The sequence below is a fragment of the Quercus lobata genome, chromosome 12, assembly GCF_001633185.2.
Source record: "Quercus lobata isolate SW786 chromosome 12, ValleyOak3.0 Primary Assembly, whole genome shotgun sequence".
Taxonomy (NCBI): Eukaryota; Viridiplantae; Streptophyta; class Magnoliopsida; order Fagales; family Fagaceae; genus Quercus; species Quercus lobata.
Window position 1 is genome coordinate 24,397,251 of NC_044915.1, and position 142,009 is coordinate 24,539,259.

Here is a 142,009-nt window from a genome sequence, read left to right on the forward strand (position 1 = left end):
TTATATATTTCTTCTCAAGTTTGATTACAAATTCAACTCTTGATTGCTACAGTATTTTCCTCTCAATTTTTCGATCCCCTTCTCTCATTGCCTTCATCTCTTCCCTCCATGTGTAGGTTAAATTGTTGGTGTTGATCCTTGTCACATCAGCACCTTCCTGAAATCTCTGGAAAGTAGCTATAAGGCTAAAAACTATTGTTCAAGTATCACTTCCTCATTAATGAAGCCAAAGAGTTAGCTGCAGAGCATTCAATGCGTTGGTAGCAGCTTTCCCTTAGATATTTCCCAGCTCACATTTGTCTTGTACGTTCACAAAGCATATCCTCATCAATAGAATTTCCTGGAACGTCACCTGGATGTCGTTAGCTAAGGAGATACTCCACCTCGTTAGCTGAGGAGATACTCCTCCTTGGCATACTTCCCCCATCTTTCACAGTCATAGCTTGCTCATGAAGTTCACAATCATGTTTGATCAAAAGCAGATGTGTGGCATACAAGAGCAAGATGGTTCAACGATATCATGAACGTCCCTTTTTCATAAGAACCTTTTGTTGTTGGCTGTGTGGCTTATTTCCTGGATAACACACTGCATCAAGACCCTACAATCAAGAAAGAAAGAGGTAAACATTGGTGGGACAAGTTCCAGTCCTTCAAGGGTGACACAAGGAGTGAAGAATTTTATTCCCTGCCCTTCAATCTAAACAAGTATTTAGCATCTTTTTGATATTATAAGGTCCTCTATCAGATATTGCTCTGTTGAAGGTTCAAAAGCTCTTTGTGGGATCATGTTATAAATCATTGTTATCTCTATTACTTGTGAATTTTATTACAAGCTACATTAGTATAAGATTGTCTCTTCCTTTATAGGATGCCTTAGACCATTTATTTAATTGTTTTCTTTGTTGTAAATCCAATGGCAGAACTGGATTTAAACTACTAATGAAGCATTTTTATTTCTCTCCAAAAAAAAAAAAAAAGTAGATGCGCCATCCCACAAGCAATGAGATCCAAAAGCAACAATTGATGAACTAATTCATGGCTCACGATCCCAACACGATGAACTTCTCTAGAGCTAAGTTCATGTAAGATCAAGAAACAAATTAAGAAAAAACAAATCTTTTTAGTTCATAGGTGTTAATAAGACCATATGCAGTTCCGATTTTTATTGCTTTGGGTTTAGGATTTACTTACAAATTTTAGATTTTGATCATGTGCTATCCAATATTAGTTGTGGGTGTTTTTAGATCTATTATATGACAAATCTTTGTAGTTTGTAGGTGTTTATGGCTAATAAGACTATATGCAATTCCAATTTTTATTGCTTTGGTTTTAAGTTTGTTTACAAATTTAAGTTTTTTGATCATGTGCTATCCAATGTTAATTGTGGGTGCTTTTAGATCTATCAAACTTCATTTTTGGTTGGATTTATAACAATAGTCACATATTTTTTTGTTTTGTTTCTATAATTTGTAGGCTCTAAATCTTTTAATTCTTAACTCTTTTTTCCTTTTGGAGGTTTCAACATATGTATTTTTGGGTCCTTTTTTTTTTTTTTTTGTAATATTTGAAATTGTTGGGAAAATTTCAACAATTATAGCCATGTATTTTTTTTTTTAAGGTAACCCATCTTTTTCTTATATTTCTCTATTGTGTAGTTATATATACATTTTGTTTTGCTTCAATAATTTCTAAATAATGAATCTTCTGATTTTTTAATATTTTTTGGCATTTCAGAATTTTTAACATATGAATTTTTGAGATATTATTTTGCAATATTGAAATTATTTGACAGATTTCCATGATTATAGAGATGGATTATTTCTTTCAAAAGGTAACACTATAGTCACATTTTTTTTTTTATGTTGTTTCTATAATTTGTAGGTTTCGACTATTTTTGTAATATCTGAAACAATTTGGCAGATTTCAACAGTTATAACCATGAATCATTCTTTTGAAGATAACCCATCTTTCTCTTATGTTTCTCTATTGTGTAGTCACATATATTTTTGTTTTGTTTCAATAATTTCTAGACAATGAATCTTTTGATTCTTTAATATTTTTGGCATTTTGAAAGTTTTTATATTTGAATTTTCAATTTTGTTTTGCTATATCTGAAAATGTCTGGCAAATTTTTTGCAAGACAGCTTCTTTATCAAATTTAAACATAAAAGATTAGAGTAATTTATGTGATGATATGGTTTCATAATCAAGTTAGGATTTTATAACCATTGCTCGTTCAAGCAATGGCTTCCTTATCAAATTTGAACATAAAAAACTGGAGTAATTTATGTGATGGTATAGTTTCATAATCAAGTTAGGATTTTATAAAAATTATTTTAGTCTGCTACACAAATAGGTAGGATCCCGTGTGTATTACAAGTTTATGACCAGTATACTATATAACAAAAGTTAGGCTTAAACTTAAAGCTATGGTTGCGCCAAGTGACTACACCAAATTGCAAAAAATTTATTAAATTTCTTTAAAAAAAATTAAATTTAGTTATTTGGTGGCATATAACTACTATACCTAAGAGAGACCTAATCAGATTGAATGGCAAAAACTAAATTAACGTGTAATCATTGTTCATCTATATCTTTTCTAATTTAATGCCTCATGGACTTATTCCTTTCTTTTTCTTTTTTTCTTTTTTCCCATATCAACTTCTGGAGAAGTTCCTTCTAACTTATCAAACTATTTTTTCCCTTTACTTTTTTATTCTTTGGATAAACACCAAAATTTAATATAGAGTTATGATTAACGATTCCTAAAAAAAAAAAGAGTTATGATTAACGTTAATTCCAATTGCAATTCTTATTTAGCTTTGATGTAATTTAAGATTTATATTTATATATAAATTAATAAAATTATAATGGATAATGAATATATCCTTAAAGTAATTGAATGGAATGTATCCTCAATATAAATCTATAGTTTTGGATTATTTTGTAGGCTAAGTTCCGTTTGAGTTGCTAACATCCAATGCTAATAATCTATATATATATATATATATATATAGGCAAAACTGAAAGAAAATCTAATTAGGTTCTAAACTGGATTCCAATTGTTGTTTAATTTTGTGCCTCATGTCCTATTTAAGTTTTTAAAATTTTTGTTCTAGGTGAGTTAATGAGGTGCAAAAATGAAGTGTCTAATATAAATAAATCATCAAAAACCCAATAAAAAAAAAAAAGAGTAAACTCATGTGTATATCCCAAAAAAATAAATAAATAAATAAATAATGACAAAATTTAGCTACAAATTTGGTTGTAGGATAAGGCTACAACCTTATTCAATAAAATAAATATTACTATATATTTTGAAAATCTAACCGTTGAATTCCATGTTCTTTACACTCTTAATATACAAGTCAAATTTTGTGTCAATCAGATATTATTTATTATATGATTTATAAGCTTATATTTTATGCATAATTTTAAACTACCAAAACTTGTCATTTAAACAATTTATTAATGATATAGCTATTAATATTTAATTTCCTAAATTTTTTGCAAGTATGGAGGATATAAGAAGAAGATGATGTAATCTAATGGTGGATTTATCAAAATTTACCTCCAATAAAAAAATATTGAGTAAGATTGTAATTTTAGACTACAACTAATTTTATAGCTAAACTTTTTCAATAATAAAAGAGAGAATATAATTTGAATCCATATGTGTATAATTATAATTTTTTTTAAACTAGAGAAGAACAACAAATGGAGTGCCACCAATTTTTCTCAACCATTCATAAAATCCATCTCATTGGCATTTTGAGTCTTTTAATGCTCTATAGAATCACTCAGGTATGCATAAATGTATTTATTTACTAAATCTGTGAGGTTATTTTATATTCAACTTGAATTGCTACTATATTAATTTCTTGAAATCATAAAAGCTTATTTCTTGATTTATTGGTCTCACTTTGAATTACAGGATTTTTTACACTTTACATGCACTTGATTTGTCTTTCAAATATGCATATGATTAGTTTGGTTGTCTATACTATAGCAGTTTGCCTTTATTTTTTAGTTTTGGGTTTTATAGTTGCACAATGCTAAAATAACAAGAGTTGCAAGATTAAAACGAAGATCGATTATGAATTTACGACAATCAATATCTGTAGAATCAGCCAAGAAAAGACAAAGAATCAAAATTCAAGAATCAACTATTCTTGCAATAGACCATATAAGCAATGAACATTTGAAGGTACCAATATGGTCATACATTTATTTTACATAATAAATTGGTAGCAAATTGCAAACTCATCTGCTTGAATTATGTACATTTATTTCATTAATAAATTTGTTTTCAAGTGTTTTGAGTCCAATAATGAATAGTTTTTTGGCATAAACTTTTCATTTTTCTTAAAGAGCAAGATTTAGGTACAGTATTTAAATGCTGTTCCTTTAGTTTCCTTTTTAAGATTCTGCCATATAGATTTTTTTTCTCATAGGATGGAAGTGTATTTTTTAATTAAATAGCCAAATGGCTAAATCTTAAGAAGGGAACCTAAGGAATAGCACATAAATTACTGTATCTAAGTTTTTTCCTTTCTTAAAATAGTTGAACAACTTTGAAATAACAATAGGTGCAAGATTAAAACGAACATCCATTATGAATGACGACAAAGAGCTACAAATTCAATCTCCAAAAGGCAAAAAATCACTATTCAAGAATTGAATATTTGTGCAAGAGACCATTTATCCTAAAAAAAAGACAGTTTCCTTTAAAGATTTGTTATGTTGTGACCAAAAAAAAGTCAAGGACAAATTCTAAACAACATTGCCCTCTACTTGCAAAGTCCAATGTTTAGCCATGACCAATTGTACATTGCTTTGTCTTGAGTAACAAGCCTTGAAGAACTAAAGATTTTAATAAAGAATAATGACAATCAAGAATAAGGATACACTAAAAATATATTCTAATGTAAAAAATTTGATACATGTAACTACAAGTCTCATTATAGCACAATTGGTATTTTTCATTGAGGTGTTATCATTTTATTTTTTATGGTTGTTACTTCAATACAATTTATTCATTTTGTTATTATATCATATACATTTATAATAAAACCGTGTAACGCATGACCCATTAACTAGTATAAAATAAAATAGGTAAAACTTAGATATAATTATTTACCTTTTTAAATATCTATATGAAAATTTAACAGATTTCTTATGAGGATTGATTAATAAATTATATTTTTAAAAAATTATAGCTAAAAAAACTAGTTTATATATATATAGCTTTTTATGTTTTCCATAATATTAAAAAAAATTAAAATAATTTATTAGTAGTAAATATCTTAAAATATTTGTTAATTTGACCCTTAATTATTTCAAAGAGCAAACGGCGTTAAAACCATATGTACCTTTTTCCTTTTTTGGTTACCCCCGTTAAAACCCGGAGAAAAAAAGGCAAGCCCCATATCTCTCTGATCTGGGGTGGAACCATATCTCAATCTCTCATTCTCTTGAGCCCTGAATGAATCATTCATCTGAAATCTGTTGATCTGATTGATTTTATACAACCAACCAACCAAAAGGTAAATATCTCACACTCACCAGATAGATTAATCTTTAGAATAACAATGAGCTTTTCTGCTTTTGAAATGCAGAAGTAGGAGAAGATGGGTTTAGGGTTTTCTCCAGCATTTCTAAATGGGTTTTAATGAGAACATTCTATTTGGATAGCATATCCGTGTTGTAATAGTCCCCTATCTGCCGTATCATGTCGGGTTACAGTGTCGTGTCTGTATTTATGCCTCTAAGTTTTAACAAAAAAAAAAAAAAAAAAAAGGGTTTTAACTTTTAACGCCGTTTGGTCTGTGAAATAAGTGAACCGGATGTCTGAATTTTAAAAGGATATTTAAAGAACACTACTTAAACTCAGCATATGCGTTCAGAGAATTCTAGGTTGTTTCACGCGTAAACGGTAAACCCTAACCTTAAATATTATTCTATGTTGTCTCTCTCTCATTATCGATATTTGAGGCTCTTCTTCTTCAAACCCTTTGATTGCTTGGTAAGAAATCTTATTAAAACATTTTCTAAATTTTCATAAAGTTTCAAACTTTAGTTTTTTTTTTTTTTTTGTGTTTTTCTTGTTATTCAAAGAATGTAAATTTAAAAACTGTCTAGTACCTAGTATAGTATCTTGTATGTATGTTTAAGACTGTTTTGCTTTGTGGGTTATTATCTGATTCCATTTTTGTGAGAAAATTATGACTCAGTTTTTTTTTTTTAATATCTCTTTGTGTTGTGATTTTTAGAATGGGTTCTAGCAAAAGATTGTATTTGAATTTTAAATTGATTTTGGTTTATGTTTTAACTGTTCAGTATGTACGTGAATTTGTTGTATGATGCATTGTTGTTGATGTTAATGTTGATACCTTAAGTGAAAGTTTGACTATGACTATTTGGTATCTATGTAGATTATTGATGACATTTTAAAATCCAATCCACTCATTTCAAAGTGGATAGATAGGATTTTAGGATTTCATGGTGGAGTTTACTTAAGAACTCTAGAGGATCTTAATTTATCAAAAAAAGAACGGTAGACATTCTTAATGTAGCCATCGGAGGTTGTTACTCACAATGTTGCTTTCCATGCCACCATATTTAACCTTCTTTATATCACCACATATTTGCAACAATGTTTCAATTGTATAGGTATAAGTGGCACAATATTTGCATGAACCAAATGATTTTAATTTGTGACAGTCTGACACTGGTTATACCAGGAATTAGTTTAATTTGTATGTCAACAAGTCATAAGTTGCACCATATATTTAGACAGTTCATGTAGGTAGAAAAATTTTGCTGACTCTTAGAAACTATATTGTATGTATTTGATACATGTTAGAGCTTAAATAACTGTGTACATACTAGCATGCTAAAATTGAAGATGGCTTCTGTAATCTTTTAAAGTTGTTCATCGAACTTAGATTTCCTCAGTTTTTAATTTAAAGAGATGCCTGTTTTTTATCATCTTTTTGTACTCCTCCCTCTCTCTGCCTTTTCCCCTCTCCCCAGATGGTGTTTATTGTAGTTCAAAAGATCTAAAATGCTAGTTATTTGCATTGGAAGGTTTCCACCCTGTGCTCTGCATTATTGTCTACCTTGATTACAGGGTTGCTTAAATGGAGGACACTCAAGAAATAGAGGATAAAACATCTGAAGCAATTTCAGATAATGCATCACAAAAGAAAGAGGAAACTCATGATGAAATGCTTGCTAGACACAGGTCATTTATTTATCACAAATCTAAACTATCACTTCACTGCTTTTCATTTTGTTTATTTCTTGATTTTAACTATTCTGCAACAATGATGGTTTCTGGCTGCTTCCGGTTTATTCCTAGTTTTCCAGCATACAAGTGGTAGTTTAATAAGAAGACATAGCCTTGTTGAAAGAGGCAGTGTTACCAATGTCTTGTTTCCCTTTCTAAAAGATTGTGGAGAAGAAATAATTAATTTGGATTAGCACTGTTGGATTCTAATCCAAAAATGAATTTTGCTAAGTGAACTTGACACTTATGAGCTTAATTTACTCATCCCTGTTGCTAAAGTAAAAAGTAGAAGAGGGCCTTCATGAAAACAAGCAGTGCTACTAAGCCTTATAATATGAAACACACTCCTGATATAAAGTAAAAAAAATTTGAATGGTGGTGGATTTGAGCATAGCATGCCTCAACTGTTCCCTGCTCTGCAAATCAGTGGTTGAAAGGAATGTTCTTATTCTTATTTATTATTCGTTTTGTGTGATTGAGCCTTGTCCCTCAGAATTGTTGTATTTTGTGTTTCGGCCTTTTCAAATTCTCATGTTATTGCACAAATGACTATTATTTGTGTGCAGGAAAGAGATATCACAGCTGCAGAACAAGGAAATTGGGCTGAAAAAGGCAGCAGCCAAAGGTAGCAAGGCTGAACAGAAAGCTAAGAAGAAGCAGGTGGAGGAAGAGGTTTCTCAACTTTCTGCTAAGCTTAAAGAAAACCATACCAAAGAACTTGCCTCATTAGGCTATAGTGGCAGTAGTAGAAATGGAAAAGGCACTATTGACACTTTGGTGAAAGCAATAGCTGGGGTTTCTGTTACCAGTCAACCTGACCAATCAAAGGATTCAAAGCCCAGTAAGAGTGCAAAGAGGCGAGAAAAAAGAGCTCAGGAAGAAGCAGCAAGAGAGCAAAGAATCCAAGAAGAGCAGAGCAATATTATAAGTGATCGAATGGTTGAAAATGAGAAACTGGAAAGAAAGCTTGAACCCCTTGGTTTGACTGTTACTGAAATAAAGCCAGATGGGCACTGCCTCTACCGAGCTGTTGAGGACCAGTTAGCCCTCCTCTCTGGTGGTTCATCTCCTTATACATACCAAGAGCTTCGAGAAATGGTGGCTGCTTATATGAGGAAACATGCATCCAATTTCATCCCATTTTTCCTGTCAGAGAATGTGTCAGAGGGTGCTTCTGATAATTCAGTTACAGAGAGATTTGAGAATTACTGCAAAGAAGTGGAGTCAACTGCGGCATGGGGAGGCCAACTAGAGCTCGGTGCTTTAACTCACTGCCTTAGAAAACATATCATGATATTATCGGGGTCCTTCCCTGATGTAGAGATGGGGAAGGAGTACAAATCCGATGATGGGAATGGTTCATCGAATTCAAGTATCATGCTATCATACCATAAGCATGCATTTGGGCTCGGTGAGCACTATAATTCTGTGGTGCCCAATGTCGTCTAATAGGTTTCCTTCAAATTATGAATATAAAATTAGATGAAATATTAGTGGTACTGAATTGTAGGACAATGTGATCACAAAGACCTCGCATTCATGGGATTGCTGCTTTTAAGTGAAACTACAGAAAAATTAATGGAACTTATATTGTTGGAATTTATTGTTACTCAAGGTTTTTTTTTTTTTTTTTTTTTTTTTTCTTGGTAGGAAGAGGAAGTTTTATTTAATTAACTAGCAAGTATGTTACTCCTTAGGATTGAATTACCCCTGTTCATGGAATTAGGCAAATTGAAGATAGAAAATAAAAAATCCTCCGTTGTGTTATTGGTTATTGCAGACGGCAGAATTACCTTTCTATTCGTCTCAAATGCATATGAAGCTTAGTTGTTTACTTTGTTGAATGTGATTATGTGACATTATGAATCCTGGTCATACTCAAAGATATCAACTTTGCTGTCTCTTTTTTTGGTTCCTTGGCTACTTCCTGTATTGCTGTCTCTAACATTACTTTAACATGTACTGTTTAAGCCCAAGGTTGCTTAAGCATGTAAATTCTTAGTTTACGAGTGTCAAGAGTTCCTAGCCTAAAAAGAGAGATAGGAACTTCAGAACCAAAAATAATAAATTACAATCTAATCAATCCTCAATCAGGCTCTTATAAAACTTCTACATGGTGCATACACTACAACCAGCATGAGATCCGCTACATTCAGAAAGTGACATACAAAATAAGGTTACATTCAGAAAGAGTCTTGGAAACACTCTTTAACACTACATGAGACCTTGACCATGGAACTAAAACTTACATTTTATTCCAAGTGCAAACAACAACCCTACTGAAAAAACAAAAAATAAAGTAGGAAAGGGCGACTAGAGTTAATAACATCTTACTTGTTATCGAGCTTTCAAGCAAGGATCTGTTTTCCATCCAGCCCCATAAGATCACTAGTTGACAAAGAGTTGGAGATGTGAAGTTTTTCCATTAGGGCCTCTATCTTGGAATTCAATCCTAGACCTTCACTCCCCAAACCATGTCAGAGTAGGTCCTTTGATCACTAGACCACCACCTTTAGTGATGGATAACACTCAACTAAAAATCTTTATATATATACACACATGATGCTTGTCATTGCAAGAAAAAATTTGGCAAATAAGAGCAAATCACTTTTAAATTTTGATAAAGGAGTTTGAGTAATATTGTTTGAGTATTTTTGACATATGTGTAGATGAAAAAATGTATAAAAAAATATATAATATTATTTAAAATGCTAAAAGAATGTTTAAACTAACCTACCAAACACCCCAAAGCATTACAGATATGTGTTACAATTACAAAGCGTGAGTTTCAAACTCAAAAGTCCAACAGTACCTGCGAAAACAAATGGGGGGAAATAGCGCAATCTCTGTCTCTCTCTCTCTCTTTAATTTTGAGAAGCTTTATTTTTTAGTTGGATTCTGTGAATGTTTGGTTTAGCTCTCAAACTGTGAAGCTCAAGTTCTTCTGGAATACGAGGATAGCTCAGAGGACACCATTCCCTGAAGGATTAATCAGACAACTAACGGGCAAACTCAGTGAGTCTATTCCATTATGTTTAGTTTTCTTTGTTCAACACGTCTACTATTACTCAAACGTAGAAAGACCCAACTGGGTTTTCTTCACCAAAATGCTTTCTTTATTGTTAAATCGTTCGCATCAATAACATTATCTGATTCTAGTCACCGACAACAACAAGGTCAAGAAGAAGAACATTCTTTTACAGTGTCTTACCTCATAAACTCTTGCGGGTTATCATCAAAATCTGCTCTTTTAGCATCCAAATGGGTACACTTTGAAAACCCAGAGAGACCAGACTCAGTGCTTAATCTTCTCAAAGAGAATGGATTCACCAATACCCAGATCTCCAAACTTGTCAGGATGCGACCAAAGGTGCTTTTATCTTATCCTGAGAAGACCCTTTTGCCCAAAATTGAGTTTTTCCGTTCTAAAGGGATTTCAAGCTCTGACCTCACTACCATCATATCTTCAAACCCATCACTGTTAGTAAGTAGCTTAAACAATCATCTAATCCCCTGCTATGATTTCCTCAAGAGTGTACTACTTGTCGACGAGAAAGTCCTTACAACTTTCAAGGGATCCCGAGGGGCTGATGTTGCAAATAATATGATCCCAAACATTGAACTTTTGAGACAACACGGAGTGCCTCAATCTGTAATCTCTTTGTTTTTAACTAGTTTTCCCCGTATAGCGTTCTCAAATCATTCTAAGTTTGTTGAGGCTGTACTCGAGGTTAAGGAAATGGGATTTGATCCCTTGAAAACTGTGTTTGTTCTAGCAGTCCAAGTGGTTTTAAAGATGAGTAAAGAAAAGCTGGAATCAAAATTGGAGCTTTATAAAAGATGGGGTTGGTCCAAGGACGTCGCTCTCTTGGCCTTTAAAAGGAACCCAAGTTGTATGGCTTTATCAGAAGAGAAGATCACAAAAGCAATGGACTTCCTTGTGAACAAAATGGGTTGGCCATCAGCACATATTGCTAAAAATCCTACGATTCTATTTTTAAGTTTGGAGAAGAGGATTATCCCTAGATGTTCAGTTATTCAAATTTTACTAGCCAAGGGTTTGGTGAAGAAAGATTTGGGTCCAGCAAGATTCATAATACCCAGTGAGAGGAGTTTTCTGGAGAGGTTTGTGATCAAGTTTCAGGACGATGTTCCTCAATTGTTGAATGTGTATCAGGGTAAGAAGGATCTTGAGGTAGGAAGCCAATCTGAGAAGGTATGTAGGGCTGAACAATTGTAACATTTCGACTTCAAAGTTAAATTTTAATTCTGTCTTGTTATTCAGTAGCTATTTTAACATTTTATACTTATTGGATAAAGCATTTGCATAATCTCGTACTAGATACATGTTCTCCAAGATAACAATCTCAGTTGTTGGTATGAAACATGGATTCTTAATTTCAAACATAGTTTACTATTTGTGTAGTTGTTTTCAACACCCTAAAAATTAGGGAGCGAAAAGGAAGAAAAGAAAAACTTTTAATAGGAGTCTCCTTGTTATAAATGGGATATGTCTATATGTTTCAGACACAGGTCTCAAGACACTATACTTCCTGCAAATTGACCTTCTAATCAACCTGCCATATGCCATTTAAAATAAATGGGACTCCTTAAACCCTTTTGATTTCTCTAAATAAGTCATCCTCAGAATAGATAAAGAAATTGTTGCATTCTTGAACTGATGTAGGAAAGTGCAGGAAAATAGAGATAAACAAGAAAAGAGACAGAGAACAGAACAAACCCTAGGCTTCACCACCTAGAATCTACCTAAAAACCCTAGGCATCACCACCTCAGGGTGTTTGGCATCACCACCAAACAAAGATAAGGACATATTCGCAACTCATCAATTTCTTATTCAAATTCTAATGTCTTCACCATTACAATAGCATTAGTTAAATAGGGTTCAGGGATTACACCAGTATGGAAAATACCTAATTAAATCCCTTAAAACCCTTAACATTAAAAACTAAATTAAAAAAATAAAATAAAATCTTAAATGATTTTAGTGCTTGCATCATAAACCTTGTGAACTCTGGTTTATAAATCATGTTTCTCCTTTATCTTTATGTATTAAGTTAAACTCGACTTCAGAGTAACTAATATAAATTTGATGATAGTAATTTACTGCCTTTCTATGCATTCTTAAACTTGCTGAGTTTGTGGCTTCAACTTTTATTGGTTTTCTTTCTGTGGATATTAGCACTTAAGTTTTCTGATTTGATCAAATACTCATCTCTCCTATACTGGCCTCTTCTTTGTTTCCATCTGGTTGGATGATCCCATTTAGTGGATGCATCATGATTTTCGACTTAAATTGTTGATCTTCCATGTACAATATTTAATTTTCATACATTATTTGTTTGTTTGAGTATGTTTGTGTACTCTGTAGCTCAAGAGTCCACAAAGATACAGCAATGATCATACTCTAAGTGAGATGATTCCCAAGGCTGCTTCCCAATAGAGTTGCACATGATGTATAATCCTAGCATATTCTAAGCCCCAAAGCCTGATTGACTGAGAAAACTCAAGTTTGGGCAAAAAGTTTTTTTTTTTTTTTTTAATAGACAGGAAGGACCATGGAGATTATCCTAAATGATCTGCAAAGTTGGCTTTTGGTGAACTTTAGGTCCCTGAGAAATCTAATGACCATCTAGGCTTTCTGGGATTTAAATGTACCTTCTGGCTGCAGAGATTGCAGCTTCTGGGGACAGAATTTGCATTATCTGCTCTCTCTGGTATTATAATAATAAGTGCCCAATGATTATCATAGGTGATGTAAAGCTTGTTTGAAAAGAACCTAGTTTGGTTGTGGCTAAGAATAGTGTTTTACTGAGTGAACCTAGCATTTTTGTTAAAGCTACAATAAAATATTGAAGGGAGGATTTGGTTCCTAGCAGGAACTCATTTGGATTGAGTTAACTCAGCTAGGAATTTGGGATGTTTCACATCTATTGTTTGCGTATGATTTTTTGTTCTGATGAACTCTCATCCATATAATTTAATTGAAAATCTACACAACCCAATGTTTAGGGAACATCATGTCCTTCAAATGTGAGAGAGAAATTAAGATTTATCTTTGCTGTTACTGTCTCATAATGTGGATCCTGGTTCAACTCAAAGATCCCTGCTTTGCTATCCACATACATATGTGTGCGTGTGCATGTGTGCTGGTTTGCTGTGTCTAACACCATTTTAACACATCTGTTTAAGTCCAAGGATGGTTATCTTTGTTTGTTTTTATAGAAAATTTGAAATCAATATGAGAATACATGCATGAAAAACAGAAAAATGATCCCTCTTTTTTTATACAACAAAAGGACAAGATAATGGAACAGAGAGAGTTCTAGCCAGTACTACAGTCATTACATATTCAGAAAATGGTCATGAAAATTTTAAAGCCAATATTAGCTAAACATTGACATTCTTGCAGTGCAGCTTGATGCACAGCAAAGATGGTATTTATCTTTCCTTTTTTTTTTTTTTTTTTTTTTTTTAATAAGTAAAAAAAATTATTAGAAAAGGAAAAGAGAAAGACACATAGTAATATGTGTACTATCCCCTTTCAAAGAATACAATCACAAAGAGAGAGTCAATAAATTCAACAAAAGGCATCCAGTGGAGGCCGCCTAGAGCGTGCATGTAGTCACAGAAAGTCCACAAAATGCTTTGTATTTCTGCAACTATGGACTCTGCTCTCCACTTGCTGCTTCTGTTGCTTCTGATCATTTCTTCAATTTCCTTGATCCGAATTAGGATGATGAGTGAGTTCATGTTTAGGTGGGTTGCTTTTAAGAGTGCTTCTCTGATTGCTAGACATCTCACCTCAAGCTTACCCTATGTCAGCACACTAAAGCATCTAGCAAAAAACCTTTTTCCTTCTCTTGAATTTGCCACTATTGCAATTCCTCACCATTTCCTGTTTCTGTTCTAAACCCCCTCTACAAGCAGTAGTGTGCTCCATCCTGGTACCTATCTGCATAATATTCTTTGATGTTTTTCTTTGCTACATAGATGTGCTTGACTTGACTTAAGATCCTCAAAAACTTTGGTGAATCTGCAAGAAAAAGTTTCTGCTCATGTTAATCACACTTTCAGTAGATGTTTGTGATTTATCAAATTATCAAAGTGAACCCAGTTCCTGTGATTTTAGCAAAAAGAGAAACATCGCATTCTTACTCCCAGGATGAGACATACCATTGAGTTGAATTTTGTGAATGTTTGTTTGAACTTTGTTCTCTTTGTGAAGCTCAAGCACTTGTGAAACTCAGAAGCACATGAAGAGTAGCTCAGAGGCCATCATTCCATGAAGGTTTGCTGTATCAGGCAAAGTCGGTGACAGCAAGTCTATTTAATTCAGTTATGTTTGGTTTTCTCCATTCAACACGATTCATATTACTCAAACATGGGACAACCCAACTGGGTTTTCTTCACCAAAATTAATGCTTACTTTATTTTCAAATCATTCGCATCATTGAAATCACCTGATAATTCTAGTCAACAACAAGAAGGTCAAGAAGATAGACATTCTTTTAGAGTGTCTTACCTCATAAACTCTTGTGGGTTGGCCCAGACTCATTACACTTTGAAAACACAGAGAAACCAGACTCAGTGCTTAATCTTCTTAGAGAGAATGGTTTCACCAATACCCAGATCTCCAAATTTGTCAGGTCCTGCCCACAGTTACTTTTATGGGATGTTGAGAAGACCCTTTTGCCAAAAATTGAATTTTTCTGTTCTAAGGGGACTTCAGGCTCTGAGCTCCCTAGGATCATCTCTTTGAACCCAGTACTGTTGAGTAGGAGCTTAGAGAAACATCTTATTCGCTGATATGTACTACTTGCCAACGATAAAGTCCTTAAAACTTTCAAGTGCTCAAAAATTGTTGATGCCGCAAATAATATGGTTCCAAACGTTTCACTTTTGAGGCAATTTGGAGTGCCTCAGTCTGCTATCTCTTATTTTGTAACGAATTGTCCACGTGTAGCATTGAATAAGCATACTAGATTTGTTGAGGCTGTACACAATGCTAAGGAAATGGGATTTGATCCTTGAAAAGAGTGCTTGTTGAGGCAATCCAAGTAGTTTCAATTATGAGACAACCAATGCTGGAATCAAAATTGGAGCTTTATTAGAGGTGGGGTTGGTCCAAGGATGTTGCTCTCTTGGCTTTTAAAAGGCGGCCACATTGTATGCTTTTATCGGAAGAAAAGATCACAGAAGCAGTGGACTTCCTAGTGAATAAAATGGGTTGTCCATCTGCAGTTATTGCTAGGAATCCTATAATAATTTTATTCAATTTGGAGAAGAGGATTATCCCTAGATGTTTAGTTATTCAAAGTTTGCTTGCCAAGTGTTTGCTGAAGAATGATTTAGGTGTACGGACTTTCTGGAGAATTTTGTGATCAAGTTTCAGGATGACGTTCCTCAATTGTGGAATGTGTATTGGGTTAAGACAGATGTTCTAGAGGTAGGACACGAATCTGAGAAGGTATGTGGGGCTAAACGTTTGTAGCGCTTTGTGACTACCAACTTAAATTTAGTTCTTAACCTTTTATTCAGTTGCTAGCTTAACATTTAATACTTATTGGATAAAGCATTTGCATTATATTGCACTGTATTCACTTGGATAAGTGATTTCCAAGACAACAATCTCAGTTATTGATCTGTGACATGGATTCTTAATTTCAAATAAAAGGCCTGATTCACGTTTATATTTTTCTACTTGTGTCCAATACCCCCAAAAATAGGGAGCAAAAACTTAAATAGGAAACTCCTTGTTATAAATGGCTCTATTATTTTCTATTTTTATTGTTGCTTGCAACCTTTTGAAGTAGTGCTATTGGATATCTCATATCTTGGCTTGACTCCAATGTCGTTTTCTATTATGAGAGTGTCCTGATCATAAGGCACCTATTGCGATGGTTGCTATATGCTGAAGACAGTTCACAAGGCACTCTTCTGCCCACAAATTCACCTTCCAGTTAATTTGCAATAATGTCATTTATCAGATATGAAATAGGAGGATGCCTAACACATTGTTGATTTCTCTTAAGTTCATTGTCAGAACATATAGAGAAATAGTTGCATTCGTGAATCTTGAGAACTTCTTTATCTAACTCACGTTTCTCCCTTTCTTTAGATTAGATGCGTTGAGAGAGTGAGAGAGAACAGAGAAAGAGAACAGAGCTTTTTGGAGAGCGAGAGAGCGAGAGAGAGAGAGAGAGAGAGAGAGAGTTGTTTTCTTTTCCTTTTTTTTCGCCTACTAATATAAAGTAGTATTTTTGAATTTCAAGTAGCACTATATCAGTAGATATTATTTTTCTCTCAAGGAAACCCTGCTCTCTCTTCAAAGTAGCTTCTCGAACGATGAAGCCTGGTCTGAAGACAACTTTGAGAGCCAATTGCACTTCAAAGTTCATGCCTAACATAACATACTATGTTTGATTTTGCTAGTTTCCATCCTAGAATACTCAGGGCCGTTTGGTAGAGAAGTTTGAGTAATATTGTTTGTAATTTTTTGAAATACGTGTAAGTGAAAAAATGTATGGAAATATGTGTAATGTTATTTAAAAACTGAAAATGAGTTGTTTAACAATTCTACCAAACGGGGCTAGTTTTTATAACTCACTTCCCAAATTTTGTGGACTCCACTCGAAGTTGCTTTGTTTGGGTTAGTTTCCATAGCTCATAATATTCAAAAAACTGAGTTTGAGTGGTGGAAACTGGGAATAAGTTTTTCTTCTTTTCAGTTGATGAGTTTGAGTTATCATGATATTTTTATAAACTTTTACCCATGCAGTTAACCTATCTTAGGTTGCGTTTGTTTCAGGTGAAACTAGTTTAGAAAAATGTTTTACATCCTTGTGGGTGTTTGGCTCCAACGGTAAATACGGTCAGATGGAAAATATTTTACACATTGATGGTAAAAGGACCTCATTTGGCTGTAAAATACCTTCAAATGTTTTACGCTTCTCACACACTTAAAAATAAGCTAATAAGTAAAATAGGTTCGATGGTCAATGCACAATATAGCGTAAAGAATCTTTCTCTTCCTTTTTCTTTTTTTCTTTTTTGGATAAAGGCCTAAAGAATCTTCTAGACAATAAATACCTGATTTGACTCGTTTGCAAAATTCACTTTCTTATAAATATAGTAAGATTTTTTTCAAAAAATAAAATAGAGGTTAAAATCCAAATTGCACATTTAAGCAGGGTTGGCAAAATTATACACAATCCCATGAACTCAATATCACAATACACAAAATTAATAGGTTATGAGTTGAAATTTAATGGGCTCGTGTCATATTCAGGTTGATACGATTGACCCGTTTAATAAATGGATAAATTCGTGTCCATCACATAGAACTTATTTGACATGTCTGACCGATTTAATTAAAAATATTTTACCAATATACCCTTCAAATCTTAGGTATATAAACTTATTAGTTATTGTGGTTTATTTTCTTTGACATATTATGATTGGTTATTTGTAATATTAAGATATATTTTAGTTTTGAATGATTATTTGTGATACAGTTACTCATTAGTTCCGAATTTTATATTAAAAATATTTATTTGTTTGGTTTTTCAAAATTTATATCAATTTAGTTAATACTAAAATTAGTTTATTTTTTTCATATTAATAAAATCTAATAAACAAGTCAATGTGACTGACCCGTTTAATAAATGAGTTGTGTTATGATTGAGGAATTCTAAAACTAGATTGTATAGTTTTAAAATCGAACCAGACCAGTTGGTTCAACTTGAAACCGATCACCAATTCAATAAGTAAAAAACCCCCTAAAACCAGCCAAAACCAGGAACTTGGTGCTTTTCTGGTTCTTTGATCGTACTAGTTTTAAAACCATTTAATTAGTGACAATGATTTAACAAAATAGAAATTACATTGCTAAAAAAATATTTAAAAAATTAACACACCCTTTCTCCGAGGACAAAACGACTTGCCGTTTAATAAAAGAAAACGGCACAACGTTCACTTCATATACCCCCCACAGGCCCGTAAAGTCATACCCCTCTCCTTTCTCTACAAAAACAAAAACGAAGAGAAAAGAAGAAGAGATTCTTGAGAACCTTAGATTTTGTGAAAGTTGGTTTGAACCTTTTTTTTTTTTTTTTTTTTTTTTTTTTTCTTTGGAGAAGAAAGTAGGTTTGAACTTTGAAGCTGAAGCACGTGAAGAATAATTCTGAGGCCATCATTCGCTGGATTGGGCAAACTCGGTGAGTCAATTCAATTCAATTATGTTTGGTTTATTTCTCAAACATAGGACAACCCAACTGGGTTTTCTTCACCAAAATGCTTACTTTGTTGTCAAATCATTCACATCAATAAATTTATCTGATTCTACTCAACAACTGATAATCAAACAAAAACACTCTTTTACTGCGTCTTATCTCGTAAACTCATGTGGGTTGTCCCCAAAGTCTGCTCTTTTAGCATCCCAAAAGGTACACTTTAAAAAACCAGATAAACCAGACTCTGTGCTTAATGTTCTCAGAGAGAATGGTTTCACCAATACCCAGATCTCCCAACTTGTCAGGTTAATCCCACAGGTGCTTACAACTAAACCTGAGAAGACCCTTTTGCCCAAAATTGAGTTTTTCCTTTCTAAGGGGGTTTCAAGTTCTGATCTCACTAGGGTCCTCTGTGCAAACCCATCTCTACTAGGAAACAGTTTGAAGAAACACATCATTCCCTGCTATGATTTCCTCAAGAGTGTACTACTTGTTGACGAGAAAGTACTTACAACTTTGAAGAGATCACCCCGTTATAATGTCACTAATAATATGGTTCCAAATATTGAACTTTTGAGACGACTCGGATCGCCTCAATCTGTTATCTCTTTCTATGTAACTAATCTGACACGTTCAGCGTTCGTTGAACATACTAGATTTGTTAATGCTGTACAAGAGGTTAAGGAAATGGGATTTGATCCCTTGAAAACAGTGTTTGTCCTAGCAATCAATGTGGTTTTGAGTATGAGTAAACCAATGCTGGACTCAAAATTGGAGCTTTATAAGAGATGGGGCTGGTCCGAGAATGTTGCTCTCTTAGCTTTTAAAAGACAGCCAAATTGTATGCTTATATCAGAAGATAAGATCACAAAAGCAATGGACTTCCTTGTGAATAAATCGGGTTGGCCATCGGCTGATATTGCTAGAAGTCCTTCAGTTCTATTTTTAAGTTTGGAGAAGAGGATTATTCCTAGATGTTCAGTTATTCAGTTGTTGCAAGCTGAGGGTTTGCTGAAGAATGATTTATCCCTATCAACTTTCATACTACCTAGTGAGAGGTGTTTTCTGGAGAAGTTTGTGATTAAATTTCAGGACAAGGTTCCTCAATTGTGGAATGTGTATCGCGGTAAGACATATCATCTAGAGGTAGGGCATCAATCTGAGAAGGTATGCTGAACGATTGTAACATTTGGTTCCAACTTAAATTTAGTTCTTGACATTTTATTCAATTGCTAGTTTAATATTTTATACTTATTGGATAAAGCATTTGCATTATCTTGTACCATTTTCACCTGGATATGTGATCTCCAAGACGACAATCTCAGTTATTGATCTGTGACATGGGATTCTTAATTTTAAACAGGATTCATGTTTATATTTTACAACTTGTGTCCAATACCCCCATGAGTAAGGAAAAAAAAGAAATAAATAAATAGGAGTCTCCTTGTTATTAATATCATGACTTTTTATCTTTTGTGTTTCTGCTTACAACCTTTTTAAGTACTATTGGATATCTCATATCTTAGCTTGACTCCAAAGTCATTTTATTTTGTATTTGTGTCCTGAGCTTATGGCAATTGGCACCTATTTTGATTATTGCTAAATGTTGAAGATACAGGTCTCAAGGCACTCTTCTTCCTGCAAATTCTTCTTCTAGTCAATCTGCAATATGTCAATAGTTTATCCTCAGAAAAGAAAGAGAAATAGTTTCATTCTTGAATCTTGAGAACTTCTTTATCTAATCATGTTTCTCCTTTTTCTTTTAGATATGTAGTCAAACTCAACCTGGTGATCTACTTTGATAATAGAAATTTACTGTCTTTGGGTGCATTCTTAGACTTGCAGAGTTTGTGGCTTCAACTTTTATTGGTTTTCATTTTGTGGATATTAACGCTTAAGTTTTCTGGTTTGATTGACATGATCACTGAATTTCTGCCTAGTTGGATGATCCCTTTTACAGGATACATGATATTATTTAACTCGAATCATTGATCTTTAATAGACTATTTTTAGTTTCATACATTATTTGTTTGCTTGTGTACTTTTTTGCTCAGGGGTATGTAAACATACAGCAATGATTGTAGTTGTATAGGGAATAAATTGATTACTAAGGCTGATTCTTAATTGAGCTGGGCATGAAGTGATAATCCTAGCACATTGTAGTTCTCAAAGACAATAGACTGGAAAAACTTTAAGTTTGCGCAGAAGGGTCTTCTACTTTTCTTTGAATCTGCTAAAAGCTGTGTGGAGAATATCCTGATTGATCTGCAAAGTTGGGTCTTGATGTATGGATGGTCCCTGAGAAAGCTAAAAGACCTAATCTAGGCTTAGAAAATGTACCTTCTGGGTTGCTGATAAAATGCAGCTCCTGCAGATCGCCCACATGAGCTTCTGGGACTGAATTTGCTTGATGTATTCTTCTCTGGGGTTATAATGAGAAGTGCCTAATGGTGACTAATGGTAATTTCCTGCAAGGTTGAACAGAACCCAGTTTGGTGGTGGCTGAGTGTAGTATAATGATTTTTTGAATGGAGGATTTGGTTCACAGCAAGAACTCATTGGGATCGAGTTAACTCAGCATGGAATTTGGATGCTTCAAATCTTTGGTTTGCATATTATAAATTGTTCTGATAAACTCATCCATAGAATTTAACAGAAAATCTACAAAATCCCAATGTTTAATTGGTAAAAATATTTACAGAATATTAAGTCCTTCCACTGGGAGAGAAAAAGTTATAGTGTTTAGACTCATCCTTGCCGTCACTGTGTCATGTTGGAATGGACGGAGCTAATCTAGGGACTAGGATGGTTATCTGCAATGTCAAACTTCGAAAGCCTCAGTTGTGATAATGTGGTCAACTTCTACTTTGTGGTTAATGCTGCTCAACCCTCCCTTTTGATGTGAAATAAAATTTTAAATGATCAATTAATATTGTGTTAGAACTACTCTCTTCAGCCCCCATTGATAGTCAAACGTAAGTAAGAGACAGTTTGTTTTTCTGATCTGTGGAAGTTGCCCGAAATCCATAGATACACCTTGCTCCTTATTTATCAATAAGGCTTATGGTTTCGGAGTTTACTGTATATTGTGGTATAGTTCTTTGATTGAGAAAGTTTTTACATGTACTTGTTAAGATGGCTAAAAATTGAATACTCCTTGGGAATAATATTAGGATTAGTCGGAGTTTTTTTTTTTTTTTTTTTTTTTTTGAGAAACGATTAGTTGGAGTTAATAATAACGAATTCAACTTCAATGTAAAACCTGTGTTCTGGCACTGGGTGAGTATTTATCCAAAATTCTGTCTCAAAATTTCAGGACTGATAGTGATAACCATATATATATATATATGAGATATGTTGGAGTGAACATATTTTATAATTTGTAGATTGTATGCACAGCAACGTGTGACACAAACTTTGGATGCACGTTTTGCATTGAAAATCCGAGGATGCTCACTTCACACAAGTTGAAAAAAAAGTATTGGAAAAGTGAGTGTTGTAGAGTAAAGAAGAAAGCAACAGCTTATGTACAAAGATGCCTACATGCACCTGGGGAATCCTGTGACATTGAATATCATCTTTTAAATTTTTGGGTAAGCCATTGAAATTCAACTTGTTTTGCAGGTATCTTGACCAGCTCTAAATGCAAATAGGGAGAATATTTAGATCTTTAGATGAATACTTAAAGCAAAGATGAACAGATTGTCATGTTTTGTGTTGTCATAAGTATCTTGATTTATACTTGAAACAACTAAGTTTAAAGCATCACTATTTTGTTTCTAGAAAAGCATTAATGGAAAGATGACTCATATAGTCATATGGTTGGAGATCAACGACTTGTTTCATACTTAAGATATCTACAGTTCGGAAACTTCTAATATTTGCATCTAGATTAACAAATAATTGTGAAGCATCCCAACAATAGTCAACCTTCTTTGTCACTAATGATAAATAACAAACCAAATAACTGTACATACAGTGACTGAGAACCTTCATCTAATCCAAATATGTGATGCCAGGAACCGAAGAAGTATTTTTCTTTGTATTCTAGTTCTTGACATGCATTCACCAGAATTGACACTCCTACAACTACTTTACCATATATTCTGTTCATCTTCTCTGCCTCTCTCCTTATATCTTTTGTTTTATTTTATTTTTTTCTTGAATAACATTAATCTATCTATCTATTAATATCTAAATACTAAAGTGTAACATGTATTGTTGCTACGCTCCTACAACCATATTAGCTTAACATTTCGGTCCATTCGTTCTACTTTGGTTCATTTCAGTGCATTTAATAAAAAATGGAAAAAGACAGGTTTGGGTTAAAAGTATCTATTCTAAATCCAAGTTTATTAAAAAATATAAATCTCAAACTCATTTCAAATTCTATTAAATTTTAGCAATTTAATCTCAAATTTATTTTACATATATTTAATGAATCCACAATTCCGCGCTCATTTCAAACCCCATCAATTTGGTCAGTCTCCTTAACAAGAGAGTTGTGAGTCATCCAAATAACAAAAAAAGTTCTGGAATTCTTCATTCTATACGTGTAAGATATAGCTAGCATTCAAAAGAATACTCACCCAGTCACTAGAGTTTCTAAAGCTGTAGAAGGAGAATCTTAATGGCCATGGTGATTGAGCTCAGATTATTTTTGCTATTGCCGAAGCAATTTATAAAGCGTAGGCTGAAACAGGTGAAATCAAAGGGCATTACTTGAATGCTACCTAGACGGCATGAGATGAAAATGTCTTTGGCTCACCACTGCAGAGCGGACAAGCGATTGCATCGATTGGGAATCTTTAGTACTCCTTTGGTTGGTAGCACATTCCAAGTTATTTTCCATAATGTTTGGGTCAAAATCTATGTATCATGGAAGTATGAGGAAGTGAACTCATGCACAAATGTGTGAAGGAAAATGTCTCCATTACTATGCGGAGAAAATCAGCCCACTTGGTCAAAAGTGAATACAAGAAAACAAGACAAGGAACATCTTTTTTTTTTTTATGAACATCTTAATAACAAGACAACGAACATCTTAATAACAGCAAATCCACCCCAGATATACACATAGTTGGTCCTTGCTCCCCAAATATAGAGGCAAATTATACTTTTCCAATCATCTAAACTACGAGTTCAATTACACTTAACATCGTGAATTATTGAAATGTACAATTAACTCTTCAATGTTATAACTTTATTTCAATATCTTCGTATCGCTTAAATGGTTAATTTTAACAGAAGAAATATACACATGCATTTAAAAAAAAAAAAAAATGGGACTAAATTGTGCCTTGTCAACTATATAATTGCTCTCTTCCATAGTTGTTTGGTTGTTGAGAAACCGTAAGGGAAAAAGAAAGAAAAATGAAAATAAAATAATAGGGAAATCAAACATTGTGTGTGTTTGTGTGCGCGCGTGTGTGGAGTACGTAAGTTGTAATCTGCTAATAAGTTAACACATGGGTGTATGGATGGTTTTGAAAATGGATGTAATGATCACTCTTCACTTCTACAGTGATGGCCCTTGTGCTTTGTGTAGAGCCAGTTATGCAAATTGAACCAACATAAAGATTATTAGCTTTTTATTGGCTGCAGATACGTGGCGATATATGCAACTTTGAAAATTACATGAACTTTCTTTTAGATATACGCATAATTTTGACGTGATGATCACCGAACAGAATAAAAAGGAGAGGCATCTTTTTTCATATTGTGATGAGTAGGTTTCCAAATGTCCAAAGAAGAAAGTGACCGAGAATTGATTTGAAAGATTTCTAACAAGAGATAATGTTCAATTCCAAAATAATTCACTATTACTCTTTAATAGAGAATATAGTTTGGTGATTAATTAGTAATTATAATATCATGCTCAAAATTACTCTGAATTTTGGTAATATATATGAGATGACCTGACATCATGTTGTTGAGGGGTTGTAAACAAACCAAGCTGTTCATGAACAACTCGGGCTCGACTCGATAAAAAACTCGTTCATGTTCGTTTGTTTATAAGCTAAGCTTGAACCTTAGTTTTAGTCTTGTTTGATAAACAAGCTGAGCTCAAGCAAAAAAAAAATTGTTCGTGAACAAGCTAGTGAACAATAGGGCTCGATACAAAACATGCCGAGATTAAGCTCGTTTATAGCTTGATATATGTTTACTAAATAAACTTATTATTATGACATTACACATATGTTTTGGAATGTTAATTTATAGCTTGTTTATTCATATATATATATATATATATATATATGTTTTGGAATGTTAATTTATTTAGATTTGTGAAGATTATAATTGTACGAATAACAAATGTGGATGTTAAAATTGTATTTTAAACAATCACTCAAGCTATAGACAATAAACGGTGATGGATGGATGGATTTAATTATGTAAAATTGTAATTTGAAAAAATTCTAATCACGGGTGTTAGAAGCATGATAAAATGAGTATATTATATATATATATATATATATATATATATATGTTTACTTGATTTTTGGTGATATAAGCATTTGATGATGCAATTTTTTTGGATCCCAAGCTAAAAAGCTTGACTTGAGCTCAAGTTTGAGCTTGGTATTAAGCACGAGCTTGGCTTGACTAATTAATCAAGCCAAGCCAAACCGAGCTCAAACTTTTTGACATTTTCACAAGCTCGAGTTCAAACATTATTTTTAAACTTATCTTAAACTCAAGCCAAGCTTGAGCATTTGATTTTTATTGACAAGCTAAGCTCAAACACACATTACTCAACAAAGCTTGGCTCATTTACAATCTTATGTGTTGATGTAGGAAAATCACATCCAAATTATCAGTTTTATTTCTTGGAAAACCATCTAGAGGTTTTTTCTTTTTCTTTTTTTTCCTTCGAGAAAGTGTTCCTTTTTATATGTTCTTCGGGTCTTATTCCCTACTAATAATAAATTTGTGTTAAAACGTTTTTTTTTTTTTTTTCCTGTATTTTAATTTTTAACACTACTATTAAAATGTCAATATGAATAAATAAATAAATTTTTAAAAGTGCAGAAGGAATTTTCTTATCTAGCTAGCTCCAACACCATGGTTTTGTGAGCAACATTACTTTGAATAAATTGTTTACAAAATTATTGGTTAAATTAACTGAAAGCTAGTTATATTCTAATTTTATGCTAGCAAGTGGCATCTGATATGGGACCTGGTGGTAAAAGTTACCCTTTTTTTTTTTTTCTTTTTCCTTTTATTTATTTATTTTTTTTAAGAATGGATAATGCATTTGTGGGGTATCAGTTTATTTAGATTTCTTTATTTGTGATAAAAGTTTCCAACAAGCATGCCTCTTTGATAAGTTTTCATATATAAAGTCCTGATTGCTTTATCCAGGTTACAAATTTTTATCACACAATTAGAATCCACTTTCTATGCTAATCTTTGAAGTAATAAAAATATTAGGGTGAAAAAATAAAAACTTAGCCACATTATTATATATGCTTTTGACTCAATGGCGGGTGATGATGCCAAAAATTGTCAGTGAGCTGCACAGTCCTCACGTGTTCTAGACAAAACCTACGAAACAAAAACAAAGAAGACCTTGCAGAGAGTACCATTGTGGTACCAGCCAAATACCCTTCGAAGGTTAAGTTAGAGAGAATTTCTACAACTCTAGAGTGCTAGAGCTGGGAGAATTATGCGTACCTTGATTTGTGAGGGCTTTGGGGTTTTTATAGTAGTGTGGAGTTGATATTCGTTTCTTGGCGGAGAAGGTATTTCCTTATAGAGAAGATTCTCATTAATGCTCATATTTTACGGGATTATTTCCCTATAGAGATTCCTCTTATTAGGGCACAAGACATTTCCATGTACAGACATTCGTGGAGGTCAAGCTAAGCCAGGCTGGACCCATCGACTTCTTCACACCCGTCGACCTCTTCTCCCTCGTCGGCCACTTGCCTCGCCCGTCGAGTATTGTGGTGGGATCGTCGACTTATAGTGTTGCTACTCTTGTCCTGCATATGCATATGAAGTTGACGGGCCTATGGAAACCATTGGCTTCCTTGTGTGTGACTCATTAAATCATTTGCAACACCTTTATCAGTTGCCCCCTACTCCGTGGTCTCATTAGCTTTGGCTGATGGGCCGTGGAGTACATGAGCATTTATGACCATTAATAGGTTTTATAGGAGCTTGTGTCATTAAATGGCATAGGTAGCTCTTGGTTAATATGAGAGGTGACACGTGGCGCTTGTTGGTTGGTCTCGTTTCCAATCATGAGTGTCGCTTCATATACTGCACCCCTTCTCGCTATAAATATTTCCTTGTTTTTCAGTCATTCTTTTCTAATTTGCTTTCTGTTATCTGAGAGCTTGGGAAATCAGAGTTATCATGTTGCACCATCATTTTCGTACAACCATCACTTTTCGTGCAACCGTCATACAGTAAGTTTCTTCGCCTCGTCATTAATTTTTATTTAACTTATTGTTTGTCGTCACTTGTTTAGAGACAAGTCAAATAGGTTCTTAGAATACCTCTGTCGCTTGTAGGTGAATAGATGTCAGGTGGTAAAGAAGCGACAAGTGAACAATCGTCGTCAGTCCTTGAAGGCACAGGCTACGACGAGGTCTATCCGATAGGGCGTGAGCCCGATGAGGATTTATCCTGGTCCCCAACAAGGGAACCATCTGCCCATTCTCCTACTAAGGGGGGAAGAGGGTTGCGATGAGGAAGAGGAAGGAAGGAGACGAGGAGGAGGGAGGATATGATGACGAGGGAAATGAGAGTGATGGGGGGAGTGAACAATATGATGAAGGGTCGGTAAGCTAGGTTGACAGTAGTGGAACCGGGCCCTTCATTTTACCAAGTATATGGACGGTAAATGAATTTTACCCGACCATGACTAGGAAAGTTTTTAACACCCTTCGTGACCGTCACCAAATCCTAGACAACATTCCCCTCCGTCTGCCAGAAAAGTTTAAGAAATGTTATTCAAGGAAGATGGTAGACGTGGGAATGAATGATGCCATGTTTACTACTGGGTTGAGATTGCCACTAATGGTGCTGCACTGTCAACTTGCCAACTTCCTTGACCTGTCCGTTAGCCAGATCACCCCGAACGCCTGGAGGATCTTTATAGGTGCCGAGGTGATATGGGGTCAACTGCGCGGAGGAAACTGTCGGCTTACTCTTGATGAGTTCTTTTATTGTTATAAGCCCTAGAAAATCACTTTGTCAAAAGTCATTTACCATTTTTTGGCTAGGAAGTCGTCACTTAGATTAGCGTTCGACATGCCAGACTCCAATAGAAATTGGAAGAATAGGTATTTTTTCGTTAAGGGGACAGAATAGGTGTGCAGGCTTGAAGAGTAGGATTGCATGCCTAACGGGTTTGACAATACTTAGGATGTAGTCAAGGAGTTTGGTGAGTCGTCGGTGTCCCTTTTTGTCGCCCTATTAGCCTAAATTATGTACTTAACCTTTTGCAGTTTTTGTTTTTTAGCTCAGGTCCGTCCCGAGATAACTGACGAACAGAAGAATTTCCTCAAGAGAGTTTGGGCGATCCCTCTAGAAGAAAGGAAGTGGAAGGATTTGGTCACCCTCAACACCCTTTACGCTTTTTGTGGTGGTTTAGAGCCAACTCCCACAGCCCGACGGTTGCACGCTTCTTCCTGTCACCATAAGTCCCTTTGTCCATCTATTGTTGTTTTTACTCCTTCCATCCGTATAACACACCTTATTGCTTTTTCAGAGATGGACATAGGCAGGCAAAAAGCTTTGGTGAGGAAGGCAGCTGCTACTCGTAAGCAGCAGGAGCAAGCATCGGGATTAGCTCCTAACGTGGGCCCTAAAGCCACACTTAAGAGAAAACCCAACACCAAAGATGATCATCCGTCGAAGAAGGGGACGGATCCGCTGATTGAGAGCAACAGCAAAAGGCTCCGCCGCCCCCTCCCCCTCGTCATGGATCTGGGAAAGGTCTAATAATGGGGAAAGGGCCTATTGCTACTGACTCCGTCTAGAGGCTCGTTACTCACAAAGATTACGCCATTTAGATGGTCACTTCGATCATCAAGGAGACGGACCTGGATCCATGTGGGGGGCAAACTTCGGAGGACTTGGGGGCTTATAGCCTCTATGACTTGTCAAGGGTATGTTCTCGTCAATTATGTTACACTTTAATTATTCTCTTAGTTTTAACCGTCATGCTTTGTCTCAGGTGTTGGTATGCATGAAGGCCCTTCAGGATAGGTGTGTGGCCAGCGAGGGGGTGATCCGACAGTTTTGCAAGCGCTAGGAGATTAAAAATAAAGAGCGAGCTCAATACTTGGAGGCTGTCCGTACCCTTAACTAGGAGCTGACAGCTAAGACTAAAACGCTTATGGAAGAGACCCGTCAACCAGAGGAAGTAGAGAAGGCAAAGACCAATTTGGCGATGGAATTGGCCTCTCTTTGTGAGCAGATGAAGAAGGCCAGAGCCAACGTCGTGGTGGAGTTTCGCATTTTCCAACCCTTCTTTGATGCGTGTGGCATCTACTACGACAAAAGGTTCGAGGATTGCTTGAAGCAGGTGAGAGCTACTCATCCCAACCTTGACCTGTCCCAAATCACAATAGACACTACCGCCCCGCCGACACCTGGAGGAGAGGACATCGTCAGGGATGAGACCGTTGACTCCACTCCTACGGTTGAGCAAGAGGTGGAGACTAACAACGTGGTCATTGCCCAACCTGCTCCTGGTGGTTCCAATGATCCACCCATTGAAAACCCTACCACTGTCAACGGTCTGCCCATAGTGAATCCTACCATACCTGATGCCCCTCCGTCTTGATTTTTATTTCTTTTTTGTATTTAAGTATTTTGTGAAATCATTTGTAAGATAGTAATTAATGCCCCTTCTTTTTGGGATTTTTCATGTAAAGACAATTACCCGTTCGGGTTACATTTACTATCTTCTATCCGTTGCCTATACTTTGTTATATTTTGTCTTTATTGCTATCATGTATGCCTCTATTGTATTGGTATGTTGATATTTTATTCTATTCGTCCACCCCGTGGGTAGAGCTTATATCATTCGTAAGATATATCATTCGTAAGACCAGGTACCCGTCAGAATCCTAGGTTATCCGTCCACCCCATAGGTAGGACTTAGCAAAATTTGTAAGACTAGGTACCCATCAATATCTTGGGTCATTCGTCCACCCTGTAGGACTTAGAATATTTTGACTAGGGACCCGTCGGTTATTGTATTTTAACCCGTCAATTTTAATAAGAATATTCCAGGGTGACCGTCATCTATCCACTTTATAAGTTGATCTAAGTAGACATTTGAGACATGTGATCCATCCACCTCACGAACTAGTAGAATTTCAAGGCGTACATGGATGTGTCCGTCCACTTAAAGGTGTGTCCGTCCATTTTAAGGCCGTGTCCGTCCACTTAAGAATGTGTCTGTCCACTTATGGACTTGTATATCTTTCAAGGTATCCCTTGGATGTATCCGTCCCCTAATGGAATTTAATAAATTGCAAGGAATCCCTTGGATGCACCCGTCCACTAATGGACTTTAATTGCAAGGCATCCCTTGGATGCACCTATCCACTCATGGACTTGTATAAATTTTTAAGTCATCCCTTGGGATGTATTCATCCACTAATGGACTTTAATAAATTTTAATGCATCCTTAGGGTGCATCTGTCCACCTAAGGACTTGATTGTAGATATGGTTTTGTAGAGATGTATATATGCACATGATATATCTGAATAACTCCTCTTATTATGATAAACACGTGCATAAGCCAAAAATTGTTTTGAAAAAATATAAAGCTGCCCTTTGAGCTAAAAAGTACTCTAGATAATAAAAACAACTAAAATGAAATAAAATGGAAATAAGGAATGGTCTGCATGTCGTTGTCTATTGGTAGTATTTCTTTAGGTGCTCGGTGTTCCATGGATGGTGTAACTTTTGTCCGTCAAGTGTCTCCAGGTGATAGGTGCATTTCCTCTGCCACGAAGTGATTCTGTAGGGTCCTTCCCAATTGGGTCCTAGCTTCCCTTGGAAGGGATCTCCTGTAGCGCCTGTCACCTTCCTCAAGACGAGATCCCCAACTTAAAAGTCCCTATGTTTGACTCTGGAATTGTAGTGCTTGGCCATAAGATCTTGGTATCATGCTAAACTTTGTTCAGCTATTGCTCTGACCTCATCCACTAGGTCCAGCTGTAGGCGTATGGTTTCGTCGTTCCTACCCTTATCACAGTTCTCCACCCTGTAGCTTGTGAATCCGACCTTAACGGGGATAACAACCTTTCTTCTGTATGCTAGTCGAAATGATGTTTCTCCTGTAGGTGTTCTAGCCATCATCCTGTATGCCTACAGTACACTTGGTAGCTCGTTTGGTCATATACCCTTTGCCCCCTCGAGCTGAGTCTTGATGATTTTGAGCAGGGATCGGTTTGTGACCTCAACTTGTTCGTTGGCCTGAGGGTGGGCGGGTAAGAAGTAGTGATTCTTGATCCCCAATTGTGAGCAAAAATCCATGAATAACTCAATGTTGAACTGCTTTTCATTGTCCAAGACCAAGACTCTAAGGATCCCATACCTGTAGATGATGTTTCTCCAAATGAAGCTTTGTACATTTTTCTCCGTGATGGTGGCCAGGGCTTCAACTTCCACCCATTTGGTAAAGTAATCTATGCCGACCACTAGGAACTTTAGTTGCCTTATTGCTGTTGGGAATGAGGCTATGATGTCTAACCCCCATTGAGCAAAAGGCCACAGGGTCGTCATCAGACTGAGCTCTTCTATTGACTGTCTGATGATGTTGTTGAACCTCTGACACTTGTCATAAGTTTTGACATAGGCTAGGGTATCCTTTTGCATGGTAGGCCAATAGTATCTTGCTCGAATTAGCTTGTGCATTAGCAATTGTGACCCTGAATGGTTCCCACAAATTCCTTCATGGACTTCCCTCATGACATAATCTGCTTCATAGGGGCCTAGGCATCTTAGGTACGGTCAAGAGAAGCCTTTCTTGTACAAGACATCTTTTTTTTGGACGAATCGTGTCACCTGGACCTTCAATTTTCTTACGGCCTCCTTACCATCGGGTAGCATGCCATCTTTTAAGTACGACACTATCGGTGTGGTCCAGTTGCTTTCCGAGCCTATTTCCTGCACATCGAAGCCATCTATCAAAGGTGAAAGCTGAACAAAAGAAAGTACCTTACTGGAGACGAGCATGTATTTTGCTGATGCGGTCTTGGCAAGTTGGTCTGCTTGCTCGTTCTCCTCCCTTAGGATTTGAACAAACTTGGCCTGAAGGTCGTCGCCTACCCGCTTCCTTACTTGCTTCAGGTACTTTTTCATCCTTTCTCCCTCACATTCTAGTCACCGTTCACCTGGCTCGTGATCACCTGTGAGTCGCAATACACCATCATACTTGTGGCCCCTGCTGCTTTAGCGAGATCTAGTCCCGCCACTAAGGCTTCATACTTCGCCTCATTGTTAGTCGTAGGGAAGTCAAGACGAACCATGCACTCAATCTCATCCCCTTCTAGAGAGTGTATCACTATCCTTGCTCCACCAACCTGCTTATTGGATGACCCATCTGTATGGATAATCCATTGAGGATACTCCTTTGCCCCCTAGCCTTCCACATTGGTGAATTCCGCGATGAAGTCAGCGACCACCTGCCCCTTCACCGTAGTGCGTGGGCTATATTGTATGTCAAACTCACTCAACTCGATTGCCCACAACGCCATTTGTCCAGTGGCTTCAGGATTACTCATTGCTCTCTGTAGAGGCTTATCTGTCAGAATGACCATAGTATGGGTTTGGAAATATGATTTGAGTTTGCGAGCTACGGTCACTAAGGCAAAGGCTAACTTCTCCATCGAGGGGTACTTCTCTTCTATGCCTTAGAGTGCCCGGCTAGTGTAGTACACTGGCTTTTGCATCCTGTCTTCTTCTCTGACTAAGGCTAAACTGACAGCAGCTGAGGAGACGACCAGGTAGAGTAATAGCTCCTCCCCAAGTTTGGAAGGACTTAGCAACGGTGGGGAAGAGAGGTATGTTTTTAGGTCCTTGAATGCTTGTTAACACTCGGTCGTCCACTCAAAGGACTTCTTCAACGTGTGAAAGAAAGGCAGGCATTTATCTGTTGCCCTTGACATGAACCTGTTCAACACCGCTACCTTGCCATTGAGGCTTTGCACTTCTTTTATGTTCCTTAGTGGTGCCATCTCCATTATGGTCCGGATCTTGTCTAGGTTGACTTCAATGCCTCTCTAAGACACCATGAACCCTAGGAATTTTCCAACCGTTATCCCAAATGCGCATTTACCTGGATTGAGCTTCATGTTATAAGAGTAGAGGGTATCGAAGGTCTCCTTGATGTCATCCAAATGGTCGTCTTCCTGTTGACTTTTCATTAGCATGTCGTCCATGTAGACTTGGACATTCCTCCCAATCTGATGTGCAAACATTTTGTTCATGAGCCTCTGATACGTTGCGCTTGCGTTCTTGAGATCAAACGTCATCACTTTGTAACAGAAAAGGCCTTGGCTGGTGACGAATGAAGTTTTCTCCTAATTAGCCTCATCTAGCTTGATTTGGTTGTAACCAGAAAAAGCATCCATGAAGCTCAACAACTGGTGTCTTATTGTTGAGTTTACCAGGACGTAGATTTGTGAGAGTGGGTAGCTATCTTTGGGGCACGCCTTATTTAAGTCCGCGAAGTCTACACACATCCTCCACTTTCTGTTGGCTTTCTTGACCATCACTACATTGGCCAGCCAATTGGGATAGTATACCTCCCTGATGCATTTTGCGTCCTGCAATTTACGGACTTCTTCCGCTATAGCCCTGTCTCGTTCTTGGGCAAACACTTGCTTCTTCTGACGAATAGGGGGAAAAGAGGGTGATACATTCAACCTGTGAACTATGATTGAAAGGTCGATCCCCGGCATGTCTTCGTGGCTCCAGGTAAAGACATCCTGGGTTTCTCTTAATAATGTTGTGAGTGCTTGACGAACTGGTGAATTGGCGAAGGTGCTGATCCTGGTCATTCACTCAGGTCTGGAGTTATCGAGAAGTATCCCTTCCAACCCCTCAACAGGCTCTGCAACCGTCTGTTGCTCTTCTATGCTTATATTCTGCAAGTGGTCGTCCATTTCCAACATTGCTATGTAGCACTCGCATGTTGCCACTTGGTTTCCACGTACCTCTCCCACTCCGTACTTAGTAGGGAACTTAATCATCAGGTGGTAAGTTGAAGTCACGGCCATCCATGAATTGAGGGTAGATCGGCCCAGTATGGCATTGTAAGCAGACAAACAATCGATAACAAGGAATGTAACATCCTTAGTAATCTGTTGAGGGTAATCACCGACCGTCACAGGCATTATAACTGCAGCGAGAGGGTATACTTTCATTCCTCCAAACCGGACAAGTGATGCATTGGTCGGTATGAGCCATTCTCTCTTAATTCTCATCTACTAGAACACCAGGTAATAGAGAATGTCAGCAGAGCTTCCATTATCGATTAGGACCCGATGGATGTTATAGTCTCCTACCCGTATGCTGACAACAAAAGCATCATCGTGGGGGTGGTGGAGTCGTCGAGCATCTTCCTCCGAGAACCCAACGATGGGGTTGTCCACCCATGCCATCTTTGGAACGAAACCTGTCAGCTGGACGTTCTAAACCATCCTAAAGTAGGTTTTACCTGCCTTCCTAGATGAGCCAGACGATGTGGTGCCCCCTACAATCATCCTTATGTCTCCTAAAGGTGGCCTAGGGCACTTGCCATCCTTTCTACCAACCTATTCCTGTGATGGGTTTGTCCTTCCTTTGCTGACGAATCGTTGTAGCTTCCCTTGCTTGATGAGGGCCTCAATTTGTTACTTCAAGTCATAGCATTCGGATGTGTCGTGACCGTGATCCTGATGAAATCGGCAATACTTGTCTCTAGACCTTTTATTAGGATCTCCCTTTAACTTGCCAAGCCACATCAAGGTCGTATCGTCCTTAATTTACATCAAGACTTGATCAATCGGGGCAATCAACGGGGTGAAATTCGCAAACCTTCCAATGGATGGTTTGGAGCGCTTGTCCTCCCATAGGTCTCCTGTTCTAGTCGTCTTCTGTCCCCTGTCTTACCGTGCATCTTCTTGTCTTTCCCTCTTCTTGGGTTTTTCCTCTCGGGCTAGTAGCGCATCTTCTGCATTCATGTACTTAGTGGCTCAATAAAGCACATCTAACATAGTCTTTCGGTCGTTCTTGTATAAGGAGAATAAAAACTTCCTCTTTCGTAGACCATTGGTGAATGCAGTAACAAGTATCTTGTCATCAACTTCATCTATCAAAAGGACTTCTTTGTTGAAACGTGCTATGTAGGACCTCAGCATCTCATCTTCTCGTTGCTTGATGCTCATCAAGCACGTAGTGGATTTTTTGTACTCGTGCCCCCCTATGAAATGCGATGCAAACTGCACACACAGCTCTTTAAAGGTACCGATGGAGTTGGGTGTCAATCTGCTGAACCATATCCTGGCGGGACCTTTCAATGTAGTTAGGGAAGCCTGACATATAATATCACCCGGAACACCTTGTAAGTGCATGAGAGTTTTGAACGACTCTAAGTGATCCAAGGGATCCTTTGACCCGTTTTAGGCTTTTATCTGCGGCATACGGAACTTTCCTAGAAGGGGGAACGAAGTGACGGGTTCTGTAAACGACGAGTCCGTCCGATGGACCAACTCGTCAAGGTCATTTGACACCTGCCCCTTGAGGGCGTTCATCATGAAGTCCATCCTCTCCTTTGTCATCTGCATTTCTGTAACCATATGTTGTGGTGCGGTATCTACGATGGATGGACAGCTGGTGTCTTATCGCTCTTGTCTGCTTGGGGCATTGCTGCCTTCTGGTTCTTCTCGATCCCTTCCTTAGGCGCTGATGCCCTCTTGCTCCTTTCCCTGATTGTTAGGCCCAGCATCCCTTTGGCACAGCTGTTCCTCCAGGTCATGGTTTTGCTTAGTAAGGCATTCCACAGCCATGGCTAGAGTCTATACCTGTCTTTCGAGAGCAGTAGTGTGTGGTTCATCTCCGTGATTGTTGTTGGTTGTCATTGAGCGAGTGAGTACCATACAACTCTTTGTCTGGGAAGTGGTAATACGGCTACTATTATTTTCTTTCTCATAGATGACGCCAACTGATGATGCCAAAAATTGTTAGTGAGCTGCACAGTCCTCATGTGCTCTAGACAGAACCTGCGAAACAAAAACAAAGAAGACCTTGCAGAGTGTATTGGTGCACGATTTTGAAACCCGGACCTGACCGTACGGTCCGACCGAGAAAATCTCGAACCGTTCATTTTTGCGGTTCTTTTAACCTCAAAAACCACTCTATGGGAAAAAAGCAGAGACCCCTGCAAACCGCGGTCGAACCTCACGGTTCTAAGAACCGTGATCAGACCACTTCTCACGGTTCCCTGCTTCCCTTTGAATCTGAACCTTAAAAATAAAAATAAAAATATTTAAAAAAAAACACATAGGAAAACAAAAGAAAAAGAAACACAACTGCTGGGAGTCTAGAAAGCACGGGTGCAGCTCTAAGGCCACCACACCTGCACCGGACTCACGGCGACATGGCAACGCTCCTCCGACGAGCCGACTTGCCCTTTTTTTTTTTTTTTTTTTGATCCTCAAAGCCACTATCTCCTTTAGCTTTATCCTTGTCTCTGAAAGTTTCTGGAAAAGAGATTAGCTCAAGCGTTTCTTGAAGAGAATTCTGTAGCACAAGTAGAGCCACTCTTTGGAGCTGACTATAACGGAAGAGCTACTATCAAGAAGAAGAGAGAGTCTAGACTGTTTAGAGAACTAAAAAGCTAAAAAGAAGAAGGGAACTTGAAAGAAAATTTTGAATACACGGCTGAGATGGGATTTGGGATTTGGGATGTGGGAACATTGGCATTTGGTAGAGATAGGACAAAAAGGAAGATAAGGGAATACGTAAGAAGAGAAGATAGAGAAATAAAAGAATCGGTAGGTGGGGCCAGTTTTAGAGTGGAATGACTAAAGAGAGAATAATATATATATTCTCTATTAAGTCTTGTTCTGAACAATGATTTGTTGTGAAAGTATTGCTAAAAATATTGTAGACTTCTTTGTTGTTTCTGGAGACTTCTTCTTTGCTGCTGTGTGCTTTAGTGTCAACTACTAACATATAATGTTTGCTTACTGTCAAGCACTTCCTTCTTGGGTTTTGTTATTTATTTAACTTTAATAATTTTTAAATGCATGGACATCTTCAAATCTAGCTTTTGATTTTTTTTTTTTTTTTAATTCATAATAAATGGTGAACAGTGACTATTCAAATGGGCTTGGGAAAAAAAATGATCGGCAGTCAAATGGGCTTGGCCATGAGCAAATAAACTAATTTGTCTCTTAACTATTTTACTGGGTTTTATAAAATAAAAATTATTGGGAACTAAAGTGTGCTTTGTCATGACTTAAAAATAATTTAGAAACTTAATAGCTATTTATGTTTTTTTAGAGTTTAATCATTTTTATTTGTATTATGAAAGTTATGTTATAAAAAATACTATCTATATTTGTTTTGGACTATTTTAGTTAATTTTTCTATTTTTTAATTAATTTAATATTTTTATATATTTAAAATAATTATTAAATTAATTATGACGTCATCACGGTTCGACCTCAAAAATCTTGAACCTCTCCCTTTTACAATTCAATGAACGATCCGGGTCTGAAAACCTTGTACTGGTGTAGTACTGGCCAAATATCTTCTGAATGTTAAGTTAGAGAGAATTTCTACAACTTTAGAGTGTCAGAGTTGGGAAAATTATGCGTACCTTGATTTGTGAGAGCTTTGGGGTTTCTATATATAGTGTGGAGTTGACATTCGTTTCTTGGCGGAGAAGGTATTTCCTTGTAGAGAAGATTCTCATTAATGCTCGTATTTTATGGGATTCTTTCCTTATAGAGATTCCTCTGATTAGGGCATAAGACATTTCCATGTACAGACATTCGTGGAGGTCAAGCTAAGTCAGGCTGGACCCGTCAGCTTTTTCTCGCCCGTCGAGTATCGTGGTGGGATTGTCAGCTTATGATGTCGCTGCTCTTGTCCTGCATATGCACATGAAGCTGACGGGCCTATAGGAACCGTCGGCTTCCTTATGTGTGACTCATTAAATCATTTGCAACACTGTTATCAGTGGGTATTTTCTTTTGGCAAAAATAGCAAGATTTTGAAGTACTAATTAATCTACAATCGGATACCAATACACTTTTAAAGAGAACCACACATTATGCTAAATAGGCTTAATTTGTCCAGTTGTTCAATGCACTAGTATTTAACGAAGAGAATATATTTTATATAGTAGCATTCCCGATTAGTGCAATGTGTCAAAATAGATATATAATGTGTTAGGTCACCTTTAAAAAGCATATTTTTCTTGTCTTTAATTTTCACATATAAATTATTAATATTTCTTGTAATTCAAATAATTTTATGAATAAAATGTTGTATTCATGATAAATAAAAAACCCAAAATTTAAAAAAAAAAAAATTTATTTAGATCATTTAGGAGTCTCAATTGAAAACCAAATCCCAAATTTAAAATCTGCAAGAAAAAGTATGCGGAAAAACGATTAATTAGAGAAAAAATGTCATTTGAAAAAAGTTAATATCGATCAATGGTTGATCTATAGAGAGTTTCATGCATGAGCATTCCATTAATCTTCTTACGCCTCCTCTTTGTCTCTGTTGTATGATATATTTAAAACCCTATATTAATCACTTAATTCGAAACTTAAAAAGGAATAATCTTTGGCATTAAGGAATGTACTCCCCCACCATTGTGATCAGTGATAACATTTTGCATGTTAATATTCTGATATATGCAACTTGTTATTCTGTGAAATTCCCAGAATGACAACACTAGCTTAACGTAGTCAAGATGATGGTTGGGTACATTTACATATGCTACAGTACAACTTGCTCTTGTCATTGTCAAGTAATCATAAAGGGTAAGTTTGGAATGCATTGAGATATCTTCTTCCTAAACAATGATCTATAAATAGACACCAATTGGAGCTCAAGTTCCTCAAAGCAAAGCCTCATATTAACTCACTTCACAAGCTTCAAAACATACATACTCACATTTTCCTACTTTTTCAAACTTCATAACAATGGATGTGGTGACAGGGTTGGTGGCTGAAAAGCCAGTAGTGATCTTCAGCAAGAGCTCTTGTTGCATGAGCCACTCCATAAATTCACTAATATGTAGCTTTGGGGCAAACCCTACAGTCTATGAGCTTGATCAGATACCAAATGGAAGGCAAATTGAAAGAGCACTGTTGCAGTTGGGGTGTCAACCAAGCGTACCAGCTGTGTTCATAGGGCAAGAGTTCATTGGTGGTGCAAATGAGGTTATGAGCCTCCAAGTAAGGAATGAGCTGGTCCCATTACTCATAAGGTCCAAAGCTATATGGATTTGGAATAAAAGTAAATAACTTCTGCATCGAACTTCAACACCATGTTTCTATAATATAATGCTACTGGGGCTTGAATAAGTGGTGTTTTGTAACTCTACTTGTACTCTTTCCTTTTGGCTGAGTGGAATAACAATCTTTTTTTTTTTCTCAAACTAAGTTCAAGAGGAAGTGGAATAACTTTAATTGTCAAGCACTATAATGCATGTCTATCTTTCACCAAATTCACTTACCACAACTCCTTTGATAAGTAATTTTGTGTGAAAAACAATATTGGAAAGTGGAAACCCATCTCTAATTCATTCCCATTAATCAAGTGTTTGTGTATAACTTGATATTGAGAGTGCTATACCTAGTAATAATCCAGATTTTCAATGATGAAAGCAAGGTATTGTTCACCCACTTCATAAATGAAAGAAAACAGTTTAAAAGATTCATAAATGCTCCTGTTAGTAATTTAGTAGTATTTCCATTCATCAGAAACATCTGTTCAACCATAAAATGCCTGAATCACATCATGCCCAAAGACAAGAATATATGGAATACTGAACCACGTGATCTGAGTAAAGAAGAAAACAACAGCTCCTGCATAAAGATGCCTTCATCCACCGCTACCAGGGGAGTTATTATGTGTGACTGCTTAAGTTTATCTTCTTATGCTGATAATCTCTTTTCTCCCTTTTTTGACTGAAATAGGGAATATGGGGGAAAGAAGCTTCCCTTTTCTTGTTTATCTTCTTATGCTTATATTTTTCTTAATTAGCCTCATGTTTTGTCAGTTGCATATTTCCTGCTTTAAAAAACAAGAAAAGGAAAGCTTCTTTCCCCCATATTCCCTATTTGAAAAAAAAAGCATTAGAAGAGAAAGTTGAGCTATATATATATATATATATTTTTTTTTTTTTTCTTTTTTCTTTTTTCAATCAATAAAAGCATTATTGTAGACAAAATATACATATTGCAATCTTTCATTTTTCACAACTAACATGATTTATTGCGATCGAAATAACATTACTTTCATTAGAGTCTACCATTAATATTATTTTATCATGAATAATATATAACATATTATGGCATTAATTATGAAAAAAGTTGTTCTCTAACTGGACTTTATTATTAAGAGAGAGAGAGAGAGAGAGAGATGACAAAGGAACCTAAGTCAAATCCGTGTGTGTGATGATAGGAGCCGACCATGCATTTACTATATTCTAGTTCTAGACATATATGCATCCACCAAACTTGAGAGAGATTGCTGCCCCTAACGTACACTTTTAGGTCTCATATGCTATATGCCTTATTTTTGCAGAATAATTTTGGTAGGCGGAGAGGATACTTGCACAAAAGTTTTTTTTTTCTTTTTTTGAGAAAGCTTGCACGAAAGTGATGAACAAAAAACTTCAAGGATTAAATTTAGTTAAAGCTACAACAAATAACAAACAAATTAAAGCAACAATCGATGGTGGTCCATTCGAAAATTTTAAAAAATAAAAAAATAAAAAAAAATAAAAAAGTGTTCATGAAAAATGAAGTGGTTAAGAGTGAAAAATATTTTCCAAAATGTTACATACTCAACAAATGGCCACAAATAAATTTCATACCATAAAAATATCTTCCAAAGGTATAATTACATCTTTCTTTTTGCACTCTCTCTTCTCCACAAACTAACAATTGACCGATAATTGACATTTTTACTTGAACTAATTGTTTTTTCACTTAATTTTTTCTACAAAGACTCTGAATTTGGAAAATATATATTTCCATTTACGGCTCCCAAATGAAAAAAATATATATATTATTTGTACTTTTGTATTCTATCTTCTTGAATGAAATATTCTGTTCATATACTCTACTTATTTGGCATAACAACAAATATTAATGATTTTTCATACAAACCATGCAAACAACATAAAAAATCTCTAGCTCATTTTTAGGTTTGCAAAAAATGAGTTATTTTTCAAACAACTGTTTCAATAAAAATAAATGGAGCATTTACTCTAATATAAATTAAATTTTATGAATTAGATTGCAATTAAATTATGAAACATTATGTGGGCCTAAAACTACAAGATAAGTCTACACTAGTTTAGACTATTTAAGTGATGTGGGCTGATATGTCTAGTTTAGTTTTTCAAATCATACTAGACTATATAAGAGTTCTGTAATTTAACTGGAATATTTTAGTATTTTCAGTAGAAACAATTAAGATTCAAATTTCTCCACCCTCAATTATCAAATTATAAAATAAATAAATAAATCATACTGATCCATTTCATCCAAAAAAAAAAAAAAAATCATTTTGATCCAACCTGATACAGTTTAAGGTGACCCTGCATATATAAAATATAATTGACCTTTCATTTTATCTTGTGATAAGGATGTTCATTGTTCAGGACTCTTGAGTACGTGACTCTCTCTTTTTTTGGATGCATGTAATCCCCGTCTATCTGAAAATAACTAAAATACTTGAAAATTTCTGGGCACTCCTTAATTTTGTAATATATAAGCACAATTTTGACGTTATCAATTATCATCAGAATAAAAAAATTAAAAAAAAAAAAAAAAGAATCATTCTCATGATTGATGATTCCGATTGGTGTCAAAAAAGCAGTTTGTACAAAAAAGTTGAACTGATTGGATTTTGGTAAGATGTGATGCCAATTTCTCCAGAACTCTAATACTATGTGTCCATGTCTTTAATAAGAGAAACTTTTATTGGTTTTTTTTTTTTTTAGCTGAAATAAAGTTTATTGGTTACTCATTTATGGTAGACAAACTTTATGAACATAAATTACAATCTGAGCTGATACCAGATTATTGATATGGTGAAACATACCCAAAATAGGGGTGTGCATAGTCCAAGAAAAAAAATTTGGGTCGGATTATTTGAGTAATGTATTAGGTCGGATTTGGGTTAGAAACGGGTTGTCATAAATAGGTTGCAAGTGCTTCGTTTCAATTGAATTATGAGTTGACTTGTATTTTTTACTTGTGCACAAAAAATAAATAAATATGATTATTGGTATTGAAAGAAAGACAAACTATTTTTTAAAACCATTTTATTAAAATTCACATGATAAGTTATATTTAAAATTTTCAAATTGATCAAAACTATTAATTCTCAAAATACCATATTAAATCAACCTTAAAAACTAAAATAAGAATAATAAGACAAACAAATATATATATATATATATATATATGAAGAGTTGGATTGCGTTAGGTAAGATGGGTTAAAAAATTATTAACCGCAAATCCAACCCAACCCAAAACTCAATAAAATTTCAATCCAACTCATGAAAAACCAACCCAAGGTGCGGGTTGAGTGGTGTCGATTTTGTTGGATTTGTGGGTTGGAGCTTACCCTACCCAAAATTATGAAGGTTCTCGGAAAGAATACACATAGGTTGATGGAAATTTTGCTATAAGCTATTAGCGTAATCACACTAGCTACCCTCACATCCTAAAACGTCAATATATATACTCTTTGAGTATCATACCAATCATAATATTATAATTGGCTACTTGCACTTGGCTTGTATAAAGTAATATGCAATAATTTTGTGTCCTATGCAGAGAATATCTTAGTGACACATACTTTTCCAATTAGTGCAATGTGAAAAATAGATAACATGAGTTGTACGGAAAATTGTGGATTTCCAAAGCTATTAGGGGCAGAGTACTTTATTAAGCATCTTTCAATCGCATTCTCTCCTTCTCTTCTCAACTCCATCATGGACAAAATCATTTGTTAGATATTGCTTTGGTTAATTGACAACTAAGACTTTGTGACCAAGTTGTATGATACTCGTATCTGAAAATAAAGTTAGATTGCTTTGGCTAACAAATTTTATCTACAAAATCATTCCAATCTTCGTGAAAAACCATTCTGGGTATCTCTAATATATTTATCCATTACTTTTTACCTTTGGAATATGTTCAGTATTGTCAACTTTTGTATGTCAATTTATTAAGTTTTGCCACTTGTTATTCTATGAAACTTTTTATGACAACACTAACCTTAAGCTAGGCCAAAAATGATACTTACACACATTAACATGCTAATAGGCAACTTGTAATTACATGCAGAAAGCCAGAGATGGTCTTAATTATTATGTAATTGCAAAGGGCAACGTGGGAATTCAGTGGTATATCTTCTGGATTGTTTTATTATTCCCTTAATTAGGAAGTTATTCTATCTGGGAAATTATGCAATCCTCACTACACTAACTTAGTATAAATAAAACCACCAAACCGAGCTCAATTCCTCAAAGCAATCACAAGCTTCATAAAACACACACATTTCTGACTCCTTTAATAGTTACAGATAGCAATGGATACAGTACAAAGGTTGGTGGCTGAAAAGCCTGTTGTGATCTTCAGCAAGAGCACTTGTTGCATGAGCCACTCCATCAGGTCACTCATATGTAGCTTTGGGGCAAACCCTGCAGTTTATGAGATCGATAAGATACCAAATGGACAGCAAATTGAGAGGGCATTACTGCAGCTGGGGTGTCGGCCAAGCGTACCGGCTGTGTTCATAGGGCAAGAACTCATTGGTGGTGCCGATGAGGTTATGACTCTCCAAGTCAAGAGCAAGCTTGTCCCACTGCTTATAAGGGCTAAAGCTATATGGCTTTGGAATGGAAATTAAGTACTAGACAGTTCTCAATTTCCATTTTTGGGTATAGTAATAAACTTGAACTGAGAACTGGCAACGTCACCCCCCTCCCCCGCGTCCTTTTCTTCTTCTCCGGGCGGTGCTTTTTGTGTTAAACTCCTTTCTTCTTTAACTTTAACTATGTTCAAGAGAGAAACCTGTATTTGACTTAGTATATAATTTATGTCAATCCTTTAACCAAATCATTTACGGCTCCTTTTGATTATCAAATGCAAGTGTTTTGACAAAACAATGTAATAAGGTACAATTTGAACATAACCTAAAATGACCTAACATATAATACAGGTCATTATAGGAGAAAATTCTAGGTGGAAACAAGGATAGATATCATGGGAATATATGGTGAGGGTCCACTGCAGCATATACACGAAAACATCCTTACCAGGACACTAAATCAAGATTGGTTTTTGTTATTTAATTTTTCGTTAATTGAATAGCCAACTAGGACTCATGGAAGTGACATGAGATGCATGTAACACCAAGTTCCTAATGTCACCTGGTTTGATATTTCCTTGGTTTATTAAGCCTGAGCCATTAGCGCAGTCAATAGGTTGCATATACAGCAGTCATTTCCATAAATAAGATCAAAACCATAAACCATGAGTTTGAGTACCTCAATCCAGCTATATTAGGGATGGTAATGGAGCGGGACAGAGCCAAAGGATGGGGTCTTTGTCCCCGTCCCACATGGTTTTGTCTTACCCCATCTCCGCCTCGTCCTGCATGACGGGGAAAAATTTCTCACCCCATCCCCGCTCCTTGGAACCCAGCAAAGTCTCGCTCACCCCGTAAAACTCTAATTTTTTGTTAATTTACCCTACAACTAGTGCAATTTTTTTAATTAAACATATTTCATTAATAAAAAAATACTTGAAATTACAACTAAATTTATCCCATCAAATCAAATGAATTTTTGGAAAAAAAAAATTGAATAATATATCCAAGTGTTTAACAAGACAATAAAAAAAAAAAAAAAAATTCTCATAATATAACACATAACAAAATAAAGGCAGAGAACTACATTAGGTAGAATAAAATAAGCTAATGTTGATATGTTTTTTTAAATAGTAGAATTTTAGGGTATGAAAATTTTACAATTATAACCCTTAGTAACGCAAGCTGGGACGAGGACGGGGAGGGGCGGGGCGAGGCATGGTGGGTTTAAAAAATCTAAACTCATCCCCACCTCGTGGTGCAGGGATAAAATCTTACTCCATCTCCACTCCATCACCTTTGCAGAGGGGGAAAAATCCGTGCGAGATGAAGGAGAAAGGGACGGGTTAAGCGGAGTGGAGCAAAATTGCCATTCTTAAGCTATATGTGCCCAGGTTAAAAAATTTGTAATTGCCTTTTCCCCCTAGTAGTTCTAACCAGGTTGTCATGACATTATTGATAAACCCATGTCTAACCCAATCACTACATATATATATTTGCATCTGACCTAAGCAATATATTACTCCAACTAAAACTTAATTAGGTACAGTTTTTTTTAGGTATTGTTCCTTAAATTATTCACATAATCAAATTTAGTATGCATTTAATAGATTACATTATTTTTATGTATTGTTAGTACAGTTATGTGATTGAATGTAATTGAGAAATATAATAAGGTACAACACCAAAAAACCTGTACCTAAATTTTTCTCTATTACTCCTACTGAACAAACTGTTCATACATAACTAAGAATATCAATGATGATAGCAATGTCATGCACACCCTTATGGTATGGAAACAAACATATTGAAACAATTAAATCATCAAATGCTGCTGGAATTAGGTACCGTCTGCACATGCATGTGAATCCATTGGTAAATTAGAACATATTATTCGTTCAATCAAAAACATGCATACATGAATATTTGGTGATAATGCACAACCAAATCATGATAAAGAACCATGGAACATGCATGTGTTGCATGCCAAAGCCCCATAAAGGATCACATCATGCACAAAGATTGGGCATTACGCAATAGTGAACATTGTGGTACGTTGAATGAAGAAGTAAACAGTAGTTTATGTACTAAAGATACCAGAAACCACCTGGGGAATTTTGACACAGAAATTCACCCCATCTTGCAGTGATCAATATATCTTGATTATAGTTGTGGAGAATAATTAGATTTGCCAAGAATAATATTATTAAGCAAAGATCTTTTATGTCTTCATTTGCATTGAGTTGCATATATCTTGTTCTATACTTGGAAAGGTTAGGTTTTGGAGAACTTTTTTTCTGTCCTCCATCTAGAAAAGCATTAAAAAAGTTGAGTCATATTGTCATGTGTTTGAGTTATTTATCATATTTCATGCTTGAAAAATCTATACTTGGTGGAGACTTTCCTATTTCGCATCTATAAAAGCATAAAAGGAGAAGCATACAAATAGTTGTCAACCATCTTTGTCACTGAGCGAGGGGGGCCATGGGTGAGAGAGAGAGATAGAGAGAGGTGAATAATTTGTAGAAACAGTGACTTACAACCTTGATCTAATCCATGTTTGTGATGCTAGGAAACGTCCGCGCATTCCTTATATATTCTTCTCTTCTACACATGCATCCACCAAAGTTAAAATTTGCCCCACAACCACTTTAAGAAATGTACCTTTTATCCTATATGTTCCCATCTCTATCTCTGATGAGGATTAGATTTATGTAAAATGTATCTATTTATGGAGCTAGAAGTCCATGAAGTGGACTTTTTGCATAAAAAATTACCTAGAATAAATTACAAATAACAGCAGAAAAACACAACTTAAAATGCAGAAACCTCACAATGGTGCAGCATAAATCTGTTAAGTTTTGGTGATTACACATGACAACAATAAAGAACTCTTATTAATGCAGAACATAAAATGCTAGATATCATTTTAACTAAAATTAAATCTTAAATTAAATGTTCTCCAATTAAAAATATTCAAAAAGATTATTGATTGATATAGTACCTTAATAGGTTTATAATTTGACTAGAAAAGGTTTAAAAGCTCCTAAAATTAAGGTCACTCTTTAAATTTCAAAAAAAAAAATACATAATGCTTTTTATTAATTAAAAAAAAAATGTCTTCATATTATGTTTTACTTCACTTACATAGTTGTTGTGGGTTTTTAGGTTGACAAATTCCATGATTTGTAATCTTCATTGAGTTTGTAATAAGTTATTATAAGTTCAAGATTAAGTGTCCAAGATGTAACTCAAAAAAAGAAGAAAATGAAGACTTTTGACTACCATTCAATCAATGCTTGATCAATCGAAGCATGGGTATTGTCAAACTTTCAATCATAGCTCAATTGATCGAAACAAGGTTTTTAACACTTCCTCAATAGTGAACTTGCTTGATTGAGATATAGGAATCCTAAATTTGACATGTATTAAATAAGTCAATTGTTGACTTGAAAGTTGTGTTATACATTCAAACATTTAAAAAAGGCTTACTAAGAGCATCCACAACCGAAAATCTCATCTCATCCTATTTTACCATCCAAAAAAGCTACTTTATCAATTATAACATATCATTTTTCAATGCACCCGACATCCCAAGATTCTATTTTTTTTCCCAGTTTATTTAAATATTCTTTTTTATTTTTTTTTTTTTACTATTTCTCTCTCTCTTACTCTCTCTCTCTCTCTCTCTCTTTTCCTTTTCGTCTCTCTCCCTCAACCTCTAGCACAAGAGCAGATAAAAAAAAACCAGCAAAGTCTCTCTAGGTCTAAAACATCACCACCACCATAAAACCACTGTCACTCACATCCCAGCAAACCCACCACGCCACTAGCTAGCAACCACCACCACAATCGCAATAGCCACCACCACGCCATTGCCATGCCAACCACCAAACCCACCACCAACAACAACCACCGCAAGAAACAGCGACCATAAAAACCACCAAGAGAAAAAAAAAAAAAAACAAAAAACAAAAACAAAAAAAAAAACAACAAAAAAAAGGCCAAAAATCACAACCAACAACTCACAACCAACAACTACGAGAAACAGCCACTACAAGAACCACCAAAGAGATAAAATAAAAAATAAATAAAAAACACACAAAGCCAAACCCAGAAACCCACGGCAAAACCATAACCCCTATGGCAAAACCACCACATCAGCCACCTGCTGATCTAAAAAAACCCAATCAGCACCCACAGCACACCACGGAGAGATTGGCTCCATCGCAAAGGCTTTGCACGCCACTAAGAGATTGGCTTGTGTCGCTCCGAGCACCGACGATCTGCACGGACTCAACGTGTGAGCTCCGATCTGGCTTGGTGATTCAGAGAGAGAAGTGGGCTTGGTGATTCAGTGAGAAAGAGAGAAGCTTGACAATGGCAAGAGAGAGAGGGGATGAGAAAGAGAGAAGGAAGAGAGAGAAAAGAAAGAGAAAAAATGAGAGAGGAGAGAGAAATTGTCGGGTTAAAACGTGGAGAGAGTATTAAAAAAAAAAAAATTATCCCATTCAGCTATAGTACCATCTTACATTTGAGATGGTACTGTAGCTATATGTCAAAAAAAATTTGTCCTTTTCCCATTTGGCCTTCCTGTTGCTGAGCAGTTTTTGGGCCTGAATGCCAAATGTGCCTTACATTTGGCATATAGCAGGCCCACTGCTGATGCTCTAAGGATGACTTCTTCAAAGATATAGAGAGCTTATATTGTGTGCTATTAGTTAATTCCTTCTTAGGGTTAGTGAACCTTATAGGGGTTTCTCTTTTAGATGATTGTCATTGGTTTTTCATCTCGCCACTGTACCTTGTGTTTTTTACTTTATTGTTTGTTACTTTACATATGGTGGCGTGCGGGTTGTGGACCTTGTGGTAATTAACCTATGATAATACTGTTTATATATCTATATTACTAAAAGCTAAAGCGTAGAATTTATTGTTGCTACGCTCCTATTGAGCCACATTAACAACCACATCAACAGCCACGTAATTCATTTATTTTTTATATTTTCTTTTCTCTATTTAAACTTTTCTTCCCCCTATTTTCAAAAAAAAAAAACTTTTCTTCTTCCTATTAGTTCACACACCTATTATTACATTTCTTCCAACTTTTCCCTTTTTTTTTGCCTCTTTATCTCCCCACTACTTTACCGTTATACTTCCTTACACTTTTTTATAATTTGCCTCTTCTTCTACTTTTACACGTACTGTTATACTTCTTCCAACCTTTCCCTTTCCTTTTTGCCTTTTTATCTTTACACTATTTTACCGTTATACTTCCTTCCTCTTTTTTATAATTTGCCTCTTCTTTTACCCATTTTATTTTGTATAAATTTGATATCGTTTTCTCATTCAATCTATATTTTTCCCACACACTCTAATTAAGGTTGATGGTTTTTTTTATTTTTAATATGTGTTTTTCTTCTCTTTCCCTTTTATAGCTTTGGTTGAATTTTAGTTTGGGTTAATATTTAATTTTTTGGGAGACATGAATTTGAATATGCCTACCAATTGTTTGAGTAATAAATTATTATAAAGCCTATTATCTATTCCTTTAGTTTCATTTTAATTTTGGTTAAGATATCATTGTAATTTTGTAATAAGTTTTGATTATTATGATAATTTCCTTATTCCTTAAGAGATGAGAAATTTGTAATAAATTTGAAACTTATAAAGTTTAGGTGTATATTAAGCAAATATAATACACTAAAATAGAAGTTAGAAGAATATGGTTCACCTTAAAAAAAATATTAATCAAACATAAAAAAATAATAATAATAATAAAAATGATATATTTGTAGAGATAAAAAGATTAAAAAAAAATACTTGTAGAAATCTTTTTTTTTTTTTTTTAAATAGACAATACTTGAAGTAATGGTTTTTTTTATATATATTACACCTCTTTACGTAATATTTATATTCTCACGCATCGCGTGGGTCTATGGCTAGTTTGGTTAATTAGCGTAACTTAATTAATCCACTGACTAAGGGATCAAAATATAACCTTTACAGTTGCATTGATAGGTAAAGCATTATGCAAACATGTGATATGTACTCCACGTAAATAAAAAAATTCATATGGAATAACTATGAATCGAAAGTAAATTTTAGTCTGTATAGTCTATAGGTCAGTAAAGTGCTTCGACATGTCTAACAAAAACTAATAACGTTAGCGCTAAATTTCCTCTAAAATTCTAAATACTTTATACGCAAAGGGCTCAATGACACTCATGTAAGATATAACTGCATGGACTGCAAGTCGTTTAATTAGGCAACACCCTATCTAGATCTAAGCCTTCCGATTATCTTTCACATCACAAATCACACCAAATCAAAACATTGGATGTCAACCTTTAAAACACAACATAGTTCAAAATGTCTAGAGTTTAAATTCTCACTCTTCCATTGTAACTATCGAATTAACAAATACCAATAACTTTTGTGCTAAATGCTTTTATACATATGAATAAATTCAGTGTTTTTACCATTTTTTTTATAAGTAAATTGGTGTTTTCACAATCTATGAAGAATAGAATATACATTATTCCCATAACTCAAATAGAAAAAACTAGACAGAAAAAAGTGATCATTGATAAATAGCTATGTAATGAAAGAAATAATTTGGTCAATAATACTTGTATTTGTACTGTGATTACAGATTAACTCTACAGTCTTCTTAGTATATTTGCATGCTCATAACCTAATTACCGACCAAAAAACACTTTTTCATAGAGAATCAAGGAGAAAATGGGCTTTTGCCTCTTTTTTTTTAATATATTTAGCAAAATACCCCATATCTAAAACTATTTAGAAAAATGACCCTGTTTTGAAACTTGATTTTTAGAAAATCGAGTTTCAATTTAAAACTCGATTTTTGGACAATTGAGTTATAGTGAACTGAAAAATAAAAATAAAAAATCTGGAACTCGAGTTCCAAAAAAATAAAATAAGTCCACATTCGCTATAACTCGATATTCCAAAAATCGAACTATACATTTAAAACTTAATTTTTAAAAAATCAAATTTCAAAATAGGGACATTTCTCTAATTAGTTTCAAACGCAAGGCATTTTGCTGGATATTTTAAAAAGAAAGAGTAAAATCCCATTTATCAATGAATCAAAGAGGATAAAGATTTTTGTTACATAGGAATCTCCCAATTGGTTAAAACAGTAACCATCATATGTTTTTTGTGAGGGAAATATATGTTAAGGGGCATTTCTTTTCTTTTTTTTTCCAATTAGTCGTATGTGTGGTAATGGATAAAAGTTGTGGGTCCTTAAGGAATAATTGTCTCCATCTAGTACGGTCTCTACTTGGAATTTTTTTCAAGATATTAGGGCCGTATTACCTTTTTTTCTAAAGCATAATATCTTTTTTTTTCAAAATTTCTTCTTGGTGTTTTCACATATGCTTTTATACATATGAATAAATTCGGTGATTTTACCTTCTTCTTTTTTTATATAAGTAAATTGGTGTTTTCACAATCTATGAAGAATAGGATATACATTATTCCCATAACTCAAATAGATAAAACCAGAAAGGAAAAAGTGATCATTGATAAATAGCTATGTAATGAAAGAAATAATTTGGTCAATGATACTTGTATTTGTACCATGATTACAGATTAACTCTACAGTCTTTTTAGTATATTAGTATGCTCATAACCTAATTACCGACTGAAAAACACTTTCTCAAAGAGAATCAATGAATCAAAGAGGATAAAGATTTTTGTTATATAGGAATCTCCCAATTGGTTAAGACAGTAACCATCATATGTTTTTTGTGAGGGAAATATATGTTAAAGGGGCATTTCTTTTATTTCCAATTAGTCCTATGCGTGGTAATGGATAAAGTTGTGGGTCCTTAAGGAATAATTGTCTCCGTCTAGTACGGCCTCTACTTGGAATTTTTTAATGATATTAGGGCCGTATTACCTTTTTTTTCCAAAGCATAATATCTTTCATAAAACTACATGCGAATCTAGCCGGGGCAGAAAGGTGCTTCCAATTGGATAAACCCAAACTTTTCTTTTTCCTTTTTTCTTTTTTATCACCTTGGGAGATGCTTCAAAATATAGAGTATGGCAGAGATTTTATGAGAAACTTAAGAGGAAAATAAAAATCCATTGTGCAAAGTCTAAGAGTATTGGACACTCCATTTAACAAAACAGAAAAGAGATAACTTACAAATTACATCTTCTTAATTTAATGTGTTTATCAAGTTCTTTTAACTTTAATTTATTTTTAATTTAGTCATTTTATCTTGTAATTTTATCTAATCTTGTCATTAGTCTTAGTTTTTTTTTTCCATACTTTTCAAAATGACGTTAATTTTGGTGTACTTAACGATCGACGCAAATTGGACAAAAAGACTATTGAAAATAAATGTTAGTTAAAGAATTGAAATGAAATTTAAATAATTAATTTCAGAATAAGTCAAGTTAAATGGTGTAATTAGTAATGTAACCAACAAAAAATCAAAGTGGAACAAAGAAAATCAAAGACACTATTACCAAAATCTTGGACATGCCTTGAAGATAAATATAGCTTTAGAAATGCACCTCTTCTCAATAGAATTTTCACATTTGGCTTTTTAATAAACTAATAGTATTATTTTATATAATTGCTACTTGTTATTCCATGAATGTAAGATATATGACACACTGCGCTTAACGAAGCAGAAAACGTTGACAAGAAGATGATGGGCAACGTGTTATTCTTATTTTCCCAAAGAACCAAAAGTCTTTATCAAGTAATCATGAAGGTTGATCTCGAAGAATCCAATCACTTTATTTTTTTTGAACATTATATTCTTCCGGACGAACAATACATCCCCACGCCCACAGTAAAGCCTTCCACAATAAAATTATAAATAGGCCTTCATTGCAGCTCAAGCTATTCACTGCAAAACACCAACACTCACTTACAAACACTATAACATTCCCAACTTCTTTTTGCTTATTACAACCAATGGCTGCAGTGACAAGCTTGGTAGCTGAAAACCCAGTTGTGATTTTCAGCAGGAACATTAATTGTCCAATGACTCACACAGTCAACTCACTCATAACTGGGTTTGGGGCAAACCCTGTGTTGTACTATCTTGATAGGATGCCCAACAGGCAGCAAATTGAGAGTGCACTGGCTCAACTTGGTCGTCAGCAAAATCAACCAGCTGTGTTCATAGGGCAGCAATTCATTGGTGGCCCTACTGAGGTAAATAGTCTCCTCTTAAGGAATGAGCTTGTTCCACTGCTATTAAGGTCTAACGCTATATGGGTATGGAGGGGAGCTTAACTTTTTTCACGTACGTACGGACACTCAATAACAGCTTGTTAAGCAGACTAGCTTCAATAAAAGTCTATGTTTTTGTTTTCTTTTTTCGGTGGGGTTTTCTCTAAAATAGTTCTATAATGAAAATGAGAATGGGCATGGATTATGTATGCTATATATAGAGCCACTTTGACTTGTACTAGTACCATTAATTATTAGTATTATATAAAGATCACTTGTAGTTTTCCCTTTTTGCTGAATAATATTATGAGTTATTAGTATTATTATTGTTGTTGTTCTTGCCTGTGCTTCTTCTTTCTCTTCCTCTTCTGTCCTAGACCAGTAGAGAAAAATGCAAAACTAGGCTACATAAGTTTGTCTCTGATGAGAAAGTTCTAAATTGTATTGGAGAACCTACTAATTATCAATGGCTGTAGCCTGCATGCATTAGAGTAATTGATTTTGACCTCACTCGGTCGCACCTGCATTCAGAGAGAGATTGAGACACAAAGAGAAGCAACTGGCAAAAGAAGGTAGCTGCAGAAGAAATCTGCATAAAAAGCATAATGAGAAGCCAAGGGATATATAAGTTTTGTCGTGGAATATGATAAAACGTAGATGGTGAACGCAGAAAGTGAAAGGATTATGTATTCTTTTCTTTTCTGAACAATAATACATAAAAAGACTAGTAGTCTAATACGTGCGCCTCTATAAATATATATATATATATACACACACACGCTTCTAACTAATACATCCTTTAAAAATGATATTGTATAAACACATATCACAAAATAAATACACAAACACACACATGCGTACACATTTGTTCATACGGAGTTATGTATACTTTTGCTATTTTGCTTGAAAATGTGTGCAGAATTTTTTATATTTTGTGAGAGATAATTAAACTAAAATTATAAAAAATAAATTCTTCATTAAAATTCTTTTTTAGATGTTTTAAACATTGTACATTTTGTTTATATACTACTTTCTTTCGTATAAAATTGAATAAACCATATGTTATTAAGTAGTTGAAAGATCTATAAGTTTTATATAAAATAAAAATGAATTTTATTGTGCACTTATGTTGTATTTGTAATATATTTAGTATTATTCACGTGTCATGAGATAATTTTTGCTTTAGTGAATTAACCTTTTAAACATTTGAATTTCTGATATTTTTATTTACCACTCACAATACTAACAAGTTTATGGAATACACTATGATGCCTAGCATATATACTAATTATTTGACCCACAAATAACAAAGCACTACATTGATCAAAAACCATTTTAGGAAACTATCATTCCAATCAATATCTCAAAAAACTCTATCTTCTTTTCAATTGATATCTCACATAAATTTTGCACTCTTTCTTATCCCAAAGATCAAAAAATTTATTACTAGAAATATAAGGAAAAAAAAATGTATTAGAATCACTAAAGAATAGTCATGTACTATTTTCAAAATAATAATGAATTAGAGTGGGTATTTTTTTACAATTTGTATAATCTATTTATAATCTCATTATTTTTTATGAGATACTATAATTTTTGTAACTTTTTTAAAGTTCCATAAAAAAATTTTTTTTTTTTTAGGGGGGCCATATAATATATTTTGGGAGGCCAAACTATTAAAAGTTTTAATTTAAACAATAAATATATATAAATTAATAATTTTGGGAATAGGGGTCCATGGTCCCCCTTAGTCCCTACATAATTCCATCCCTGATAGCATTCATGCATTACCATGCTTAATACAAATTTAGTCAAATCTGATACAAAAAAATAAAATAAAAACTTCACTTTTCGAATTTTATTTAAAAAAAAACGCTATTTAAACCCCCTAATCGGCTTAAATACTGAATTCTAATTTATTTATTCAATTCTTAATCTTAATAGTTATCAATTAATCAAGGTTCTAATCACAATGTTTGATGGTTAAACATATTCAAATAGTATAGCACATAGATCATAAAAACAAACACAAACACAGGCAGCTAATATTCACAAAATGATTGAAAACCCTAAACAGTACGTAAAAACAATTAGGGGGCAAATCTAAATTAGCAAATTTACTATATATAGAAGAAAATTGTTGAAGTACAGATGATATTCACACAACTTCCTGTACCTGAGCTCCCAGCTCGCTCATGCTAGCAATTGCAAACTCGTGTCTTGTGCCTTTTAAATTATTCGTTGTACACGACAATATGCCACTTGCAAACCAATCTGTCAAGCATTCCAAAGCTCCGTATAAATTAAAGTGACTTCTAATTAAAATAATTTTAATTTGCATCATATCAATTTCTATATAATTGGCATGATAACACCATGCATGTCGAGTAATCCATAATTCCTGAAATAATTCATCTAACGCTGTTTGGCGGGTTTCAATGTTGGCATGTAATCAAGGGCCTGGTGTAGCGTCCAACATAACAACAGATGAATGAACATGGTGATCATCTGATCACTGTATATAGGAGTTTTTCCCTCTTGTATTTTCATTGTCTCGCTGGCTTCATTATTAGCAAGCTTATTTGATCCTTAGTTCTTTACTACTGAATAGTCTAAAGCCTAAACCATGGGCCTATATATATAAAATGGATTACGTGACTCCCACAGTATGTCAGGGCACCCTTTATAAGGTGTGGAGTTAAAATGGATTAGATGGCAGAGAAGCCCATCCTATCTTATTTGGGCTTGAGCATGCATGGGTCGGGTTAGGTGAAATTGAAAAAACTCAACTCAACCATAACCATAAAATGGGTAAAAATCAAACCAACCCAACTCAATAATCCGTCATTACATGTGCAAATAAGTAAATGTCATCGACAAAGAAGACGTTGAAAGTCGGTCTATTCAACCGAATTCGGGAATGGTCCAAGATTAAATCAAGCATAAGAAAAAGGCTATTCAAACAAATTATGATAAGATATAGCCTAAAGGGATAGGGGCATAATTACGAGTTTACAACAGGATAGGAACTATTATAGGACCTAAAAAAATCCAAATAAGACAAAATTAAAAGACCAAATTAAGTTTTGCTAGAATGGTTTATAAAAATAATATAGTTAAGTGTATTTTAGTTAGTTCAACTAATAAAGTCTTTAATGATTGAATAAGAGATTTGGCGCTTACACCAAAAACTAATTAATATCCTAATCTGATGATAAAGAGTTATCATTAAATGCTGACGTCATAAGTTGAAATCTCTCAAAAAATATAGTTAAATATCAATTACCTAATATATAAAGATTTTTGTCTAAGAAAAAAAAAAACTTTATATATATATAGACACAAACATTTGGACAAATCACGATTAAATTATTATTTTGTGTATAAGAATTAATTTAAACAACAAATTATCATTGCAAAAGAATTCCTAACAGGTTTCAAAAGTTCCCCTATACTGAATTTGGGTTTCCTAATATTATCTCGGATCCAATGCCATTGTAACGGGTACCTTGGTGCACACGTGACCACATGGTCTTAGCTTGGGACAACAAAATCAATAGCTTGCTTCCACTTTTAACTTTGTTTTTAAGCGTGAAGGCTGGTCAAAGTATGCGCATGTGTGTGTTGTTTTGGTTCACTTTTATCTTGGTTAAAAAGCTTATACTTCAAAATGCATTTTTACTTTGTTGAAAAATGATGAAGTTCCAAACTGCCATCATTGACATGAGAAAAACTTTGGGTTCAAAAACAATCACTCTGATCAAAATGTCATCACTCAACCTGTTTGTTTCACTTTGAACAAAATAGCAACATTCATTTCTTCTCAACCTGTTTGGGTCACACATTGATAGGTTTAAGAATAAGAGGTACATTGATGTGAATGGGACTCTAAACTCTATGACTATGAGGCTATAAAGAATCCCAAGTAGTCCGTACTCATTGGGGCCCTTGAAATGGAACAGGCCCATCTGTGTGTGATCTGTAAAGCCCGGAGATCAGATTAGGGACTATCATGTGGAGGCCCATGTATAACCTAGCCCTTTTTTTAACAATGAAACATTTTTTGTCCCCATTTTGATGGATTTTTTAATAGTGAAACTGAAAGCTGCTTATTATTTCACCTTCCCAAAATGTGAAAAAAAAAAAATTATTAACCCCATATTATTCCCTAACCATCATCTATTCCTCTTCCATTTAATGACTAATGATAAAGTCTTCAGTTATTTGAGTCTTTTGTAAGTTTTTACTTTTCGAAGTGACCATTTTTTTATTAAAAAATTTATTAAACAAATATATAAAATAAAATAAAAAAACGTGAAACGATCTCCAAATCCATCCCTCCAAAAGCCTTATTTAAGCGAGACAAGTACTAAATTATAATCATTTTGTTAACATAAATTTAATAGTTAAAACTTAAAAGAGAGGCTAAACAATATGTTTTCCAAATTAACACATTCCCACAATTAAGATCACACAATCCTCATATGATTTAGGGGTGTTCATGGGTTGACTTTAGGCAGATTTTTGCTCCACCCGTCAGTTAACTATCTCTCCACTCGCTCTATGCTCAATGAGGGTCAATTTCACATAATGAAACTTGCTACTAATCGACAAAATCAAAAATTAACTATGAGGTCGTCGGTCTAGATTGAGCAGTTAGATTGGGTTTCACGAATCTATGGACACTCCTAATATGATCTAAAGGATAATTATCCAATTTTGGGTGTATGGAATGATGTGATAATATTATACAATACACTTGACAAAACATATATAAAGCACATTTTAGTGCCAACTTTAATTTGGTTAGCGATGGTGAATGATCTTATTCTTAGGATCATAATGAACCATGCAATCATCCTTGTACATGTGATGCAGTGCAGCATATAATATAACGTTCTAGAAGATTCAAAAGGGTAGGCGCATATGTTTTCGGTACACCATAATTATAGCTACCAGCTTTGCATACCTGCACTAATGATTCAACTCCCTTTCCTTTCATGTCCTTACCTTATTGTCAAAAAAAAAAAAAAACTTTTGGCCATTGCAGTCCTTTTTCTTTCTTTTTTGGATCCAATTTTATGGCATAGGAAACCAAGCTTTTAGAAATTAATGTCACAAATTTTTTTGAAGCACTATATATGGTGCATAATTGTGAAAAAAAAAAGTTGAAATTAGGAAAAAAAACATTCCCATTTAGAATCAACTACTTAGGTCAACATAATATAAGAGAATATATTTTAGGTACCAATAACCATCCCTGGTCCTTGAAACTTTGAACTTAAAATTGGTACATTTGTATATAATCATTAAGCACATAAGTAAAGGATTTATAATTAATCTATCCATCTCTTTCTTGAAATTAATTGACTAAAAGGAGGGGAGGGGTTGCAAGTATATATACCAAAAGCTAAAAGGGAAGAGATAGTGTTGGGCCAGTTGAATTGGAAACTCAAAAATATCATATGTTTATAACCATTTTTAAGGAGACAAGTTCCATTAATAAATCTTTAGAGGCCGCCCTGTTCTCAAAAGACTATCACACTTTGACTTACTGATAGAGTTTTTTCTCATAGAATATAATAAGACATGGCCTTATTCAAATACATTGATAAAGCTTTTGTCCAACTCTTTTTTCTTTTCATTTAAAAAAAAAAAATACTTAAAGGGAACAACTGTCAAATAGGTGAATATAATGAAAAATGAAAGCTTTAATGCAGGATATAGACAATAACTGAAGCTTGAGGGGACATGGATTTTTTTTTTTTTTTTTTATTACAAGACAGAATTTCTACTCTATCACAATTTAAGTATATATATATATATATATATATATATATATATATATATGAAACTCCCTCCTAAAGACTTGAACCCCAACCCTTGCCCCTTACTCCCCCACAAACATTTATACTTGTGGAAGCATTTATTAACAGGATATGAAAGTATCTTTGGGAGCTTTCCATAAAGAGCTAGACTTTTTTTTTTTTTTTTTTTTTTTTTTGAGAATCAAGAGCTAGACATTATAACTGCATTAAGTTGCATGTCATTTCAAGAACCAGTTTAGAACTTTAGAGAAATAGAGCCCAATTTAGCCAAGACCATTTAGTCCAAAGTACTTTTGCCTTGTTTTGGTTAGGTGGATTGCACACTTGCATTCCAATTTGATAAAGATAGTAGGAGATACAAACCTATCACAGAAAATTGTTTCAACTTGAAGATATTACTTAATTTTTTAAAGAACCTAGCAAAAAAAAACATTATTGCACATAATTACATGAAGAAATATGCTCATGGATCTAGCTAACTCCACGTTTTGAAGCAATTGGTCCACATTGAAGTTTGTATGAATAATTGAACACAGAAGAATGGGAGTAGAAGCGTCAGAGAAAAAAAAAAAAAGAGGGTGGAGCATTAAGGGTACTCAATTGCAACATTTTGCACCCACCTGGCTCAAGGCTTCAATTCATTGCAGTGCTTTGCAACTATATGAGAATAAAAATTAAATGGACCACCTGCCAAACTTTTTAAAAAGGAGAAGAATAAAAATATAAAAATGAAAAGAAAAATCTAAGCCATTCTTTTGGCTGCCTGTAATATAGGTGCTAACAACTTTATAAAATTAAATAAATAAATAAATAATAATAATAAAACAAATATTTTATAGAGAGAAAGTTGAGAAAGGGCCTATGATGAAATCATCATTTTTTATTTATTTTTTTTTTTTGGTAAATATGATGGAACGATATTAACCACATGATCAACCATAAGTTTTATTGATAACCTAACAGTCATCCAGCAACAAAAGGGAAGGAATTGATGGGGTCATCATTACCATTCGATCGATGCAATCTTATGCCATGATTAATCCACAGTTGTCGCACTACAGGTACATACACTAATTTTGTTACATAAATTAATGGTTTGATACATATATTTATTCATTTATTTGTATGTTTGCGTGTGTTAAATAATTTATCTGTGTGTAATATTTAAATTAAAGTAAGTAAATGTATTATATGAAAATTATTACTAATTTATCTATGTATATAGTATATTATATGTGTGTATAGTATTTAAATTCAAGTAATCTAATGTGTACTCAACTGGCCTACGTGCATAACACATCTATAATATCAGTGTGTTATTTTTGACCAAAAATGTATACTTGGTCGTCAATTATACAAAAATCAACATCAAATGGGAACCGTGCTCTTGGTAAGTTTCTCAAACCCCAACCATCCCCGGGATTAGTGTTTATGGCACAGAAATGTCAAAATCAGCAGCATTTGATTGTCTGCATGCAAGTTGCTTTTTTTGGTGTGTGGGATACAACCAGGCCAGAAGTTAGTGTTCACACAATTTCACAAAGCAATGAGACAAAGTTCTGCCCTTGAGGTTGAGGCTACACAACATTTTCCACACGTATTTTTCTTTACCTCCGATAACATTTGAAACTTTTAGATACGTTAACATTTGAAATTTTAAGGTGTCTGCTCTATAATAATTGTTTTTTATGGTTTGGTTAGGACACTGATAGAATTCTTTTTTTTTTTAGTGAGTTTTGGCTTTTAGGTTGGATGTACAGTGTTTCTCATTATGACATGTAATCCAACGCATCCTCTTAATTTCCACTTTAGTTAGCTTTACACATAATCTAAACTTAATTTAAGCTAATCTTTTTGTAGGTAGCTTTCACTTGCCATGATTATAGACCCCAAAAGCATTGCAACCCTTCAGGATTCCTGCAATTTCTCTTAACAAAAACCATGTAAAAGGAAGGTCACTCCCCAAGTCCCCCCCTACCTTTCACCGAAAAGTGCATGCACACCTGCATTGTTTCTTGACTTTAAGATTAACCACATTATAAACACTCATTAAGGTATGTTTTAAAGTCATCATGACCACCCTTTGATCCAACATGGGTTCATGTGGCACTCAAGTTTCACCTCAGTGTAGCTTTCTTTCCAGAGAGAAGGTGGGAAGGGTGGCCTTAAGGAATAACATTCTCAGTCTTGGTTTGAAACTGAAATGAGAGAGTTTGTTAAGAGAGTTCCATATTCTTCTTGAAAGAGTGACACTTGTTAGTGGGGTTGGTGGTGCAGAACTGTCAGTGGGATTTTTCAGGCCAGAATTGCTACTTCTTTTAAGATATGGGTGTTGTTACTGTTGGTGAATTGAAGCCAAGCATATCAGGAAAGAGGTCATTTCGTCCAAGTTCCAGTATAAGGCATGCCACAGAATGGTAATCTTCTCCTTCTTGACTCTTAACCTCTGCATATTGTAGTTTAGTTTCATTCTATGCAATGTTTTTCTACCACTCATAATGTAGCTAATTGATGGTTGCAAATTCAAGCATGAAGACTTTTCACCATTACATTCATATTTCTTGTAATCCTTGAGCTAGAAATACCAGTAAGGTATAATACAAGAAAGTGGTTTAATAAATCTCTAATTAGTAATGCAAAGTGCTAGAAATTGTAGCCTAGAAGTTAAACAAAACAAAACATGGGCTGAAATTTACCATTTCCTTCATTCTCTAACTGTCAATAATATTTTACATGTGATTGAATTGTTGACGACCCCAAATTTTTAGGACTAAAGCTTGGTTGTTGTTGTTATTGTGTGTTGGTAATATTTTAGAATTTAAGTTGAATCATCGTTTTCATAACGTTAGCAAAGATGGCAGATCTGTGACATTCAACCACAATTTGGGGTCTGAAATGTTGAAATAACTTAGTGTTCTGGATTTTATCAGGTTACTGTCACGATTTCTTTTTCCTGTATCTTGAATAGTCAAAACCTGATGGATGAACAAGAAGCTGAAAACAGCATCTTTTTGGGATTAAATTTCCTGGAATAGAGCCTTTTGGTAGGTCAGACAGTTGGATAGGCTTCAATTTTCATCAGCATAAACCATAGCCCTCCAAATTTATTGCTACAGCATATAATAGTAAGTACCGAGTATGACAGATCAACTGAACTTGATCTTGAAAACCTTTTACTCATAAGACAGTGGCACGAGGCTGGACTGATTAATGTCTATATTCCATTCTGCACCGAACTGGAATTAGTGTTTGCCGGGCAATAATTTTGTGCAATTTTACTATTGATGAGTCCAAACACAAGTACGGACAGGTCCTACAGTATGGTTGGGTCATTGAGTATGACATGCCTTCTAGCTTTACATGGAACATAGCAAGCATGGGCTGCTATCTAATTAATCCAGAGGGACCCATATGGCTCCCATCATATCTCTACAAGTCAGTAAATTGGCCAAATTGTTTTTAATGCCAAACCATAACCACACCACAAATTTCAAGTCAACTTTTTACCATTGCAAATCGCCATATCTAACCATATTGTCTAGAGCACTGCTGCTCCAGTGACTCCAGTCTCACTCATTTTGTAATAATTGAGTCATAATTTTTCCCTATCTGGGCCATCCAAATCAATCATATAATGAAGATGGATCACACAGTCCTTAAGTTAAGGTAACTACGGTATAGGAACATGGGAATGGAAGTTTATGGTAGGAGAAGCTCCTGCAAGGTTTCTAAATTATTAGCACTAACAACAATGTATGCAGACAAGTATTTCTTTTTCTGAAATTATTCTCTTTCTTCAAAACTACTTCATCCAGTTCCTTTCTTGCAGGCCAATATCTGATGTTTCTAGCGATCTTACTGTCGAAGTGGGAGCCTCAAGCTTCGCACTTCATAAGGTAAGGATGGTACAACATTAGCAATACTTTACAGTTTAGGACAGTTTGTGTTGTACATAAACCCTTTTTCACATTGTCATTAAATCTTGAGACTCCAATATTTGTACTTCTAAAATATTCAAAATTACATAAATTATCTATATGACACCAGTCCTGCATTCAAGTCCTTTTCAAGAGAATTTCAAGCTGTTTGGTTTAACTACCCGTCCACCAAGAACAGATTTAACTACAATTAATGAAACAACAAATTATTCTTGATAATTACAATAATTGCATATAATTAAGTTATACGGTCCTGATTTTTTTGCAGTTCCCCCTAGTTTCTCGGAGTGGAAGAATACGAAAATTGTTGTTGGAAGCAAAAGAATCAAAAGTTACACGCATAAATGTCCTTGCTGTTCCTGGTGGACCAGAGGCATTTGAGCTAGCTGCAAAGTTTTGTTATGGAGTAAATGTTGAGATTACACTCTCAAATGTGGCTATGCTACGTTGTACAGCTCATTTCCTGGAAATGACTGAGGAGTTTTCAGACAAAAACCTGGAAAGTCGAACTGAGGCATATCTAAAGGAGATGGTGCTCCCAAATATATCAAGCTCAATAACTGTTCTTCACCGATGTGAAAGCCTATTGCCTATAGCAGAAGAGGTCAACCTAGTTAGCAGGCTTATCAATGCAATTGCAAGTAATGCATGCAAAGAGCAGCTTACCTCTGGATTATTAAAGCTTGACCATAACTTCCCTGCAAAAACTATACCAAACATGGAACCAGAAACACCGGCAGACTGGTGGGGAAAATCACTCACAATGCTTAATCTTGATTTCTTCCAACGGGTTCTGACTGCAGTAAAATCCAAGGGTCTAAAACAGGATATGATTTGCAAAATTTTGATAAACTATGCCCATAATTCTCTTCAAGGACTTGTTGCCAAGGACCCCCACCTGGTCAAAGGAAGTCTCTTGGATTTGGAATTGCAGAAGAAGCAAAGAGTCATTGCTGAAGCAATAATTAGCTTACTACCAACACAATCAAGGAAGAGTCAAGTTCCAATGGCATTTCTTTCAAGTTTGTTGAAAACAGCAATAGCAGCATCAGCATCTACTTCCTGCAGATCGGATTTGGAGAGGCGAATTGGTCTGCAACTGGACCAGGCAATTCTTGAAGACATCCTAATTCCTGCAAATTCACATGGAAATAACCACAGCACACTTTATGATGCAGATTCAATTGTGAGGATATTCTCTATTTTTCTGAACTTGGATGAGGATGACGATGAAGATAATAATCACTTGAGGGATGAAAGTGAAATGGTATATGATTTTGACAGCCCTGGATCTCCTAAACAGAGTTCAATTCTCAAGGTATCAAAGTTACTGGACAATTATCTTGCTGAAGTTGCACTAGACTCAAACTTGACACCGACAAAGTTCATAGCACTAGCAGAACTGCTTCCAGATCATGCACGTGTAGTTAGTGATGGATTGTACAGAGCTGTGGATATCTTCCTAAAAGTAAGCTACTTCCTCTCTCTCTCTCTCTCTCTCTCTTAATGAAATTCTGAAAAAATCAATACTTGCAGTTAGATTTTTCTTTGCAAGGTTTTGAGCAACAATTTGTGCTTCCCATTGCAGGTTCATCCAAATATGAAGGACCCTGAACGCTACAGACTTTGTAAAACAATTGACTGCCAGAAACTATCCCAAGAAGCTTGCAGTCATGCAGCACAAAATGAAAGGTTACCAGTGCAAATGGCGGTCCAAGTCCTTTACTTTGAGCAAATCAGGCTTCGGAATGCTATGAATGGGGGTCATAACCAATTCTTCTTTGGTACAATCAATGGTCAATTCCCACAACGTTCAGGCAGTGGTGCTGGAAGTGGAGCCATCTCACCAAGAGACAATTATGCATCAGTGAGAAGAGAGAACCGAGAGTTGAAGCTTGAAGTTGCAAGAATGAGAATGAGGCTAACGGACTTAGAGAAGGATCATGTGTCTATGAAACAGGAGCTTGTAAAAACCCATCCTGCCAACAAGCTATTTAAATCATTCACCAAAAAATTAAGCAAGCTCAATTCCTTGTTTCGGATTAATAGCATTAAGCCTATAGGAGGTAAGGCTAACTCAGAGAGTCGATTTCCATTTCAGAAGAGAAGGCGTCACTCAGTTTCCTGACTATGTATAGTGTAAAATAAGCAGGAGTGTATAGTATATCTAGTGTGGTTGTGTCTACTGTCAGATTGATAGTTTTTGAGTGTTGATTCTGAGTTGCTGAGTTCAGTGAGATCACTCCATTGACTTCTCCATGGAGCTTTGAAGGCAGGCACTCAATCAATATTGTATTCAAAAGGTATGTCCGAGCGTGTGAGAATTTTTAGAATATTGAAATAGAATCTTGAAGAAAATCTTTTGTAACATCAAATTTTTTCAAGGTATTAGTTTCACTAGCAACTCTTCGTATCATCCATGCTTCTCAGAAATGTTAAGAGCATTTTCTGTGGAGGACTAACATCATCTTTGTAGCATCACAATTTTCAGCTAATGATGCAAATTCCCTAATGTTTTACAGTAAAATGTTTCCTTTTGTTTTTTTGGATGAATGAGAAGATTGTATTGCACCAAATGAAAAGAGTACAAAGTTCAAGTGACAACACCTAATAGCAAAACTGGAATTCCCCATACACAACACAAAACTCTGTTTTGGACAGAATTAGTAAAATAGCCATTCCCTTCAATTCTCCTTCTAACTTCCCATTTGATCAAGTGAAGGATATTTTCATAACATTAATTCTTACTTGATGAAGCACACCATTTCTATTGTATCCTCAAACAGATAAGATGCAGCTTGTTGATTAGTTGAATCTCTGCAAATTGAATTTAGTACTTGTATGTGTCGGTGACAACTGACAAACCAGTCAATGAGACAAAACACCATGGCTATCTCATCCTTAACCAAGGTACAAGACCTTTTTAGATGATTTACTAAACCATGTGTGGACAAATCAGAATTTGTATGCACAATATCACATTTTTAGAACATGTATAAAGTGAGAGGAGTATAGGACAAATCCAATTGCTTTGAAACTGTCAAATGCCAAAAGTGCAAACATGCTCAATTGTATGGGAATCCAACGAGTAAAAGGTGAGACAAAAAAAGAGAAGAAATTAAAATAGGGGTAAATCCAAAACATGATGTTTTACTTTACAGAAAACTAGCGGGCATGCGCAATTACCTCGACCAAAAAAATTTGACTTTGTCATGATATGATTTGAGTCATTGCCACTAATTTCTGTCATTCAGATTTGTTATATTGGCTTTATGGTTTTGCCAAGTTATTGGTGTTTTGGTCCCCCCACAACATGAACGTGTAATTCAACTGACACTTGAGATAAGGATATGAATTTGAATATTGGTGTTAGCTCCTCATGTTTATGCAAGCAGGACAATTGTCAAAGTGCAACATAACAAAATTGAACAGGGCAATGTTTATTTCACACTGCCTGTTGCACACAACCATACACACACAATTTTTGCACTGAAATCACAACTTGAAGTCACGATTTCAATTCAAAACTTTTTTCAAAATTGTGTGTGGACAGTTGTGTACAACAATGGTGTGCACTAATATTTACCCAATCAAATAAATGTTCATCTAGGAACAAATCACCATCACCATAAGATTATATCTACATAAAGTGAACTAATAACAATATGAGTTCTTAATGAAAAAATAAAAAAATAAAAACCCAAAACCTCACCTCAATAGAAAAAGCCAAAGCCTCCCAGAATTGTATTGGTATCTAGGTAAGTCCCAGACCAGACTCCCAGAATACATTCAAAACTAGGATCAAATCAAATCAATATGCTATTAGTATAGAAAGGTGAAGCATGCCACCAACAAAAGACTTCATGGCCCAATGGATAAGGCGCTGGTCTACGGAACCAGAGATTCTGGGTTCGATCCCCAGTGAAGTCGAAACCCCATATTTTTGGATTCTTTCATTTTTTTTTTGTTTAAACCAAAAACGCTCCGTTTTGTTTTATTAGAATTAAACGGCGTCGTCTCAACCTTTAAGCTTAAAACTCAAAACGCTGAAGCCTAAAGCCATTGATGTTCTCTCTGAAAATCTTCGGCACTGAAACGGTGCGTTTTGTGGCAGTAGAATAGACATGCCGATATCTATTTCTCGTATCGGAAACTCTTTACCCTTTTCCAAGCTCATCAGGTACTCTCAAATCTCTGTTTGGATTCTGAGAAAATGTGGGAAAATATGTTTTTATAAGTACCAGACCTGATTCTATTGACTCATGTTAGGGTTCTGCAATTTCAATTTTTTTTTTTTTTTTTTTTTTTTTTTTGTGTGTGTGTGTGATTTTTGTTTCCGACACTCTCTCTATATGTGGAATATTTTTAATAATAATAGAAGATACATTTTGAAGAACTAGTAAGTGTGAATTCCATGTTTGTAGAATTTGGAGGGCTCCATTTGGGGGCTTTACTGGCTTGTAAAAGTGTGGATTTATATAAGAAATGTGATGTTGTACTACACCGCGTCTCACGTGTTTGAGGAATTGACGCCGGGTCATGAACCCGACATACATTCATGTGATTATGATGTTGCATATAGCCGTTACATAAATATGTCACTTCTTACTAGATGTTGTCATTTTAAAACTATTGCTAACAGTTGTTTTTTTGATGAAGTGAATGTGTGAATTGAAAAAGGGTTAGATTTTTCGTAGAATTTGAAATGATCAATTGGGTCTTTAGTCTTTCCTGGTGTTTTGTATGTTGTGGGATCACATAAGATATGTCATGTCATCACAGAAGATCAACTGTTTTGATGGCTTTGGTTTTGTTTAATTGCTTCTGCTTGACATTTTGGCACCCTGAAGTAGAGTAAGGTATGATAATGACTGCTATATGTTTAAAGAAAAATGTTATGTCCACAATATTTTCACAATAAATTCTATGCGGTATGTTGTTACGGTTGTTATTAGTTTGGTAGAGAAGTAATTTTAGTGGTAGGTTCAAATTTGAAACTATAATAAATAACCACCTATAATTTGTTGTGAAAATGTTGTGAACGTAACACCTCTCATATTTAAATGACCGGAAGGGTGAATGTTTTGTAGAATTTGACGGGCTTCATTGAAGCGTGCATGCATTGTCTAGTTAGCTGCTATGGTTTGGTTTTAAGGTTCTGTTGGATTTCCTTGCTTGAAACTTGGTTCTATCAATGATTTTGATGGCTTCCATGTTGTATTTGAATTGTGCAATGGATTTTTTATTTTCTTATTCTATTTATGCAAGTTATACTCTTAAAAGGATCTAGTGTTTATTCATTTCATATTTTGACTCATTTGTACAAGATGTTTCTTGTTGGTGCAGGCAGCTGGAGCAAGAGATGGAAACTGTGGTAAAGGTTTTGCAGCCTGGACCTTTGGGAATTATAGAACACAAGTTCTCTGCTGAGGAGATACGGGAGGCAGATGCTACAGTTCATAGAGCAGTAGAGAATTGGCAAAGGAATGCAAAGCTAGAACCAAAAAACCATATCTTAAAAGATTTCGTGCATAAGTGAAGCTGTGAAGAGTTACCCAAAAAAGAAAAAAGTGAAAGAAGCTGTGGAGGTTGATTTTGGATAACTAATATTCAGTTAAATATGTAAACTCTTTTCTATGAGAACTCTCTCCGTGGCACCACATCTAAATTTCTCTGCCTTTAAGATGTTCTAATAATTTTCCTGTTAGATACAAACATCTGAATTCAAAATTCTCTTATATGATATTACTAGGATCATACCCAACAATGCCATTTCGCGGTTGGTTCAGGCAAAGAATTTATTTTTTTATAGATCCCGCTTTAAGAATAATTTTTGTAATGGTTTAGGTAAGGTTACCAAATAATTTTGTCAAGCCAAAATAAAATTGGAGATGCTAGACAAATTTTCATAATAAGTCCTTACATTTTTCATTCTCCACCGGAAACACTTGAGGCTCTTCCATGCATATTTTTTACTCTAAGAAAAAGGACAACCTTATTACCCTAAAAGAGTTAACATATAAGATGAATTCAAGTTATACATGGTGTAACTTCATAAGAATTATATCTTTTATAAGTCATAGATTTTTTTTTTTTTTTTTTTTATACAAGATAGAATTTCTACTCTAACCTAATCTAAGTATATATGTGTGTGAAACTCCCTTCTAGAGACTTGAACCCCAACCTTTACCTTCCCCCACACCCCACAAACATTTATATTTGTAGAGTGACCACTACACCAAGGGTGTGCGGTAGTTAAACCATAGATTTCTAAGAAATCTAGTGGTTGAAAAAAACAACATTAAATATTAATACTTTTCATTTTACTACCTAATTAATATTAGCTTTTTTTTTTCTCTTTATTTATTGCCTTCCACTTGATTAAAGGACACTACCATTTTCAATAACCTGCAAACCTCACATATGCTTGAATGAGATTAGAATCTCACGCTAAAGTCAACACAAAAGTTTATGCTTTCTTAGGTCCAAAATTGTTTAGACAAATCCATAGGTAAAAATATAAATAAATAAAAACCAATGTCTCGATAATTAGTAAACATCTACCAAATCAAAATTTACCAATATGAAAATATAAATACAAAATATAAATACTTCACAAACAAAAGACAAATTTATATAAGCAATTGTTGCTCAACATTAATGCTCATTATGTGGACCAATTACGAAAACAACTTTAGCACAATTTACTTACTCATCCCGCCATTATATTTATAGCTTATTTTGGTCCATATTGTCAGTTTGAGTGAAAAAAAGGCATTTCTTTTGGTAAGTTTTATTAAGAGGTAATCTTATAATGGTTTTGTTCTGCGTTAATATAGTTGTTTTTCTCTTAAATATTTAGTTTTGATAATTGGGTGTAGTTTTAACTTTTGTTTCAATCACTGCTTCACATTCTTCCTACTTCTTTAGTTGACTTTTGGGTTCCTTTTTTTTCTTTTCATTTTCTTCTGCTCTTTTTTCTTTTGGTATTGAATCCAGTTTATTGCATTTGAACAGAGATTTTTTTTTTTGAAAAAAAAAATTATTGGGTCTAGTGCTCTATTTGGAAACTGAAAATTTGAGCAAGAATAAAGGTGAATTGCAAATCTGATTGATATTGAAAAAAAAAACAATTTTGGACCCAAGAAGGCGTAAGCTTTTGTGTTGACTTTAGCGTGAGATTCTAATCTCATTCGAGTAGATGTAAGGTTTGCACTTTGTAGGTAATTGAAAATGACAAAACTTAAATACAATATCTTAGATGTTGCTCTTTAAGTTCTCCTTTTAAGATTCAGTCATATGGTTACTTAATTAAAACATATACTTCGATATCATGAGAAAAAAATCCACATAACAGAATCTTAAGAATGAAACATAAGAAACAGCACCTAAGTACTATACCTAAGTCTTGCTCGATTGAAAATAGTAGTGCCCTTTAATCAAGTGGAAGGCGGAGAGAAAAAAAAAAGATTAATATTAATTGGATAGTAAGATGGTAAATATTAACATTTAATGATGTTATTTCAGCCATTAGATCTCTGAGAAATCTATGGCTTATAAAAAATGTAGTAACTCTTATGGAGTTACTCTAAGTGTAACTTGAATCCATCTCATATATATATATATATATATATATATATATATCTTTGGCCTGTCTTTTCCCATGCAATTAACTTATTATTGTTTTGTCATTATCCTTGATCAGATCCGTGGTTGATAAATTTTCAATGCACAATTTCCTGATTTTCAGTGCATATATTAGCAATCATATAACCAAAAGAATCCTAAACTCAATGTGTTACAGCCTCCATAACCATGCAAAAATTCTTGTTTATAAGAACCTACCTTTCTTTTTACTTAACCACTTTTCTTTTCTTTTTCTTTTTTGAAATGTACTACTTTTCAAATACACCTACATCAAATTATTTGTTCTATATTCTATTTTATTAAAAATATATATATATATTTTTTTATTACTTCTTTTTCTTCACACACTACAACCATTATTCATTCTCTTCCTTCAATCTCGTTATACGTAAAGAAAAAGATTTTTTTTTAATAACTAAAATGCAAATGAATAGTGATAACTTTGAATAGGTTTTGCACAATTTTACATAACTATTTTGCACAATCTGATGCAAAGTGCTCACAAAGGGAAGATTTTTGAACAAACTCAAATGCTAAAGCTAGATACAGTTGTTTTATACTTTTAGGGTAAAAGTACTACAATAATTCTCATCTCAATAGTCAGACTTCCACCTTTGATTTCCTAAACTTAAGTACCTATGAGTTTGCCTCTCATCAGTCATCACCACCTACGTTCTCTCACCATAACACTTCAAAATCAGCATTGATTTTCAGAGCAATTAATGGATCAAAATGGAAAGCCTTGGTGATCAACTGTCACTCATTCATCAATTACGACACCACTGTTCTTTCTCTGTTGCAAGTGTGATGGGGTCTGGGTTAGGACTTCTTTTTTTCACAAATCCTTGTATCAGTGTCTGTTTGATATATAAAAATAAAAAGCTATAACTCACTACCTCCTATCGGTGAGATTGTAATCATAACTTTATGATGGCTAATGTTCTTTGACATTTTTTTCAAGATACTTTGCATTTGTTAATTGAAGTTTTGAACTTTGAAAACTACTTTAAAAAATATTTCTCTCTCTATATATTAAAAAAATCCACTTTCATTACATGAAAAAATAAATGAAACCCCATCACCTGCAAGAAATAGGTTTTGTACTTTTCCTCCAGTTAGCATTCATGTAAATAGCAGCAACCACCTCAGGCCTTCTTGACAATGTACAGCAAGTGGGAAACACCTTTAAAGACACTTCCTCAGTTTTATATAAATGTATAAATACTATAACGTATGGAATTCATGGATGTATATAGATGACATGAGATGATGAGTCCAAGTGTGAGGTAAACCAAATTGGTTGGTAGTCCTTAACAGTGCAAAATGAAACTCTACACAATTGAGAGAATTGACTAGTAAAGACTTACAGATCTATAAACAGAAGCACAATTATGCTGCTGAAACCAAATTCAGAAGATAATGAAGAATGGCTCATCTAGGTTTTGCATTAGCTTGAACGACGAACCTCACCACCTTGTCTTGTGCTTCTGCCACCGCTTAAAGGGGAAGAAATTTGACTTGAATGTTGCACTTCAGATAGTGAAACTGGCCCAGTTTGAGAAAAAATTAAACCAACTGAACTACTGGTATTCCCAGAAGAAGGCATTCTGGTTGGATAAGAACCTGAAATCAATTCAGGTCGAAGCTCTGAAGAAGAGGATGAAGGAGCCACAGTAGCTAGCAAAGACCCAACTGTGTAGGGAGCAATTGGGATATCGATGAGAGATGATGCTGATGGACTATATGCCTCCATCGGATGATCAAATTTACATGTTGACCCAAACTTGCAATGACCATTTTGCATGTAGAATGCACAATGTTGCATCCCCTGTTTAAAAAATATGAAACAAATATTAAAAAAATGTTCCAAAAAAATCATTTTGATTTGGAAAGTCTCCACAGCTAAGCACAATTAAAATATAGTCGGAAGCAAGTGATACATTCGCAATTCAAGGCAACAATATGAACATTGGAAACTAAAAATGGTGCAGAAAGAAAATAGTGAATAAAATATTGAAGGCAATCTGTTCATAGCTAATTTGATGTGTAATACATTATTGGGAGACAGATGTTGTGCACATATGAGGTGTAGAGCTTGATAAGTTCAATTCTTTTTTCTTACCCAACAGAGAAGAAGGGGGAGGGGATGTACAAAATAGCAACAAGGTATAATTATGATGAGATTGGTAACCCCTCTTATACTCTCACTCTTCTTCCCTATTACAAGTCATGCCTATAATAATGGAAAGAAATTATCACGAAGTTTCAATAAGATTATCCCGAGGCTCAGCACTTAACAATCCTTATGTTTATACTCACAACTCACAAGGGTGGAGGAGAAGCAATGCGTTCAAGATCCACTAGGGCATACGTATATTTACCAATAAAAAATGAACTATAACATGAAAGCATTTTCAGAAGCAGGAAGTGCTGACAACAACCAAAAAAAAAAATCTGTATTATAGTAGATCTATATATTGAAGAAAGAAACACAATATTTTGTTTTGTATTGCCTTTTTTATTACAACAAACTATTATAATAGCAACATCCACGCAACACAACTGCTCTTGTGAGTTCAACGTGGGTTTTTTCTTCAATACATCAACTTGCCTTACTAGTGCTTTCTCACAGAAATCATCTCATCATAGTCATCTAAACAATTCATCCAGGGCCACTGTAATTTTCTATTACAATGTCTTTTTAACTCACTAACTATTCCTCGTAAAAATAAAAAACAAAGAAATAAACATGATTGTGTCAATCAATTAAAGAGGTCATTCGCAGTTTTTTTTTTTTTTTTTTTTTTTTTTTTTTTTGAGACCACACCCGCTGCCCCACCATGCCCTCCTAATCCAATCAATTCAATTGCTCCAAAACAAAAAATCATATTGCTAACTTACCACCACATACTCTTTCCCTAACTATGATACCAGAAGTCATTTTCATGATGAAGTGATTTCTCAAAACAATTCCAGTCAATGCTAAAGCCCCATTACACAAATTTGCATGCTCTAGATTTTGTGGGAAGCAGTGGGTGTTATTCATGGACCAAACATGCAATGCTATGAAAATAGACACAAGCTAAAATATAAACCGTGTGATTGATGAACAATAGAGCTACCTTTTTGTCATCCTTAATCTAAAATTCAACCAAGCAAAGCAGAACCAATCTATATTCTAACAAATAATTCTTTTTTCTTTTTCTTTTTTATAGCACATATACAGATCAAAATCACTTCTTTAACATACAAGAACAGACATTTTTTTTGATAAGTGACACATACAACTAGTGAGCTATAAGCATGACCTCACTCTCCAACCCACTTCATGGAAGGAAGTTCTATTTAAATTACAGCTCATTGGCAAAATTTCATTATTGACAAAATCCCCCGTTTAATCAAGATATTACCAAATGTCTTGTAGTGCACCCTTCATCAAAATAAAAGGTACTTCTAAGTACAAATTGATATTTACAACTTCATAAGCATTACATGTTCAAAACAAAATGATATTATGATCTACAAAGAAGAAGAATTAGTAAACCCATATTTAGTGGAGAAGCACTAATAACTAATGAGTTATGAGCTTCAAATCAAATGGCACTTTCACCTTACCCATATTTAGTGGAGAAGCACTAATAACTAATGAGTAATGAGCTTCAAATCAATGGCACTTTCACCTTAAACCCATATTTAGTGGAGAAGCACTAATAACTAATGAGTAATGAGCTTCAAATCAAATGGCACTTTCACCTCCAACAAGAATGTAAGATTGTGGGTTCAAAACCCATTCATTGTGTACATAACTTACCAATCAAAAACAAAAGAAAGAAAGAAAAAAACATTTAGTAAAAAAGAAGCAACTTCTCAAACCTAATAAAGTATAATCAAGAAAAAAAAAATTGTGCCAATTCAACAAATGGAATCTTCCTCTTGTAAGTATAAGGTAGAGGGTGAGGTCATGGATTAAAAGCTCACCAGGTGTGTGTGTGTGTGTGTAACTTCACAATCAAAAGAAAATCAAAACAGAAATTTCACTTGCACTGGTACAATGCAAGTTTTCCAGGCATACTAATTGAAACAAGAGACATATATAGTACAGCAAGACGATATGCCTCAAAAATCATTTTCCAGGACTTTGATACAGCCTCAGCCATCAAACATTTTTCTGAACATATTGATATGCTCTATCATTTTGAATTCTTTAAAAAATAGAAAACACTTTACAAGCTAGAAGGGGAAAGTATTGGTCTAAGTGAAACAACTAACATTTCATACCGGACGCAAGGGGAGACCACTGGGACTGAGAACAGTACTGGGAACAACCCGGTCACGAGGATGATGATATCGACAAGATGATCCGAATTTACAGTCCCCTGTTCTCATATAGTACTGGCATTGAGGTTCGCCAGGTCTCTCAGGAAATGACTGTTGATTCTGGTTACTGCTTGAAGGATCAGCTGAAGAGGGGAACGAGGGATAAGGTCTTGCAAGTGCAGGAGTTGATGAAGATAATGGTGTTACTCCATACAGAGGAGTTGGTCCAACTGCAGGTTGAGCACCAGGAGATAGTACAGGGCTGAGAGGTGCCTGCACAAAGTATGCCAATGGCATAAAAAAAAGGTACAAACTTTTGGCATATCTCAATCTCAACATGTAGTTTATAGCATACCGAATAAGGATTCCAACTCTGAATAGGAACAACCCCTGGGGGAAGTAACAGAGGCCCATAAGTTCCTTGCACATAAGAACTAGGTATTAGCGGAGGCCTAGGAACTCTCAAGCTGGTGGATGCACCCCCATACTGGTCAGGCGTAGGAAGCGAAGGAGACTGCACCGGTGGATAAAACTGAGGTGCAGACGCTGGCATTGAGGTGCCAGCTGGTTGAGGATGATGGAATTTACAAGTTAGACCAAATTTGCAGTGCCCCGTTTTCAAATAATAGGAGCATTCTTTCTCACCCTGATGAATACATAAACTGGTGATTCGATTGTACTATACTCAAGATTCCACAACGTATTGATATTAGAGTCTATGTGTGTGCATGGGATAAAGAAAAAAGGAAGTCAAACCGGTCGTAACGGGTATCCATAAATATTTGGTGGAGCTTGGCTCAATGATCCACCTCCATCTTTTGGATGGTGAAATTTGCAGGACGCGCCAAATTTACACGTCCCAGTTTTCAAATAATACTGCACATTAAGTAACAAACACAATAAATATGAAAGGAATATAATGATTCCACAGTATACAAGCCAGATAACAACAATTTTAAGCAGATTCCCCAGGAATCTACATTGTGAAGTTATCAACCATAACAAGCCCATTTAAGTTGCTACAATCCATAATTACAGAACTGCATACCTGACATGCAGGTTCCCCTGGTCGCTCCGGGTACTCCCCTGTAGCTCTTACTGCTTCTGCAACCTATGAAGCATTAATCTCAGTTTACATTTAGAAACCCAATTCTCAAACTTTAATGCTCCACTTACTAGTTAATCCAAAGGAATGAAAACGATTAATCTTTGAAACACAAACTTCTGCTATTTGGCAGTGAGTAAAACAAGAAAAAAAGCCACTGCTTCATCGAGCCAATCACACAAAAAAATCATTCTCAGCCCAGATGAATTTTCATTCTCTAAAAACCAAAACAAAACAAGACAAATAAACAAACAAAAAGGCACATAACACATTAAATTCCAATCTTTACTTCCTTTCTCTATCCTCAAATTCCACAGCAACCAAACAAACACCGACTTTCTGACAAAACTTCTCACAGAATCAGAGTACAACATTCCAATTCTACACAATTAAGCTAGATAACATAACTCATTGCGTCAATAACACCTACAACTTCAAAATCGAGTTCCACAAACACAATAACGAAAACCCACATTAAAAAACACCTCCAATTCTGCACAAATAAGCTAGATAACATAATCCATTGTAGCAATAACAACTAAAAAACTTCGAAATTAAGTTCACTAACACGCACAATATCGAAAACCCACATAAAAAAAAACAAAAAAAAGAGCATAAATTTACAACAGAAAGAGCTCAGTTTTACCGCAGCGCGATCATAAGGGTGATTGTAACGGCATCTACTACCATATCCACAGAACCCAGTTCTCATATAGTACACACAATTGGGTACCCCCTGTCTCTCCGGGTACGATTCACTACCCCTCAACCCCAACTGCCACATCGACTCTACAAATTTCACACACAAACAAAACCTCAAATTAGTATCAATTATCACAAAACCCTAACCACATTGCAAAAACCCTAGAAAAAAGCCCCAAATTCCAAAAAAAAATAATAATAATAAATTTTGAAACTAAATTCGAATTCAAAAAGCGAATGAGGAAGTACCTTCGAGTCCAGTCTCGGTACCAGAAGGGGTCCACTCGGGCTGCTGTTGTTGTTGACCCGATTGGGGCCCATTTCTGGCCGAGTTTCGCCCATACAAGTCCATTTCGAAACGGGTTTCGTTTCTTTTTTTATTTGGGGGGGGGTTTCTGCGTTTCTTGTTTCTTGTTTTGGTTTTGGTTTTGGGTTCTGTACAACGTTCTAACGAGACGTGTGTTGTTGTAGTTTGTTGTTTTGGGTTGTACGAGGAATTCAGTTCTACAATGGTACTATAATGTTGCGGGAGGAACAGAGAGCTCGATCTCTAACTAGAAAAAACGCGTATTGAAGAAGCAGAAGAGAGATTAGTAAGAGTTTTTATTTCTTCTAGGTTTCACTGTAATGGAGCTCTCTCTCTCTCTCTCCTCTCTCTTCTCTCTCTGAGTGTCTTAAAACTGTACGGTCCGGTTTTTGTGCTTTTTAAGCTTTGTGTGTGCGTGTGTCACTTTTTTTAAGATTTTTTATTTATAATTTTTTTTGCATTTTTTTTATTATGTTTGTTAAATATAAAATATCTTCCTCCAATATTCATCTAGATAGGAATATTAGGGAGAAAGTTTGTCAAAAATGACAGATACTTTCATTTTTATATTATCATATAGAAATTTTTATATATATAATTCAACATTAGTTGAGAGGAAGAATTTAAATCCTGATTTATTTGTGATCAATTAAGTTATAATATTCTTAATATTATTATATAAATTTTACATATATATGAAAATAAGATTGTATACGTATTACATTTTTTTGTTATTTATATCTTTCCGTTGTGGTATTTATCAAATTACGAAAACAAAAAAAATAAAAAAAATTTGTATACATGATGGATAAAAAATCATAAAAATACCATCTCACTTAAATATATGTGTTTTTTTTTTTTTTTCAAAGTGCAGATATGTGTTCAATTTATTTTGTTAATTGTTAGTGTTCAAATGCATGAATTGAAGTGCATTGAATAGCTTATTTGAAAAACATTTAATACTTTATTCTGGAAATCCTTTTTTATTTTTTTGGCACGTGTGAGTGTGTTAGTTTTCGTACCCGCCAAAAGGAAGTAAACACTGACTTAGGAAAGGGCAAAAATTGTTTAAAAAGCAAAAATGGGTTTTATAGAATGAATGGATGACCGACACTGTATAAAATTACGAGAATGTCCTTGTCTCACCAACACGTGTGGTGGGATTGGTGGTTTTTACTTTTGGGTACGAAACAAACAAGAAGTGGGGTTTGGTGTTAAACAGAGTTGTGATGGTTAAAGTGGGACAAATGTGTCATTTTGGGGGAGGGTGCTGAGCAGAAAAAGCAAAAAATGCTCCTATTATTGGTCTGTCTTTATTGACAATGAGGAACTTGGTGGTAGTCAATGGCATATTCATTGTGGGCATATTTATAATGGAAAAATTTTAGCACCACCAAATTTTTCACACCTTTTTGCCACAATTATAACGTGAAGTATGATTAATTAAAAAAAATAGTGGATTCATGTATAAACCGTGTAAGTGATTGCTAGAAGGTATTTGATACATGTACTTAAAAACATGTATTTTGTTATTTGAAAATATGTGTGGAAATACGTGTAGGTGAAAAAGTGCGTGAAAATACGTATAATGTTATTTAAAAACTGAAAACATGTGTTTGAGTGAGTATACCAAACGAGACCAATTATTTAGTCTGTCACATCTAAGTTGTGACAAAAAAAAAGTATGGAATTATTCGTTGTTCTATAACTACTTTTTATAATAGGTTCCATCTATTTTGCAAGAAAAAACCTACTTTTTCTATTTTACACATTTATTCAATAAAATATTCTACAAAACACCCACATCAATTTATCTATTCTACACATTTATTCAATAAAATATTCATATCTTTAACATTGTCATCTCTCTCACAGACCCAACACAACCCACACAACCACCATCATCAAGCAACCACCATTATCAACCCAGCCATATGAAATCCAAAAACTCATTCAACCCAACCATATGAAATCCCAAAACCCACTAATCAAACAAAGAATAAAAAATGGATCAAAACCCACTTATCAAGATCGACACCTCGCCCTGAGCAACAGGATCGATGCCTCCGACCTCCCACTATGCAACAAGATCGACACCTCCTTCCTTCCAACCATATCAACCCAAAGGAAAACCAAATCAACCTCATTCAACCCGAAACCCACAAATCAAACAACTAGAAACAAAGGCAAGCGATCAACAATCGGAGAGGCTTCGGCGAGAGATCGGAGTCGGTGATTGGTGGTGGTGGATATACTAAATGGCAATGGCGATCGACGATTGATGGAAGCTAGAGGAAGAAAGATTTATGAGATAAGAGAAAGAGAGAGCTGTGAGCCTGAGAGAGTTGCGTTCTGTGATCTAATGAAATGAGAAAAATGAGCATTGTTAGTGCCACAACTCACCCATGTAACGAGTTGTGATTGATGAAGGGGTGATGGTAGGTCCATGTGGGGACACCCCTCCACCAACCACAACTCACCACATGAGCGAGTTGTGGCACAAGTTGTGCCACCAAAATTATTTGAGAAAAAGAGAGTGAGGTGAGAGTTAGAGGTACAGAGAGGAGAGAGAAACAAATACTAAAATATTAAATACAAGAACTACAGTAACGGTGCATATATGCACAATTACTGTAGCAATAATGCATATTTGCACACTTTTACACTAACTGATGTGGGCATTTTTTTGGTTAATATGTGTAAAATAATGCACTTTTTGTATTTTGCAAGATTTTGCAAGAGCTCATGTGGTTGCCCTTAGTCCATACTAGTTTAAAACTTAAAGACTTTAAAGACATTTTTCTCATCTTCACAAAGAGGGGACCGGAAATTTTTTGCACTAAGTTGTGAGATGAAGTGCCTGTCTTTTCATGTCTTATGTGGCGTGGAGGTTTAATAGTTAGCAAGCAACAAGCGCATGATTGAACCATGAAGATGCTAAGCTTTTTTTTTTTCTTGATATTTATGTGTAATAAGTGGGGTATGATTATGGCTTTGAGTGGAAGGTTCAAAGTTTATGTATTCAATTGCACAATTATGATTCCATCAACATTGATTTAGATTTTTCTAGAGATGGAAAAAAAAGACATTGATTAAGATTTAATCATGTTGGATTGAGACTATTTAGACTTTTTGTGTGAAGTTCTTAACTAAAACCCCCGTCAATTCATTATTAGATGAATGGTTTAAATTTTACCACATTATCAATATTTAAACAAACATTGATTAGCACTACTTTTATATCCTTATTAAGATATTGATGATCATTAAATATGAATTTTGAGGAATTTAAGAAGTACATAATGGAATTATCCTAACATATTATCATGGGCTAAGCAGGATCTATCTTGGTCTTTGCCATGGTACCATGACTCTATGACAAATACTTTTCAAACTTCATTTTCAGCATGCTGATTGCTGACTGTTTTGCATTGAATACTACAGAATTTTAATTCGAGAGGGACAAAAAAAAAATCATAAATCTTTTGTCACCACCTTTCTATCATTGTTGCAAGTTGGATAATACTATCCCATTCAAAAGTTATGACATGTTGAGGCCTAGGCACTCGGCAAGTAAATTTTTCTGTACAATAATGACAACACAAAATGTTTTTCGAAGGAAACCCCAGTGCTTGACCAGCTTGGTCCTTATTATATCTACTCTTAACTGTAGAGGAAGCTGCCATGTTACGTAGCAACAAAAGAAAAGAGTAAGTGATTATTCTTGAAAGTTGAATAGAATAATATCATATATATATATATATATATACCTGATAGAGGAGATATATATATATATATATATATATACCTGATAGAGGAGATGAGCTGTTAAAAGTTAAAACAGTGCTAATGAGAAATGAAAGCAACAAGGTTTTATTAGTGGGCTAACCGCTAACCTACTATTTTTCAAAAGTAATTGCCCTTTTAATATTTTGGTTTGTATATTAATTTAGCTATGAGCCAAACAAATATTTATAAAATATTGAAGCCCAGCACGCAAACATGGGTACCAAAGACCTTTTCTACTTTCTTTCTTTATTTAATTTTCTTTTTCTTTATAGCTCTTTTTCATTCAGGCCAAAGTTTGTCGAGGGCTTTTGGACCATACCCAATTGGAAGATGCCACGTAGGGAATCACAAGTCAGCAATTTTGGAAACTTTTAGCGGTTTTGGGAGAGAAGAAAAGTATGTGTATTACGGCGGCTGGCATTTCCAAATCTCATTCTTCTAGTAGTAGTGACATCATTTAGCAACATAGACGGCTCCTAATCTTAATCACAAAATTAAAGTGACAAAAAAACCCACGCCTTTATGGGGTACACTAAAGAATTTTTATGATGGACCAACACCAGCCTCAACTCTAAAGCCACCAACTTCACAATATTAAATGCACTAAAAAATAAAATAAAATGAAAAACTTCACAATATTCATCCACCACATAAAGAGTTCAGAAGATATTCCCCATTAAAGGGTACGTACACTATATTCAACTTTTGCAAGACACTTGTGGGGTAGTTGTATTATTCGGTTCTCTCAAAGGAACATATTTTTGTTTGAATCTTCCCTTTGATCATTGAATATTCCAAGGTCATATATTTTATCTCATCTTTTTTCACAATTATTTTATGTGATTAACTTTCTGTTACATTCATATAGATTCATCATTTTTTCTCAACTACTCATAGTTAAGGGTGTTCAATTAGCTCCATAAACAAATCAACTTGCTCGAACCGTCCAAGCCAGCCCAAAAATTGGCCTACTCAATGCCGATGAAAATCATAAGTGGGTCTCCACCTCCAACAACTGATACTTGTGGGTTGGTTGGCAGGTCTTCTCATGAAATTCAATTTCAACCGACCCGACTGATATCCACATCGAAATCTCATCTATCTCTACAAGTAGGAGCAGTTTTCCAGTTAGTTTTGACCAAATCTTGATGAGATGTGACAAGATCTCGTCGAGACCCAACGAGTTCGGCCAACCCGACTTCAACCGAAGACTAACTGCTACTCCGAGTAGATCTACTTGAACCGACTCCTCATATCAATCAACACCAAGTCCAGATCTTGGAGACCCAAGTGATCGATTGATTCCGGCCCTTCTGGATTGGACAAAAACCCAACTCGGCCTAACCCATGAACAACCCTACTCACAGTTTGCCATATTAGAGTTGATTGCATTTTTTTTGTTTTTCCTTAATTCGTTAGTTGGAGAAGTAAGATTTGAATTCGATGTATTTATTAATACTAAAAAAAAAATACCAATTCACCCTTAAAAAAAAAAAAAAATACCAATTGAGGTATAACTCTTGACAGCCTCATTACACTTTAATGGATTGTTAATTGTGTATTTTGCTATCACCATATCAAAGATTTAAAGATTCGTGAGGTTGAGGAAGGGGGACCTCGCCACACTTTTTTAAGTTTTAAGGTTCAAAGCAACAAAAGAAATCAGAAGCAATAAACATGTGATCATTAATGGTTCTGTTGATTGGATTATTAGCTCGTGGACTAGCACTGAAAGCTCTATATAAATCTTATCAAGCAATTTTGGCATGTCCAGTTGCCCACTCAAGCAACAAAAGGAAAAATAAAATTTCCATGTTCTCAAATTATATGCAATAATTATCATGGGGTTAACTTAAGATGATATCAAGATACTACAACTTTCTGAAGGGACCCCCCTATATTTTATATTTTTATGTGCCATCAAATGACAGTTCATTTTCCTATTTGACAGTTCATTTATTGAAAAGAGGTTTATTGAGAGACGTGGGTTGTCGTAATGGTGAGCCACCTTTTTTTTTTTTTTTTTTTAACAAAACGACTTTTGAGATTTTTTTTAATAATAAATAAATAAACAATGGATGTACAAAAAATAAAAGCAAAAAGTGAGATAAATAAATTAGGGATTTATGCAGCAACTTAATTTGGTCATAGTTTCAAAGGTGATTTGTTTATTTTTACTAAAATTTCAGTATGTTTCTATTAACAAATAGAGCTTCATCTTGGATTCTTAATTGATATAAATTGTTGAAATTCTTATTCGTTTGTGAGTTGTTAAAAGTTAAAACCTACTTTGGACAAAATATATTTATTGCGGTTATCGTTGAAGACTCGAAGTATGCTTGTTTGGGGGAGTTAATGGAATTGGACGAATTCTTTTTTTAATATCTTTCTATTTCCTTTGTTTGAGAATTTTAATGAAGGTAATGTAAAGTTTATTTCCTTATTTGGGAGTTTATGTGAGAGAGTATGAAATGAATAGAAGGGAACACTCATTCATCTCTATTCCCTCAAAACATTAAATTTTTATTCTCCAAAATTGAGAGAAATTGGAGGAAATGAAATTATATTTAGTTAATATTTTTCCAAAATTTTCCAAAATACTTCTATATATTTAGCCACTTTAAAAAAAAAAAAAAAAATAGGAGTCTAATAGTAATATTGCCATAAAATGATTTCATTCATTTCCTTTTATGTTACTCCCAAATAAGGTTATTTATATTCCATTCATTTTCATCCATTTATTTTAAAACATCCAAACAATATTACTTAATTCCATTACATTTCATTATTTTCAATTTATTTCCTTTACTTAAATACATTTTATTCCTTTTTTTTTTTCCATTCATTTTCTTTACTTAAATACATTTTGTTAGACTGTGAGCTATGTCATTCCACCTCAAAAGCAATTGGTGATGCAGAAGACACAATTAAATCTTTTATACCCTCCAACATCACACCACGCGGGCATGTTTTTAGAGTGGTTGTAGAAAATCAAATTGTAGTCCCCCAAGCAATCTCTCCATCACAATGACACTTTAGTGACTTGAACTCAAGACCTTAACTCTGATACCATTTTTTAGTGACTTGAACTCAAGACCTTAACTCTGATACCATTTGTTGAACCGTGAGTTGTGTCATTTTACCTCAAAACTAATTAGTAATGAGGAAGACACATTAAAATCTTTTATGGCCTTTAACATCACACCACGCGGACCTGTTTTTAAAATGGTTGTAAAGAGTCATATTGTAGTTCTCCTAACACACTTCATTCCATTCCATTCATTTTTATTTATTTATTTTTTATGATCATTCTATTCAATTTTTTTATGAACTCTCAAACGAAGACTTAAAGTAGTGAAAATTTATGGTAATCAAGAAATTGTGCTCTTCATGCTTTTGTTGCATCTTTCTATTATAAATTTCATTATTGTTGTAAACATATTGTTTAAGTGACGCAAATTTTAATTTGAATAGATTCCGTTGTTTTTCTTTATCGTTGGAGGATGTTTTTTTTGTCCCCACACAAAACGTCAACATCTTGCTTGTGGGTTGTTTGGTGTTTTTATTTTTTATTTTATAGTGGTGATGTTGTGCTATAAATTATAGTTGTCTATTTAGTTTGCATAAAGAGACGTTGCATGTCATAATAATAAATAAATAAAAAGAGACGTTGTATGTTGTTAATTAGTGGTCATCCTAAAACAATTGTTTGACTTTTTATGTATATGATGCACTTGACACTATGATGCTTACAAAAGAAAAACAAAACAAAACCCAAGACATGGTGTTTATAATTAAATGATTTGGTATTAAGAAAATACTAAAATAGTTATAAGGTTTAGTTTGAGTCCTCTCTCTCTATAATAAGGGGAAATACAAACTAAATCTCAAAGATTTTTTTTAAAAAAAAAGGAAAATTAATAACAATTCAGCAATTACAAAGTTACGAAAAATTTGAACCATGATTCTCCGAATATATGAGAGCAAACTATGCTATTAAGTTAGACGAATCGAAGTCAGCAAAAGACTGTACCTCTTGGATAGGTGTTGAAATCAAGACAAATCTCTAGTTTGCTTGTAGGCTAGCCTAGCCAAAGCGTTTGTAGTCTTTATTAGCTTTCCATTATTTACATGTGTTTGACTTTGATCTTCCTTACCATTTGAAGAAGAACGTACAGCAATCAACAATAGATTTTAGAATTAGTTTAACATCCTCAGGTGTTTTCATAAGCATAACAACTAGTATAAGGTGTTCAATTCAACTTCAAAACTAGTAAACCTCGTACTCTTGCAAGTGTTGGAAAGATGCTAGCCATCCCTAAGAACCTGCTGTTGGAAAATATGGCTAAATAAACAAGTTTTGATTTAACAATATAAACCCTAAAAATTAGCAATGACAAAAATCAATAAATAGAGTTAGAAAAATCTCACAAACTATAGAATCACGCAAATTGCATTGTCCTTAAAGGTTGATTCATATCACCCAAAGTAGAACTCGATGCAAATGGTTCTCTTGGCTGAATAACCCCCCAGGATTAGACTATAACAATTTCTTCAAGTTGAATGCACACCCAAGCAAGAAAAACCAAGAACAACCTTATTTGCCTTTCCTTAAAATCGAAAAATAGATGTTGAAATTTATGTGGAGATGAGCAGAAAAATAGAGCAGAACAAAGGGAGAGAGGCGGCTGTGTGTAGTTGAAAAAATTGAAGAGAAAAGAGTGAAAACCAAGGGTTTTATAGCAAAGAAGCAGAGGATATATGGGCTGCTCCAATAGTCACTGTGCATGCCCAACGAGTAGCACATTAAATGCTCCCAACGGGCTGCTTGGTTAATGCTTAATAGGTTGAATTGAATTGGGCTAGATGAAGAAGAAAAGGAAAATGGATACAACCCAAGCCCAACACCTACTCCATTATTTTTAAGTTATAACGTAACAAGGCTTATAAACACATACCAAGGTTCACTCCTAACCAATGTGGGATACAAAACAAAGGCTTAGTGTTTGAAACACACACATTCCAACACCTGCAACGGGTAGTAATTCAAATATCTCTCACACAACTACAAATCCAATGACCAAGCTGATTCTTAATAAGATTGCTACCACTAACTAATCCTAGGTTGCTCACATTTGAGCCATCAATATTTTAGATGGAAAAAATGGCCCCACCATAGGTGGGTTTTTTGCTCATTCAATAGGGGACAAGAAGATAGGGGCATATTTTGTATCTCGAACTCTCAATAGTCGTATCAAGTTTTGAGCCTGATACAAGTTTAGCGCTGAAGTCAAAACTCTCAAGTGTGAAAGTAATTCGTGTTAGCAAGTTGTGTTTATGTTATGTCTATGTAAGGATAGTGGAATGACCTATTTGATAATAGTATCAAAACCTTATAACTCTAACATGACCCATTTATTAAGCATATTGATCACTTAGTACACAAGTTGTATTGAGAAATATAGACATGACCCATTTCCATTCCTTTAATAAACATGAATTTTGTCAATGCGAACATGGCCCATTACAAATAATTTTAAAATGACCCAAAACAAAGAATTGATCAATATAATCATTAAAATTCTTTTAACTACTCAATTATATTTGGAATTCAAATTTGTTGTATAAAATTAGATATTAAATTCAATAAGGATGCAGTGTAAAACTCAAGTTTTACTTCCTCAAATTCCAACATGTCACATCTTCATATTACATATTAAAGAATATGCACAACCACACTTAATCAATTCCAATACCCATTTGAAAATATAATTTAATTAAAAGTTTATTGAGATATTATTATGTATGGTAGGCTGTATTGAATTTTAAATAAAAAACTAATATAACGATCTCTTATTAAATGGTGTAAAATATGGATTTGATACCCCATCTTTACCAAATTCAAACTTATAAAATTAACATTTATATGATTGGGTCATTATGCATTAAGCAAGTCAACACAACATCAAGTCACTTTAATTGAGTCACTTTAATCCGGTAACAATGGGTCAATTCGCTCCACTAAACCCTAATCTGCCAAAAACTGTCCTATCAAAAAAAAAATCTGCCAAAAACTGTGTCGGGTGACTCGTGTAATTGGGTTGTGTCTAAATTAGAACGACTGACAGGTTTAGATACACCTGACCTGTATGGGTATAATATTATTGAGTTCCCAAACTGGGATTACTGTAACTCACTGCCCAAACAGATTACCAAACGCTCCCACTCTTTTTCTTTTTTGTTTATCCCAAACTTATAGCGTAGAAGCTTTATACGTGTGCCTCACAATTCTGCTGAAACTGTGAAGGCAATGGATAGCTTAACAACGAGCCCAACAGCTCGGATTTTGACTACTCTGACCCAGTTCCCAACACGACATGACCACCGACCCAGAAGAGGTTGTCTTGTCCTTCGACCTTCTCGTACACTTCGCAGAGCTCCAAGTATCGTTTGCATGGCGGTCAGTACAAAAAATCCCAGAAAAAAATTTGTTTTGTTTTTGTTTTTGTTTTTTTCACTTGGGTTTTATTTATTTTGGTGAAATTCAGGAACCATATTTGATAACGAAGCTGGAGTCTGCTGAGAAGACTTGGAAAGACCTATCGGTATGCCTGAAAAGCTTTGAGTGAATTGTTTCACTGTTAATGTGTATCAGTGTATGTGTGTGTGTGTGTTTCAAGGCCAGTCATATATATTTATTGAATTAGTTGTTGTTTTGTACTTGTAATTGATTTTTTAATTGCTAAGTTCTACATTTAGCCAGTGAGTTTTGGACCCACAATCTCACCTTGGCTTAGAGGAAGTGCCATTTGAGTTATAACTTATTGGCATTTGTACTCATAGGATATGGAAGTTTTGTGATGATTTGCTATAAAATGATCTAAGAGGGAATTTGTATTTCCAAATCCGAGTATTGGGTTTTTTTTTTTTTTTTTTGGTATGGTTTGTCTAATTGGGATTTTGAAGTAGTTTGCAAATAATGGGGATATAGCCTTTTGAAGATTTTGATTGAAACTTAGCAAAGTCCTTGAGAAGAAGGTTGGGAGATGGATGATAATTTAGCTTAGGAGATGGTGGAGTTGAACAATTATCATGGACTAATTGTTAGAGAATCATATGTACCATTTCCGTGGAAGGAATTACATTCTATATAGAGAGATGGTTTTAAAAAGGATATAATGGTGGGAAAAAATACATGTAGCCGATCCTGATTAGCCAATGAGCATAGCCACCTTGAGTTTAATGAGGATTCAGGCTTAGTTGAATTCTGCTGATTTGTAATGAATCACATTTTATGCATAAAATATGGTTGATTGAAGTGATGAATCACAAAGTAATGGTTAGTCATTCTGAGATTTGTCCTATTGAGAACGAGAGACTGAACGGTCAATAAACACATGAAAGGTGCCAGAGTTAGACATGATTGTGTTACTGAAAGCAATAACCTATAAAAAAAGATTGTATTATGTTACTGAAGGTAATTATGGTCCATGGAAGAGTAAAAAGCTTCCACTATGGAGAATAGATTAGCATATGTTGTAAGGTTAAAACCTTGGACTTCAATGTACTTTTGAATCAAATTCAAGACTATTTATTTCAAATTTGGTTGAAGGTAGACCCATTACAGTTAAACCCATTCATTGTGTCCTTTCCTCAGATAGCATTTTTCCCTGTGGAACTCTTTGCAGCCACTGGTATGTGCAGACTATAGGCTTAATGGGGAATCTGAAGACAAGTATAAAACTAGTGCTACTAATTTTGCAAGGCAGATTAGTAGATCTATTATCTTATCTAAAATCTGGCCCCTTATTTTTGAAGGAACTTTATTTGAGGTTTTCAGTGATCGGCCTATGAAACCTAGTTTCTTATATCCACAATGTATAATCTCTTATTATGGTGCAGCCCTAATAGTTGATCTGGTTTTTAATGCTGGATTTGAATTTACCCAATGATATTTTTTAGGTCAAGTTAGCTGATCCAGACGTCGTCTCAAATCCCAGTGAATACCAAAAGCTGGCACAATCTATGGCTGAGCTTGATGAGGTACTGTATTTCACTTTATTTTTTATAAGGGTGGGTTTACTTTTAACACTGTGTTGCAGTTAGTTGCAATTTTTACTGACATAGTTGTTCTTCTCTTCCGTACTTGTAGGTTGTGTCAACCTTTAGAAGTTTGAAGGACTGTGAGAAGCAGTTAGAAGAGGCAAAAGGTTTACTCCCTCTTGTTTACTTTTGCAAAAAATAAAAATATTAAGGTTTGTGTTAACAATCATCTATCTTCCTCTGCTCGTTTCTCATTTCAGCTTTAGCAAAAGAGAATGGCACTGATGAGGATATGGCAGAGATGATAACTTATGAAATTAAGTCTTTATCCAATCAACTCAAAGAGCTTGAGGAGAAACTAAAGGTTATCCACTTTGTATCAGTGATATATGTTTTAAATATACATATATGCTTTTATAATGTTTTATAGTTATATGCTCCTTCAAATGCTTCATATTTTGTTTTATATATTCTTCTCTCTCCCTCTCTCTATTCTTCTTCTTTTTTTCTTTTTCTTTTTTTAAATGTTTTTTATGAAGCTTTTTCCCTAAAATTTTATTTGACTAAGCAGTATATCTTTTTACTAGATTCATTGTTTTACCTGCTGCTTCACTCATGAAATGCCAGCGGCTTCATCAAATTGGTACTAATAGACTTGATCTGAGATCAATAAATTATTAATTTAATGAACATTCTAAAAGTTGAGCTTTAGAGAAAACTCCAAACTTTTTATCCTCATTTTCATTATGATACTAATCTTTCTCTTCTCTGAACTTGGAATGCGCTATTGTTTTTCATCCTCCCTTTATTTGCATTTTCCCCTGATTAGGAAGCTAAAAACATGGAATTTCCTTTTACATTAATAGGTGTTACTGCTACCCTCCGATCCTCTCGATGCAAGAAATATAATGATTGAAGGTATGTTCTCTTCTGCCAGTGATAAATTGTACCATCTGATCAATTTTTAACCAAATATCATTTAGGCTATAGCTGTAGTAAAAATGCATCCTCATATGTGGATTAGCTGATCTTGATTATAATCTTTACTTATGATAATGAGCCATGGCTTGGGGTGATGTAATCCATCTATCAAGCATTGGTCTAATTCAGGCCGAATGCCTTATAGGTTGCTTATATTCTACAATTCTTCTGTTTCATCCGGTCATTCTTGAGTTTTTCTTCTTTTGCAGTAAGGGCGGGTACTGGTGGCGATGAGGCTGGAATATGGGCCGGTGATCTTGTAGGTACATGCTTTTTTTATCCTTCCAAATCTATGGCATTGATTCATTTTTAGTTGCACACAGCATTGGAAAATAGAAAAAAATATTTACTATTGACATATGCAGAAAAAGATGCTGGCCATGTAGTCAAAGTTCTTACCATTGACAGGAGATTAATGGGTCTAGCTTACAGAATATATAGAATATACTTGTTTTGTTAATATTTTCTGTTAATGATTTCCTGGACTTATATATGAATTAGTTACATGCTTCTGTACTGTGTTTCATCCTTTCTGAAAGTGCTTCTGCATGCATTCTAATGCTCCTTCCTTTTTATTTTTTTGCTCAAGGTCCGTATGTATCAGAAGTACAGTGAACGAAATTCTTGGAAGTGCACCCCCTTATCAAGCTCAGATGTATGTCTTCCTAGCTTTCCATCAGAATTATGCATCTTATTGTTTCTATGTGACTTGCAGAATTTTTATTTATGTATTTATTTCTCTATTATTAAGGCTGAAAAAGGAGGATTTAAAACTTTTGTGATGGAGATCAAAGGGAATCGTGTCTTCAGCAAATTAAAATATGAGTCTGGTGTTCATCGGGTTCAACGTGTTCCTCAGACAGAAACGCAGGGTCGTGTGCATACGTCTACTGCAACTGTAGCCATAATGCCAGAGGTAGAATGCATTTGGTGTGCCATTTACATCTGGGGTTTTGAATAAAATTCATGTCAAATATTTTTAGTTTCAACTGGAATCTTCAATGTCAGAAGCAGTGGGGTTTTTATTGTCTAGTCTGGGGGAAGGCAACCATTTTCTACTAGAAAATTTTGCATGCAATTTCTCTTTCTTAAAATGAGTCACAAATCCTTAACAATGCCTCATAATGTTGATCTCTGGATGCATATTTGCGGACAATGCTTTAGAAAACATTAGTCTAAGGCTGCTTCAGAATCTGGATGCTTGTTCTTGTGGCTGTGATGTTGTTAATGCTGTTTGTCTTGTCTTTTATTTTCTCTCCTTGATGCCTATTTATTTTACTATATCCTTCGAGCTTACGCTAATTCTTGATTTAGGTGGATGACGTTGAGGTGGTGATCGACCCAAAAGATATTGAACTAACAACAGCGAGGTCTGGGGGTGCAGGAGGTAATGGATCTGCAAAATTGAAAAAATAAATATTCATATAGTGATTTGCTTTTCCATGCTTCATTTTCTGGAGGAAAAAAAAAGGAATGAAAAATCCTCATTAGGTCATTTCTTTTGCGTGATCATCATGCAGGCCAGAATGTCAACAAGGTGGAGACAGCTGTTGATCTTGTCCACAAACCAACAGGAATTCGCATCTTTTGCACTGAAGAAAGGACTCAACTCAGGAACAAGGATCGTGCTTTTCAGTTGTTGAGAGCAAAATTGTGAGCAATTCACCATGTGCAAATTCTCATTCTATCATTCTCTCTCTCTCTCTCTCTCTCTCTCTCTCTCACACACACACACACACACACACACACACACTCACACTATAATTTGTATTTTTAGTATTCCCTATTCCTAAATGTTTCATTTCTCCTGAATGTTTCCACAAACTAAGGTTTGAATCTTCTGTGAGGTGTGTGTTTAATATTATTTTTAATGGGGACTGACCCATATATGGTTGTTTCTTGTTTATTAGTTATATCTTGAAGGCCTGGTCTGTTATATCATACATGCAATTGACAACTATGAATTCCATATATTCACTCTAAAATTGCATGTTTTGTCTTCTTCCCCCCCTTTTTCCCCTTTAAGTATCTTTCTGTGTTTATGATGATCCCTGAACTTGCTACAGGTATGAGATGAAAGTAAGGGAGCAACAAGAAAAGATAAGCAGTCAACGGAAATCACAGGTATTTCTCAGCTTAGAAAATATTTGAGATGTGTATGAGATTGCAACTCTAAGGAAACAAACAACACTACCTTGACATACTTTCAATCTTCAGTTTGATTTCACATTGAAAGTTACTTTAATATACTATCAATCTTTAGTGTCTCACATTTCACATTGATTTCTTTAGGTGTTGATTTGAGTATATTATTGATAAGTTGACCTAATGTACATTAGTAACTCTTAAGTTAAGAAACATATAATATTTAGCAACAAGTCACTTTAACATACTTTCAATCTCCAGTTTGTCATTTTGAAGGCATTATTGTTAATTTTATCATTGTTCAGTTGCAACTAGTGCAGAGAAGTTATTCTATAAGCTAACCACTGGAAGAAACATTTAGATAACTAGAGATCTAATAGGTGAACTTTTAAAATGTTGTACGTGTGTTTGCATATCAATATGCTCTAGTATGAGAGTCATTGACATTATTTTTAAGTGGTTGTTTCCCGCCTCTTTTTTAACAATCCTATCTAGTATACCAGCAAATGCATCAAGAACTACATAATGTTGTGCCCCATTTTTAAAAAAGTTTTGGATTGACCTAGAGAAGATGAATCTTGATATGTACTCATCTAGCTGTTCCAGATGAATGACGATAGGAGTTTTATTGCTTTATGTTATCAGGCTTTTTTTCTTTTCTTTTTTTTTTTTCTTTTTAATACAAATAATTGATGATAGCGAGAGCCTAGATGACCAGCAATGTTCTTGCTAATTTCCACCCAGTTGCCATTATGTATGCACTCTCCAACTTTTGATGTGAGGTTATAGTCCTTATGGAATGAGCCGTGGAACTTGTTTGCCCAGATATTATTTGAGTGTTTTGGATAATTCTTATTTTCTGAATAGTTTTTTGTTCAAATGTCCTAAGATGATGCCTTTTGACATTGGATCAAAGTATGATTCATGTTTATTTTGAAATGCAGGTTGGCACAGGTTCTCGTGCGGAAAAGATTCGAACGTATAATTTTAAGGTATTTAATATTGCATTTACCATTTTTCTTTGAGATTACTACAGGGACCAGTTTCTTGAGATTGTGGAGACCACTTTATACCCTAATAACAAGTAATGAAAAATTATCTGAATTTATTAACAGTAAGTGGAAGAAAGGCAAGAAAGGCAAAAAATGCATGGATAATGTGTAAAAACAAAAGAACCTTTTTATCAGTGTGTTAGTGAACTAATAAGACAATTTCATTGGGAGTCACTCAGTGCAGCTAATCACAACCCAATTGCTCATTGAATTATAAGCCTGTCTGGCTGTCTTGTCTTGAAGAAGGGTAATCTTATATTGAGATAAGTTATATAAATGTCCATTTTGGTGTTGATAAGCTTGGAAGGTTTTGAGGAAGTTTATAACACCTCATTATTTTTATTAGGACAATAGGGTTACTGACCACCGGCTAAAGATGAACTTTGAGCTCACCTCTTTCCTTGATGGTGATATAGAGACTGCAGTCCAGGTACTGTTTTTGGCAGCCATAGTCTCTTTTTATTGATGTGCGATTTCTTCTGTGTGTGTGTGTGTGTGTTTTTTTTTTTTTTTTCTAGTTTTATTTTAATCATAGTTCATGTTTAGAAATTTAATACACAATATTTACATTATTTAGAAAAGAGGAACAGCACAACGATTTCCTTGCCACTGAAATGCTTGTTTCAGGACTCAAAAAAATAATAATTTTGCTTGTTTCCTGCAGGCTTGTGCTGCTACAGAGCAGAAGGAACTACTAGAGGAACTCGCAGAGTCCACAGTTGCTCCAACTGGCTAATTAGCAGCATCTATGGCAAGTGATTAGTAAATTCAGGTTTTTGGATCAGATACGCAGGAAACCATTAATAAAGTTTCTCAAAAAAAAAAGTTGCTCTTAGCAAATGAAGGAAACGATGTCTGCCCCCAAAACCTGTTTACATGAAAACATTCTTCTGTAATTGGCTGATATGTTTGATTAGAAGACCCTTATTTTATTTTATATGTATGTACAGATGAAATGAGGAAATGGTTTCTATTGAAATTGTAAGATAAAGGGTATTCATATCTGAAACAACACCCCCCCACCCCCACCCAACAACAACAAAAAAGAACTTATTCTTCTTCATTGAATGCATAAGTTTCATGAACTTTGAACATTAGCTACCACATATGTATTTAGCTCTCTTTTTGCAAATTTTCTTAGAAACTTGCATGTCTGTGTTGTTTCACCTTGGACTGAAACACTGGCCAGCATTTAGAACATGGAAGAGCTTTGTCTAATCCCAAAACCATTAAAAATACACAAATTGTCACCGTGAATTCAGAATTCTTTTATTTCACATAACTTAGAGCCTGTTTAGATTGAAGGGAGAGAGAAGGGAAGTGGAGGAAAGTAGAATAGAGTTAACCGGAAATAGAGTGTACGGTTATGATACAGCCTTACAAAGGGTCAATACCTTGCCATTATGGGCCTACTCCTCTCCCAGATTGCGAAGCAATTAGTTGGACCCACAACTTGACGCTGGACTATTGGTCTTTCTGTTGAGCCGGCCCTACTGCCTAACTACCGAAATGGCCCTGATGGGCCCACGCCAGCAGATTGGACTGGGGTACCCACCATGATTTAATAAAATATCATGTGAGTAGAGAATTAGTCAATTAATGCACGTCTCTGCTCAGGAGTATATGGCACAATCGAAATGCTACCAGGTTGAAGACTACTAGCATTCCATTAACGCTATTAACTCAAGACTCAAGTTGCTTGAGCCCCTTTGGTCACATTGTTGAGGATGTTAGAGCTCTTGCTTTGAATTTTGTCTCATCCTGTTTTACACATGTAGAAAGACGGGAATGCAGTTGCTGATAAATTAGCAAAACTAACCAAATATTCCCCTTGTCCACACTATTGGACTGATGGCATCCCCTGTGATGTTCAAAATCTTGTAGCTGTTGACAGAAGCTTCTGTTGATTAATAAAAATCATTGTCTTGTTTCTCAAAAAAAAAAAAAAAAAATTGCACGTCTCTTGAATGAAAAAATAAATAAAAAAAGAAGTTAAATTACATACTATCTTTTAATTTTGTTTCAGATAACCCTTATATTTTAAAAAATTCTTATCATGATTTATGGATGTAAAGGTCATTTTAATGATATAGGGTTAATAATGTGACATAAATTCATTTGAAAGGTTATCATTTTTATAGATGATAATAAAGATCTTTTCAAACAACTTTAAAAATACATAGACATTTTTATTGTTGGCAAAACTGTGTTAAAACTTAAAAGTTTACCTTCTCCAAAAAAAAAAAAAAAACCCTTAAAAGTTTCAGTTGTAACTGCAATATTTCCTTATATTTGAATTTCATTTAGTTTGTAATTGCATCAAGTCATTGAGGAAGTGCAAAAGAAGAGATCAAATTATTACAACTGGACGAGCGAGATTCAATAGGTTAGACGAGATTATGAGCGAGATAGTTAGGTTATGTTTGGTAATAGTTTTTTTTTTTTTTTTTCAAAAACTTGTTTTTGGGAATATAAAGAAAAAACAATTTTCTTGAATTTTTGGAATCAAAAACATGTTTGGATAGTTGAAATTAAAAAGATAGTTTTTTAAAGAAAAAAATAATAAATACTAAAATATGTTGATAGTAGGATTTGAACTCTAATGCTAACTTATTAAATGAGACAGATTCATTAAATTAAATGCATATTTTCATTGATTTTTGAAGATTATAAACTGAAAATAGCATTTTGTATGTTTTCAGTTTTTTTCACAAACTAAGTTTTGAGAACAGTTTTATTTTTTGTCTATTTTAGATTATCAAACAAGTTTTTTAGTCTCAAAAATAGAAAATCGTTTTTGAAAATAGAAAATAAGGGAAAAAAACAATTATCAAACATACTTATAGCCAACCAACCCTCAATTGTAACTTGAATAAAAACAAAAATTTATTACCCTAATCATATAGAACGAAGGAGAGACAACCATGAATCTTGAGAGATAAATCCTTTTAACTTCAATGCCTTCACCCTTTCCAAATTAACATACCTTTGAGAGGATAGTTTATCCAAGCATTGCTAATTAGTTATGAGAGTAGAGGATTGTTGCTAAAAACCACAAAACCAATCACAAATGTTCAAATAACATGGGAGTATTCGAGAGATTAATTTGCAATTGTTGATACTTGAGTCATTGGATTGCTACGAAGATAAGCAATTGGTGTAGCTTGTTGCTAGCAAGAGCAAGGAGCTTGGATACATATACATATATATATATTGAAAGTTTTGCAAGCTGTTTTGTATTCACGTTTTTTTTTATAAAAACATGTGTTAAGGCTTTTAGAACAACCTATCCAAACGCGTTCATATCACAACTATCTTCTTAGTAGATTTGGTGAATTAGACATGGGCCTTGAGTATTTTTAACATACATTGTCCATGTTTTGTGATTGCTTTATGATTGTCATGTTCCCATTATCCATGGAACGAGTTAACTAACCACTTCAATCATAATTTACTAGCCGTTTAAAATTTGGTAATAAGCAATTATTAGGGGTCTAAACGTTAACTTTTAGACCAAAGTCAAAATTTAGAACTAACGCGAGTATAGTATACCACTTAAAAATAAATAAAAAGACTATTTAAGTTCAGTTATAGTAACATAGGACACATAACCTAATTTGTACTTTCTGAGATCCCATTTTTAACCTAACTAAACTTGTTGCATTTGGAAACTTAAATTTGGATTTGAATTTGGGTTTTAAATTAATAGAATTGAATTTCTTTAATTTCAAATCTAAGGATTTTTGGTAAATCATTCAAAATCTAAAATCTTGGGATCTGTTTGGAAGAGAAGTTTGAATAATATTGTTTGTAATTTTTTGAAATATATATGAATTAAAAAGTGAATAATATTGTTTAAAAGCTGAAAATGAATTGTTTAATAATTCTACCAAATGGGCCTTGATCTTTTAAAACTATCTAAATTCTTGATATTTTAAAAACTATCCAAACACACTAAAATCACACTACAACTTAAGACACTTGTCTACATGTAAGCCACTCCAAGAGTCAAGTACAACCAGATTCCACATGGCACTTCCGACTCACCGTTACCTTCTCACATATGGCAAGTCCTCCTAGGACCAACAACCTCTTCCTTCGCAAATGCCTTGTCTCTCTTATTCTTTGCTTCTCCAAAATTCTATGAAAAGAACTTTTCTCCTTTCTCCTTCTCTCCACCGCTTTCTCTCTCACAAAACCAAGTTACTATCATCAACCTCTACAGGGTATCCTTGTGCAGTTTGTACTCGCTTTCCTTCACTTTCTTTGCCTTTCTCAACTATATTCCCTCGACGCTTACACTCCCTCAAGGTCCTGGCCATGGCTGAAAGACCCTCAAGTTCGTCAACATCATCGCATTCTCACAAGTTTACCAATCGTCTAGCTGCTGAGCACAGTCCTTATCTTCTTCAACATGCCCATAACCCAGTGAGTGCAATTCATCTTCATATTGGTTTATTTATTATTGTGTTTTTACTTTGTGCACAAAGGGTAGTAAAAGAAAAAAAAAATTGATTAGTTTTGGGATTTTTTTTTTTTTAAATTTGGGGAGGAGAAAAGATTCCACCTTGATTGAGGCTAATGATGTTTGTTGGATTGGTTGAGGTGGGTTTTCCATGATTTTGATTCTCAGTGAGTATTTGAGATAGGATATTTGTTTTTCCTTCGCTTTTTCTTGGTTTCCTCAGCAATCAAACAGGGATAATTGGATAACTTATATTGAATTTCTTGGTTTTCATAAAAAAAGGGGTACTTTAGTTTGTCACACTGTGTTTATTATGCATTGAAGGTAGATTGGTATCCATGGGGTGAAGAAGCTTTTGCTGAAGCACGAAAGAGAGACGTGCCCATCTTCTTGTCAAGTAAGTTCACGCTTGATTTGAATGTTTTATTTTCTTATCATGTCAAAGTGAATGCACTGAAGTGTAATTTATGTTTATCAATTCGCTTGTTGGTGATGAATGACATTTGTTTTCTCATTTGAAGTTGGATACAGCACCTGCCACTGGTTAGTCTCTTAATCCGTTTCTGGGAATTATTTAACTTCTAGCTTTCTATATCTGATAGTGTTGAATGAATGTTGGACTTATCTATTACATGAAATTATTCAAAAGGTGTCATGTTATGGAAGTGGAATCTTTCGAGGATGAAGGGGTTGCCAAGTTGTTGAATGATTTGTTTGTCAGTATTAAGGTGAGTTTTCACATCAGTTTTATGTTCTTTCTTACTTGCATTGATCCTAAGGATCTAATTTTTAAAATGGTCAGCTTGGTAAGTTGGAATAATTTAGGGAAGAATCCTAAATTATCATGGGTTCTAGTTAAATCAAATAGTAAACTCTCCCTTGTTGAATAATGGACCTGCACTTGCACCAAAAATCTAATTAGTGTCTTGGCTTGATGATAAAGAGTAATCATCCACTTTATAACTATAATTATTATACTATTATTCATTATAATAATAAATTATTATCATTAAATAATGAAATTGAATGATCAGGTTTGTTAACCCACTGAGCCAGGATCGCTAACTAATACAAATATAATAGAAAATGATAATACAATAGAAAAATTTCTTCTCTAATGATTCTAACATGTCAGTGCAACAGGTGGATCGAGAAGAGCGACCTGATGTTGATAAGGTAAATCAATGATTTTGTAGCTATATCTCTGTGAAGATATCATGACTATTTTCCAATAATTATTCTATACTCTACTTGAATTTGCGTGTTCTCTTAGTTCTTTATCAGATGCTCTTTCTTGTTGAACCATTTTATGTGATTCTGGTGGACCTTTTTAATTGACTATATTATTTCATCTTGATAGGCACTTGTATGTATGTGAAGGTTTGGTATTTTAATAAAATTCTTCTAAACTAATCCTGTATTTATGGCTGAAGCTGCTTTTTAGTTAATTTCATTAATGGTGATTAACATAGACCCTTGGGTAAGAATAGGGTTGGGATTACTTTCAAATTCTGTATAGCATCACAAGTGAAAAAATAAAAGAGGTTGAATTTACATTTTAATGTTGTTTTTAAATTCCCTGGTGCTCTTGGGTTTAGTAATTTCAAATTTGAAATTTCACCAATTACAATAATATTGTTTTGGGCTGTTCATCTTTTCAGGTATACATGACTTATGTGCAGGCTTTGTACGGCGGTGGAGGTTGGCCACTTAGTGTCTTTCTTTCACCTGATTTGAAGCCATTAATGGGCGGAACTTACTTTCCACCAGATGACAAGTATGGGAGACCAGGATTTAGGACTATACTTAGGTGAGAATAAATTGTCCCCTGATGGGTTAGCATTTTCCCACTGTCCATCACCCTCATGATGCTGGTTGCTGGTCTTTTGTCATTCTGTGTTCCATCGAGTAGCATTCTTAACTGCAACAAAAGAAAATGTTGGAAGTCTGGGCTCATGAATTAAAGCGAGTCATCTTTGTGGTTTTTTGTGACTGATCCCTTTATTATTTTGCTGGTCTTGTGTTGTTTCAGAAAGGTGAAGGATGCTTGGGATAATAAGAGGGATATGCTTGTTAAGAGTGGAGCCTTTGCTATTGAGCAGTTATCGGAGGCATTATCAGCAACTGCAAGTCCTACTAAACTGCCAGATGAACTTCCACAAAATGCACTGCGTCTGTGTGCAGAGCAAGTAAGGTTTCATCATAATGAGATCTGCTTTTTGTTTATTCTATGACTAAGGTGTTAATTGCATAGGTGGGGTTTAGTTTACTATAAGTTTGTAGTATGTCAAAAAGTGTCGATTGCATGAGCAGTCTAATCTTTTATTATGATTTATGAGTTTGCAGAATCGGAAAGTAAAAGGTCTGTAGCATTCAACCATCCTGCTCCTGATTTTTTTTTAAGGGAACAACCTGTTCTTTAGACTCTCTTTAAAACATAAGCACAAAGTGCAATATTTTTGTCAAACAACTTCTATAATATTTTACCCTTCCTTTCAGACTATTCCATCTTAGCATTTGTGCTACCTTTAAATTTTTTATTATTATTTATAATTTGATTATTAATGTTTTAGTGAAATATATTTCTTGTTTCATTTCTATTATAGCTTTCTGGAAGCTATGATTCAGAGTATGGGGGCTTTGGTTCTGCCCCAAAGTTTCCTAGACCAGTCGAGATTCAGCTGATGCTTTATTGGTCCAAAAAATTGGAGGATACTGGAAAGTTGCAAGAAGCAAATGAAGCTTTGAAAAAAGTCTTCTTTAGCTTGCAATGCATGGCAAGGGGGGGCATCCATGATCATGTTGGAGGTGGCTTTCATAGATATAGTGTGGACGAGTGCTGGCATGGTCAGTTTTTCTTAAAAAATAGCTATTTCTCACAAGAACCTAGATCTTTTAACTCTAATTGAAATGGAAAACTCATTAAGATATTATTTGGTCCATTTCTTTCTTTCTCAATCTTAGGTGATGGCTCATTTTCTTGTTGGGTATTTTGATTTTTGCCTTAAATCAACCCTCTTTCCTCTCTCCTCTTTCTGGGTGGTTGTGATGGAATTGTTGAGGCAGTATTGTTTACTTGCAGTTCCCCACTTTGAGAAAATGCTGTATGATCAAGGCCAGCTTGCTAATGTTAATTTAGATGCTTTTTCCATCACCAAAGATGTCTTCTTTTCATGTGTATCTCGGGATATTTTTGATTATTTGAGGAGAGAGATGATCGGACAAGAAGGTGAAATATTTTCAGCAGAGGATGCTGACAGTGCTGAGTATGAAGGTGCTTCAAGAAAAAAGGAGGGAGCCTTCTATGTATGGACCAGCAAAGAGGTTTGTTTCTCATCACCATCTTCTTAACATGTGCATGTTTTGTCTTTATCTTGAATGCTGATATGTAAATTTTGTGCATGATATATACTCCACAATGTCTCATTTTTGAAACTACCCTTTAAACTGGTATTATGTTGTTTAATTACATCTATTATGGCATGTGAATATTGACTCCTGTCTATAATTTATTTTCTTGTTTGTGCCCATTGTTTTGCTTAATGGCTGAAATTGAAATAACTATCCTTTAATAAGTAGCATTTGGTGCACTCTTCACCATTGCTGCTTGCATTTTTCCTTGATTAATCATTGGTTATATATATATAGAACAACATGAAAGTTTGGGTAAGTAAATGAATATTGTAAACTTGTATCTTTAGTATTTCAGTTGCTGATTTATTCACTCTCCAGAGAGTCTAATGTTCAGCATAGATGCTATAGAGATGAACTTTCAAATGAAGATAATTGTTTCCTAGAGTAATTTTCCATTGATGCTAATTTAGAAATGAGTGTCTATATTTTAAAAAATTTCCTACTGTTTGTCCACAAATTTTGTCAATCTCAAGTTGATACATCTTCTGTGAAACTCAGAACCTTTTTTCCCTCTTTTTTAGTGAGATTAGTGATTATTTTATTCTGATTCTATTTTTTAACCTGGTTTCTCTCTTTTTAGGTTGATGACATACTTGGAGAGCATGCAACTCTTTTCAAGAACCATTTCTATATAAAGCCTGTGGGTAACTGTGACCTTTCTAGAATGAGTGACCCTCACCATGAATTCAAGGGTAAAAATGTGCTCATTGAGAGACATAGCCCTGCTGAAATGGCATCAAAACTTGGCATGCCTGTTGAACGGTATCTTGATATTCTGGGTGAGTGTAGGCGAAAGCTCTTTGAAGTAAGATCAAGTCGACCCAGACCGCATTTGGATGATAAGGTAGTATTTGTTAAAATAATGAACATAAAGAATACATCCATCACTTTTATTAGCTTCTCTTTTATTTATTATGCACAATTTAACAGAACTGGTGCTTGGTAGGTAATTGTATCATGGAATGGTCTGGTAATATCATCCTTTGCAAGGGCTTCTAAAATTCTGAAGGGGGAAAATGAGGGGACCAAATTCAACTTTCCTGTTGTTGGCTGTGATGTAAGATTTTATCATCTTTGGCTTAATTGTGCTGGAAGCTGTCTTATATACTCTTTTTTTTTTTTGTTGATAAATTACAAAAAAAATTATTTATTAAAAAAAAAAAGCCAACGCAAGTACATTGGAAATGTACTATGGGGGGCAAAATAATCAAGAACCCAAATTACAATGGTCAATTAAAATAGGAAGGAAAAAATAAGAATATATCTGTAAAGCTAAACTCCACTCTAGGAGAACTTGCTTTTATTTTTTGGAGTAAGATGCTCTTGCTGTAGTCATCATGTCCATTGACAAATCATGCTATCAATTTGAGCAATTTCCACTTCATATCAATTGCTTTAAAATTTAGATGTTTAGATTAGAGATAAACTCTCTAGCTGAATTCTCCATTAGTGTGACTTCTGTAGTTTTTAGCATATTATTGAATTTAAGCACATTCATTTACTCATCTGATGAATGGGAAAGTATATGAACAAGTATCAAAGTTGTCATTTTGGCTGTGAATTCTCCATCAGATTCTCCCAAACTTGTGACTCTACTTGAGTGTAGGAGCGAGTAATCATTAGTTCAATTGAATTTACAACTCCAGAGGGGGAAAGTCCCAGAAGTTTAGTTGAATTTTGAACTCCAACAGTTACAACATGATTGTGGTCTAAATGTACTAAACATAAATGTCTTGCATTATTACTATTATATTGATTGAGTGATTTTCATTTTGTGTTATTCAACTTTAAAGTTTCTTGATTGGGTTATTCACATCATGTACAATATTTCCAGCCTCAGGAGTACATGGAAGTTGCTGAGAAGGCAGCATCTTTTATCCAGAAGCAACTTTATAATGAGCAAACACGCAGGCTACAGCACAGCTTTAGGAATGGCCCATCTAAAGCACCTGGATTTTTAGATGATTATGCTTTTTTAATTTCTAGTTTACTGGATCTTTACGAGTTTGGTGGGGGAATGAAGTGGCTACTCTGGGCAATGGAACTGCAGGACACCCAGGCAAGAACTGATAGCCATTCTATTTCAAGTATTAATGGCATCCCATTTTCTACTTTGTACTTCTGTCAAATTTAGTAGAGAACTTTCTTTGCAGGATGAATTATTTCTTGACAGGGAAGGAGGAGGCTATTTCAATACTGCAGGGGAAGACCCTTCAGTTCTTCTCCGTGTAAAGGAAGATCATGATGGGGCTGAGCCCTCTGGGAACTCGGTTTCTGCAATTAATCTCGCAAGACTGGCCTCCTTGGTTGGAGGCAGTAAGTCTGATCGTTACAGGCAGAATGCAGAGCATCTTCTGGTATGCTGTTGCTTCACCATAATATATTGTCCAATCAAGTTTAAGGCTTGCAAGCCCAATGAGCTATAACTCAACTGACACTTACTTCTCCAGTTCTCCTATAGAAAATAGAAATTGGTTGGAGAGTGAGGATGTGGGTTCAAGACCCACTCAGTGCATGTATAACTTACCAATTAAAAAAAAAAAAAAAAAGACTTGCAAGCATTCCTGATTTGAGCTTATTGTCTCTCATATACAGGCAGTTTTTGAGACAAGACTGAAAGATACGGCCATGGCAGTGCCTCTGATGTGTTGTGCAGCAGACATGGTCACTCTTCCCTCGAAGAAGCAAGTTGTCTTGGTTGGGCATAGGCCTTCTGTGGAGTTCGAAAACATGCTTGTTGCAGCTCATGCATCATATGATCCAAATAAAACAGTGAGTGTAAAATGTTATTATCTCAAGTATATACATATTGACTTGATCAATGTGTCTCCTAATAGTGCGATTAATGACAGGTTATTCACATAGACCCGTCCAACAAAGAAGAGATGGACTTTTGGGAAGGAAATAATAGCAATATAGCCATCACGGCAAAGAATAATTTTGTTGCAGATAAAGTGGTTGCTCTCGTATGCCAAAACTTTACTTGCAAAGCCCCTGTGACAGACCCAGAGTCTCTGAAGGTTTTGCTCTCCGTGAAATCCTCTTCTGCATAAATTGCCATTTGCTAGTAAGTTCAATTACAATATAATACCATGTAGTGACGTATATAAAATTTAGAATCACAATGATAGTTCAAGATGATGGTGTATTTTAAATTTAATTCATCATTTTGTATGTAATTCAGAAAAGATAGATGGATCAGATTCATAGCTATCTGTTGGTAGGGATGGGTGGGATCACGTATCTTGCATTTGTTTGCAATTGGTGGTCGGAATAAATGTATCAAATGTAACTTCTTGTTACACTATCTTTTCTGCAACACTTTTCTGCAACACTTCTAATGTAAGCAAAACAATCATATTTCTGAAGGAAATTTTCAAAGTTGTTACTAATTTTATTACTTGTTTACAAATTGATGTAGTAGTAAATGTTATTGGCACATTGGTCGAAGCACACTAATTTCATTTTTAAAAGTTTTGATATGTATACATTTAAGTCTTATTCCCTTTTACGGGAGAATGCTCATTACTCATTTCATATATATATATATATATATATATATATATATCTTATTAAATTATTGCTTATACTTAAATACATTCCATTGTTTTTTTTCTATACCTTTGTGATTTATTCATTCCATTCCATTCCATTTCATTCTTTTATGAACTTCCAAACAAAGTTTTAGAGAAGAATTGAAGAAGTCATTGCCATACTTCTTCCTCTTAATCAATTCTTTTGCTCTCATGCTTTTAATAATTTCAACTCCTCTACTTACAGGAGTTAATCCATAAACCCCACAGAGAATATTTGTCTTCAGTTAATGACCAATAAAAACGTTATGGTTTTTCAAGATTGCGCTTTATTGTGACTTATTGAGTACGAGGTTAAAGCTTCAAATATCGTTATAACAAACACAATCTGTAACGAGCCATGCAAAAGCTTCTCTCTATAACGTCGGGTATGCTGACATTACTTGTCGCAGTAGATGACTCTAACTCTCATTACTTCCATTGCGCCTTAACAAATACTATTAGTATTCATTACAAAAAAATATTTATTGAGTCGAAAATATGTCATCGAACAAGCTAAAAGTCGCCGCATTACAAAATGAAGCCCAAAAGGCCAGGGAAAAAACAAAGAGTCCTCGTGAGTGATTTTTGAATGACAAATAGTACAAAAACCTATTGGTCTTTGTCATCCACTCATTCTAACATGGAACCAATCCAGAATTTCCAGTTTCTGAGAACTTCTTGCATATTTCTCTCTAAGAAACCATTGCCAAACAAACCATTTATAGGAGTTTCAAAAACCCAACTTTGTTTCTCTCATCAGCATCACTCACTTCACAAACCCATCACTTCAAAAATCTCTACAAACCAACAAACTTCCACAATCTCTTACCTCATAAACTCATGTGGGTTGCTTCCAGAGACAGCTTCTCTAGTATCCCAAAAGGTACACTTGCAAAACCCAGAAAAAGCAAACTCTGTCTTGGCCCTTTTGAGAAACCATGGATTCTCACAAACCCAGATCTCAAATCTTATCAGGAAACGCCCTCTGCTTCTTTTAGCTGATCCTGAGAATACCCTTTTGCCCAAGCTTGAGTTTTTCCACTCTATAGGTGCTTCAAGCACTGACCTTGCTAGAGTTCTCACTGCTGACCCAACCCTTTTGACTAGGAGCTTGGAGAACCAAATTGTACCCTGTTATAACTTCCTCAAGAGTGTGCTTTTAAGTGATAAAAAGATTGTTACTGCTTTGAAGCGTACCTCATGGATTTTTCTTGAAGGTCATACAAAGAATTTGATACCAAATATTTCGTTTTTGAGGGAGCTAGGTGTGCCTGAGTCTTGTATTGTGTTGTTGTTAACCCATTTTCCTGAGGCTTTGATGCAAAAGCATGATAATTTTGGTCACATTGTAAATGAGGTTAAGGAAATGGGGTTTGATCCGATGAAATCAACATTTGTGTTAGCTATACATGCTATATCTGGCAAGGGCAACAAGTCCATATGGGAAAGGTGCTATGAGGTTTATAGGAGGTGGGGTTGGTCTAAGGATGAGATTCTTTTGGCTTTTAGGAAGCACCCTCATTGTATGATTTTGTCAGAGAAGAAAATAATGAGAGCTATGGATTTTTTTGTGAACAAGATGGGGTGGCCATCTAAAATGATTGCCAAATGCCCTGTGGTTTTGCTTTTCAGCTTGGAGAGGAGAATTGTTCCGAGGTGTTCAGTTATTCAAGTTTTGTCATTGAAGGGATTGGTAAAGAAAGATATGAGCTTAACTACTGTGTTGCTGCCTGTTGAAGAGTCGTTCTTGGAGAGATTTGTGACCAGATTTCAGGAGGAAATACCTCAATTGATGAGTGTGTATCAAGGGAAGGTGTATATTGAAAGCATCATTTGAACATGTAGAATGGGGTGAGAATGAGATTATTAGTGTCTAGCCTGTTAGTGTTGCAAGTCAAAGTAAAATTCTTGTCTCCACTGACGGAAAGTTGCTTGTTTTTTGGCCACTAATTTGTTCAGATATGCAATGTACATGTGGTGATGTTGTGAGTCTGAGAAATACGATAGCTTTGTTTTTTAATCTGGCTTTATGTTTGTTGTCCATTTATCAGTGGTATTTGCAATGACTTTCTATTGACAACCAGAATCAGAATTCAAAACTGCTGAAATACTTGGATTCAAATTTCAACAATGCTACAAATACAATAAGTTTCACAATTTTTACTCATCAATTTGTTGAGATGGAAGACTATGATTGGTATAACATTATTTTCACACGGAACCATCATCGACAATCTGACATCACTCTTATTATACACCAATTATAACATACCATTTCAAAAGTCATGAAAAAAGCTATGACATTTGTGTCTTTAGATTTATTGTTCAAAATTCAAACCAGGACACGCCATTGGCACTGAACTTCTGGTTGTAATCAGTCTTAGCGAGACTGTTTTTAAGATCAAATAAAGAAATAAAACATGGATGAAATTAGTCTTTGTAAAACAAATCGATTCTGTCTTGGTAAGACCAATTTCAAGGTTTTAAAGTAGGTTGAGTTTCCAACAGAAATGATTAAGGTCGCTGAACGTTAGAATTGAAAAATCTTAAGGAATAGTTTTTAAGTAATTTAAGCCTGTGCACTACTATCATAAAACAATCACTATCCTTTCATATACTTGGTCCTACTTTGGGAGCCAATTTCACCTAGCAATTAAACACTTCAGAAACAATCTGACTCAGCCCAGCTCCCACTCACCATCATTGCCATCAACCTTATGTCTATAAACACTCATGTAAGTAAACCTTCATACTGCATAGCTCAAATAGTCAAATGGCACCCAGTCTACCTACGTAAGATAGCATTGGAATAGCCGACTGGCGAGTCTAGCTAAAATACGCTTAACTAACAAGTCCAAAAAATTATCCACATTGGATTATTAACCCATTAACCAAAATGCATTTTAGTTAAGAGTGCTAATCCAAAAATACAAATATGAACTATCCTTTATATATATATATATATATATATATATATATATATAAGTAATAAACAAATATGAAGTATCCTTGATAAAACCATGAACACAACCATCCCATACCAGCTGCTTAACTTACAATCGGGCTTCCAAAGATCCCATTTTTCATTGGCTGTTGACAGGCTTCCCTTCTATATCTCATACTTCTATATCTCATACCTACATTCCAATCTTTGACACCCAAACACTTATCACAGCGGGAACAAGCAATTAATATTCAATCCCAATTCCCAACCAAAGTCTCCAAAATATCGTCCCCAACTCACACTCAGTTATTATAGAAAATTTAAGTGTTGTTTGTAGAAATAAGCTTTGTTTCTGTTCTTGCCTTTGTATAACCCAACAGGATTCAACAACCCTGTTGCTTTTCTTTAGAACTTAATCCATAAAAACACATCACCACTCTCCAGTAGTTCAGTGCCAATGGTGTCTGTACTTTCTAGGAGAGTATTCACTTTTCTGGGTAATCAACATTGTTGCTTGTAGATAATTCGTTGTTTCTTTTTGTGTATTATACAACCTGCTCCAGGACTTGTATAATCCATCTGGATTACACAACCAAAATGCATTTCAGGTTGTTTCTTCAGATCCTTCTCCGCAGATACTTGTCTGCATTTCAGGTTGCTGGCAATGGTGCACATAGCAGAGTGTTTCAAGGGACCACAGAGCAAGTTGATTGAAGAAAATATTAATGCTAATGCTAGTGGCTTGCTAATGTGCAAATCTAGTAACACATATGAGATACTGACTTGTTGAAAAATTGTCAACATATGTAAAAGCATAATAATTTAGGTTATTGTTTTGGAAATTACCTAGATATGTTAAAAAAATAAGGGTTAATGCAAATCCAATATCTAATAAATACAAAAATGAGCAACGATGATCATCAACGTCAAGAATAACATTATATTGAAAAAAAAAATTTACAACTGTTTAGTCTCACCTACCTTCTCAAATTGAATTTCTACATCCAGAAGATCCATCTTATTTTGATACAAACTCAATAATTGGGGAACATAGTCCTGAAATTTGCTCACATACTTCTTCAAAAACGACTTCTCATTCACCAGTAAGAAAGATGAAAAGCTAAGATCATCCTTGACCAAATCCCTGGCAATCAATATTTGAATTACTGAACATCTAGGGATAATCCTCTTCTCCAAGTTTAAATGCAGAACCACAGGATTTCTAGCAATATCTGTTGATGGCCGTCCCAATTTATCCACAAGGAAATTCATTTTTTTCATGATATTCTTCTCTGATAATCCCATAAAACTTGGATCCTTTTTAAATGCTAGGAGAGTATCCTCTCTCCCTCTTTCTCAAAAAAAAAAAAAAAAAGGAAGAAGAAGAAAGAGGTTCTTCTCAGGTACTTATTATAGGTGCAGATCCCTCAGCTCTTAGGAAGGGAAAAACTCGATAGGATCAAGTGCAAGGCAGGTCAAATTTGAGACAGATTTGAATGTATTCTATCAATCTTAGATTATATTTATAAGATAATTTAAATATATATTAAACAAAAATATGAATATAAACATTCAAGGTAGGGCGAGCAAAAGCCATTCCTACCCTCACCTCATTGGGGTTGGAAAAATCCACGCGAGATTGTACAAGTCAAGCCGAGTAAAGAGTTTTTGCCATCTCTATTCTCAAAGATCAAATTTTGTTTTACAGCTTTTAAAACCTTGGGGGTACAAAGCAAAAATATTGTCATATTTTAGGTTGGATATCCATAATATGATAAAGATCATTTCCTATTGAATCATCTAATTTTCCCTAATTTTTATCTAGAAGACATGCAACATTTAAAAATTAAATAAATGGCACGTGTTGAACATAAGGCTAAAAAAGTGAGGGAATTGGCCATAAAATAGATTTGAAATAGTTGAAATCAGTTTTTTTTTTTTTTTTGGGGGGGGGGGGGGGAGAAGAAGTTGACATCAGTATTAATGGAAAAAATTTCAAGATTAAAATAAATAAACAAAGATGGTTAATATATCTTATTAGTGAGACTGATTTTAGATTGAAACAAAAATATATATGGTTAAAATCAGTCTCAGTAAGATCTATTGAGAGATATAAAAAAGAACAATAAAAAAAGGTTGCAATTGGTCTTAGTGAGACCGATTCTAAGATTAAATAAAAAACAAAACATGGGTGAAATTAGTCTTAGTAAAACAAATCGATTCTGTCTTGGTAAGACCAATTCTGTGCACTATTCATTAAAAACAATCACCATCCTTTAATATCCGAGCTTGGTCCTACTTTGGGAGCCAACTTCACATAGTAAACCCTTCAGAAACAATCTGACTCAGCCCAGCTCCCACTCACCATCGTTTCCATCAACCTTATGTCTATAAACACTGATGTAAAGTAAACCTTCATACTGCATAGCTAAAATAGTCAAATGGCACCCTGTCTACCTACATAAGATAAGAGCTTAGCATTGGAATAGCCAAGCGGCTAGTCTAGCTAAAATATGCTTAACTAACAAGTCCAAAAAATTATCCACATTGGATTATTAACCAGTTAACCAAAATGAAATTTTAGTTAGAGTGCTTATCCAAAAATACATATATGAACTATCCTTAATTAAACCATGAACACAACCATCCCAAACCAGCTGCTCTCTCAAGGCTCAATCACCCTCAACTCACAATTGGGCTTCCAAAAACCCCATTCTTTATTGGCTGTTATCAGGTTACCCTTCTATATCTCATACCTACATTCCAATCTTTGACACCCAAACGCTTATCACAGCAGGAACAAGCAATTAATATTTAATCCCAACCAAATTCTCCAATATATCGTCTCCAACCCACACTCAGATATTATAGAAAAATTTTCATTGTTGTTTGTAGAAATTATCTTTGTTTCTTTTCTTGCCTCTGTATACCCAACTGGATTCAACAACCCTATAGCTTTTCTTTCGAACGTAATCCACAAAAACACATCACCACTCTCTAGTAGTAAACCAAAAGTTGCTTCCCCAGTGCAAATGGAACTTGTCTAAAAATCAAATCTCATTGTCCAGTGCCTACATGACATTAAAATATTCAACTTAAGAACCGCCACACCATTTGGGCGAGTTGGTACCTCCCCAAGTACGAAGTGCTTGAGGCAGCAAGGGGAAGGCGTGGGTTGGAACTGCAGGGGCAGCATATGTAGCATGTAGCATGTAAGTGTTTTCAACCATCATCAAAAATATATTCAACTTAAGACTATTTAGTGCATTTTTGAAAATATTAAGGTAAGAAAAATTTGATTTGCCTCTAAGTCTAACTGACAACACTTGACAAGTCAGCACCAAAGCATGCTAAACAAAAAATTATACAAAACTCAAAGGACAGTACATACAATTCAGTTATTCAAGACTAGACAGTGGTAATGAAGTATACCTACGACAGATGAGTCTATGATCACACTAGAAAACTTAAAATACTGAACATCCACACAATTCACAGCCATAAACATTGATAATGCAAATCAACATGCTTAAAGATGTACCAAACATAGTAAATTTTGACAACAGAGTTTTAGGTCACATAAACTAAAGTTGCATTTTTAATTATAAAGGAAAAATAGAAGCCAGATCCATGAGTTCCCAATTTGAGAGTGCTACTTTTAGGCTTTTAGCTCTATCTGCTTTAGAGTAAGTGAGTGAATTGTTAAGAGAACAAAATTGTCAAAAGACTCCATTTATTTGAAATCTTGCAATAGATGTGATGTAGGAAAATTAGATGACATTGCTAGGTGAATGCATATGGTACAGCCTTGAGTACATAGTACAAAACAAATTAAGCACTTAACAAAGTTGGAAGCTAATCCAAAGCCATCTAAGTTACTAATGTCCCATCTAATAAGAACACTCCTAATTCTGGGGTCCTTTTTTCTGTACACAAGTAGTAACACATGTGAGTTGCTGACTTTTGTTTGAAAATTTGTCAACACGTGTAAAAGCATAATAATTCAGGTTGTCGTTTTGGAAAGTACCTAGATATGTAAAAAATACTATGGTTTAATGCAAATCCAATATCTAATAAATACAAAAACGAGCAACTATGATCATCAACGTCAAGAATAACATTATAGTAAAAACAAAATGTTATAACATTATATTGAAAACAAAATGTTATAACATTATATTGAAACAAAAAATGTTTACAACTGTTTAGTCTCACCTACCTTCTCAAATTGAATTTCTACATCCAGAAGATCCATCTTATTTTGATAGAAACTCAACAATTGAGGAGCAATGTCCTGAAATTTGCTCACATACTTCTCCAAAAACAACTTCTCATTCACTAATAAGAAAGATGAAAAGCCTAAATCATCCTTGACCAAATGATTGGCTACCAAAATTTGAATTACTGAACACCTAGGGATAATCCTCTTCTCCAAGCTTAAATGCAGAACCACAGGATTTCTAGCAATATCTGTTGATGGCCGTCCCAATTTATTCACAAGGAAATTCATTGTTTTCATGATATTCTTCTCTGACAATTGCATAAAATTTGGATCCTTTTTAAATGCTAGGAGAGTATCCTCCTTAGACCAACCCCACCTCTTGAAAATCTCAAATTTATATTCCCACATTGGTCTTTTTGATGTCAAAACCACAATGATTGCTTGCACAAACACAATTTTAGAAGGATCAATACCCATTTCCTTAACCTCCTGGATAGCTTTTACTAACTTACTACGTTGGATGGTTGCTACAAAGGGACAAGTAGTCACCAAGTAAGAGATGTTGGATTGAGGTACTCCAACTTCTCTCAGAAGTTCAACATTTGGAACAATACTGATAGTTATGTATTGTAAAGACAAATGCGAGCGCCTCAAAGTTTTAATGACCTTCTCATTCTCAACAAGCAAACTCTTGAGGATATCATAGCAAGGAATTAGATGGTTCTTCAAACTCCTTTTCAGTAGTTCAGGGCTTGTACTGAGGATTCTAGGGAGGTCAGAGGTTGAAATCCCTATTGAAGGGAAAAACTTAATTTTGGGCAAAAGTGTATTCTTAGGATTATATAAAAGAAGCCGTGGGAATTGCCTGATAAGTTTTGTGATGTGGGTATCGTTGAATCCATTATGTTTGAGAAGATTAATTACTGAATCTGGTTTATCCGGGTTTTCAAAGTGTACCTTATGGGATGCTAAAAGAGCAGATTTTGGTGAGAACCCACATGAGTTTATGAGATAAGACACTGTAAAAGAATGTCTTTGAGCTTCATTTTGTTGTTTTGGTTTAGACAAACCGAATGAAGAAAATGATTTGATGCTAAAGAAAGCAGTTTTCTGAAGAAGACCCAATTGAAATTGGGTCCTCCTATTCCTATGTGTGATAAAAAGTAGCTGTCTTAAAGAGAGAAAAGCAAACATAATTGACTCACTCACCGAGTTTGCCTGAATCAGCTTCAACTGGGCGAGTTTGATTGTCTGATTAATCCTTCGGGACTAATGGCCACTGAGCTATGCATTATGCTTCATGGGTATGTAAATCCCAGAACTGATTGAGAAAAAGAGAGTATTTTGGGCAGGAAGGTTTTGGGAACTTTAAAGTATATAAACGTTGTGTGTCGTTTATGTGTAAAGGGTGTGTCGTTTAAAGTAACTATATAATAAAGTACAAATGTTTTGTGCCTTTTATTTTACAGTACTTTGTTTAGCTCAAAGTCTCAGGGTTTTGAACTTTTTGTGTGCCTGGGGTTTCTCTAGTCGCTGTCATCAGGGGTGGCCAACGAAGCAAGATACAACCTTTGTTATCAAATTGAAGCTGTTCTCCATCAATATCTGGAAGAGGGTTCTTCCTACAGTTGAAGCTTACATAGCCAAACACCGGTGAGTCAAAATTATGTTTGGTATTCTCTGTAGAAGACTACAAATTTTAGTAGTACCTAGTAGGTGTATTGCTGTGCCGAGCTCAATTTCCCATCTGGGTTTTCCTCAAATTCCCTTCTTTTCTGTCAATTATTTCTCATCAGGTCTCATAGATGATAAAAAACACAATTTTACTGTGTCATTCCTTGTAAACTCATGTGGGTTGTCTTTAGAAAGGGCTAAATATGCATCTCAGAGGGTAAATTTTGAGACTTCTGAGAGACCAAACTTGGTTCTTAATCTTCTCAAGAACCATGGATTCACCAATGCCCAGATTTCTAGAGTTGTCAAGGCTGGGCCATATTTGCTTTTGTCAGATCCTGAGAAGACCCTTCTGCCCAAATTTGAGTTTTTGGGTTCTATTGGGCTTTCTGACTCAGAATGTGCTAACATAATCTCAGGTTGTCCATCTGTACTGGGTAGAAGCGTTAAGAATCATCTTATGCCCATGTATGACTTCTTCAAGAGTATAGTTGTTAGGGATGAAAAAGTTGTTAAAACTTTCAAGCTAGCTCGCCGGGGTCTTTCTGAGGATGTGCAAAAGAATCTTGCTCCCAACTTGGCAATTTTAAGAGAAATTGGAGTGCCTCAGTCTTCCATCTGTCTCTTATTGAGTTGTTTTCCTCCTACAGCATTCCTTAGGCATGCTAAGTTTGATGAGATTGTCAAGGAGCTAACAAATTTAGGATTCAACCCCGAAAAATCGGCTTTTATCCAAGCAATTCATGTACTTGCTTCATTAAGAAAAGTGAACTGGGAGCACAGGTTTGAGGTGTATCAGAGGTGGGGTTGGTCCAAGGATCAGACTCTCTTAGCATTCAAAAAGAATCCGGGTTGTATGTGTTTAAATGAAGAGAGGATCACGAAAGCAATGGACTTACTTGTGAATAGAATGGGTTGGCCTTCAGAACATATTTCCAGAAATCCAATAGTTTTACTTTTCAGCTTGGAGAAGAGAACTATACCTCGGTGCTCAGTTTTTCAGATTTTGTTATCCAAGGGGTTGGTCAAGAAAGATTCGGCACTATTCACTATCTTAAAGCCAAAGGAGAAAGACTTCTTGGAGAACTATGTGACCAAATTTCAGCAAAATATCCCTCAACTGTTGGAGGTCTATCAAGGAAAGTCAGATCTTCAGGATCTAGGAATTGGATCAGAGAGAATTTCTGAAATTAAACCATTGTAGCATGTTCATTTTTGAAATCAAAGTACTTGCTTCTTTCATGTTTTTCGCTATTTTTAGATTTAATGAATGATTCATCTATATTACAGTACCTACTAGTGCACTTCTACGTTGAGCTATCCAACAAGAATATTGACATGGGTTTTGGGATTTGGTTTCGCACATTGGCAGCGAAGTAGTACTACAAGATGTCTTAAGTTTACAAAGCTTGATTTAATTAGAAGATAGTTGCATTTTTATAGTTTCTAGTATGGTATTTATTGCTCAAACTATTTGTTGCTGCATGCCCCCCTTGTTCACTTGGTTACAATTAGATGTGAATGGATGAGCAAAATGGCAGTTCGCAATGGTACTTTATTGCAGGACTGTTTCATGCCTTCTTTAGTGTCCGATAATAGGCCCTCTTTTTATAGGCTGCTACTTTAGATGAAATGAACTCATTTAATTGGATTATCATATCATCCTCCATTGATGTGCCATTGCAGTATTACTCTCCTTTTCCTCTCTTTCATTGCTCATATTCTTGTGTGTCAACATAGGTAGCTTGGGTCGTAGGTGCATTGTTGTTCAATCACCTCCCGGGATGGGGCTTTGCCTTGAAACAAACACTTTGTTGTTACCAGTTCAGTTATATTGAGTTCATGTTCAAGATCTAATATCTTTGTTGGTATTCATAGAAAGCACCCTCTGAATCCATGCATCAAACACAGAAATTTTGTAGCCAAGGCTCAAGGAACATACGAGATAAGATAAATCACTACTAGATCCAAAAGTTTAAACTAAGAGAAAAGAAGGAACTTGATAATTATTATTTAACACTTCCCTTCATCTTTGGACAGGGACTCAAATAAGTGACCTGTGAAATTTTCTCACTTTCAAACGAGAGGTAAAGTGGAGTTAGGGTTCCAACTTTAGACCATTTGGTCTGATACTATGAAAAATTATTACTAATTCAAAAGGTTTAAGACAATAAAAAATTATAAATCTAATCACTAAACCATTATTTTCTAAGAATCCACTTAAATTATGCAAAAGAAAAATATGAAATTGATTTCATTGTTAGGGGAGGACTTATATATGGTCTTTGAATAGATTGGGAAAATAAAGTAATCTAAATCCAGTGATCCTTATTGTGGCTGGGTAATTGCCCAGAAAGAATTGAAATTATGATTGGAGTGAGCCCTATTGTTCTTGGTTAATTGCCAAGAAGAAAGCAAAATTAAAAGTTATAACTTGGAAACTAGCAACCATATACAACTCCAAATTGATGTACCATATACAATCCCAAATCAATGTTTTATTTTTTTTCCCCCAATGTTATAGAGAGAGACCGCAAGATCTAGGTATGTCCCAGTTCAATATGCTTTTCCTCAAACTGACAGGCAACTAGTGATTCATTCAGTGTTATGTAACATTGTAACCACCAAAGTATGCATGCTGGAGGATTCACTCACCAGTCACCACAGAGCAAAATCCAAGCAATGCAAATGAAATTAACATGAATGTAACACCAATATACTTGACTTTTTAGTTCGCCACAATAGAATACAATTCCCCCACAGCAATCTTCTTTTCTTTGCTCGGTCCACTTTGAGCCTTTAGGGCCATCCATGTGTCTCTGTGGCTTTTTTGTTCTGTAACTTAAGTACTTAACAAGAAGAAACAAAGTTTCTTTTCTTCAAAAACTATTCCAAAACATTACCTCACCATCTTGAAATTCATGAAATTGGAATTTGAATAGGGTGTGCCTGGGGGGGGTGGGGGTGGTGGGGGTGTTGGTGACATGGTTGTGGAGTAACTAAAGCTCAGGGTCGGTCTTAGGCTTAGACCATTTGGGTCATGGTATAAGGCCCCCTCATCCCAAGCCCCTAACCACTAGGTTGCCCCCTGACGGGTGTGATAAAGTTCCATATTTAATGGTAAAAGAACACTCGAAAGCCATGTGCATGAGTTCTCAATTCAAGAACAGTACTTTCAGCTCTACCTATGCACAAGTTCACAACTTCTTAGTGCTTAAGCCATGTGTCACGAGTTGGAGTCCATAATCTGGCTACCAATTTCCTCTACTAAATCCAGCAAAAGCAGGAGTCTTGTGCACTGCATATGACCTTTTTTACCTTTAGCTCTATCGGCTTTAGAGTGACTTGTTTGAGAACTCAAGATTGTCTACAGACTCCATTTATTTGAAATATTGTAACAGACCTAATGTAAGGCAATTAGATGACATTCCAAGGTGAATACTGCCCTGTGTGTGTTGCCCTGAGCAAATAGCACAGACCACATTTAGCACTTAGAGAGTTGCAAACTATATTAAAGCCATCTAAGACTCATGCCCCATCTAACAAGAAGACTCCCAATTTTTTTCTCTTTTTTTTTCCTGTACAAAAGTAGTAAATAGTAACACACAAGATTTACTGACTTCTAAATTTCTAATCAGAAAATCATCAAATCTATGTCAAAGTTTTACATTTGAGATTGTTGTCTTGGAAATTACATACACATGTGAAAACAGTATGAGATAACGCAAATCCCATATCCAATAAATCTAAAATGCAAAACCTTGCATCCATGAGAGTCAAAGGCAAGAATAACATTATATTGGAGTAAAAAAGTTAAAACAGTTCAATTCCACATACCTTCTTAGATTGAATTTCTACATCCAAAAGATCCATTTTAGTTTGATACACGCTCAACAATTTAGGAACATTGTCCTGAAATTTTATAACAAACTTCTCCAAAAAGAACTTCTCATTAGGTAGTAAGAAAGTCGCTAAGCTTAAATCACTCTTGATCAAATTCTTGGCTAACAAAATTTGAACAACTGAACACCTAGGGATAATCCTCTTCTCCAAGCTTAAATTCAGAACCACAGGATTCATAAGAATATCTGTTGATGGCCGTCCCAATTTGTTCACAACAAAGTTCATTACTTTTGTGATCTTCTCATCCGATAAAAGCATAAAATTTGGAAACCTTCTAAATGCTAAGAGAGTGTCCTCCTTAGACCAACCCCACCTCCTAAAAATCTCAAATTTATATTCCCACGTCGGCTTTTTTATTGACAAAACCACTAAGATTGCTTGCACAAATGCAACTTTTGAAGGATCAAAACCCATTTCCTTAACATCCTGGACAGCTTTCACAAACTTACTAGGCTTACTGAATGCAACAGACGGAGAACGAGTCACCAAGAAAGAGATGGTGGATGGAGGTGCTCTAACTTCTCTCAAAAGTGCAATATTTTCAACCATAGTCTTTGTTCCATTACTTAACAAAGCCCTTTGAGAGCGCCCTAAAGCTGTAATGACTTTCTCATTCTCAAAAAGCAGACTCTTGAGGAAATCATAGCAGGGAATAAGATTGTTCTTTAAGCTCCTTCTCAGCATGTCAGGATTCAAACTAAGGATTCTAGGGAGGTCAGAGCCTGAAACCCCTATAGAGCGCAAAAACTCGAATTTGGGCAAAAGGGTATTCTCAGGATGAGATAAAAGCAGCAGTGGGATTTTTGTGACGAGTTTGGTGATTTGGGTGTCATTGAATCCACTCTCTTTAAGAAGATTAAGCACTAAGTCTGGTTTATCTGGGTTTTCAAAGTGTACCTTGTGGGATGCTAAAAGAGCAGATTTTGGTGACAACCCACATGAGTTTATGAGATAAGACACTGTAAAAGAATGTGTTTTTTGCTGCTCTGATTCAGATAAAGCTATTGATGTAAATGATTTGATGCTAAAGATGGCTTTTTTCTGAAGAAGACCCAATAGAAATTGGGTCCTCCTATTCCTATGTGTGATAAAAAGTAGCTGTCTTGAAGAGAGAAAAGCAAACATAATTGACTCACTCACCGAGTTTGGCTGAATCAGCTTCAACTGGGCGAGTTTGATTGTCTGATTAATCCTTCAATGGCCTCTGACACTGAGCTATGCGGATTGCAGGAAACTGAAGAATCAGAGAACAGATTGAGAAAGTGAGAGAATTGAGAGTTTAGACTTTCGTCCGAGGGTTTAACTAATTTATTTAACTTTTAGAATATAATTTATTTAACTAATAATTTATATATTGAATAAAATATTCTTTTTTAGGAAACGGTAATACTTATTAGGACCGTCGAATACGAAAGTAGTATACATAGTATTATAAACATTTCAAAAAAAAAAAAATTACATAGTATTATAAACAGATTTATAATATAACCATAGTATTATTACAAAATGTTTAAAAATTATAAAATATTTAAATAATTAATCAAACTCTATTTTTAAAAGGCATAAAACATCCATGCAAAATCCACATTGTCAACCCAAGCCTAGGTAAGTTAATTAGTTAAAAAAATTATTTTTATTGGTGATCTTATAAAAATTATTTTACAATCTTGTATTGTAAAAATTTATATATAATTTTACTACAAATATATTATTTTGTCAATAAATTACAAAGAATAATTTGATAACTTATGAATTTATTTTAAAAATTACACAATCTAATTTCAAGTCTATATTAGTATATTTTTATACTTACGTGTACATATATATAATTATCTAAAACATTTGCGTTTCCTTCTTTATTAATATTATCATAATCCAATTTTCCCTTTATTTTATTAATATTGAAGTTGTCTCATTAAAATTAGTAAATCATCTTTAACCCACCAAAAAAAAGGGGCAGGGCTTTAACAAGGCACCCATGATCCAACTTCACCCCTCCCCCATTGACATCTTTTATGTTGAGAGTGATTAATTTAAGGGATTTACAATGAAGTTTTCACTTAATTTAATTACATGAACAATAAGAAAATAAAAATAAACCTTATAACATAAGTTTAATAAATAATGAAAATTACACAAATTGTTTGAATTGAATTAAATTACAAAGTTTTGATTCTATATACAATCTAAAAAATAAATACGTGGATTTTTTCTAATTACATATGAATCTGTAAGGACACAATTTGATTCCTAAGCCCAAAAGATAAAATGATCTAGACCCAAAAAGGCTAATACAATGAATTTGTAGAGAGTGGGTTTGAAAACTAGGCTCTAATGAGTTGGGTAACAATTATAATGGATCTAGATCACAATAAAGTAAAGATAGACTGGTTTTTTCTAAAGAAAATCGCCATCAGCACAATCCAAGGAGATTAGTTTTTATATATATTTCTTGAATTTGGTTACAAGCACAGTTCTTGTTGCTATAGTGTTTTTCTCTCAATTTCCCGATCCCCTTTCCTTAGGGTCTTCTTTCTATTTTATACTATCTTCATTCTTTCATCTCTACCCTCCACGTATAGATTAGATTGCTAGTGTTGATCATTGTCCCATTAGCACCTTTCTGAAGTCTTCGGAGAGTAGCTGTAAGGCTGAAAATTACTATTCAGGTATCACTTCCTCATTAATGCGGCCAGAGAGTTAGCTATAGAGCATTTAATGTGGTGGTAGCAGCTTTCTCTTAGATATTTCATAGCCCCCATGCTTCCATGACGTGCATCCTTATCAATAGAAATTCCTAGAACGTTGATCTGGATGGCAGATCGCACCCTCTGACCCCTGCTTTGCTTAGTCGAGGAAGCATCCCTTCTCGGACCATCATGGCCAAATCTCTTCCTTTATTTATTAATGCCGACCTCTATAACAACGTTTACCCATCCTCGGACTACTAGGCGTCCTTGGACTGGGCCCCCAACCCAATATATACTATTGGGCCCATCAACCTTACAATAACCCCTCAAAATTCTCCTCTTCTGCTCCTCAGGAAGAAAGGAGGATTTTGATATATCATAATCACCCTGCTCTTACCATACATCACCTCTGTCTGCACAGATACCTTTTTAACTGCCTAACACTCGCTCCTGATACTTCGACATCCAAGACGTGCCTTCATTAAATTTCTGCGGCTCCATGTTCCCCATGTTCTAAGGTGCGATGCGGATCCAACGGGTGAGAATTTTATTGGAACTCAGGCGGGAATTTTCCCGCTTGTCACTCTTTCTTTGATACAAATATTGTCTAAACACTTCATTCACCTCACTTTAGCACTCATACACAAAACCTTTGCACTTATAAATATCAAGAGTTAGTTTGAGGAGAGTTTCCTATCTTGCGTAAGCCTTTTTAACCCTTTCTGTTTACTTTTCCTTCTATTTTTCTTTTTATAGAGTCCTCTTCTCCTCGACCCTCTTAATTTCCCTTCCCCTTCTTCTCACCTTCACCTATCTCTGATCAAATGGGTAGATTTGCTTACTTGGTAGACTCCACAGAGAGCATTGAGAGCTTTAAAGCTCAATACAGAATCCCGCTAGAAGTCTCCATTAGGTACTATAAGGAAGGGGATTGGCACACCGATAGGCAGGAGGGAGAAGTGGTAATCCCGATGATTGCCTTTATAGAGGGAATGATGAAAATCCCAATGGGTACAGTCACTAGGGATTACCTGAGGGCTCATAGATTAACTCCCAACCAATGCGCCCCAAACATGTTTAGGATCTTAGGTACTGTAGACGCCCTTAATGAGAGAATGGGCTTAAACCTTACCCACTAAGTTGTTCACTGGGCCTATAACCTTCATCACCTAAAAGGGCAGGGATATTACCTAAAAACTAAGTATCTCGAGGTTAGGCTCATCTCATATCTCCCTGACTCCAACAAAGGCATGAACAAAGACTTCCTAATTATTTCAGGGGAGTGGCACGATGGCCTCCCCTGCCCGACAAGAGAAGGGACACCAAGTGGGGTTTTAGGTCTAGGTTGTAAAGTTACTCCCTTCTCCCTTTTAAATACTTTGCACCTGTTTTTCTTTGTTTATGCTGGTAATTGATTTTTCCTTTGATTGGCGCAATTTCCTTTTCTGGCGGTATTTTTTTTTTTTTAATGGTTTTTCAGATAAGCACGTTGCCATTCCAAACTTCAACCTTGTCAACTAGCCGAACCTAGACAAGATTTTTAAAGCCGAGGTGTTCGTTCACAGTGACGGTCAACTAAGAGTGGCTCACCCAATTTTTATGCGCCGAAGTGTCAGATAAAGGCAAGGAATCCATGCTTGCACCAGATAAGAGTTGCTGCCCCTGGTTTCCTCACCACTGACCTTATTCCAGAAGGTGTTCTTGAAGTAACCCTACCACCTCAGTATACAACCGGAGAAGCCACCCCTTCCCATCCTGCTATCAAAGAAGAAGAGGAAAAAGAAGAAGAAGAAGAGGTGGTTGACTTTTCTGATTCTGAAGACAATTTCAAAGTCTTCAACCGACCTCAATCTCCAGAGGTTCTCATCGGTGACTTCAGTTATCTACCTTTAGCGGAAGTAAGCCAGACACAAGGAAACCTCCCTGTTTAATAAGCCATGGGGATACAGCACAAGGCAAGGTCAACTCTCCAAGAGCTATTGGAGTCCCAAGCTGGGGGAAACACACCGAGGAAGGCAGCCCAAACCAGGCTTCCCACCCTTCCACCTAACCAACCGCTCCAATATGTTCCTACCGACCATAAGAGGAAGATGGAGCAGAAGGGAAAAGAGGTGGTAGAAGTAGGAAAAAGCCACCCCTCCCAGGAGGTTAAGCCCCAGAGGGGGGCCAAACAGGCCAAAGTCATGCAGATGAGGTCCTCTAGTGAGGGTGAGAGAAGGGGTGACCAACAAGCTATAGTCCCAGCCTGGGCCCCACCTCTGGTGCTGGATGGAGCTCCTCTCCCTAGTGATGCCTCCATCTGAGATTTCCAACAAGGCAAGGCTGGGTACATGGCTCATGTCGTGAAGTAGTCCCTATTGCTACCTAACGACATGGTTGACCTCATGTCCATGAGGAAGCATGAGGTATTCCTTGGCCTAAAGAAGGACCTCGCCATGGTAAGTCCTTTAGTCTTTTTTTTTTTTTTTTAACTATATTTCCTTCCCTTTTTAGGCCATCCAAGCTATGTTCAAAGTCAAAGAGAGCTCTCACCGGATGATGAAGGAGGAAAAGGGAAGGTGCATTGCGGTCGTAGATGCCTTCAACGTGGCCGAGAAAAGGGTGCAGGAGCTGAAGAATAAGTAGGCCGAGGCGGACCGGGACAAGAAGAGTACTGAAGCCGCCTTGGAAGGGGTTGAAAGGCAAGCTGAAGGTCAGCGAAAGCAACTTTGCCAGACCGAGGATTAGCTGTTCGCCTCCAAGGAGCAAATTGCGGCCTTGAAGAAGAAATTGGAGAAGGCCGAGAAGGCCTGGGATCAAGCCAAGCAAGACGAGTATGATGTGGGGGTGGCAGAGACCGAGGAAGCCCTAAGGGCTGAGGTCTTGAAGGTATGTAAGAACCATTGCCTCCAAGTGTAGAACGAGGCCCTCAACCAAGTTGGGGTGGAGGCCTCTTCTACACTTAAGAGAGCAGAAAGTGTATACTACCCTCCTGCTATCCGTACATCTGCCCTTGCCAGCTCCAAGACTGACACCACCTCCGAGATGGCAGATATGGGCAAGGCCAGTCCCACCAAGGTCCTTCCTCTTCCTGATAGTCCTTCCAAGGTGGCCGAGTAGCCTGGGGTCATTGAAAAGGAAACGAATACATCTAAGAGAGTGGCCCTTAATGCCACAAAGCCCCTAGTTGCTCCGCAGGACCTCTCCAAACAGAAAGAAGTCTCGACCAAGATGGAGATCATCCTGGCCACTCTTCCCGTGCCTGCCAAGGGTGACCATACTAGTAAGGGCTCAGAGGCCTCGGAAGCAGCGCTCACCCGGCCCACCCAGGCCCTAGTCAAAGAAAAAAATTGTAATAAAAAAGAAGTAATTTTCATAGTAGCTTTCTTCTTCTTCTTTTTTTCTTTTTTTTTTAGTTGTTGTTTTTGTTTCTAGAATTTGTAACCAGTCTGATATTTTGTAGCTAATCTGCCTTTTTCTAAGGCTTAAATTAATGAAAATTATGAACATTTCCTTTACTCTTGTGATACTCATACAAGTCTTGATATAGTTTCTATTTTATTTAACACTTAACCAATATGAAAATGAGACACAGTTCACTTAGCTTTTTGTGTAAATGATAATGTGTTTGAAATCTCAACAAAGTAAATCTTTTACTCCAAAAACATACACAATGGTAGAGTATTCATACATGTCTGGCTCCACCTAATTCTCCACTTATCAGTAAGCCTAAGGAACTGAAGGTGATAACCAGCTCTCAAACAGATCATAGATACACTTGCAAATGCTTCAAGTGATACTTATGAGTGTCTATTTGATCATATCACTACAATGAAGATCTCTACCATTTAGCATGGCTGATTCTATTTGATACTTAAACAAATAACAGGAAGTATTAATTTACCCAAAGTATGTGGTTCGAGGAGCCAGACATGACTAAAGTTTTGTTTAACACTTAGAAAAATGATAGGAAATATTAATTTACCCAAAATATGTAGTTCGAGGAACTAGACATAACTAAGGTTCTGTTTAATACTTAGAAAAATAATAGGAAGTATTAATTTACCCAAAGTATGTGGTCTGAGGAGGCAAGCATAACTAAGGTTCTGTTTAATACTTAGAAGAATGATATGAAATATTAATTTACCCAAAGTATGTGGTTCAAGAAGCCAAGCATAACAAATGTTCTGTTTAACACTTAAAAGAATGATAGGAAATATTAATTTATCCAAAGTATGTGGTCCGAGGAGCCAAACATAACTAAGGTTTTGTTTAACACTTAGAAAAATAATAGAAATTATTAATTTACCCAAAGTATATGGTCTGAGGAGATAGGCATAATTAAAGTTTTGTTTAACACTTAGAAGAATGATATGAAGTATTAATTTACACAAAGTATATGGTTCGAAGAGTCAGGCATAACTAAGATTCTGTTTAACACTTAGAAAAATAATAGGAAGTATTAATTTACCCAAAATATGTGATCCGAGGAGTCAGACATAACTAAGATTTTGTTTAACACTTAGAAGAATGATATGAAGTATTAATTTACCCAAAGTATGTGGGTCGAGGAGCCAACCATAACTAAGATTCTGTTTAACTGTAACGTCCTAGTCATAAAAAAAAAAAAAAAAAAAGGGGTCAAATATTTTAAATGTCCCACATGCTCCCACCTACCCACCATTCTCCACCACTCATTTCACACTATCCCTTTTCTCTCTCTGACCGGCTCCTCTCTTCTCATTTCTTTCTTTTTCTTCTTTTTTATTTCCTGTCTCACACTTCTCTTCACTCCCTCAAACTCTCCAGCCGATACCTCCACACCCACCATTTCTACCATCATTTTTCCGGCAATGTCACCGGAAAATCCTTAGGAACCTCTAAGCATTTTCATCTTTTATTTGAAGTAAAAGTTTTTAATCTTTTTGGTGGGTTTTATACTTTTACTTGAGGTTATTTTTATCTAAGCTTTAATAATGATACCCATGTGATTTATGAGCTTTGGAAGTAATATTTATATGTTTATATGTATGGGTTTTGTATTCGTGGAATTATTTGATGAGTGGGTTTATGGTTTGTGCTAATGATGACTACCTAAGGATTATGTATGGTGGAAAATTTAGGGGTTTTGAGTTATAACATATGATGGTTGGTAAATCTAATTTTTCCATTGTTATTAGGTTTATTTGGAGTTAGTTGAAGTTCTAAATTTCTTGTCTTGGAGGATATTTTGATTTTGCTTTCATGGGTCTCTTATTGATGTAGTATAAATTTTATGGAAGCTAGTCATAATGTTAGGAATGATATTAAATGAGCTAACTTTATAAATTGGAGTTTATGCCTTGTGAATCAATTTGTTGAGAAACTTTGGAAGTGGAATACATTACTATTGATGAGGTTAAATATTAGGCTTGCCTAATTAAGTGCTCTTTTGGCAATTCCTAAATCGTGACTAGATGCAATTTCAAGCTCTATGCTTATTGTGATAGGTTTACTTGATATTGTTTAGGTTCTAGCTAATCTCCTTGGAACTTGGAGAATTAGGATTTTGCGATTACGAGGTAAGTAGTTTTTTAATGGGATTTTGAAAAATAACCATGTTATATAAATTTTTTGGGTTAGACACGCTTTTGGAAACTACCTATGGAAACTATATTTTCCTAAAAACTATTGTGTCGTAACCTTAATATATATATATATATATATATATATGATTATATATGGGAATGCATCATATTTGGTATTGCATTTGGGGAAATGCATGAATTGTTGATATGGAAAAATGAGCACCTTTTTTTAATCTTTAATAAGGAAATCATGGATTTTATGGTATATTAGAAAATCTAAAGATGCTTATCTTTCTTGTTATGTGGGAAATTGTTAGAAAATCTTTTGACAAGAATAAAGTTGAAAACCTTACAAACTTTGTGGAAGTTAGATTATTTAAGGTTTTTTTGAAACTATCTGGTTATAAACTATGTATTTGAAAGGAAATGTATACTTGTGAGTTTTATGTGGTTTTAACACCATTCCATGTGTGATTTTCCGGTAATCACCCGATTTGGTTTTCGTAATCTTTATGACAACGAAATTAAATCTAGATTAGTGCTCTTTTACTTTGAATGACGTGTTCTTCCCTGCTGCCGATGGGGGGAAGAGGTTCTTTGATTGTGTGTGGGTAAGGCTACTGCCCATGGGGCCAAGGGACTACATGCAAGAGAGGCCCTATTTGACGCGCTCTCTCTGCTGCCCATGGGAGGAAGAGAAAAACCTTGAGGGTATGGGTGAGGCTGTTGTTCATGGGTTCAAGAGTCTGCATACCAGAAAGGACAATATCATGCCAGTTATGAATGGGTGGATCCCCTGACCGGTCTATGTGGTAGTGTGGTATATTTGTGATAAATTACCGTATGTTAGATTTTATGGTTTTGGAAATTATATTGCTGGTGCTCAAAAATTATAATATATAATTTCAAGGTATTTACTTTGAGAAACTTTATGTTTCATTATTTAATCATTCTTACTGGGCGTTAGCTCATCCCACCCTATAACAGTTTTTCAGATTTATTAGCTATACCTTGGGTATGGAGCTTACTTCCTTGGTGATGATTAGAGTGCTATGTTAAATTTGGAGACTCTTGCTGTAAATGGTTGGTGACTCGATCTTGCTATGTTCATCGAGACCTAATTAATACTATTGGAGGTTGGTTACTTGAGGTTTGTTAACCTTAGGCGTGTTAGGCATAGACTCGTTATTAAGATTCCTTATTCTTGATAAGATTGTGACTTTGTGTAATCCAATAGTTTTGTAATATATATTCATGTATTATGTGGAGGCACATGATTTTTAGTTATTGTTCATAAATGTGTTATAGAGCTCTGACTTGTAATGTGGAGATTTATGGCTATATATTCTTATCTTATGGAAATGAAAGGAAAACAAAGATCTCCTATAGTTTGGTTTTCCAAAAAGGAAAAATCTATAGGTACCTTTGGGATGTATTTCTCATACTTTGGACCCCTTTGGGTTTGAGGCGTGACATTAACACTTAGAAAAATAATAGGAAGTATTAATTTACCCAAAGTATGTGGTTCGAAGAGCCAGACATAACTAAGGTTCTGTTTAATACTTAGAAGAATGATATGAAGTATTAATTTACCCAAAATATGTGGTCCGAGGGGTCAGACATAACTAAAATTCTGTTTAACACTTAGAAGAATGATATGAAGTATTAATTTATCCAAAATATATGGTCTAAGAAGTCAGGCATAATTAAAGTTCTGTTTAACACTTAGAAGAATGATATGAAGTATTAATTTACCCAAAGTATGTGGTTTGAGGAGCCAAGCATAACTAAGGTTCTGTTTAACATTTAGAAAAATAATAGGAAATATTAATTTATCAAAAGTATGTGGTCCGAGGAGTCAGGCATAACTAAGGTTCTGTTTAACACTTAGAAGAATGATATGAAGTATTAATTTACCCAAAGTATGTGGGCCGAGGAGCCAAGTATAACTAAAGTTTTGTTTAACACTTAGAAAAATAATAGGAAGTATTAATTTACCTAAAGTATGTGGTTCGAGGAGTTAAGCATAACTAAGATTCTATTTAATACTTAGAAGAATGATATGAAGTATTAATTTACCCAAAATATGTGGTTCGAGGGGCCAGGCATAACAAAAATTTTGTTTAACACTTAGAAGAATGATATGAAATATTAATTTACCCAAAATATGTTGTATGAGGAGTCAGGCATAACTAAAATTCTGTTTAACACTTAGAAGAATGATATGAAGTATTAATTTAACCAAAGTATGTGGTCCGAGGAGTCAAGCATAACTAAGATTCTGTTTAATACTTAGAAGAATGATATGAAGTATTAATTTACCCAAAGTATGTGGTCCGAGGAGTCAAGAATAACTAAGGTTCTGTTTAACACATAGAAAAATAATAGGAAGTATTAATTTACCCAAAGTACGTGGTTCAAAGATGTGGTCCATGGAGCCAAGCATAACCAAGACTCTATTTAACACTTAAAAAAATAATAGGAAGTATTAATTTACTCAAAGTATGTGGTCCGAGGAGTCAAACATAACTAAAATTCTGTTTAATACTTAGAAGAATGATATGAAGTATTAATTTACCCAAAGTATGCGATCCAAAGAGCCAGACATAACTAAGATTCTGTTTAACACTTAGAAAAATAATAGGAAGTATTAATTTACCAAAAATATGTGGTCCGAGGAGTCAGGTATAACTAATGTTCTGTTTAACACTTAGAAGGATGATATGAAGTATTTATTTACCCAAAGTATGTGTTCCAAGGAGTCAGGCATAACTAAAATTCTGTTTAACACTTAGAAGAATGATATAAAGTATTAATTTACCCAAAGTATGTGGTCCGAGTAGCCAAGCATAACTAAGATTCTGTTTAACATTTAGAAGAATAATATGAAGTATTAATTTATCCAAAGTATGTGATCTGAGAAGTTAGACATAACTAAGGTTCTGTTTAACACTTAGAAGAATGATATGAAATATTAATTTACCCAAATTATGTGGTCCGAGGAGTTAGGCATAACTAAGGTTCTGTTTAACACTTAGAATAATGATAAGAAGTATTAATTTACCCAAAGTATATGGTCCGAGGAGACAGGCATAACTAAGATTCTGTTTAACACTTAGAAAAATAATAGGAAGTATTAATTTACCCAAAGTATGTGGTCCAAGGAGTTAGATATAACTAGGATTCTGTTTAACACTTAGAAGAATGATATGAAGTATTAATTTACTCAAAGTATGTGGTCCGAGGAGTCAGGCATAATTAAGGTTCTGTTTAACACTTAGAAAAATAATAGGAAATATTAATTCACTCAAAATATGTGGTCCGAGGAGCCAAACATAACTAAGGTTCTGTTTAAATCTTAGAAGAATGATATGAAATATTAATTTACCCAAAGTATGTTATGAAGTATTAATTTATCCAAAGTATGTGGTCCGAGAAGTCAGGCATAACTAGGGTTCTATTTAAAACTTAAAAAAATAATAGGAAGTATTGATTTACCCAAAGTATGTGATCCGAGGAGCTAAGCATAATTAAGGTTCTGTTTAATACTTAAACAAATATAAAATATAATGCTGTTGAGAGCCATTTGTGAGAATCCAGGTGGAAAGAAAGAAAACCCAATAACAAGAGCAGCAAAGAGTTGGCAAAGCAAACAGCAAAACCATTAGGGCCAAGCGGCAGGAATAATGGATCACAGGTCCAAGAAATAAACAAATGGGCTTTGAAGAGGCAAGTGGGTTTAAAGAAGTCCGGAAAGAGAGAAATAGCATCCCATGGGTAGTGTACGAGGTAGAAAAGTGAGAAAGGACCACTGTAGGCCCAAAGTAATGCAAACTAAGAAAGTAAGGGGTTTATGGCAGGCCCATGAACCCCAAGGATGAGAATAAGGTTATTGGGTTAAGGAAGCCCAATGAAGTTAGTAAAAGCCCATGAGAATGTAGAATTAGCAAAAGGATCGAGGTAGCCCAAAGAAAGCAAACGGGCCAAGGATGCCCAAGGAAAAGACAAAAGGGACATAGGAGCCCATAAATAAGAGAAAACCAGTGGCCATACCAAGCCACTAGGAGAAAGAGTAAATGGCTGGCCTAAAGAGGCCCAGTAGGATTAAATTATTACAATAGGAATAACAGAACAATATGGTAAGAAATGAGGGAAACCAAGGAGTGGGCCAAAGATATGTAAGGCCCATCACCAAATAAAACCCAGCTCCTAAGAGGAGCGGGAAAACAAAAAGCAGCCCACATAAAAGGTTAAAAAACATGGACATCAAGCCTCCAGACCACGGCAGACGAATAAGCAGCAGACAGATTTTGGACACATATAGAATGAAGACACGTGCAAGGCCTAGGCACCACTAGCCTGTACCTAGCCAATACAGAGCATGGTGAGGTCGGGGGGTTAGAGATTCAAAGAGCATGGTTTAGTGGTGGGGAGAGGGGAAAAATCTATTTTGAAGGTTCCGGCTCAGGCTCTTTCGGGGAGGTGTCCTGCTGGGATGGCTTACTACCCAAAAGAGGCAAGCTGAGTTGGAACCATTAGGTGCATGCCATGAGGGATAGGGAGAGAGAAATAACCCAGACCGTAGCAGGAAAGGGTGTCATGGCAGACAAGCAAACAAAATACTCTTTCCTTGTCTGGTGATGGGAAGGTGACACACAGACGGAACAGTAATGGTCGGTCAGTACACCCAGACCAGACAAAGGGAGTTAAGGGTTAAAACAGTAAAATCTGGTCACGGCAGACACTATAAAAGGAGGGTCTTGCCGTGAACAGAAGAGGGGAACAACGGGAAGTTCGACTAAGAGATAGAAAACTTAAAAAGAAATAGCGAAGAAACGAGTGGGAAAAGGAAGAAAGAAAACCACAAAAAAGAAAGACAAAAGTGAGAATTAGAATGGTAGGCATGCACCGGTAGATTGGTCCCTTCTCTCCCTCATGAAATCCGGCTCTCTGTGAAAACCTTAAGAGCATCTGTGCAGAAAAACCACTCAGGCCCGTTTCCCTCAGGGCAGTTAATCTCCACGGCAGGACTCTTTCTTGAGAGATTGACTTCGTTAAGAAGGAACGTTCTTTTCTTTTTGGCTATGCTCCCGCAGATTGGATTTTGGTTGATTTCCCTAATATTCTGACTAACCTATGCGTATTAATATTTAATATCCTCTGTTATGTTCTTTCCCTTCCGCAAAGAAAACGATTAATATTGCTGTTGTAATTGAGTTCAAGGGCTGTTTGGTCATTTCCCACTGAGTAGCTAGATATTTTTGTTTATTTTATTATTATTATGTATGTCTGCCACGACTTGCCTGAAATAGTTTTGCTTGCCATGAACATGTTCCTGACAGACCTGGCCTAGTTTGCGCACAAGCCGGACCAACTTAAGTTAAAGCTAGACCGGTCCCAACTCCCTTATCCAAAAAACTTAGGCTTAGTGCAGCAGGAGGCAGCCTAACACCACTAGCATAGCCCACCACCTTACAAACGTATATTGTAATAAAGGAAAATATGGTAGAAAAGACTTTCATTAATAATAATACTGCAGGTTATTTACATTCTAGGGGCATGGTACAACATTTTCATCTAGATTTTCAAGATAATATACACCTATTCTAGCTACTGAGGTGATGCAATATGGCTCTTCCCAGTTGGGCCCTTACTTTCCCCATGCTGGGTTCTTTGCAATACCCAAAACCTTCCTCAATAGCAAGTCTCCAAGCACTAATGGCCTTAACCGCACATTGGCATTGTATCCTTGCTTGAGCTTATGTTGATAATATGCCAATTGAATAATGACATTTTCTCTTCGCTTTTCAATCAAATCTAAACTCTTCTCTAACAGCCCATCATTGTTGCCAGAGTGAAAGAACTCGTCTTCAGTGTTGGGAATCCGGTCTCCAGAGGAATCACTGCTTTGGCTCCATAAATCATTGAAAAGGGGGTCTCCTTTGTTAACCTATGAGGTGTAGTCTGATATGTCCAAAGGACGTGTGGCAACTTTTCCACCAATTTTCCTTTTGCATCATCCAGCATCTTCTTGAGTCCATTCACTATCACCTTATTGACAGCATCGGCCTGTCCATTCCCTTGTAGATAAGCCTAGGACTGTGCAAAAGGAAACCGAAGCCAACCTTACCGACCAGCACCGACCTTCCCGCACTGCATTTGCAACCGACCAACGGGGCCGATGCCGGTGATCGAAACTCAAAGCGACATCCGACGCCGGTGCGGTGCAATCGTCGGAGCTGCAATCCCTCACCAATGAGGTGTCGAACCAAACCGATATATTCAAATCGTTTATTAGTTTTTCAACCTTTGGATACAGCATAGTTTTACTAAGTATGGATTTTAATTTTTTTTTTACTAAACGACGTTGAATTGTGTATTATTATTAAAAAATAAATAAATAAATAGAAACACAAAACGGCACCGTTTGGTTGAATTGGTTCTAGGTTTTCAGATTTCCCTCACTATAAATACACTCTATTTCTCTCTCATAAGACTTAACTCTCTTTCTTGCTCTCGCCTCTCACAGGCGCCCATAGTCACTACCCACCAGTAAGCCATCTTTGTGTCTTGGGTTATTTTTTTGGTTGTTTGTAGTACAAACTTTACAATGTTTACATGCTGGGTTTATGTTTCTTTGTGAATGTTTGCTTTACATAGGCCTGTCACGTTTATGTTTCTACTTTCTTGTTGTCCTAGGTTTGTGTTTCACTGTTTCTTGTTATTTTACTTACATGCTACAAGCTTTGTATTGTACATTGTTTTAACTTTTATAAGAAAACACGTTGTTGGCCCAATGTGTCTAATAGAGTTAAATGGACCCAGAAAATATTAAGTGTCTAATAGATATTAAGTGTTAAAAATATTAAGTGTCTAATAGACCTAACAAAGAAATGTTAAAAATTAAAATGACCCACTTAATTAGCTGAATTTGTGGTTTTATTTGGGGGGTGCAGACAGTTTCAACTTTCAACTGTTATCCACATAACTGCATGTAGAAGAATAAGTCTAAATTAGCCTTTGTTGTTCATGTTTCATCTATTGCAGTTTGTCAGATCTCCTTAATTTTTTATTTTTCATTCACTCTAAAAAGTTATATACATTTTTATCCTCTTAAAGTAACTATAAATTTATAAAGAAAAAAAGAAAAAAAAGAAAGACACATGACATATTAGAATTAATAGAATATAAAGTAAAACGTTATGAATGAAATAACTTCATATTTTTATTGGATATGAATGGGTTGCTTAAATATTTTTATGGAGGTTTATCTCTATCATTTATGTCTTGTTAAGTGTTAACTATAATAATTTATAAGTAATATGAAATCTTGAACACGTTGATATATTGATATTGGGCTTGAAAGCCCAATTTTTTTTTTAATATTTCAAACTGACTAAACCGCACCGCTATAGGTCGAAGAACCGACCCTAGGCGGTGTGCATCGGTTCCAATTATGAAAAAACCGATCTCTATCGATTCGATAATAAATTTGGAAAAAAGCCCCTCTACCAAACCGCACACACCCATAGATAAGCCAGGGTGGAATACCTATTTGTAACGCCCAAGTCACTACAATACCTCCTAAAGGCCTTGCTGTCAAGTTAAAGCCCATTGTCTGAGATAAGGGTATAAGGGATCCCAAACTGGGTGACTGTATTTTTCCAAACAAATCTCTTGGCATCCACATCCTTGATATTTGCCAATGGTTCAGTTTCAACCCACTTGGTGAAGTAATCCGTGTCGACAAGCAACCATCTCTTATTTCCTATTGCCTTAGGGAATGGCCATACAATATCTAAGCCCCAATGAGCAAAAGGTCAAAGGCTAGACAAAGGATTAAGGATGCCCCCTGGTTGGTGAATGTTTGGAGCAAATCTTTGGCATTGGTCATACTTCTTCACGTACTCTTGTGCTTTCTTCTGCATGTTCGGCCACCAATATCCCTGAGTGAGGGCTCTGTGAAATAGGGATTTGCCTCCAGTGTGGCTTCCACGAATCCCTTCATGTAACTCCTTTAGGAGTAGCTCTGATACCTTAAGGTGTATGCATAGCAAATATGGCCCAGAAAAATAGCGTTTGTACAACTTTTGGTCCTCAGACAGCCAAAACCGAAGAGCCTTTCTTCGCACTTTATCAGCTTCGTACTTCCCCTCGAGCAAGACACCCTCCTTAAGGAATAGCACTATAGAGTCCATCTAGCCAGTTCCCACTCTAATCTGATGAATATGGACCATCTCTTTCTTTATCTTAGCAGGTTTGCACAAGTTTTTAACAAAGATAACCTGAGGTAAGCCCTGTATCGAGGAGGTTGCAAGAGTGGGTAGAGAATCAGCATGTGTGTTTCCACTTCTAGGGTTTTGTAGTAAGTTGAAAGACTCAAACCCTGATTGTAAATGCCTAACTTGATTTAAATATTCTTGCATTCTCACATCTCTGACCTCTAACTCTCCCTTTACTTGGCCTACCACCAACCTTGAATCTAAGAATATCTCCACTGTTCTTTCTCCCATCTTCTAAACCATGGTCATCCCCACCAATAAAGCCTCATATTCAGCCTCATTATTTGTAGCCAAGAAACCCAATCTTAAGGATTTCTCAATAGTGATCTTCTTTGGAGATATTAAAACTAGCCTTACTCCAGATTCTCTTTGATTCGCTGCATCATCAACGTATACCTTCCAAGATAAAAGCTCTTACTAAGGATGGAAATTTCTGCCCGATCCGTAAGTACCCAGCCTGGCTCGACCTTAATGGGCTGAATTTTACCTGGCCCGATAAAGAATAAGGTCGAGTTTGGGTTTTTTTTTTTTTTTTTTTTTTTTTTTTTTAAAACAAAACTCGAACTGGGTCCGAGTTGGGTTTGGATTTTTACAAAAACCCAACCCAAACCTGAACTCGACTTGACCCGAACCCCAACCCAACCCAACCCGACCCGGTTACATAAGAAATAAGAAATTACTTAAATACCCTTATATATATAGTTATAAACCAACCCTACCCTAACTCATTTCATTTTTCCTCTCACTCAACCGCCCCCCCCCCCCTCTCTCTCTTTCTCTCAAGCTCTCAAATCTCAATCTCAGCAGCACCTCTCTCTCTCAAGCTCTCACAGCTCGCTCAACCTCACGGCTCCATGGCCTCGTTCAACCTCATGACGTCGGCTCTGTTCGTTCAGCCTCACGCCCGTGATTTTTCTTTTTTCTTCTTTCGTTCGTTTCATCTTTCATTGTTTTTTTTCCTTGTTTGTGTTTGTGATTTCTGTGTTTGTGTTTGTGTTTTTTATTTTGAAAAGGAAAATCATAAATTTGAAATTTTTATGTTTGTGATTTCTATTTTTGTGTTCGTGTTAGGGTTTCTGTTTTTGTGTTTATGATTTTGAAAGGGAAAATCTGAAATTTTTGTGTTTGTGAAATCTGTGTTTGTGTTTGTGTTAGGATTTGTGTTTGTGATTGTGATTGTGATTTTGAAAGATAAAATCTGAAAATCTTGTGTTTGTGAAATTTGTGATTATGTTTATGTTAGGATCTGTATTTGTGTTTGTGATTTTGAAAGGGAAATTCATAGATCTGAAACTTGTGTTTTTTATATCTGTGTTTATGTTTATGTTGTGATTTGGGGCAAGACGGAATGGGGCCGGGCAAGACGGAATGGGGCCTGTGGAGCCCATGGGGCCGGGCGAGGTGGGTTTGGGGTTGGAAAAAAAAAAAATCCATTTATTAAACGGGTCGGGTTCAGGTAACGAGTTTAGGCCTGCGGGTCGAGTCCGGGCATAAAGAAACCCAGCCCGAACCCGACCCGTTGCCATTCCTAGCTCTTGCAAGAAAACCATGCTAATTGATTTTCCATCCATGTCTTGCTTCTCTATCTCCTCTTCTATTGAGGGTTCAGCAAACTCGGCTAGCAAATCTGCAAGGACCTGGCCCTTAATAGAGGTGCGAAACATATGCTTGATATCAAAAGCCCCTAGGATCGTACTCCACTTGGCAACCCTTCCCGTGTAATCAGCACTCCGGAGTAGTGATCGAAGCAGAAGTTGGGTCAAAACAACAACTGTGTGGGATTGGAATTAGTGAGGGAGTTTACGTGTAGCGTGTACTACTGCTAAAGTGGCCTTCTCCAACGGTAAATAATGAACTTCTGCTTCATGCAACGACTTGCTTATATAATAAACTGGCCTCTGCACACCATTGTCAACCCGTATCAACACTAAGCTCACGGTATGGGAAGCCACAATAATGTAAGTAAACAAGACCTCATCCACCTCAAGCCTAGACATAACAGGTGGTCGAGAAAGATATTCCTTAAGCTGCTGGAAAGCCAATGCGCACTCTTTGGTCCACTCAAATCCCTTCTATTTATTCAACAATCGGAAGAAAGGTCTACACCTGTCCGCCGACCGAGAGATAAATCAGTTCAAGGTAATAGTCATTCCTATTAGTTTCTGGACTTCTTTAGGATTCCGAGGTGACTGCAAACTGTTAATTGCCTTAACCTGATCAAGGTTGACCTCAATTCCACGATGAGTGACCATATTGCCTAGAAATTTCCCTGACCCCATGCCAAATGAGCACTTGGAAGCATTGAGGCGCAATTTGTGTTTCCTCAGTATCTCAAAAATATTCTCAAGGTCTCCCACGTGCTCGGACACCACTTTATTCTTCACCACCATATCATCTATATAAACCTCAATATTTTTGCCTAATTGTGGCTTAAATATCCTGGTCATCATCCTCTGATAAGTAGACCCTGCATTTTTCAATCCAAAAGGCATCACTTTGTAGTGATAATTTCCAGTAGGAGTGACAAAAATTGTCTTCTCCTAATCACCCAGAGCCAGTGGTATTTGGTGGTATCCCTGAAATGCATCCAAAAAGCTCATTTGAGGATGGCCTACAGTTGCATCCACTAGCTAGTCTATCTGATGCATGGGGAAAAGGTCTTTTGGACAGGCCTTGTTCAAATCTATGAAGTCCACATATACTTGCCACTTCCCATTCTTCTTTTTCACCACTACAGTATTGGCTAACCACTCAGGGTAAAACACCTCTTTAATAGCCCCGACCTGCTTAAATTTGATTACCTCGTCCTTGACAGCATCAGAATGGTCCTTAGATGAGTGTTGAGGTGGTTGCTTTTTGGGGATGACGGATGGTTTGACATTCAAATGATGGTAAATGAAGTTCAAATCCACTCTAGGAGCTTCGTAAGCACTCCATGCGAACACGTCAATATTCCTCTTAAGAAACACTATCAGCTCTTCCTTCTCTCGAGGAGACAGTTGAGCTCCGACCTGAAAGAACTTTTTCGAATCATCATCTACAGAAATCTTCTCTTACTCCTCACACTTCGCCCCTTCTGATGTCTCATCCATGGGTAACACCGGAGTTCTTGATTGCTATAAACCCTTATCAACAGGGACCGAGGATCCAGCTTCAGGCTTATGCATAATTGCAGCCACCAAGCATTACCTAGCCATGAATTGTCTCCCAACCAGTTCCTCAACCTGATCCCCGGATGGATATTTCACTTTCAAGTGGAGAGTGGAAGAAACAGTTTCTAAGGCATAAAGCCAAGGTCTTGCTACAATGGCAGTGTAGGGAGAGTAAGCATCCACCACAATGAAGTCCACCTCCACCACCTCTGAACCTGCCTACATGGGTAGTCTAATCTGGCCCTTTGGAATAACAACCTTCCCATCAAAGCCCAACAGAGGTGAATCATAACCTGTTAAATCCTCAGGTTTCAAGTTTAGCCCCTTGTACAAATTAGAGTACATAATTTCTACCTCACTACCCTGATCCACCAACACCCTCTTCACATCATACCCTCCTATCCTGAGGGTGACAACTAGGGCATCATTATGTGGCTATATGGTGCCAACTTTGTTCTCATCCGAGAAACTCAATGCTGGTCAGATCTCTATCATAGCCCTCTTTGGCTCAAAGTTGGAGTCATCGGCAAGCGGTCGAACTACAGACATCACCCTAGAGGGGTGAGAGCTAGTCCTCCCTGGAACAGCAAAAATAACATTAATCGTGCCCAAAGGGGCTCTCGAAGAAGCACCTCTTCGAGGTCCCAATCCTAACTGGCCCTCATACCCACTTGGCTAATGTAAAAATTGCTTTAACCTCCCTTCTCCAACCAACTACTCCAGATGATTCCACAAGATTCTGCAATCTTCTGTGGTGTGCCTTCGCTTCTGGTGATATTGGCAATGAAGACTTTGATTGCGTTTCATAGGGTTTCCTCCCATCTTGTTTGGTCATTTAAAGTATGGCTCATTCTTAATTTTTTCTAAAACTTGATGCACTAGCTCTCGGAATATCGTGTTGACCACCTGAGTAGTAGTAGGTTCAAATTGTCCAGCAAAATCTCTTCGGGGCTGATTATTGTTGTATCTGTCCGATCTGAAATCCCTCCTATCTTGAGGGATAACCTTAGCCTTCCTTTTACCCTGCTGCTAGTCTTCCTCGACCCGTTTGTACTCATTAATACGGTTTATGAGCTGACGCACATTCCTTATAGGTTTCTTGGGCAATGACTTTCTTATATTATGCTCGACAGGTAGGCCGATCTTGAAAGTCTTTATGGCCACATCATCAAAGTCTTCATCAATCTCATTGAACATCTCCCAATATCTGTTCGAGTATGTTTTCAGGGTCTCCCCTTCTCACATGGTTATAGACAATAGGGAGTCCAAGGGCCGAGGAACCCTACTGCACTTGATAAAGCGAGATCCAAATGCTCAAGTGAGTTCCTTAAATGAACCAATAGAACTGGCTCCCAGGCCATCAAACTACCTTATTGCCACAGGGCCCAAACTAGATGGGAATACCTTGCATATGAAGGCTTCATTCTTGGAATGCATAGCCATTCTCTGGTTGAAGTGGCTCACATGCTCTACAGGGTTTGTTCGACCAGTGTACATGGTGAACGTTGGCTAAGTGAACCGCCGAGGAAGTCTTCCTTCTTCGATTCTGCGTGTGAAAGGTGATCTGAAAATTTGGTTCAACGCCTTGCTTATAGCGTCATTTCCCAGGCCTTTGCAAGATGAGCTCTTATTTCTATGCTCACGATGGCTATCCTCATCACACGAGAAAGACTCATTGGGGGGAGTTCTTGATCTGGGCTTGTAACTAACATCTCCATCATCGTCAGAAGAAGAAAAATTAGAATTGGAAGGAGTCCGTCTTCGTCACTCATGGCGCAACCTCCTTCTCAAATGATCAATCTCCAGTTGCATGGCTCTGGTATTCTCCTCATGAGAGACATAGCTCCCACTTTGAGATTGGCTCTTGCCAGTATGTGTGGTATGCACACTAACTTTCCAGTCCCTTCTTCGCTTAAGATTGAGAAAATGATCTTAACGTTGGGACCCCATGGATTCCTCCTGATTCGGGCCTAAACCTACCATAATTGAACGTTAAACTCACTACAATACAAGAATTTCCCACAAACGACATCAATTGTAAGGACACAATTTGGTTCCTAAGCCTAAAAGGTAAAAGGATCTAGGCCCAAAGAGCCCAATACAATGAATTTGTAGAGAGTGTGTTCGAAAACTAAGTTCTAATGAGTTGGACAACAATTATAATGGATCCAGATCACAATAAATAAAAATAGACTAGTTTTATCTAAAGAAAATCGTACTCGGCACAATCCGAAAAGATCAGTTCTTGTATATATTTCTTGAATTTGGTTACAAGCACAGTTCTTGTTGCTACAATGTTTTTCTCTCAATTTTCCGATCCCCTTTCCTTAGAGTCTTCTTTCTATTTTATACTATCTTCCTCCTTTCATCTCTACCCTCCACGTGTAGATTAGATTGTTGGTGTTGATCCTTGTCCTATCAGCACTTTCCTGAAGTCTTCAGGGAGTGTAAAGCTGAAAATTACTATTTAGGTATCACTTCCTTATTAATGCGGCCAGAGAATTAGTTACCAAGCATTTAATGCAATGGCAACAATTTTCTCTTAGATATTAAGTTACCAAGCATTTAATGCAATGGCAACAATTTTCTCTTAGATATTTCATAGCCCCCATGCTTCCATGACATGCATCCTTATCAATAGAAATTCCCAGAACGTTGATCTGAATGGCAAACCGTACCCTCTGACCCCTACTTTGCTTAGCCAAGGAAGCATCCCTCCTCGGACCACCTTCTCGGACCATCATGGCTAGATCCCTTCTTTTATTTATTAATGCCGACCTCCATAATAATGTTTACCCATCCTCGGACTACTAGGCATCCTCGGACCGGGCCCCAGGCCCAATACATACTACTAGGCCCATCAACCCTACAGAATCAATAATAAAAATATTTAAAAATAGAAAAGAAAAGTATATCAATAGGACCTAACATACATCTCATTGACTAAGGTCAATATTAAATCTCCAAGTGGAAAGATATTAAGCACTTATCCCATACAACCTAAATTAATCTCATAAGATATAATAATAATATGAACAAGCTCATGTATCCTATCATTCAATCGCATAATAAAGATATAAATTAGGGACTTAACCAAATAACTCAATCCATAAGCTATATTCACCTAACTTTCATAAACAAGGATTTGAAAAAAGATTAGGGGTGGCAAATTTTCCTCTGATTTTTTTCTCCTAAAAAGGAAAAATGTATTATTCACAAAACAACTAGAGATTTTTTTTTTTTGTGTGAGTTGAAAAACTCAAAATAACTAGATTATATTTACATTACATAGGCAAAACTTGGAATTTAAATTAAAAATTAAAAAGACTATGCCCTATTTTGTTACATTATAATTGAAAGAAAATGCTTATATATAATCAAATGTTTTGTTGTATTATTTTATAATAGTGTTCATAAAGAGATAACAATAGACCAATCAGTTCAACTAGCACCTCTTCGTGTTTTCAATAGAGACTTCCATACCTTTCTCAAAAAAATTTAAAAAATTAAAAAGAGACTTCCACGCCCTTAAAGGATCAAATCCTCCACCTCACAATGATCAAATTGAAATAAATAAAACTATAGAGAATTTAGCACCAATTTCATTTATTATTGGGTGAGTTGAAATTTCTTGTATCAACTCTCGAGTACTAACTGACAACACTTGACAACACTTGACAAGTTAGCACCAAAGCATGCTAAACAAAAAATTATACAAAACTCAAAGGACAGTACGTACAAATTCAGTGATTCAAGACTAGACAGTGGTAATGAAGTATACCTATGACAGATGAGTCTGTGATCACACTAGAAAACTTAAAATACTGAACATCCACACAATTCACAGCCATAAACATTGATAATGCAAATCAACAGGCTTAAAGATGTACCAAACATAGTAAATTATGACAACAGAGTTTTGGGTCACATAAACTAAAGTTGCACTTTTAATTATAAAGGAAAAATAGGAGCCAAATCCATGAGTTCCCAATTCGAGAATACTACTTTTAGGCTTTTAGCTCAATCTGCTTTAGAGTAAGTGAGTGAATTGTTAAGAGAACAAAATTGTCGAAAGACTCCCTTTATTTGAAATCTTGCAATAGATGTGATGTAGGAAAATTAGATGACATTGCTAGGTGAATGCATATGGTACAGCCTTGAGTACATAGTACAAAACAAATTAAGCACTTAATAAAGTTGGAAGCTAAACCAAAGTCATCTAAGTTACTAATGTCCCATCTAATAAGAAGACTCCTAATTCTAGGGTCCTTTTTTCTGAGTTGCTGACTTTTGTTTGAAAATTTGTCAACATGTGTAAAAGCATAATAATTCAGGTTGTTGTTTTGGAAAGTACCTAGATATGTAAAAAATACTATGGGTTAATGCAAATCCAATATCTAATAAATACAAAAAAGAGCAACTATGATTATCAACGTCAAGAATAACATTATAGTAAAAACAAAATGTTATAACATTATATTGAAAAAAAATGTAACAACTGTTTAGTCTCTCCTACCTTCTCAAATTGAATTTCTACATCCAGAAGATCCATCTTATTTTGATACAAACTCAACAATTGAGGAGCAATGTCCTGAAATTTGCTCACATACTTCTCCAAAAACGACTTCTCATTCACTAATAAGAAAGATGAAAAGCTTAAACCATCCTTGACCAAATCATTGGCTACCAAAATTTGAATTACCGAACACCTAGGGATAATCCTCTTCTCCAAGCTTAAATGCAGAACCACAGGATTTCTAGCAATATCTGCTGATGGCCGTCCAAATTTATTCACAAGGAAATTCATTGTTTTCATGATATTCTTCACTGATAATCGCATAAAATTTGGATCCTTTTTAAATGCTAGGACAGTATCCTCCTTAGACCAACCCCACCTCTTGAAAATCTCAAATTTATATTCCCACATTGGTTTTTTTAATGTCAAAACAACAACGATTGCTTGCACAAACACAATTTTAGAAGGATCAATACCCATTTCCTTAACCTCCTGGATAGCTTTTACCAACTTACTAGGTTGGATGGATGCTACAAAGGGACAAGTAGTCACCAAGAAAGAGATGTTGGATTGAGGAACTCCAACTTCTCTCAGAAGTTCAACATTTGGAACAATACTGATAGTTATGTATTGTAAAGACCAATGCGAGCGCCTCAAAGTTTTAATGACCTTCTCATTCTCAACAAGCAAACTCTTGAGGATATCATAGCAAGGAATAAGATGGTTCTTCAAGCTCCTTTTCAGTAGGTCAGGGCTTGTACTGAGGATTCTAGGGAGGTCAGAGGTTGAAATCCCTATTGAACGGAAAAACTCAATTTTGGGCAAAAGGGTATTCTTAGGATTAAATAAAAGAAACTGTGGGAATCGCCTGATAAGTTTTGTAATGTGGGTATCGTTGAA

General features: G+C 35.3%; 16 protein-coding genes, 1 long non-coding RNA gene and 1 other non-coding gene across 24 annotated transcripts in view; 14 read left to right on the top strand and 4 right to left on the bottom strand.

Moving 5' to 3' along the window:
* Nucleotides 1–5,400: 5,400 nt before the first annotated feature.
* Nucleotides 5,401–8,905, top strand: LOC115972132 (OVARIAN TUMOR DOMAIN-containing deubiquitinating enzyme 5). 4 transcript variants are annotated; one of them, XM_031092301.1, is made up of 3 exons: nucleotides 5,401–5,546; nucleotides 7,090–7,246; nucleotides 7,858–8,905. In XM_031092301.1, exons 2-3 carry the CDS (start codon nucleotides 7,143–7,145, stop codon nucleotides 8,738–8,740), a joined length of 987 nt encoding a protein of 328 aa, XP_030948161.1. In that variant the 5' UTR covers nucleotides 5,401–5,546; nucleotides 7,090–7,142; the 3' UTR covers nucleotides 8,741–8,905. The 4 variants fall into 4 exon arrangements, with proteins under 4 accessions (XP_030948161.1, XP_030948159.1, XP_030948162.1 ...); XM_031092299.1 differs by having other exon boundaries at nucleotides 7,133–7,246; XM_031092302.1 differs by lacking the exon at nucleotides 5,401–5,546 and adding an exon at nucleotides 5,805–6,025 and having other exon boundaries at nucleotides 7,133–7,246.
* Nucleotides 8,906–10,064: 1,159 nt separating this feature from the next.
* On the top strand, nucleotides 10,065–11,572 carry LOC115971709 (transcription termination factor MTERF15, mitochondrial-like). Its single transcript, XM_031091724.1, has one exon. It carries the CDS (start codon nucleotides 10,323–10,325, stop codon nucleotides 11,529–11,531), a length of 1,209 nt encoding a protein of 402 aa, XP_030947584.1. The 5' UTR covers nucleotides 10,065–10,322; the 3' UTR covers nucleotides 11,532–11,572.
* Nucleotides 11,573–18,335: 6,763 nt separating this feature from the next.
* On the top strand, nucleotides 18,336–19,868 carry LOC115969855. The gene has a single exon (XM_031089489.1). The coding sequence runs from the start codon at nucleotides 18,551–18,553 to the stop codon at nucleotides 19,718–19,720; it is 1,170 nt and encodes a 389-aa protein (XP_030945349.1). The 5' UTR covers nucleotides 18,336–18,550; the 3' UTR covers nucleotides 19,721–19,868.
* An 18,732-nt stretch (nucleotides 19,869–38,600) lies between these two features.
* Nucleotides 38,601–39,155, top strand: LOC115972355 (monothiol glutaredoxin-S6-like). Its single transcript, XM_031092619.1, has one exon. The coding sequence runs from the start codon at nucleotides 38,729–38,731 to the stop codon at nucleotides 39,050–39,052; it is 324 nt and encodes a 107-aa protein (XP_030948479.1). The 5' UTR covers nucleotides 38,601–38,728; the 3' UTR covers nucleotides 39,053–39,155.
* A 4,162-nt stretch (nucleotides 39,156–43,317) lies between these two features.
* On the top strand, nucleotides 43,318–43,843 carry LOC115969797 (monothiol glutaredoxin-S6-like). Its single transcript, XM_031089409.1, has one exon. It carries the CDS (start codon nucleotides 43,362–43,364, stop codon nucleotides 43,680–43,682), a length of 321 nt encoding a protein of 106 aa, XP_030945269.1. The 5' UTR covers nucleotides 43,318–43,361; the 3' UTR covers nucleotides 43,683–43,843.
* Nucleotides 43,844–52,611: 8,768 nt separating this feature from the next.
* On the top strand, nucleotides 52,612–52,935 carry LOC115970434 (monothiol glutaredoxin-S6-like). Its single transcript, XM_031090071.1, has one exon. It carries the CDS (start codon nucleotides 52,612–52,614, stop codon nucleotides 52,933–52,935), a length of 324 nt encoding a protein of 107 aa, XP_030945931.1.
* A 7,404-nt stretch (nucleotides 52,936–60,339) lies between these two features.
* On the top strand, nucleotides 60,340–65,052 carry LOC115972306 (BTB/POZ domain-containing protein At1g03010). Of its 4 annotated transcripts, none has more exons than XM_031092545.1 (4): nucleotides 60,340–61,117; nucleotides 62,530–62,596; nucleotides 62,907–64,106; nucleotides 64,227–65,052. In XM_031092545.1, exons 1-4 carry the CDS (start codon nucleotides 61,026–61,028, stop codon nucleotides 64,764–64,766), a joined length of 1,899 nt encoding a protein of 632 aa, XP_030948405.1. In that variant the 5' UTR covers nucleotides 60,340–61,025; the 3' UTR covers nucleotides 64,767–65,052. The 4 variants fall into 4 exon arrangements, with proteins under 4 accessions (XP_030948405.1, XP_030948407.1, XP_030948406.1 ...); XM_031092547.1 differs by lacking the exon at nucleotides 60,340–61,117 and adding an exon at nucleotides 61,133–62,366; XM_031092546.1 differs by lacking the exon at nucleotides 60,340–61,117 and adding an exon at nucleotides 62,372–62,453.
* Nucleotides 65,053–66,495: 1,443 nt separating this feature from the next.
* On the top strand, nucleotides 66,496–66,568 carry TRNAR-ACG. The gene has a single exon. It is a non-coding gene; the product is annotated as a tRNA-Arg (tRNA).
* A 72-nt stretch (nucleotides 66,569–66,640) lies between these two features.
* Nucleotides 66,641–68,426, top strand: LOC115971900. The gene is made up of 2 exons (XM_031092001.1): nucleotides 66,641–66,818; nucleotides 67,985–68,426. The coding sequence occupies exons 1-2, from the start codon at nucleotides 66,763–66,765 to the stop codon at nucleotides 68,175–68,177; spliced, it is 249 nt and encodes an 82-aa protein (XP_030947861.1). The 5' UTR covers nucleotides 66,641–66,762; the 3' UTR covers nucleotides 68,178–68,426.
* Nucleotides 68,427–71,460: 3,034 nt separating this feature from the next.
* Nucleotides 71,461–77,092, bottom strand: LOC115971421 (zinc finger CCCH domain-containing protein 32). The gene is made up of 7 exons (XM_031091339.1): nucleotides 76,659–77,092; nucleotides 76,354–76,496; nucleotides 75,651–75,713; nucleotides 75,359–75,478; nucleotides 74,958–75,248; nucleotides 74,564–74,875; nucleotides 71,461–72,113 (listed from the first exon to the last, which is right to left on the bottom strand). The coding sequence occupies exons 1-7, from the start codon at nucleotides 76,759–76,761 to the stop codon at nucleotides 71,733–71,735; spliced, it is 1,413 nt and encodes a 470-aa protein (XP_030947199.1). The 5' UTR covers nucleotides 76,762–77,092; the 3' UTR covers nucleotides 71,461–71,732.
* A 9,621-nt stretch (nucleotides 77,093–86,713) lies between these two features.
* On the top strand, nucleotides 86,714–93,735 carry LOC115972094 (peptide chain release factor APG3, chloroplastic). Its single transcript, XM_031092243.1, has 15 exons — nucleotides 86,714–86,965; nucleotides 87,054–87,110; nucleotides 88,468–88,548; nucleotides 88,658–88,715; nucleotides 88,809–88,912; nucleotides 89,415–89,466; nucleotides 89,739–89,788; nucleotides 90,119–90,184; nucleotides 90,281–90,445; nucleotides 90,844–90,916; nucleotides 91,050–91,182; nucleotides 91,596–91,653; nucleotides 92,619–92,666; nucleotides 93,073–93,156; nucleotides 93,391–93,735. Exons 1-15 carry the CDS (start codon nucleotides 86,816–86,818, stop codon nucleotides 93,460–93,462), a joined length of 1,251 nt encoding a protein of 416 aa, XP_030948103.1. The 5' UTR covers nucleotides 86,714–86,815; the 3' UTR covers nucleotides 93,463–93,735.
* A 2,987-nt stretch (nucleotides 93,736–96,722) lies between these two features.
* LOC115971518 (spermatogenesis-associated protein 20) lies at nucleotides 96,723–104,002 on the top strand. Its single transcript, XM_031091485.1, has 15 exons — nucleotides 96,723–97,154; nucleotides 97,516–97,588; nucleotides 97,713–97,734; nucleotides 97,841–97,919; nucleotides 98,335–98,367; nucleotides 98,853–99,001; nucleotides 99,224–99,380; nucleotides 99,798–100,038; nucleotides 100,274–100,515; nucleotides 101,186–101,449; nucleotides 101,552–101,662; nucleotides 102,440–102,664; nucleotides 102,759–102,962; nucleotides 103,201–103,377; nucleotides 103,458–104,002. The coding sequence occupies exons 1-15, from the start codon at nucleotides 96,831–96,833 to the stop codon at nucleotides 103,656–103,658; spliced, it is 2,502 nt and encodes an 833-aa protein (XP_030947345.1). The 5' UTR covers nucleotides 96,723–96,830; the 3' UTR covers nucleotides 103,659–104,002.
* Nucleotides 104,003–104,745: 743 nt separating this feature from the next.
* LOC115969794 (transcription termination factor MTERF8, chloroplastic) lies at nucleotides 104,746–106,202 on the top strand. The gene has a single exon (XM_031089408.1). The coding sequence runs from the start codon at nucleotides 104,770–104,772 to the stop codon at nucleotides 106,015–106,017; it is 1,248 nt and encodes a 415-aa protein (XP_030945268.1). The 5' UTR covers nucleotides 104,746–104,769; the 3' UTR covers nucleotides 106,018–106,202.
* A 5,117-nt stretch (nucleotides 106,203–111,319) lies between these two features.
* LOC115970435 (transcription termination factor MTERF4, chloroplastic-like) lies at nucleotides 111,320–112,540 on the bottom strand. The gene has a single exon (XM_031090072.1). The coding sequence runs from the start codon at nucleotides 112,538–112,540 to the stop codon at nucleotides 111,320–111,322; it is 1,221 nt and encodes a 406-aa protein (XP_030945932.1).
* Nucleotides 112,541–112,826: 286 nt separating this feature from the next.
* On the top strand, nucleotides 112,827–114,462 carry LOC115972596 (transcription termination factor MTERF2, chloroplastic-like). The gene has a single exon (XM_031092925.1). It carries the CDS (start codon nucleotides 113,013–113,015, stop codon nucleotides 114,222–114,224), a length of 1,212 nt encoding a protein of 403 aa, XP_030948785.1. The 5' UTR covers nucleotides 112,827–113,012; the 3' UTR covers nucleotides 114,225–114,462.
* A 1,647-nt stretch (nucleotides 114,463–116,109) lies between these two features.
* On the bottom strand, nucleotides 116,110–118,218 carry LOC115971808 (transcription termination factor MTERF9, chloroplastic-like). The gene has a single exon (XM_031091862.1). The coding sequence runs from the start codon at nucleotides 118,046–118,048 to the stop codon at nucleotides 116,834–116,836; it is 1,215 nt and encodes a 404-aa protein (XP_030947722.1). The 5' UTR covers nucleotides 118,049–118,218; the 3' UTR covers nucleotides 116,110–116,833.
* Nucleotides 118,219–124,368: 6,150 nt separating this feature from the next.
* Nucleotides 124,369–126,444, top strand: LOC115972609. Its single transcript, XR_004087503.1, has 3 exons — nucleotides 124,369–124,498; nucleotides 125,102–125,153; nucleotides 126,147–126,444. It is a non-coding gene; the product is annotated as an uncharacterized LOC115972609 (long non-coding RNA).
* A 12,377-nt stretch (nucleotides 126,445–138,821) lies between these two features.
* LOC115971523 (transcription termination factor MTERF6, chloroplastic/mitochondrial-like) overlaps nucleotides 138,822–142,009 on the bottom strand; it is a 3,594-nt gene continuing 406 nt past the window's right edge. The window contains exons 1-2 of the mRNA XM_031091492.1: nucleotides 141,110–142,009; nucleotides 138,822–139,459 (exon numbers count right to left, since the gene is read on the bottom strand). The exon at nucleotides 141,110–142,009 is cut by the window's right edge and continues 406 nt beyond it. Coding sequence (XP_030947352.1) covers nucleotides 139,454–139,459; nucleotides 141,110–142,009 — 906 coding nt within the window. The 3' untranslated portion in view covers nucleotides 138,822–139,453. The remainder of the gene's footprint in view (nucleotides 139,460–141,109) is intronic.

Excerpts from the sequence above, each read along its gene's own strand:
- LOC115971518 (XM_031091485.1), top strand. The coding sequence starts at position 96,831 with ATGCCTTGTCTCTCTTATTCTTTGCTTCTCCAAAATTCTATGAAAAGA. Across the intron at positions 97,735-97,840 it reads GGATACAGCACCTGCCACTG|GTGTCATGTTATGGAAGTGG; the intron begins GTTAGTCTCTTA and ends ATTATTCAAAAG. Across the intron at positions 101,450-101,551 it reads GACCGCATTTGGATGATAAG|GTAATTGTATCATGGAATGG; the intron begins GTAGTATTTGTT and ends GGTGCTTGGTAG.
- LOC115971900 (XM_031092001.1), top strand. The coding sequence starts at position 66,763 with ATGCCGATATCTATTTCTCGTATCGGAAACTCTTTACCCTTTTCCAAG. Across the intron at positions 66,819-67,984 it reads CCCTTTTCCAAGCTCATCAG|GCAGCTGGAGCAAGAGATGG; the intron begins GTACTCTCAAAT and ends TTGTTGGTGCAG.
- LOC115969794 (XM_031089408.1), top strand. The coding sequence starts at position 104,770 with ATGACAAATAGTACAAAAACCTATTGGTCTTTGTCATCCACTCATTCT.
- LOC115970434 (XM_031090071.1), top strand. The coding sequence starts at position 52,612 with ATGGCTGCAGTGACAAGCTTGGTAGCTGAAAACCCAGTTGTGATTTTC.
- LOC115970435 (XM_031090072.1), bottom strand. The coding sequence starts at position 112,540 with ATGTTTGCTTTTCTCTCTTTAAGACAGCTACTTTTTATCACACATAGG.
- LOC115971421 (XM_031091339.1), bottom strand. The coding sequence starts at position 76,761 with ATGGACTTGTATGGGCGAAACTCGGCCAGAAATGGGCCCCAATCGGGT. Across the intron at positions 76,497-76,658 it reads TACCGAGACTGGACTCGAAG|AGTCGATGTGGCAGTTGGGG; the intron begins GTACTTCCTCAT and ends TGAAATTTGTAG. Across the intron at positions 75,249-75,358 it reads ATGGATACCCGTTACGACCG|GGTGAGAAAGAATGCTCCTA; the intron begins GTTTGACTTCCT and ends TGTATTCATCAG.
- LOC115972596 (XM_031092925.1), top strand. The coding sequence starts at position 113,013 with ATGTTTGGTATTCTCTGTAGAAGACTACAAATTTTAGTAGTACCTAGT.
- LOC115969855 (XM_031089489.1), top strand. The coding sequence starts at position 18,551 with ATGTTTGGTTTATTTCTCAAACATAGGACAACCCAACTGGGTTTTCTT.
- LOC115972306 (XM_031092545.1), top strand. The coding sequence starts at position 61,026 with ATGGGTGTTGTTACTGTTGGTGAATTGAAGCCAAGCATATCAGGAAAG. Across the intron at positions 61,118-62,529 it reads ATAAGGCATGCCACAGAATG|GCCAATATCTGATGTTTCTA; the intron begins GTAATCTTCTCC and ends CCTTTCTTGCAG. Across the intron at positions 64,107-64,226 it reads CTGTGGATATCTTCCTAAAA|GTTCATCCAAATATGAAGGA; the intron begins GTAAGCTACTTC and ends TTCCCATTGCAG.
- LOC115972094 (XM_031092243.1), top strand. The coding sequence starts at position 86,816 with ATGGATAGCTTAACAACGAGCCCAACAGCTCGGATTTTGACTACTCTG. Across the intron at positions 86,966-87,053 it reads CAAGTATCGTTTGCATGGCG|GAACCATATTTGATAACGAA; the intron begins GTCAGTACAAAA and ends GGTGAAATTCAG. Across the intron at positions 89,467-89,738 it reads AAGAAATATAATGATTGAAG|TAAGGGCGGGTACTGGTGGC; the intron begins GTATGTTCTCTT and ends CTTCTTTTGCAG.
- LOC115971808 (XM_031091862.1), bottom strand. The coding sequence starts at position 118,048 with ATGTTTGCTTTTCTCTCTTCAAGACAGCTACTTTTTATCACACATAGG.
- LOC115969797 (XM_031089409.1), top strand. The coding sequence starts at position 43,362 with ATGGATACAGTACAAAGGTTGGTGGCTGAAAAGCCTGTTGTGATCTTC.
- LOC115971709 (XM_031091724.1), top strand. The coding sequence starts at position 10,323 with ATGTTTAGTTTTCTTTGTTCAACACGTCTACTATTACTCAAACGTAGA.
- LOC115972132 (XM_031092301.1), top strand. The coding sequence starts at position 7,143 with ATGGAGGACACTCAAGAAATAGAGGATAAAACATCTGAAGCAATTTCA. Across the intron at positions 7,247-7,857 it reads GAAATGCTTGCTAGACACAG|GAAAGAGATATCACAGCTGC; the intron begins GTCATTTATTTA and ends ATTTGTGTGCAG.
- LOC115972355 (XM_031092619.1), top strand. The coding sequence starts at position 38,729 with ATGGATGTGGTGACAGGGTTGGTGGCTGAAAAGCCAGTAGTGATCTTC.